At 45.5% G+C, this 142947-nt stretch overlaps 4 protein-coding genes and 1 long non-coding RNA gene across 10 annotated transcripts; 2 read left to right on the forward strand and 3 right to left on the reverse strand.

Annotated features, from left to right (window-relative positions):
• The first annotated feature begins 9850 nt into the window (after positions 1-9850).
• On the forward strand, positions 9851-32514 carry CTSB (cathepsin B). 2 transcript variants are annotated; one of them, XM_036424935.2, is made up of 10 exons: positions 9851-9979; positions 21541-21695; positions 22670-22755; positions 23476-23590; positions 27031-27149; positions 27851-27936; positions 28243-28389; positions 28869-28985; positions 30313-30441; positions 30878-32514. In XM_036424935.2, exons 2-10 carry the CDS (start codon positions 21570-21572, stop codon positions 30973-30975), a joined length of 1023 nt encoding a protein of 340 aa, XP_036280828.1. In that variant the 5' UTR covers positions 9851-9979; positions 21541-21569; the 3' UTR covers positions 30976-32514. The 2 variants fall into 2 exon arrangements, with proteins under 2 accessions (XP_036280828.1, XP_045432267.1); XM_045576311.1 differs by having other exon boundaries at positions 9864-9982; positions 21545-21695.
• Positions 32515-35167: 2653 nt separating this feature from the next.
• Positions 35168-60735, reverse strand: FDFT1 (farnesyl-diphosphate farnesyltransferase 1). Of its 3 annotated transcripts, none has more exons than XM_036424931.2 (8): positions 60548-60735; positions 52031-52128; positions 51109-51292; positions 47950-48078; positions 46974-47165; positions 41455-41631; positions 39991-40143; positions 35168-35709 (listed from the first exon to the last, which is right to left on the reverse strand). In XM_036424931.2, exons 1-8 carry the CDS (start codon positions 60644-60646, stop codon positions 35488-35490), a joined length of 1254 nt encoding a protein of 417 aa, XP_036280824.1. In that variant the 5' UTR covers positions 60647-60735; the 3' UTR covers positions 35168-35487. The 3 variants fall into 3 exon arrangements, with proteins under 3 accessions (XP_036280824.1, XP_045432231.1, XP_036280823.2); XM_045576275.1 differs by lacking the exon at positions 60548-60735 and adding an exon at positions 60214-60232; XM_036424930.2 differs by lacking the exon at positions 60548-60735 and having other exon boundaries at positions 52031-52439.
• Positions 60736-63753: 3018 nt separating this feature from the next.
• On the reverse strand, positions 63754-74594 carry NEIL2 (nei like DNA glycosylase 2). The gene is made up of 5 exons (XM_036424936.2): positions 74463-74594; positions 72167-72306; positions 70816-71156; positions 66894-67090; positions 63754-64733 (listed from the first exon to the last, which is right to left on the reverse strand). The coding sequence occupies exons 2-5, from the start codon at positions 72302-72304 to the stop codon at positions 64420-64422; spliced, it is 990 nt and encodes a 329-aa protein (XP_036280829.1). The 5' UTR covers positions 72305-72306; positions 74463-74594; the 3' UTR covers positions 63754-64419.
• LOC118711680 lies at positions 64733-69890 on the forward strand. The gene is made up of 2 exons (XR_004985788.2): positions 64733-64892; positions 69625-69890. It is a non-coding gene; the product is annotated as an uncharacterized LOC118711680 (long non-coding RNA).
• Positions 74595-81981: 7387 nt separating the features above from the next.
• On the reverse strand, positions 81982-140703 carry GATA4 (GATA binding protein 4). 3 transcript variants are annotated; one of them, XM_036424934.2, is made up of 7 exons: positions 140551-140703; positions 135975-137041; positions 92978-93144; positions 91421-91546; positions 86612-86699; positions 84775-84923; positions 81982-83800 (listed from the first exon to the last, which is right to left on the reverse strand). In XM_036424934.2, exons 2-7 carry the CDS (start codon positions 136588-136590, stop codon positions 83618-83620), a joined length of 1329 nt encoding a protein of 442 aa, XP_036280827.1. In that variant the 5' UTR covers positions 136591-137041; positions 140551-140703; the 3' UTR covers positions 81982-83617. The 3 variants fall into 3 exon arrangements, with proteins under 3 accessions (XP_036280827.1, XP_036280825.1, XP_036280826.1); XM_036424932.2 differs by having other exon boundaries at positions 92978-93147; XM_036424933.2 differs by having other exon boundaries at positions 92978-93147; positions 140462-140702.
• Between the last annotated feature and the right edge of the window lie 2244 nt (positions 140704-142947).

Raw genomic sequence — 142947 nt, forward strand, 5'->3', positions numbered from 1 at the left:
GCTGTCTTGATATGCAAATTAACTGTCATCTTTGTTGGGTTAATTTGTACACTCACCCTGATTGGCTGGTGGGTGTGGCTTGTGTAGCAGAGTGCTGGTTAATTTGCATATACTCTATTATTAGGTTAGGTTTTTTTTTAAATATATTTTATTGATTTTGTACAGAGAGAAAGGGAGAGGAAGAGAGAGTTAGAAACTTTTATGAGAGAGAAACATCAATCAGCTGCCTCCTGCACACCCCCTACTGGGGATGTGCCTGCAACCAAGGTACATGCCCTTGACCAGAATCAAACCTGGGATCCTTCAGTCCATAGGCCGATGCTCTGTCCACTGAGCCAAACCAATTAGGGCTTCACATTCATTTTTAAGATGAAAACTTTGGGGCAGACATGAGGGAGGGATGAATGATTACAGCCCAGAGGACTTTTAGAGCAATAAAACTACTCTGTATACTAATAGTTGGTCAAGATGGCTGCACAGGTAAACACGACACTGGCATCCTCCCACAAACACATCAAAATCACAACTAAAAAGGACAACCATCATTCAGAACCATCTGAAATCTGGCTGAATAGTCATATGCATGTAAAGTACAGCATAAGGGATATAGTCAATAATATTCTAATAACTATGAATGGTGTCAGATGGGTGTTAGATTTATTGGTGTGATCACTTGGTAAGTTGTATAATGCCTAATTACTTGGGTGTATACCTGAAACTAATATAATACTGTATGTCCACTGTAATTGAAAAATGCAAAATGATTTAAATTTTAAAAATACTCTATATAATATTGTATATTGGTGAATACATGTCATTATTATACATTTGTCCAAACCCATAGAATGTACAACACCAAGAGTGAGCCCTAATTTAAACTGCGGTCTTTGGGTGGTAATGATGTGTCAATATAGGTTCAGCAATTGTAACAAATGTACCACTCTGGTGGGGGATATAGGTCATGGGAGAGGTTGAGGAGGGAGCAAGAGATAAATGGAAAATTTCTGTACTTTCCTCTCAAGTTTGCTGTGAAACTAAAACTACTCTAAAAATGACACACACAGATAAGCCAGGCCAATGTGGTTCCATGGTGAGTGTTCACCGACCTATGAATCAGGCAGTCAGGCCACATGCCCTGCTTTCAAACTGGATCCCCAGTAGGGGACATGCAGGAGGCAGCTGATCAATGATTCTCATCACGATGTTTCTATCTCTCTCCCTCTCCCTGTCTCTCTGAAATCAATGGAAAAAAAATATATATTTTTTAAACATACCAACAAGTAAAAAACTTCAGGGCAAGTTTTTTTTTTTTTTTTTTTTTTTTTTTTTTTTTTCTGGGTACATGTGTCTGGGTACAAGCTCCTGGGGAGCTTCTGAAACACCAGAGCAGTGATCATGCGAACGGCACCCCCACCTAACACCTGAGCCAGCTGCTGCATTTTCCTGCTGGAGGGCCCATCTGCCTTCTGTGGGCTCAGCCCAGCCCTGGGGAGGCCAGGACAAGGTCCGGTCTCTGGGCACGCACAACCAGCAGTCTTCATAGAGGTATGAGGATAGAATAAAAATGTGACTTTGGGACCTCGCTGGTTTGGCTCAGTGGATAGAGTGTTGGCCTGTGGACCAAAGGGTCCTGGGTTTGATTTCAGCTAAGGGCACTTTCCTTGGTCGCAGGCTCCTCCCTGGCCCAGCATGTACGATGCACCATCGTTGTTCTCTCTTTCTTTCCTTTCTTCCAACCTCCCTCAATGGAAATCAATGGAAAAATATCTTTGGGTGAGGATTAACATACATATATGATTTTAGTTTTTCCCCTCTTTCTTTCCTGTTTCTTACATTTCCCTCTCTTTTTACTAACAAAATATGTAATTGATTACTTACCTATATATGTTTAACCGTATGTTAACCATATGTACTTACCTATATATGGCTAAGACTTGCTGCAGTTCTCAGTTGACCAGGCAAGAACAAAGAGACTTTTAACTCAGCCCTGAACTTCCATGTCCGGCCGCCGGGAATGTGGAGGGTGATCCATTAGATCTCAGAAACACCGAGATGACGCACACTGCTTGACCGGTTTTAGAACCATCCTGTTCCGGGGACCAGTAAGGAAAACATTCATCAAGACCCACGGGGACTCAGATTCCAGACCTGCAAATCACTAAAACCCCTTGTAGGAATTACCCACATTCCTTTGCCCTGACTCCCCTGAATAAGCTTTCTCCTAGAGAGCTTAAGAGGAATGTGGATGTTAGGCACCCGATGTTATTAAACACACATTTATAATCCAACCTCCGTCTCGGCTCCTGGGCCGGGTGGTGACCGGTAGCACAAGCCCCGGACTCTGGTTTCATCCTGACCCCCTCCATTCAGCTGAGTAAGGTGGAAATTTCCAGAAGGAAATTTCTAGAGAAGTGAAATTTAAAAGAGAAAGCACAGCTGGCCCCAGAACTCTTAAGTGGTGCACGGACTATATTTAGCCTGGAGAGACGAGGTTGTGGTAAATGGGATGATGTCACAGGGAACTCAGACTTCAGAGAAGGGGGAAACAGGGAAGGTTGGACTGTTTTGCCACTGAAGGGGGAGGGGAGAGATATGTGGAGCTGGGTGGGCCCCCAAAGATGGAGAGCTCAGGATGAAATCCAGCCCCAGGAAGTCAGCCATGAACTTGTTCTGAAAGGAGATGCCCTATGCATTTTTGCAAGGTAAAATCCTTCCCACCTCTTGGTCACTGCCTGCCCATCCTCACGGCCTACTCCCAAACCCCCAGGGGGGTCAACTACACTCATGTGGATTTGTGTGAGCTTCAGATGCGATGCGTTAGGAAATCAAGCCAGGGACAGAGTTTTATGTCTACAGCAAGCAAGCACTCCCTCCGCCCCAGGCTCTTCTCTGGCACCTGAGATTTGCAAACATCTTAGGAACAGCTTTAAACATCAGGCAGTGTGAAAATGGAAGGTCTCCGTCCATGCTATCTGGATCTCATGGGAGGGAAAAGCCACAACTGAAAACCTAAAAGTGCATGCAAGAAGAAGTGAATAAAGAAGAAAAGTGATGCCTATCAGCAGATGATTGGACCAAAAAACTATGGTACATCTACACAATGGAATACTATGCTGCCATAAAAAAGAAGGAATTCTTATAATTTGCAGCAACCTGGATAGAATTGGAGAATATCATGCTGAGTGAAATAAGCCAGTCAATGTAAGAGAAACACTACATGACCTCACTCATTTATGGATAATAAAGAACATTATAAACTGATATAGAGACAGTAAAGCAACAAGCAGACTGTCAAATTACAGTGGGGATGGTAGGGAGATCTGGGGGAGATAAGAGATCAACCGAAGGACTTGTATGCATGCATATAAATACAACCAATGGACACAAAACTCTGGGGAGGGAGGGCATGTATGGGAGGGGGAGCCAATGATAAGATATGTACACAGATAATAATTTAATTTTTAAAAAATGGTAATAAATAAATAAACTCCAGCTTAAAAAAAAAAAAAAAAAGAGGAAAAGTGACCAGAGCACAGATACTTTGTAAAAAATGTTTTATTGATTTCAAAGAGGAAGGAAGAGGGGAGAGAGAGATAGAAACATCAATGAGAATAATTTGATTGGCTGCCTCCTGCACACCCCAATGGGGATCGAGCCCCCAACCTTGATATATGCCCTGATTAGGAATTGAACCGTGACCTCTTGTTTCAAGTTTGATGCTCAACCACTGAGCCATGCCAGTTGGGCAGTACAGATATTTTTGCTTGAATGAATTCAAGTTGTCTTAGACCCTGGTTCTTCTCCTGCCCCTGGTCCTGAGCTCATGCACCTGTTTATACCAAGCCTGGCCGCAGGCTAACGTAAATATTCCTCCTTGGCTTTCTGACCTGTCTCTGGCTCAGTGTTAATAGCAACCTCTGTGACAGGCCTGCTCACGCTGGAACACTGCCTTCCATCCGTCATCTCCCTCTGTTGGCAGGAAGCTACATTCTTGTTCAGGTTCATGAGCCATAACTCCTTCAAGCTCCCCTTCCAAAATCCAAGGCCACTTTCTGGTTGAACGAAAGGCAGTAAACTGAGCTGGAATGAAGGTTGGACCTAGCCCTCATTGAACGTTCAAGCCCTTTTTCAGCTCTTGTTGCAAAATTCACCAGCACGCCGCACCTGTTCCCTGAGGACTGCTCCATGGCTTCCCTTCCCACAAATAAGATGATTAACAATCGAAAAATGCTTTATACAATCAGTCACAGGCACACATACCAAGTAGAGGAGGGCCTCTCTCCTACACAGAAGCCTCGGCAAACAAATAAAGATGGAAGCCCACACAGGTAAACATCTGGAGGAAACCTGGGAGTTCCTGTCTCAGGATGGATTGCTGAACGCCGAAGTCATCCTCAAGCAAAAGTAGAATTCACAGAACATTGACACTTGTTGGAAGGTTAATTGATTTTTGAAAATTACTTACTGGCCACCAATAGCAAATGAGCCAACGTTTCCAACATCAATAGTCCATCTTCCACGGCGGATCTACTGCAAAGTAAAATGGGTTAAAGCAATGGTTGTGCATTTACACAGGAGCAGCTTACTCTTTCCCATTCCTTAGCAAAAAGAATCTCAGATGCAGAAACTAGTATTAAACTTTCCTCCCATTTGGACGACAGACTGGGCCAGGAGGGATGGAGAACTCCTGAGTTGGGGTCCTTTCCTGTCATCACTCCTCCTGACAACGTTGCTGACAGGATGCTCAGTTTTCACCGCTGATGGATGGCAGGGTGCTGCTTTTGCACAGAAAGCTAAGTCAATGGGTCTGTCTCCCAAGGAAATTTAGTACCTGGGACAACAATACTCTGAAACATTCCATGACATATGGGGCCCGAAATAGGCTCCCCGGTTCTCTGTAACTCAGACCCTTTTTACAAGCTTCTCAGCCGCCTGGAAGTGGGTCCAGACGCCCACACTGTGCTAAAGGTGATGAGTGTGAGCTCAGAAAAGGAGGCGGGAAGCACACTGGACCGAGTCAGGAGACTGAGCTGCTTAAGTGCACGTGACTTTGGTGAGTTGCCCGGCCTCTTCTCAGTTTTCTCATCTAGAAAAGGCCTCCCTCACAGAGAGGTTAAGAGGCTCCAAGTAGAAAAGTTTATGAGGGTGAGAGAGTCTTGTAAGCTCTCAGGAGCTATATGAGTGCAAACATGCTCACATTCATTGTCAGGACTTGTGATTCGGAGCAAGCAGACTGATAGATCATTCTTATTGATCTATGCTGGGCACTCAGTGCCTCGCATGTATTATCTCCCTGCCATGGACTGAATTGTGTTCCGCCAATTTCATAGGTTAACGCCCTACCCCCAATGAATGGTATTTGGAGATAGGGTTTTGGGGAAGTAATTAGGTTTATTTATTTTTATTTTTTAGTAATTAGGTTTGGATGAAGTCATGAGAGTGCCCTAATAAGAAAGAGACACCTGCCCTAACCGGTTTGGCTCAGTGGCTAGAGCATCGACCTGTGGACTCAAGGATCCCAGGTTCTATTCTGATCAAGGGCAGGTACCTTGCTTTCAGGCACATACCAAGTAGAGAGTGTGCAGGAGGCAGCTGATCAATGTTTCCAACTCTATCCCTCTCCTTTTCTCTCTGTAAAAAAAATTAATAAAATATATTTTAAAAAAGAGAGACATCAAAGAGCATCCTCTCCTCCCCTCCCCTCCCCTCCCCTCCCCTCCCCTCCCCTCCCCTCCCCTCTCCTCTCTCACATGAAGGAAAGACCATGTACAGACACAGCCACAGCCAGAAGGTGGCCATTTGCAACCCAAAGGGAGAGCTTTCGTCAGACATCAAGCCTGAATGCACCTTGAATTTACACTTCCAGTCTCCAGTTTACACTTCCAGCCTCCAGGACCTTGAAAACTAAAGTCCTGTTGTTAAGCCACTCAGTCTTTAGTGTTTTATTACTGAAGTCTGAGCTGACAAAGACACTCCCTTGATCTCCTAACATCCCTATTAGATCAGCCCTGTCATTACTGCCATTCTACAGCTGAGAAAAAAGAAGCCCATAGAGTTTAATGAACTTGCCCAAGTGGTGGAACCAGGATTATGAATGCACAGCAGAGACCAGCCAGAGCTCACCTAAACCATTTCTCCTTCAGGGGTAAAGAGCTAAACCTCGTTTCCCAGCTCTGTTACATCCAGAGAGCTTTCTTCAGTGGAATGTATGTGAAAGTTTTATATACCGCTCATAGGACGGGGAGGGGAAGAGAACACGGACTGTTTCCACATTCTCTTGGCGGGGACCATGTGTGAAAGGCGGCAGCACAAGAAGGGAGCAGCTTGAGCCTCTCAGTGACATGGTGAAGCAGGGCTCCTTCCAACCAACCCCCACTGCTCTCCAATTTTAATAAGATATTAACTGCTTCCCTGGCTGGTTTGATAGAGCAACGGCTGGCTCACAGAAGAGCCCAGGAGTTCAATTCTGATCAAGGCCACATGCCCTGGTTGCAGGCTTAATCCCCGGTCCGGGGGACGTGCAGGAGGTAAGCTGATCAATGGATTCTCATCAGTGATCAATCTCTCTCTCCCTCTTCCTTCCTCTCTGAAATCAATAAAAATATTTTTTAAAAATCATACATATTAGGTCTAGTAATAATTAATGTCGTTTTCGAATACCTTTTTAAAATCGAATTTATTTAAACAATACAACAAAATTTAATCAACAATATAGTTGCTGTTGTTTTCTACTACTTGTGCCCAACGCTCAGGAAGCATTTTAATCCCTCTGTTGTAAAATTCTTGTGATTTTGATGCAAAAAATTCAGTCAATGCATTTTTGAGGCATTCTTCATTATTAAATTTTTTTTCCAAGAAGAAAGTTTTGCAAAGAACTAAACAAATGGTAATCGGAAGGGGCAATATCAGGAGAATATGCAGGTTGAGGGAGAATTTCCCATTCCAAGTGGCGCAGTTTTTCAGCAGTGATTCTTGCAGTATGCGGTCGTGCGTTATCGTGGTGAAGAATTATGCCCTTCCGATTAATCAGCGCGGGTTCTTTTTCTCTTAAAGCTTGGGCACTATACACTGCACTTGTAATGGTTTGGTTAGATGGTAAAAGTTCATAATGAAGAATTCCTTTAAAATTCCACCAAACACACAACATCACTTTTTTCGCATGCAAGTCAGGTTTTGGCGTGGGCTGCGGAGCCTCATTTTTGTCCAACCATTGAGGCCGCCTTTTCAAATTAACATACAGCACCCATTTTTCATCTCCGGTAACAATTTGCTCTAAAAACGGCAAACGGTTTTGAAGAGAGAGGAGCGAACTGCAAATTGTGACTCTTTGATTACGGTTGTTGTCGGTCAACTCATGAGGAACCCATTTTCCAAACTTTTGGACTTTGCCAAGTGCACGCAATTGATTGGAAATTGTTTTTTGTGAACAATTTAAAGTTGTCGCAAGCTCTTGTTGGGTAATTTGAGGATTTTGCACCAAAAGAGCTTGAAGAGCTTCTTGATCAAAATTGGACACATGGCCTCGACCACTCTTGTCATCTAACGAAAAATTTCCCTCGCGAAATTTCTCAAACCAACGCTGGCATTTTCTGGCGCTAACTGCATCTTGACCAAGAGCACTACAGATGTTTTTTGCAGCCTCCCTTGCTTTTCTTCCTAATTGGAACTCATAAAGCATGCAGTGCCGAATATGCTCTTCATCCGCCATCTTCTTAGCCCTAGTTTTGCAACAAAAACCAAACCAAACACTAACTTTTTCAAGCAAAACTTGTTAATTGCACTTCACACGTTCTGTAGATACCACGTGTTTGAAGGTTATGTCAATACAAGTCAACGCCAAGCGAGATTTTATACGAATGTTTAAAAACGACATTAATTATTACTAGACCCGATAGTATTCAGTCTTTTACATATGGTTTCTTTCACTCAGCAGAATGTTTTGAGACTGAACCTGTGGTTGTGTGTAGAATGTCAACCCTTGTTGTGTTTGGTAAGAATTACTGAATACACCACTTGTTGATCCAACAACCTCCAACAGATAGACACCTGGTCTGTTTCCAGTTTTTGGCTAGTATGACTAAAACCACTATAAACATGATGGTACAAGTCCTTTTGTAGCCAAATATTTTCACTTCTGTTGGGTAAATACATAACAATGGAATAGGGTAAGTGAATTTTTTTTTTTAAGAACCTGCAGAGTGTTTCTTAAAGCAAAGTAGCTGTACTCTTACTTTCCCACCAGCAGTATACAAGAACCCCCATTGCGCCACATTTTTGCCAACATTTGGTGTTGTCACTGCTTTCAGTAAGACCAGATCTTCCTTTACTGTATCTGCCTCTGGATGTTAGAAAATGGGAAGAGCTTTGTCATCACTGTCCTCAATAAGCGTGTATGACCCTGCGATTGGTGCGCACTGTGCAGAAGCTAATGTAAATTTATTCTCATAACAACCTGTTTGGAGGCTGGGGTAGGTGAAATAACTGGGGAACTAGGATTCAGACCCGGGTTTTTCTGGCTCCATTTTCTTTTCACTTTGGCTAGGACTAGTGAAACAAGATGGTGTTGAGAAGGGAGATTCCTGTTGCAAGGGAGTGTGGTCAACCTTTTCCCGTTAGTCAGAGCCCTCCAGGAAGCTCAGAAGATTCTGGTTCATGGGAGAATCTAGGGTTTCTGGCCCTGTAGGTTTGTTAATTTTTATTATTTTTATTTATTTTACATTTTATTTTATTTTTGGCCCTGTAGGTTTAGATGAATTGGGGCAAAGGATGGAAGAAAGCTAAAAGAAGAAATTCTCCAAACACTTGTTTCCTTTGAGGTGAAGGAGATTAAGTTCTCAGGCTCATCAAAGGCCTGAAGGGAGGATGAGGGCCCCACGGAGACCTTCAAAAGGTCTTATCTGCTGCCCTAAGCATTCGAGGGAAGGATCCTCTGGGGGCTCAAATCTCAATACAGTTCTGCTTGGCTGAGTAATATAAGCAGTTTGACCCAAAGAAAGCACCCGGATTTATCTGAGCGACTGCGTCAAAGCTAGGGTTTGGGATACAAATGGAGACCAGAATGGATGGAGCCCCGTCCGTTTAGTGCTCACAGCTGTATGCGGTAAATACAACAATCTTCATTCGTCAGATGAGTATTCTGAAGAAGAGAGGATTTGAGTCATTTCTCCAGAGTCCCACAGTTCCAAACTCTGTCCACCTCCTGGTGGGAAAGAGTGATGCAGGGTCTGGAGAAGCGCAGGCTTGGAGCTGCCTTCTGAGATTGCTGCTCCTAAGGTCCTTCATAGAAATCCTGACGCCGATCCTGCAATTAGTATGTGCCCGCAACCAAGGTTCATGCCCTTGATCGGAATCAAACTCGGGATCTTTCAGTCTGTAGGCCGACGCTCTATCCACTGAGCCAAACCAGTTTTGGCTTCTCCTGTTCTCTTGATACCCCCAACTCTGGTTTCTTAATGAATGAAATGCCGGACAGTCATCCCCTCCCCCACGCAGAGATCGGTGGGTTTGAATGCGCTGCGTTCCGGCTGCGGCGGCCCCTGGGTAATTTTGCCAGGCTGGGTGGGGGCACGTAAGGACACCTTCAGTTCCATTCTGCTCCCCACGAGACCCCATCTGCAGGGCTGGAAGCTGGCGGAGCTCAGAGCCCCTGTTCCCCGGCGGCGCGCCCGCCCACAAGGGGATCGCCAGAAGCCCAGGCTGGCGCGGGGCGCGCAGGAGAGACGCGGTTGGGGCGGCGGTGCGGGCAGCAGAAGCGGGGGGTGGGTAGGGGTGCAGCCAGCAGGAAAGGCGGGGGCGAGGGGTTCGGAGCTGATTGGGGCCGGGGGTGGGGCCGCAGCGATCACGTGAGGGATCAGCCGGGCGCGGGGTGGGGCCGGGCGCGGTAATAGGACCGGGGCGGCCCGGGGGAAGCTCCCTACGGCGGCTGCTCGGGCACCGACTCGCACTCGCCGGCTGCAGGCCCAGGCTCTCGGCGGCGGAGTAGGTGAGGCGGCGGGAGGGTGGCGGGATGACCTTGGCGGCGGCGGAAGGGGAGGCCGGGGCCATGCGCGCCCCTCGCCGGGGCCTGGAGGTGTTTCCGGGGCCCGGCGGGCTGGGGGGACCCTCCGGCAGTCCCCGCAGCAGCGGGGGGGCCCGGAGAGAAGAGCCGTAAACAACCCGCCCGCGGGCAGCCGGGCTCCCTGCCCCCAATGGGCCCGGGAGCTCGCGCCCCGGTGGCTCCTCCGCTCGGGCTGTGTCCCGGGCCGGGTCATCCCGATCCTGTGGCCCGCCCGGCCCTGGGTCCGGCCCGGGAGGCCGCCCGGGCGGAGCCGGGCTGTTTGGGGGGGGGGGATGATCCTCGGGAGGAGCCTGCGGGGAATGGCTTGGCCCAGAACCCAGTGACTTTTCGGGTAGCATCTGGCTCCCCGCCCCTGCGCCCATTTCTGGTCTTCCGTTTTCGCAGCAGACTGCTGAAATAACAGTATCTATCTGCATTTATTTTATGTGTTTTTTCTTATTCTGGGCAACTTTCTGCACGCAATCACACACGATTCCAGGAGCCCCAGAAGACAGAAATGAGAAAACAGGAATCTGGAGCTGGGTGGATTCAGCAGAAACCCGCAGAAAAAGTTAAATGCACAGATGGGAAGGAAAATGAAACTGAGGGAGATGGTGCCTCAGGCCCAGGGTGGTGTGGGAAGGGGGAAGCAGGGTGGAGTCCTGGGGCATTACCCTCCCCTCAGACCCTGAGGCCTGAGAGAGGGAGCAATGTGGGGTAACTGGATTTGTTGGGCTCAGCTGAAGGCAGCTGGATTTGCCCCCTTAATGGGCTTAGGCCAACCCCCTTCCCTGGCCACAGAAGAAGCCAGTAGGCACGGGGAGAAACAAAAGCCCAGCCCCCTCTATAGTGCCTGACCCAGTAGAAACCCTCACCCAGTGGAGGGTAGGTAGTGAGTTCAAAGGGAGGCCTCACACCTTTTATCACCTTGGAAAACCTGATTCCCAAGTTCCTCCACTCCTAGGTGAGCACAGCTGAGATTCATTCATCTTCTAGATGAATCTATCAATGCAGAGTGAGGGAGGAGACGACGACGAAAGAAGGCCACTTTCCTTTTCTTTCATAAAGTCCTTTCCTTAATGGAGAATTGTTTTCTGTTGGCACTGGTGACAGGGACCAATGGTCCTTGAGCACAGAAAAAGAGGATGCTCAGTGGTTAGAGCATCAACCCACAAATGAAGGGTCTCCGATTCAATTCTTTTTTTTTTTTAAACTATGTCTATTTTTTTTTCTTTTTTTAATATATTTTTATTGATTTTGTACAGAGAGGAAGGGAGAGAGAGAGTTAGAAACATGGATGAGAGAGGATCATCGATTAGCTGCCTCTTGCACACCCCCTACTGGGGATATGCCCGCAACCAAGGTACATGCCCTTGACCGGAATCGAACCCGGGACCTTTCAGTCCCCAAGCCGATGCTCTATCCATTGAGCAAAACCAGTTTCGGCCGATTCAATTCTTGTCCAGGGCATGTACCTCCATTACAGGCTCCATCCTTGGTTGGAGCATGTGCAGGAGGCATCCAATCAACGTGTCTTTCTCACATAGATGTTTCTCAGGGTTTGTGTCTCTTCCCCACCCTTCTATTCTCTAGAAAAATCAGTGAGAAAAATATCCTCAGGGCAGGATTAACAAAATAAATCGATAAATAAATTTAGCCAAGGTCCCAGGTTCGATTCCAGTCAAGGGCACATGCCTGGGTTGTGGGCTCGATCCCCAGTGGGGGACTTGCAGGAGGCAGCCTATCCATGAATCTCTCATCATGGATGTTTCTATCTTTCTCTCCCTCTTTCTTTCTCTCTGAAATCAATAAGAATATATTTAAAAAAAATAAAAAAAGAAAGAGGCTGAGTTCCCACCCTATGTGGCTTTCCCAAAGAGAGTTGAATGTTCCCTGGAGAGAGGTTCTGCACAAACCGTTTTTTGGGCATTTGTCCCAGAGCTGGGTACTGCCCCTTGAAGAGGTACAGATCTCATTGGGTGGCTTCTCATCCCAGAGGGTGGCAACACAGGCCTGACACAGCCTGGCTCCAGGAACTCCCTTGATATTAGGTCTGGCCAGCCCTATTTCCCAGCTGGTCAGAAGGTGAGAGTGGAAGCTTTTTGGCTCCGGGAAAAGCCTGCCCCTGTGCTGTTGACTCAGCATCTTGCTTTGGGGCCTGGTTCTTCCTCTCTCCATCTGCTGAACTAGGGAGTCGGAGTAGGAAGTTGCTCACATTTTAGGGGGGGGAGAGAGCTTTTGTGTTACTACAGGCAGCTGGATTGAGAAGTGAAAGGGAGAGCATTTATATGTCAGGGGAGCCTTGAAATGTCTGTTGAGTGACATTCTTAAATGTGTGGGGTGGCTGTGTAGACTCCCTCCACTGGGACAGAAGGACTGAAATATTTGGGGGTGAACACTCGCCATGTCTGCCACATATTTTTGAGAGTTTGGCATAAGGAACGTATTAGAGATATGTGAGGTTGGATTGGATGAAATGGGACATTGTGAACGTCAAGGATGGAAATTGGGCATTTTCATAAGGTCCAGCCTTTTGTATAGAGAGATGCCAGTACGGGGGTTGCCAGTACGTTGATGATCAGGCTGAGGCACATACAGATGTAATTGTACTCGCCGGATATTAGGAGGCAGTCAGCAGTCTGCACCCGGTCCCATATCATCATCTCTTTGGTGTAAGCTCTCTATACACTGCAGGAGCTGCCTAAGAGAGGGAGATAAATCCAGAGAGTTCTTCCTTGGTTGATAATGTTCATATTACCCCCCTGGTTTGGCTAGGGAGGGGGGTTTAAGGATCAAACACCATTCCCTATCTAAACTGGTCCCATTTCTAACCTCAAGCCTCATCCCCACTCCCTTTCCACAGCACCTAGGGCCTCCAAGTCTTAGCTCCCCTTTGCAGGGAGCACGGCTCACTTTCTTTGATCTGCAAATCATCGCCACTTGCTCCTGATCTTCCTGAGGGACATTGTAGCTCCTTTCTGCTTTCCGCTTTTCCCTCTAGTTCTCTGATACTTTTTTCCAGGAACAGTCCTTACAATTGATAGAAGTTTAATTGTAACGCATGTATCCCTCCCCACTGGTGTTTGAGTTATTTATGTTGATACATACAGTTCTAGTTCATTCATCTTAATGTACAGAATACTTACCTACTGTGGCACAGTTAGGTTGTTCCTGAGTTTTCACTGTTGCTACTAAATATCTTTGGATCTCTCAGACACTTGGCAGGAGTTTCTGTAGGTCAAAAGCAGAAGTTCAATTAATTGCTGGGTCATCGTCTGTGTGGCTAGATAAGTGAGGTTTTACCTACCTATGCTCCCAACAGCAAGGAAGGTTTCTGTTCCCCGTGTTCCCCAACACCAGACATGATCAGACTTTGATTTTTCTCAAGCACCACTTTCCCTCACCTGTAAAACATAAACTTACACAAGACTCTCCCAGTGTTACTGTTTGATGAATGTGTTATCTGTCTCCACCAGGCCCGTAACTCATTTAGCCTGGTCATCAAGATAGCCTTGAGTTAGCAGCAAGGACGGGGAGAGGAGGATGGGGCAGATACCACCAAGATAGTGCACCAGCTTGGTACAGAGCGCTATTCTGCCAAGAGACCCAGCGGAGGCTGGGCTTCTCTGTGACCCTCTGACCGGCTGACCTGGACTCGGGCAGCATGTGCCCACACACACCAACGTCACATGGCCTCGGGGCTTGCACAAGACCTGGTGCCGGCGAAGGGCTGCAGTCACTCCAAGGTTGAGGCCTTGTCCAGCATCCGTTGGGAGCCATCTGCCACCCATTCTCCATCCCGCTTCACCCTGCGGGTGTTCGGGAGGAACTTGGTTCTGGAGTTCAGGATAGCGGAACAAACCATCATTTGAGTGCTTGTCACTAAAGTTGGGAGGATCCTAATCTTTCATCCACACTGGGGTACTTTGGAGAATAAAAAGAATGACCCCGAGACACCAGCTGGCCTGTGGGTAGGGAGAGGCAGAACACTGACTGCACTTAGTGAGCGAGAGACTGTCCCAGTGGCAGTTCATTGTAAGGCTGCTGCTCAGACACAAGGCGCATGAAAGGCTTTTTGAAACAAGAACATCATCTTCTGTCTCCCCACAGCCTGGTGAGGGGAGTAGCTTTTCCTGGGGCCCCAGGAGAGGAAACCAAGACCAAGCCAGAGAGACGAAGCCTTTCTGTTACTGGCTTCTGTGGTTTCCAACCTCTCTGTCACGCTGGTCCCCATCCGGCAGGGAGATGTCACGTAGCCTGTGATTAGATTAGGGAGTAGCGCGTACCTGCGACCAGAGAACCCTGGGGCACTAGTATCATTCAAATCTCTAAGGATTTTTATAAAGTGGTTGCAGGGTCCTTCAGAATCCTGCAGTATGCCCATTTTCGAAAGAGACAAGGGGATGCCGGGCCTCAGGCAGCATCCCAGTAAGGCCACATCAGTCAGTGAGCAAAAGCTTCCAGAACTTGGTCCAAACTGTGTCTAGTTTCTCAACAATAGAAACTTTTTCGACTCATTGAGACCTCCCGGAGGGTGTTGGGGGAGGGGAGGGTTCCTTGTTTTAAGGCTAAGGTAGTCATTTGCTCCTGTTTGCAGCATGTGGGCTGTTGTGGCTGATCTTAAGCAATGTTCCATTTGTGGGTTCTTTAGCCCCGTGGTTTGCAGGCAACATGGTGGGAGTTAGTCACTTATGGGGGGGATGACTGACAGGTGGGCAGCAGGGGGAGTGGCCAAGGCAAGCGGAGCCTTCTTCTCACTGGCTCTCCTGGTTCCCTTGGAACCTGCAGGGCTGATGAAGGTGATGCTGTGGCCACCTTCAGGGGATGCCTTTTTCTGGGTCACACAGCAATTGCTTGGGGTCAGGGGAGTGGGGTGGGTGGGGGATGGGGACATTTCAGCCGCAGGGAGTCAGGCTCTAGGGGATGGATAGCCAACCTGGTGCCTCTTCATCTTCACAGCCTTTGAGAGGTGACAACTAGGAGCCCTTTATGGTTTTTTTGTTTTTAAAGATTATAAGCCAAGAAGCAGTTAACCAAGTTTGCCTTAGAAGCAAAGCCATAAAACAGAAAAGACCAGATCAAAGGCTGAGGTGGAGCTGAGCAAACAAATTCAGGGGAAATGAAGGTCTGCCTGGAAGTGATCAAAAGTTTAGGAAGAACTGCCATTAACAACAGCCGGAGGCAAGACAAGTCTTTTTGGAAGAGAAAGAAATGGACAGAGTTAGTCACACTCAATCTTCACACCCCTCCTGCCTTTCCACCTACATATATGTGTGTGTAGGTGGAAAGGCAGCTGTTTGTGTGTGTGTGTGTGTGTGTGTGTGTGTGTCACAACTTAAATTTGTGCCTATTGGCAGAATGCCGACACTCAATTTTTGTATTCTTTAGAGCCACCTGTGAAAGAGGTGAGTGGTGGATAGGCAGCAGCAGTGGACATGGGAGAGCGAACGGTCGGGTGTGAAAGACCTGCTGGACATTCATTCATCTTTTTCTGTATTAGCCAGGAGGAGGCAGCTGGCTTATTTGGGAAGTTCAAGTATAGATGCTCTGTCTTGTCAGATTCTATGCAGATTAGGATTCCAGTCTACCTGAGGGCTCTATAAACACCCTTTTCAAAAAAAAAATCAAGGCCCCTGGCAGCCAAAACTTCCTTTAGGGATGCCAGGGTTTGAAATCTCTCGGGCATTCGCTCCTCTCTTCTGTGTTCATTCGATCTCTTTCCAGAGCCCCACGGTCCATGTTAGTCCCAGGAATGGCTCAGGGTAGTCTGGGGAACGGCTCTGCAGTGCGGGGAGGGAGGCAGAGGTAGGATCACCTGGCCAGAGGTCCTTTCTTTTCACAGGATATTCTCAGAGCTATAGTGGGATGTGCCTTCATATAAACCAGTAAGTGCTATGGGGGTTTGGAGAACAAAGAAATGAGAGGATCTCTTCCCTTCCCCTCTACCCCCCATTTTTAGCTAGAATCTAGCTTGGAAAGGGGGAAGGCGGGTGTAGTGGAATCCCAGGTCTTCTCAGAGAGTCCAGCTGACGAGGACAGAACTAACATCTGCCCCGCACACTTCCCTCCACCAGCCCACACCCTGACAGGCCGGGTAGGGTGGTGACTGATGGATCTCTTTCCCGCATGAAATAAGCACTTTCTGTTCATTTTCTCTTGTGATCAAGGGGGGTGGGGGGAAAATGCACAGAATTGAGAGATAAAAGGGAAGTGTTTGCCAAACAGAGGGGAAGTGAAAGCTGTTGTTTCGAGCTAAGACCACAGGACCCACGACAAACAGCACAGCCTGCTGCTTTAACCATTTGCGTGTAGTGTGTCCAGTGTTCATGATTCGTGTGGATGTGGGGAGAAAGAAAGCTGGCTGGTGCTCACTAAATGAATCACCGCTGCTCTGGGGACCTTTGTTTTCCCTCTGGGAGGAGACACTCCATATTCTTTGGGCTCAACAGTCCCGGGACCCTCAGAGTGGAAGACTATTTGGAGGAGCGGACTGGGATTCTCTGGCAGAGGCTGTCGGTGGAGGAAAGAAGACAGAGGGAGGGCAGGCAGAGGCTGGTGCATCTGACCTGGGAACTGAGCATGCCCAAAGGAGCAGCCCCGTGTTGCCTTCTCGCGGGAGGGCAACCACTGTGGCAGGGGTCTCGGCCCAGCTCCTTACACTCCGGAGAAATCAGTGGCCATGAGCTCCATGTTACAGGGGGTGGGACAGGCTCACAAAGGTTGGTGCTCCAGGCTGCACAGCTAGTGAGTGGAAAAGCCAAGTGTGGAATCCAGGTCCCCTGACTCCAAGCCCGTGCCCACACTCACTGCTGGTGGAGGTGGCTGTTGACCCCTGGGTCTCCAGCCCAGCCTCTCCTCTAATGCCTGGGGTGCTGGGCTGAAAGGAAGGGCCGAGAGTCGGTGGTCAGAGGTCCTTAGTTCACAGGAGGGCACCCTGGTTCTCCACTGAAGTTATAAGGGAGGAGAACAAAGTTGGCAGGACGTATGGAACCAAAGGACTCAGCAGGGTGAGTGCATGGAAGTCAGGCGGTGCAGGAGCCCTGGGGCCTGGCAGGACTCGCGGCTCAGGCTGGGGGATGGCCACGGCAGTTGTCAGTGCAGGAGCTGAGAACCATCTGGAAGGTGGGAGGTGCCTCCTCCCACAGGCCAGAGAGGAATACTGCTTTAATATCCGAGTTGCCTGGAAGCGCTCCCATCTCCACTTGCTTATGAGTTAACATCTCTGCGGTGGGCTGAGCCCCGGGGGGCACCTGGGGACACTCCTATTGCCATTTAGGGAGCTGTCTCCTGGGACTGCCTCCTGCCCTAGGTTCTCCTCTGACGACTGCTCTGCTCCCTGATTGCCCTTTGCCCCCTTCGCCATGTGAGGCCACAGCGAGACATTGACCTAAGCGTTTGGAGATTGCGTGGGTCCCTGACATGGGGTCATGTGGGTGGCAGCCTCCCCATGAGTCACTGAAAGTGGGAAAGTCAGTGTTTTGAGCAAGAAGACCATAGGGAGGAAGCCCCATTGGAGTCTGGGGAGATGATTGCATCTGGTGGCCCGTTGAGACCAATGTCCTGACTGGGGTGGCTCACTTGGTTGAGCCTTAGTCTATGCACTGAGAGGTCACCAGTTTGTTTCCGGGTCAGGGCACATGTCCAGGTTGCGGGCTTAATCCCCAGTAAGGGGACATGCAGGAAGCAGCCAATCAGTGATTCTCTCTCATCCCTGATGTTTCTGTTTCTCTCTCCCTCTCCCTCTTCCTTCATCTTTGAAATAAATTTAAAAATATAGATTTAAAAAATAAATAAGTGTTCTTTCCTCAGTTTAGTGGTAGGGGTCTTTGGTCGCCCTAACCATTCTTCCTAAAAGAGCAAAGTTTCAAATATATATATTTATTAAAAAATAAATATACAAAATATATATATTTTAAAGGATGTATAGTAAAAAATAAGTTCCCCCTTTGCAGTTAGTTATTACTTTTGTGTGTTTCTCTCTCTTTTTTTTAAAATATATTTTATTGATTTTGTACAGAGAAGAAGGGAGAGAGAGAGTTAGAAACATCGATGAGAGAGAGTCATCGATCAGCCACCTCCTGCACACCCCCCACAGGGGATATGCCCGCAACCAAGGTACATGTCCTTGACTGGAATCGAACCCGGGACCCTTCAGTCCCCAAGCCGACGCTCTATCCATTGAGCCAAACCGGTTTTGGCTGTGTGTTTCTCTTGATGCTTAACATGTAGAGGCAGGAATATACTTGGGCATTGTTTAATGGGTTCAAGCACTTACATTACCATGACTCACCTGCGGTGAGTATCTTGGGCATAGTTACTTTATCGGTAAGTATTATTCACTTCAACTAATTCATCTCTTAGAGGCTGCTTTGTATTCCATTATTTCACCATTTACGGTAACTTAACAAGTACATTGCTTGGTTTCTGGTCTTCTGCTAATACAGAGAACATGTCGGAAACATCTGTATACCTGTATCTTTGTGTTTTGAGGCTGGTATAAATCTAAATGTCAGGTTGCTGAGTCAGAGGGCATGCAAATAAGAAGGTTGAGAGAGACGGTACCTCCACAAGGCAGTGTGACATCTCTGCTTCCCCACATCTAGCACACATCCTGCCCCCATTGAGAACTATTCCAGTGGTTCTCAACTTTTCTAATGCCGCCACCCTTCAATGCAGTTCCTCATGTTGTGGTGACCCCAGCCATAACATTATTTGTAAATACCTGTTGAGAACCGCTGCTGTAGAGCCTAAGACCATTGGAAAACACAGATATTTACATTATGAATCATTAACAGTAGCAAAATTACAGTTATGAAGGAACAACGAAAATAATTTTATGGTTGGGGGGTCACCACAACATGAGGAACTGTATTATAGGGTTTCGGCATTAGAAATGTTGAGAACCACTGTATTACTGTCCCGCCTTTGCCACTCTGGTTGAAAATAAATATCTCCTTAATTTTATCTATAGCTGCCTATGGTTGAGCATCTTTTTTAATATTTGTTGGCCATTTGTAGTTCTTTCCTTTTTAAAAAAATATTAATTTCAAAGAGGAAGGTAGGGAGAGAGGGAGATGGAAACATCAATGATGAGAGAGAATCATTGATCCGGTTGCCTTCTACACATCCCACAATGGGGATTGAGCCCACAACCTGGGTATGTGCCCTGACCGGGAATTGAACTGTGACCTCCTGGTTCATAGGTCGACACTCAACCAGAGCCACACTGACCAGGCTGTAGTTCTTTTTCTGTAAATTCAGTGTGTATGTTCTTCTACCATTTCTGTATTACATTGTTTCTATTCTGATTTTAAGAGCCCTTTGGAAAATAAGAAAACAAAGTCTTAAGTATATATAAGCACGAATTTATGTTCGCTTACTACTTGTTTTTCTAGAAGAATATTTTCATGTAATTAAACATTTTCCCTTTTAAGGTTCTGTTTTATGTCAATCTTAGGCATTCCTCACTCCAATATTACATTTTTTTCAAGTGCATTTATTTTCTTCCTATAGCTTTGGTGTTTTTATTCAATGTCTTTGTTCCATGTAGCACTTTGTGTGTGCAAGAAATCAAGTGTAAAAATTCAGCCTTACTTTTTCCCCCCTTCAGAGTGCGTAGCCAGCTGTATAAGCATCATCTCTTGAGATACACAATTTCCTCACTCTCCTTACCACATGCACGAAATTCTCACACAGGATATGCTTCTGAATGGTCTCTCAGTTTTGTAGATAGGTTGGTCCTGGGCCAGCATCACCTGGAGGTTATAATACATCTGCTACCACGCGGGCCAGGTCTTCATTCTTGCTTCCCCCCCCCCCCCCCCAAATGTCATGCTATCCTTACCCCCTCCCCCCCCCTTCCAGCTATTCTTACGCATTTATTCTTCCAGGTGAATTGTTGCTTAAGCAACAGTTAAGTTTAAATATTCCCTCAGATACAATTCACTGTGTGGGAGGCAGTGTTTTAAGGGCTGTCGCCTAAGACATGTCATCTTCATGTAACTCTCACAGTCACTTGTGACCTGTGAGGAGGTGGGTCATTTCAGGGACAGGAAATCCCCCCAACACACACACAGAGACACACTCAGTCCCCGCTATGTGGGCATTTGCATTTCACAGGCCGGGAGGTCATGTGGCATTAGGATGCATTTCTTGTTTTCATGGAGCTGACAGCATGATGCCAAGGCTGAGCTGGGAATCGCTGTCTGCTGACTCACTAGCCAGTCCCAAGTCTAAGGGCTGAGGTTGGGGTGTGGAGGATTCCCTTCCTGGAAGCCCATCCCTGGCACTGGAAGCAGAGGCCTTGGTTGACCTGAAAACCCGGAGAAAATCCTGGGAGACGGGTGCCATGCCACTGGCCAAACCAGCCCTGCTTCCCTGTTCTCCGGAGATTGGCAAACGCCGGCCATAGCATGGCTTATGTTTTGCGTCCAAATTGTGGCTTATGAAATCTGGTGTTTTTTTTTCTTCTTTTTTTTCTTTTTTTTTTCTTTCTTTTTTTCTTTTTTTCTCCACTTGCGACATAATCACATGTTTACTCTTTCGGAGCACTAACTTGGGAAAGGCCTCAACTTTGTCTTACAAATCCATGGTGAGACAGATAGCAGGAAGGGCACTGGACTCACGTTAGCCTGGAGATGTAGATGTATTCATTCGTGTAGGACAGACTATCGTTGATCCTGCTTGTTGCCTGGGTCCTGGGGTTTTGCCAGAACAGCAGGTCAGCCCTGGTCCTCACAGCTCACAAGATAGTCTGGGCCACAAACCATCCAGTGAACAGCACCATTTCAGACTGTGAGCTTGGTCCTTGGCTCTAACTGATCACCCTGGAGACCCAGGCAGCACACATCCCAGGCCTCGGCTGCCCCTTCTCTGTCCTGGCTCCAGCCCCCCTGCAGGAGACGTGCACGTGGTCTGTCTTAGCCCATTCAGGCTGCTCCAACAGATGATGACAGACAGGACGACTTCTAAACAGACATTTATTCCTCACAGCCTGGAGGCTGAAAGTCCAAGTTCAGGACACCAGCATGGTCATGAGGCACACTTCCAGGACACAGACTTCTCGCTGTGTCTTCACATAGCGGAAGGAGCGAGAGATCTATCTTTCTGGGGTCTCTCTTATAAAGGCACTGATCTCGTTTATGAGGGCTCCACACTCATGACCTAATCTCCTATCAATGGCCCCATGTCCTAATACCACCACATAGAGGGGTCAGAACTTGGGGGTGACACCAACAGACCATAGCACAGTCTTGTGTGCTACAGGTGCAGGTCGGGACCTTGAGAGCAGACCCGGGAGCCCACAGGCACTGTGGGTCCTTGAGAGTTCTCTGCTGCCCACCCCGGCTTGACAGAAGAGGAATCGGGAACAGAAGGGGACAAGTGGCAGCCGGGGCAAAGACATGGATCTTTCATTCACCGGATTGTTCCCGGCCCCAGGACCTTGCTGTGTGTGGGCCTGGGTGGAGGAGGAGCAGCCTCTGATGTCTTGTGTCCTTTTCTTTCTAGGTGGAGCTAGGATCCGGCTTCCAAAATGTGGCGGCTCTTGGCCACCCTCAGCTGCCTGGTGGTGCTGACCAGTGCACGGAGCAGGCCCGGCCTGCAGCCCCTGTCCGATGAGCTGGTCCACTATCTGAATAAGCGGAACTCTACATGGAAGGTGGGCTGTGGGGGCCGTTTCCTGCACGTGTCCCTCCCGAGGGTGGTCGGTCTGGGCACCCCGACTCCCAGCACGGGTGGCCCACAGGACAGTTGAAAATCTGATCCAGAGACATGGCTGCTCCAGACCATGCCCACTTCCTCCCTGCCCCGCTTCCGTGTGTGTGTGTGTGTGTGTGTGTGTGTGTGTGTGTGTGTGTAAGCTTGTTGGAGGTGCATGGGGAGGTAGACGGGCTTTGGAAGTGTTCCTTTCTGAGCTCCATTGTGGTAGGTATTGTGGCATCAGTACTAGCAGCTCCTTGGTTCTGCCCAGCCCTGAGGCCCGGGACTTTGGGAACAAACAAATGAGGAATAGGCCATCTTCAGGGCCTCTCTTGGCATGAGCCAAAAAGAGGAGACACCCCCCCCTCCCCCACTGGTCTGAGAACTGCACGCTGCCCACAAGGCCCCTCTGGGCTGGTCCAGGCCTGCTCTACAGGGAGCCCATCTTAGACTATTCAGGCTGCTACAGACGCCACACATTGGGTGGCTTATAAACAAATTAATTGCTCATAGTTCTGGAGTCTGGAAGTACAGGATCCAGGTGCCAGCAGGGGCAGGTTCTAGTGAGGGCTCTCTTCCAGCTTGTAGATGGCGGGCTTCTCTCGGTACCTTCACATGGTGGGCGGGGAGGGGAGCTCTCTGGTGGTTCCTTTATCTGGGCACTAATCTCCTGCATAAGAACTCCATCCTCACGACCTGAGCACCTTCCCGAGGCTCACCGCCAGATATCGGCACATTGCAGGTTAGGCTTCAGCATGAATTTTGGGGAAATTTGGTCTATAGAGGTAGCGCAGCCCCCATCCTCTGCTGAGTTGGGAGGGACCCCGGGCCTTGTCTGACCTTGAATGTGAGCAGCGTCCCATTCTTATCCCTGCTGTCCCCAGAAATACCCGCTCTGTTGGTGGGTGACTGTTGGGATGGGGTGTCTTCCAGGCCGGACACAACTTCCGCAACGTGGACATGAGCTACGTGAAGACTCTGTGTGGCACCAAACTGGGCGGGCCCAAGCTGCCCGAGAAGTGAGTACCTGCTCCCTGGGGCATGAGTAGCGGGCACTGGTTTGGGACAGTGGGAAAGAGGAAAGAGAGAAGGCCTCCCCGGGTCCTCAGGTCTCATATCTCCCAGAGACTCTTATTTGAGGGCAGGGCTCAGCCCCTAATGCCAGTGTTTTCCGCATGCTTCTCTGGGTGGGAAAAGCTCCACGTCGGGGTCTCCACCAGCTAGGTGGGCCCAATCTTGAATAAGGAAATTCTGGGAAAAGAGGTGTGATGTGCCCTTGATGTTTTACTTTTCTAGAAAATTCTGGACAGTTTCATGTAGGCATTATTACTCTCATAGGAAGCATTAAATAAATCTTGACAGTGAGGGTGGGTTAGGGAAGGTATGTAACATCACTCAGTGGCAAAGATATTAAAAATGATGAGGTGAGGAGCCAGGGCAGATGTATGATTGGGGCTGGGGCGGGGGAGGCAAGAAACACAATTATCTGGACCCTGTGGCTAAAACATCCACAAAATAAGTCGAGAAAGAAGGCTGTGGGATGGTAAGTTGTGTTTCGCAGTAGGATCAGGTTTTACTTTCTGAACTTCCAAGAGGACATCCTCTTTTGTACGTTGAAAGGGGCCGCACTCCCTTTATCGGGGAGGGCCTGCAGGCAGCTGGCCTTTGCAGGGATGGGGTGGGGTGAGCAGCACAGGTGGTAAGACACAGGTTTGTAATGGAGATCTTCCTTTATCCAGAGTGTGGCTTGCTGAGGACATAACTCTGCCTGAAAACTTCGACGCCCGGGAACAGTGGCCAAACTGCCCAACCATCGGGGAGATCAGAGACCAGGGTTCCTGTGGCTCCTGCTGGGTGAGGCCCTGCTGTCTTGGGTGGCTGGAGCAGGAGTGGGTGGTGGAGGGGGGCCCTGGGAGTGACCAGGGAAGTCAGAGTTGGACCAGCTGTGACTGGGCACATTACATAACTTTCCTGAGTCTCAATCTCCAGCAGTTTAAACATAATAATTAAAAAAAAACAAACCTATGATCATGACTTATTATAGAGGCTAGGTGGGAGAAAAATTGTATAGCCCAGCCTGTGTGGCTCAGTGGTTGAGTATTAACCTATGAACCAGGAGATCTCAGTTCAATTCCTAGTCAGGGCATATGCCTAGGTTGCAGGCTTGACACCACCCCCTTCCCGCCCCCATAGGGGGCATGCAGAAGGCAGCTAATCACATGATTCTCATTGATCAATAAAAATATATTTAAAAAAAATTAAAAAAAATGTATAAAGCCCTGTGCACAGGCAACGACCATGTGCGGGTTGTGAAATGTTTTTATTTCTGTTTGACTTGCTGTCCTGAGCCATCAGCAATACCATTAGGTTTTTTTTGTTGTTGTTTTTTTCCCCTTACCCCCAGTACCATTAGTTTTGACCTCCACTCTAAATCATGAAGACCCAGTGAGCTGTTTTAATTTTTTTTTTAAGAGAAGCAATGCTTAGCAAATTTTATTTATTTTTTCTTTTACATTTTTTAAATTAAATTATCTGTGTACATATTTTAACATGTCTTAATTTTTTTTAACTGTGGTAAAATACACAATATAAATGTAGCCATCTTAATCATTCTTTTTTAAAATATATTTTTATTGGTTTCAGAGACAAAGGGAGAGGGAGAGAGAGAGAAACATCAATGATGAAAGAATCATTGATTGGCCGCCTCCTGCACGCCCTTACTTGGGATCAAGCCTGCAACACGGCATGTGCCCTTGACCAGGAATGAAACCTGGTACCCTTCAATTGACAGGCCGATGTTCTATCCACTGAGCTAAACCAGCTAGGGCTTTTTTTTTTTTTTTTTTTTAATCCTCACTGGTGGATATGCTTAGAGAGAGAGGGAGCAATATCAATGTGAAAAACATCCATCAATTGCTCCTGCACTCCCCTGACTGAGGATTGAAATCGCAACCTGGGTTTGTGCCCTGACTGGGAATCGAACCGGCCACCTCTAGGTACATGGGACGATGCTTCAACCAGCTGAACCACACAGCCCCGGGCTTTTTTTTCTTTCTTTCATTTTTTTTATTAAGGTATTATATGTGTACATATCTTATCATTGCCCCCCAGGCCCGGGCTTAATCATTCTTCAGTATATAGTTCAGTGGCATTAAGTATGCTCACAGTGTGTGACCATCAACCACCATCCATCCACACAGCTCTTGTCATCTTGCAAAACTGAAACTCTGTCCCCATTAAACACTAACAACCCCTATCCGCCCTCCCCCTAGCCCCCAGCAACCACCTTTCTACTTTCTACTATGACTATGACTAGTCTGGATACCTCATAGAAGTGAAATCATAGAAAGTTTGACCTTTGTGTTTATTATTTTTTACTTAAATCTTTGTGGTTGAAACTATTGTATTTATCCCCTCCTTTCTTCTCCCCCCCCCTTCATAGCCTACACCCATCCCCCTCCTAAAGCCTCCAACCACTCTTATTGTCTGTGTCCATGGGCTATGCATATATGCATACAAGTTCTTTGGTTGATCTCTTCCCACCTACCCACTGAGCCCCACCTTCCATCTGAGATCTGACAGTCTGTTCCATGCTTCTGTGTCTCTGGATCTTCTTTGTTCAATAGTTTACTCTGTTCATTAGATTACACAGATTATGAGTGAGATCATGTAATACTTGTCTTTCTCTGGCTAGCTTATTTCACTTAGCATAATATTCTCCAAGTCCCTCCATGCTGTCTCAAAGGGTTAAGAGATTCTTCTTTTCCACGGTATAAATGTACCACAGCTTTTTTAATCCATTCACCTCCTGATGGGCACTTGGGCCTACTCCTACAGAATTTTGTGCATCAAGGCTCTAGTTTGAATAAGAGTGGTGAAAGTGGACACCTGTCTTGTTTCTTGTCTTAGGGGAAATGGTTTTAGTTTTCACCCATTGAACATGATGTTGGTTGTAAGTTTGTCATATATGGTTTTTATTATGTTGAGGTCGACACTCAACCATTGACCCATACCAGCTGGGCTGTAGTTAATTTCTAATTTCATTCCATTACAATCTGAGAATATGCTTGATAATGATTCCAGTCTTCTTGAACTTGAAGAGACTTGTTTTGTGTTCTAAATGTGGTCTGTTTTTGAGAATAACCCAAGTGCACTTAAGAAGAAGGTATATTCTGCAACTTTGGGGTGAAATGTTCTATAAATGTCAAATTCATTTGATCCAATGTGTCCTTTAGAGTCACTGTTTCCTTGACTTTGTCTGGAAGATCTATCCAGTGAAGTTAGTAGGGTGTTAAAGTCCCCTACTATGACTATAGTGCTGTCAATATCTCTTAAAGTGTTCCAGAAGTTTTAATATATTTAGGTGCTCATATACTGGACACATATATGTTGACCAGTATTATATCCTCTTATTGAATCAATCCTCTTAGTATTACCTTTATTGTCTCTTGTGATGGCCTTCATTTTGAAGTCTATTTTGTCAGATATGAGTATTGCCATCCCAGCTTTTTTTGTTTCCATTTGCATGGAATTTTTTTTCCATTGCTTCACTCTCATCATTTGTGAGTCTTTTTTCTGAAGTCTCTTGTAGATAGCTATATTTGGGCCATGTTTTTGTATCCATTCAACTAACCTAAGTCTATTGATTGGAGCATTTAATCCATTTACATTTTACTTATTGCCATTTTAATTCTTTATGCCTATGTTTTTCTTTGTCTCTTCTTCTCATTACAGCAGTCCCTTTAGTGTTTCTTGCAATGCTGGTTTGGTGTTGACAAACTCCTTTAGCCTTTTTTTTTTTTTTTTTTTTTGTCTGGGAAGCTCTTTATTTCCCCCATCTTGAGGTAGCCTTGCTGGATTTTTTTAAAAAAGGATAATAATATGGGTTATTATTTTTAAATATTTTTAAATTGACATCAGTAAGGAGAGAACATCATCAATCGGCTGCCTCCTGCATGCCCCCTACTGAGGATTGAATCCACAACTTGGACATGTGCCCTGACCTGGAATCAAACCGTGATCTCCTGGTTCATAGGTCAGTGCTCAACCACTTAGCCACACCACTTGGGCAAGAGTGAGCTGCTTTTTTATGTTAAAAATCAAAACTACATATTTCAGAAATGTACTGAGTACTCAGGGAGGCTTAAAGATTAAAGGAGCTTTAAAACTAAGTGTGAGTGCCAGGACCTTTGCCCGATGCTGAAAAAGACTAGTCACCAAGGAGATCTGGGGTGCCCACTGCGGCCTTCCAAAGTCCAGAGGTGGGGCTTACTGGGTAGGGATTGTTTCTGCAGGCATTTGGAGCTGTGGAAGCCATTTCTGACCGGATCTGCATCCTTACCAATGGGCATGTCAACGTGGAGGTGTCTGCCGAGGACCTGCTCACCTGCTGTGGCTTCCAGTGTGGAGAAGGGTGAGTCTGAGGCAGCACCTTCCATGAGGGAATGGCACCTGGGAGACCTGGGCTGGAGGCCTCCTCACGTGGAGGGTGACTGATACTCCCTGGGGGAAGAGGTACATTGAGGACAGATGTGGTCGAGGCGCTGTGGGAATCTGGGGAGTCTGGAAGAAGTATGGCTGTTGTCTTCTGGAAGGCTCCTAAACCTAGGCTGGGTGATGGGGTCTGGGCAAAACAGATGGGCTCAGAATTTGTGGTTCAGTTTCTGAATTCAGGTCTGATTTTTCTGCTCAAGGCAATGTAGTAGCCTCAAGACCCTATCTTTATCTGTAGTTAATGATAATGATTCCCCAGATAAGTCACACAGCCTAGTGGGCTGCCCTCTAAAAAGAAAAAGGTGTGTCCACTCCAGTTAAGTTTGAATTTCTGACACTGGTGTTTTGCTTAGTACCCTGGGATATTTGGTGTGCTCCCTCATTGAGAATCCCTGCTCTAGAAAGGACACAACCTGGTTTGGTATAGACAGGAATCGTCTTGAGAGTCTTGGTGGTGGGCAGAGAGCTTGGGTGAGTCTCTGGAAGGGACAATCCAGGAGATGTTGAATTGGGGGTCTGTTGGGCCGCTTGCTGAAGGCAGTGGTGGCTCCACCAGGCAGTAGTCTGGGAGCAGCGAGCACCTCTCTCACGATGACTTTCAATGAATGGCTCTTTTCTTAGCTGTAATGGGGGCTTTCCCTCTGGCGCTTGGAACTTCTGGACAAAAAAAGGCCTGGTGTCTGGTGGCCTCTATGACTCCCACGTAGGTGAGTGTCTGCCCTGAGTCCCTATCTAGCCAGATGGATTTTCTAAGCAATAACTAATGATGGTCTCAGTTTCCACTATAAAGAAGATTGAGGGTTGAGGGCGAGAGTACTGGGCTGGAAAACAGGGTAGAAAGACAAGCCAATCCTCTCATTGGCAAAATTAGCAATGGAGGGGAGAACAGACCCAGGCTGCAGACTTGGGGGTATCTACTGTTCCTGCAAGTCATCATCGCAATTCTTTCTGGCCTCGAAAGGCCTCTGTAGGAGCTGTTGGCCAAGATCTTCCTTTTTACTTGGTCCCCCTAGGTTGCAGACCCTACTCCATCCCTCCCTGTGAGCACCACGTGAATGGCACTCGGCCCTCATGCTCAGGGGAAGGGGGGGAAACCCCTTCATGCAGCAAGATCTGTGAGCCAGGCTACACCCCATCCTACAAAGAAGATAAACACTACGGTAAGCACACTGGGCCTGAGACCCACTGACAGCCTTCCCAAGCCAAAGGAGGAGGCCAGGGCAACAGTCCAGAGTCAGGAACACAGGATGGAGCAAGGAAGGGCACTAATGCCTCTTGTCTGCCTGCTGTGATTTCTGTCTCTACCTGAATTCCATCTCAGGGGTGTGGTCTTAGGAATCAGACCCTCAGAGATGACTAAACCACTCGTACAGGGGAGTGACCTGGTCTAGTCATCCTGGTCCAGTTTCACTCTGCCCTCAGGGCCACATTCGCCCACTTCTCAACTTCCAGATTCAGCCCAATCACTCCTCCCTAAGGGGGTTCCTGATCATAGTCACCCCTCCCGTTTCCCCCCACCCCTCCCCAGACTAGACAAGTCCCCTAGATGGTCTTCACCTGGTGGCTCCCCGTAAATCATGAATTGGCTGGTGGAGCCTCTGGAGGCATGTCTCACCCCACCTGCTGGTTCCTTTGCTAGGATGCAAGTCGTACAGCGTCCCCAGTAGCGAGAAGGAGATCATGGCAGAGATCTACAAGAATGGCCCAGTGGAGGCAGCCTTCTCCGTGTATTCAGACTTCCTGATGTACAAGTCTGGTGTGTATTGGCCCCAGATGGTCTCGGCAGGGAGGGGAGGTCTGGGTTCAGGTGGGCTGGCAGGACCTGATCAGAGTAGGAAGGCAGGGTGTCCAGACGGGTGGTGCCAGGCCCCCGACACTCGTAATCACTGCTCTCAGCTCTGCTTTCTTGCACCTGTTGGCCTCTTCTGCACATGCTATTCGGATCCCCACTGCAATGTTTTTATGTGGCTAGTTCCTGCTCATACTATTCATCCCTCAATAGCCAGCTCGGAGATCTCCCAGGGGAGCCTTGCCTCCCCTCCCTGAATGGGTTTTGTGTCTGGGTTTAGTGACCTTCTTTATTCATCTTTTCTTGGCAAAGCCCTAGTCTCATGGCTACCATCCTCCATGGACAAGGAAACAGGGACCTGGCCAGCCCTCAGCCCAAGAGCTGTCTTAGAAACCCCTCATCCTCGATGAACAGTCTGTGCTGACCACTTCTGTCTCATGTACATGCTGCTAAATTGAAAACTCCACAGGAAAAAACTCTCAACTCTTAGAATAGTAAAGATTAGACAAAAGAAGATGCGTATGGAAAGAAAAAAAATACTATAAAGCTGGTAAATTTTAAAAAAATGTATTATTGATTTCAGAGAGGGAGGGTGAGAAATATCAATGATGCGAGAGAACCATTGATTGGCTGCCTCCTGCACACTCCCTACCGGGGATTGAGCCTACAACCCAGGCATGTGCCCTTGAACCTGAATCGAACCTGGGACCCTTCAGTCTGCAGGCCCACACTCTATCCACTGAGCCAAACCAGCTAGGCTAAAGCTGGTAGTTCTTTGCACAGCCTGCATGTTATAAAGAAGACATTTTTTATAATAAGTGAGTCACCAGGGTACAGCTGGTTGGCCAGCTCCCTGAGCACTTTTTCCCTCCCACTGATTGACACGCCCCACCAGCACAGCCCTCTTCTGCATCTCCTCTCTGGTGACCCCAGAGCAGCAGGTGAACTCTCTGCCTTTGACAAATCATTACGAGGAGTCCTAGTATGTGGAAACAGACCATTGGTATTTAAACGTTAAATTACTCCTAAAATTCTGATTTATAACTAGTTTTAAAGGCAACCAACAGGCATGCTTCATTGGATCCCCATTTTAATGTTTACTCAACATAATTGTGTGTTGGGCTTTCAAAAGTATATTTAAATAACTCCCCAACAGAGAGAACAAACTTTGAAGACAATAGTAGGCCTTTGGGACCCTGATTATCCTGCCTGGGGAGCCAGCTGACGTGGAGGGGTGCTGTGAGGGATGGGGCAGTGGCTGGGTCTCAGCCTGACTGGTGTTTTCTTTCCTCAGGCGTGTACCAGCATGTCACTGGAGAAATGGTGGGAGGCCACGCAGTCCGCATTCTGGGCTGGGGGGTGGAGAATGGCACCCCCTACTGGCTGGTCGGCAACTCCTGGAACACCGACTGGGGTGACAATGGTGAGTGGCCGTTCCCTTCCTGCTAAGAGGGTGTTATGAGCCAGAACACAGTTGTCATCTTACCTTCCTCTGCTCTCCTCACTGCACAGCTCCAAACCCTAGGCTTATCTGACCTTCCAGGTGTCCAGGTACCTAGTGGGCTGGTGTCCTTCCCCCCCAAGGGCAGCTTCTGATCTTGAGAGAGAGCGGTAGGGTACAGGGCCCAGCTTCAGATTGCTGTGCCTGCCACCCCCCACCCCTTCCCCCTTGCACCACGTTGACATGAGGTTGATGTGGAGCGGGGCTGCTGTGAAGACAGTGGAAGCTGATAGAGCACCTGATGCTGGTTTGGTGCCTGTTAGGTGCCTTTTGCTCCTGGGTCTCTCAGGGATTAGTCTGAATCTGTTTGCCCCAGACCCGCAGCGCACTTTACAGGCTTCTTCCCTTTGCTTTCTAGGCTTCTTTAAGATCCTCAGAGGACAGGATCACTGTGGAATTGAGTCGGAGATCGTGGCTGGACTCCCCTGCACGGACCAGTACTGGAAAAGGATCTAACCTGCTGTGGGCCCTTCCAGCCAGCCCCGGGGCAGTGGGGCTGGGGGTGAGATGAGGGATAGAAATGTCTTATTCTTTGAGTACAGATGGGTTTTACACAGGGCCTGAAAGACTGGATTGGGCCAAACCTTGTCTATCATGAGAGCAGTCTTCCAAGGAGACACTTTCAAGGCCTGGCTACCTCCCAGGCCACTCAGTGGACTGTTGTCACAATGCATTTAAACCACTGCTACAAGCAAAGCAAGTCCTTCCCCCTTAGACTAGTGCTGCTTGGCTCTTCCTGCAACCACCTCCACATCCTTCATCCTTCTCCATCTGTGCATCACCAGGGAGCATGATAGGCCTACAGGTTCCGAGTTTTTCCAAAGGAACGAAAGGTGGATTTCCTAATGGTAGCTTCCCACACATCCCACCATCAGCAGCACCACCGAGCAAGCAGCTTTCTAGATTTGGAAATACGTTGAGAAGAAACAGTGGGGCAGCCCTTTGAAAAAAGCCACTCTCCCGGTGCCCCTGCATCTGTCGAGCTTTGCAGTGTTGCTAACCTGCTCTGATCTTGGCATGATCCTTTTAAAATAGAAGTTATATTTTTTTGGGTACCTCAGCTGATCATGAGCATGTAGTCTAATGTTGGAAGAGCTGTACTTCGTTTTCCCAACTGTCTCCTTAAAACAAACTGGGTGGTCTTGATTTGACTGACTTACTGACCTCTTAACACATAGAGAGAAACCAGCCTTTATTGTTTAAAAATCACTGCTGTGCCCTATTAAAGAAATACTGTGCCAATAAAAGGTTTCTCCTTCAGTGCTGTTCTGGTGGGACCTCAAAGGTCATTTGTCACTGTCTGTAGCTGCGTGGCTGCTGTTTATCCTTATCCCCCAGAAAGAAGCATGGGCTTATGGATCTTTAAACCCCACCAGGGCTGTCAGTTGAGGAGAACAAAGTAAATACTTCATTTTAGCTTCTTTCCGCTCCAGCACCCTTTCAGACCACAGCTTCTGTCTTTTTAGTCCCTGTCACAGCCCAAGTCCTTCTGGAGGACCAGCTTTTCCCTGGCATCACCCACTGCTGGAATGGGGTGGAGGCAGAGCTTGGTGCGCTACCTAAAAACCATAAGCTGTGAGGTACATCAGTTCTTGAGGGGAACAGAGGAAACTTAAAGAATCTATACCCATCCCCCTGGCCTATCAGTATCTTATTTCCCTTCCCTAAAATCATGCCAAGTTTGACTTATGATGTGACTCCCAAGAATCAGAGGCTCCTAAAATAACAACTTAACATCCAGAGAACACTGTAGGAAAAGCTATAAATTCATAACATTTTATTAACATTTAGATCAGAAATATATTCATAGCCTCAATTTAGTTATTCTACCTACTCCCAAACTGAGTTGAATAATTCCATTTTTACATACTTTCTCCTACCTCCACAAAGTTCCCTACTCCATCCTCATCCCGGAAGCCAGGAGGGATGTGCACAATAATGTAACAAGATGAATTGCAGGCCATCTTCACACTTGGCTTAAGGAGTTTTTGTTAGTAAAAAAAAGAAAAATAGGGATCAGCATCAAAAAAAAAAAAATAGGGATCAGCACCAATAAACCAAGTTATCATTGATCACTACTTTAGCTACCACTGTGAGGAGGAATCAGTAAATTGCATGCCAGGAATGCTATACATTTTATTAATGACACTAGTGGCCTGGTACACGAAATTCATGCACATTAAAAGGGAATTGTTAGCCAAAACCGGTTTGGCTTAGTGGATAGAGCGTCAGCCTGCAGACTGAAAGGTCCCAGGTTCGATCCCTGTCAAGGGCATGTACCTTGGTTGCGGGCACATCCCCGGCTGGGGGTGGGGGGGTGGGGGAGGAGGCAGCTGATCGATGATTCTCATCGATGTTTCTAACTCTCACACTCTCTTCCTCTCTGTAAAAAGTAAATAAAATTATATATATATATAACTAACCCTAGGCCACACTGGCCAGGCTGAAAATATTAAAAAAAAAAAATTAGAGGAAATATTTTAATTTTGTTATATGCCCTTTATAATAGAAGTGTCAGAGATGAAAGAAAATTAGTAAAATGTGTATGAAAATCTTCCTCCTGCCAAGAGTCTGGGGTGCACTATGGAACCACAGCATCAAGTTCCCACTCACCTACCTGGAAATAATGCGAGACCCATAACTGCTGACCCCACCCCCATCAAGCTCCACTGGGTTGGTGCAGCCTCAGGTTCCCCACCCCACCTGGCACCACACACCGTCAGGTCCCAGCTGATCACTCACCCCCGCCTCTGCTGTGGGTGCATCCATCTTGTGATGATGTGGGGATTAATTTGCATATTACCTCTATTATCTAGGATTAAAGTGTGCTATAAAGGGCAGAGTTACAAGTTCAGCAAAGGTTCAATTTGATTAGAATTTCAGACAATTTTTTTTAGTATATGTGCTGCCAAAGCAAACAAGTATTGTCTCATGCGATATTTGGGTTACAATACTTAAGTTTATCTGAGTTATAACTGGGTTTTACCTTGCATTTCATCTGGCACTTTTAGTAGAGAGACATTTAAAGGAAAACATCTGAAGTCTCAAGAAAGGGAAGATAGGTGTGGGCCTGAGATCTAAGACCTCTGCACAGTGACAGTAAAAATTACACCGCTTTCCAGCTGAGAGGGACTAAGGTCACCAAATCACAAGTTCAGCAAGTCCCATAGATCATGGCTGAGCCATGGGAGAAACTTCCAGGATGTCCACCTGGAACTTCAGAACTCACCTTAGATTTCACACAAATTCCTGTCCTAGAATCTCAAACCAATTTTTTTTTGTGTGTGTGTGTGTGTGTGTGTTTTAATATATTTGATTTTTTTACAGAGAGGAAGAGAGAGGAATAGAGAGCTAGAAACACCGATGAGAGAATCATCGATCAGCTGCCTCTTGCACACCCCCTAATGGGGATGTGCCCCAAACCAAGGCACATGCCCTTGACTGGAATCGAACCCGGGACTTTTCAGTCCGCAGACTGACACTCTACCACTGAGCCAAGCCGGTTTCGTCTCAAACCAAGTTTTGATGCTTTAAACCTCTTGGAAGATTGCTCTTGAGTCTGGTTCACAGCTGAATGATGGGTACATGGCAAGTCACTAGTTTGTCCAGGGATGAGCCTCAAATGAACCAATTATCTGAAGCTTCCCTGGACTGAAAAACTAAGCCAACTGTCCGGTGACGGCTGTCACAGGAGGAAAATCAGTGTGGGCATGTGTTCAACAATGCAACTCCAACACCACTGCTGGAAAAACTTCAAATTCACTAAGTCACTTCATAAATGACTGCAGCAAAGAGGAGGCTATATGCCACATACACCCAAAGCACTACTGGCTTCTATAAAGCACTGGAACGCCCTACAAGGGATTCCCAGGCTGAGGGGCTTCAGGCACCCAAGTGGGGCCAGGTCTCTCCCCAGTCCAAGCTGAGAGCTCAGCGAGGCACTGTGGGTGCGAGTACATCGAAACGGCTGGGCCGGGTAAGGAGGAAGTGAGCACGGCACTAGGGGAATTGGCTAAGTGCCATTCAGCTTTCAAGCCAATCACCTAAACATGGTTTTTGCCTTTCTCGACACTTCAGTGTATAAATTGGTACAAAAAGAAAAGCTGAATTTAAAACCCTGAATGCAGCTAAGAGAACTGGTCAAAAGCAGAGAAGACTGGCAGCTAAGCAGGCTACCAGCTGGAGGGGTGGGGTGGCTGCCACGGGCCCCTTTCCCAGCAGCTCCCAGCTCCCAGCAGGCCGTCATGCAGGGGCCAGGCAGCTGTGTCCTTATTGGTACTGGGCCAGGTGCCATCGTGGTACCATCTGTCCTTCAAGCACTAATTCCATATTTGAGTTCCTTTATCTGCCACACTCACCCAAGCTTTCAAGTGAACTGCATTTGACCACTGCAGAGTATTTCAATTCATTATTTTACAAAATCTCAAAAACAGCCTTGAAGAGACCAATCTTCAACAATGGGGCTAAGGCAATCTTTCTGAAAGTTAACCTCTTCAAAGAAGAAAATACCAGAACACCCAGAAGTTAATTCCCAGTCTCCATGTGCAGAACATAGTCTGCCATTCTTAGGAAACAGAAAAATTCCTAGAGCTGTAAACTTCACAGATATTACCTTCAAATCAATGGAAGAAAAAATGAGAAAAGAAACAGAGTTCAAAGGTTGCTTCAAATTAAATACATTTAATTACAACTCTAGTCAGGATGCACACATCTGTCAGCGGGCCCAGTGCAATGACTTCCCGACCCGCACCACTGAGTGCTCCCCTCGGCCACCGAGCACAGGTGAGCACAACCCCCAGGTCCCAGGTGCTGAGGGTGAGGTTCCCTCTTTTATTCTCATCTCAGCTGCATGTCACAGTTTCCCAGGGTCTGAGCCCACAGAATTACAGGATTAAAGCAGGAGGGGAGAAAAGGGGACACCAATATCCATCCTTGAAACAAAGGTCAGTCTATTTCAATGTCAACAAATCAGTGTTCTCCGGTCTGAACATAGTCTTCTGTGACCTGAGACAGGGTACTCACGTACTGCCAGCTCAGAGCAGCCAGGAGCATGAGAAACGATAGGTAAAAGGGGGAGTAGTGGCTTCGGGAGGTCAGCTGACAGCTGGGAAGATTCTGTGTTCTGATGGTGGAGATGATCTGCCTTGTCTTACTGGAAGATGAATCAGAGTTGGGGATTCTGTGATAGATCTGTTAAAAGGAAAAGACAGTAAGTGCTACTTACAGAGTCCTAGGACCTATATAAACGTAGTGTGTTGCCTTCTTACAACAACTCCAAACATGTAGGGATTTTATGCCCTTTTACTAAACAAAACATGAAAGTAACAACCCCAGGTCACTCCACTAATAGGGCAGGATATCAACCCAGGCCTGTGTAGTCCCAAAGCCTGCCTTACGGAGCAAGCAGGGGGGCCTGAGCCATGCTGCCCCGGGAGCCACTGGTCCTCAATGGTCATCCCTTCCCACACCTCCCACAGCCAGGAGCACAGCAGGTGCTTGGTAATGCCAGCACAGTTTCATATGACAAAGGGGAAACGATACCGGAAAGACTAGAGACACATCTTAGGACAAGACTGAATCTGTGGGATGAGCAACAGACTGGATGAAGAAAGGCAAGAGCAGAAACAGGTCACCTGAGTCATCCTAAAGTCCTCCCTGTGCCTCCACACCTACCTCCACTGCAAACCTCCGGAACGTCTGCTGACCCCCCTCTCCTTCCCCACATGCCTCCCATTACAGCCCCTGGTTCGGCCCCCAGGGACTCTCCTCTGGGTAATACCAGACTCCAAATTGAGCTCCTGCCTCTATGCTGGACTACCAAAACCCACTCATCTGTTCTCCACAGCCAGAGACCTAAAACCTCTGCTTGACAACCTCAGGGGCTCCCTATTGCCAGCTAGTAAGGTCTGAGCTCCTGATGTAGAGCACAAGGCCCCAATTCCCTGGGCCCGCCACACCCTTCCTTCTTCACACCCGAGAAACGAAGGCCTGTTGTTTTACTGCTGCACACGGTTCCTTTCCTTGCTCACACCACTCCCTCTGCTGGAATGCTGCTCCCACATTCCTTTACCTGGCTCTTACCTATTGCCCAAGACTTAACTTTATCAATATGTCTTCTAGAACAGCTGTCTCCAACTGGTGGTCAGTGAGGTCCGAAAGGTTGGTGACTACTGGTTTAAGGAAACCTTTCGGAGCAAAGGTTGCTAACTAGTGGTCTGCGGGCCATTGATGGTCCATAACGTCCAAAAGGTTGGCAACTGCTGTGCTAGAAAACTTGCCTTGACATTCCTCCCCCGTTGGGCCTAGCACCACTCTCCTGTACATAGTCCTACCTTATCTCTTACATTGAAATCATCTAGTTGCTCCCAAACTAGACTGCAAGCTCAAAGGCATTTCCTCTTATTCATCTTCTTATCTCCAACCTAGCACTGTGCCTGGCTCACAGAAGGCCCTCCATAAATGTTTACTGACTCAAACTGACAAAGCAGTTAGGAGGTTAGTAAGATGGGAAGTGATGATCTGAGCTGAGGGGTAGGCAGTAGGTGAAGAGCACAGAGCAGGAATTAAAAAAAATAACTTTTCCAAAATTTTCATTATAGAATGGGTACTTTTTCTCAAAAATATTTATTCTTGCCATCTTCCTTCTTCCTCACCCAAAAGCACAGCTGCAATTTCATATAACAAAGAAATAAAGAAATATGCTAGTTTTGTATAATATCTAATATTATGTTACAAAGGACAACTATATAGAGAAAAGAGAGATAGGGATAAGACTAATTCTTCAAAACAAAATTTAGATCATGGAACTATACTGTAAGAACAAGGAATACAAAAATTAAATAAAAGGTCAAAATCCCCTTATATTTCTCCTCCTCAGTCATAAGATAGAATAGTTACTTTTATACCTACTCTTGCTATACCCTTATAAGCCTCTATATTAGAATGCATAAAATGTCATATATGTAAACAATACTCAGACAGATTAAATAAAATATGTGATGCCCAAAATCAGAGGCCAGCAATTTTTTTCTTAGAGAACCAAAAACTATTTGGCCTTCTGCAGTTAGTCCATTCTGCCACTGTGTTACCAGTAGCGGACAATGTGTAAAGCAACAGGTGTGGCTTTATTCTAAAACAAAAATGAGGTCAGCCAGCCATGGCTGGCCCACTGTTACCCTAAATCCAACTGTAAATCACACCTAGAATTTCATTCCAATAGTTAAGGAAAATACAAAATAAAACTGAATTTTAATATAGAACTGCCTACAGAATTTTAAGAAATGGGTTTCTGCCCTAACTGGTTTGGCTCAGTGGATAGAGTGTCAGCCTGCAGATTAAAAGGTCCCAGGTTGGATTCTGGTCAAGGGTATGTACCTTGGTTACTGGCACATCCCCAGTAGGAGGTGTGCAGGAGGCAGCTGATCGATATTTCTCTCTCACCAATGTTTCTAACTCTCTATCCCTCTCCCTTCCTCTCTGTAAAAAGTCAATAAAATATATATTTTTAAAAATGGTTTTCTAAAAGTTGATGATAAATAAAACTGAAACTAAAACATTCCCTGAACTTTGTACTACAGAAAATGTTTCTAATTCATATAAAATGAATAGTGCCCAGAATGCATTACAGTCATCCCTTGGTATATGCAGTAGATTGGTTCCAGGACCCTGCAAAGAGACCAAATTTCAAGGATATTCAAGTCCTTTATATAAAACTAGAGGCCCGGTGCATGAAATTTATACCCTCAGCCCGGCCTGTGCCCTCTCGCAGTCCTGGAGCCCTTGAGGGATGTTCACAATGGGTCTAAGCTGGCAGTTGGACATCGTTAGTGGTGCCACCACCACAGCTGAGCTTGCCAGCGTGAGCCCAGCTTCTGGCTGAGCAGTGCTCCCCATGTGGGAGTTCACTGTCCACCAGGGGGCAGCTCCTGCGTTGAGTGTTTGCCCCCTGGTGGTCAGTGCGCATCATAGCAACAGGTCATTCCACAGTTTGGTCAATTTGCATATTAGCCTTTATTATATAGGATGGCATAGTATTTGCACATAACCTAAACACATCCTCTTGTGTATACTTTAAATCATCTCTAGATTACTTATAACATCTACTATAATGTACTTGTCATGTAAATAGTTGTTAGGGAATTGTTTAGGTAATAACAAGAAGAAAAAGTCTGTATATCTTCAATATAGACAAACAGATCATAGATTTAACTATACAGTACTTGTCAGCAACAACCTAACTTTTTCCCTAATTACTTTAAAAAAATATTTTTTATTGATTTCAGAGAGAAAGGGAGAGAAAGAAACATCAATGAGAATCACTGATGAGCTGCCTCCTGCACATCCCCTACTGGAATTGAACCCAGGACCCTTCAGTCCACAGGCTAATGCTCTATTAACCGAGCCGAATCTGCTAGGGCCATAATTACTTTTGATCTGTGGTTGATTAAATCCCAGATGTAGAAACAGAATTCGGAGGGCCAACTGTATCCAGTGTTGAAAGGTTAATTCAACCCCTTAGGATCATGAACATCATGGACCGAATAGGTTGTGAAGTCAGGAAGAACTGGGCCCAAATTATGGCTCCATTGGGGTTAGGGCCTCAAGTTTCCTTCACTTTAATACTATCAGCCTATTCAATTGCTATGCCAGGCTATGTGCTGCCCCCCAAATAAGTGCTGCCCATTTGGTGAACTGGACTGTCTCAAGTATCATCAGCAGCAATATTTTGGTCATCCAGTCACTAAAAGAATTTTAGGATTTAAAAAAAAATTTGGTTTTCTCTTGTACCTTCTACAGGTCCTCTGGTATAAATGCTGGGGTCCAAAACTTGTCAGATAAAAGACAGAGAGGAAACACAGGACTATGTGCAATGTGCAATAGATATCCGAAGAAATAACAGTTTGTAGAATTCTGTTTTGGATGACCCCACTATTATAAATCACATCCCTATAAAGGTGTAACTAGGGGACCGGAAGGATGTAGAAAACTATTGACAGAGGTTATCTCTGGGAAGGGAGGAGTGAAACAGGTCATTTTATGTTTTCAAATACTTCTGTAGTATTTCAATCTTCAAAAGAACATATTAAGGCCTCCATTCTCCAGGTGGCAGTAGCCACCCCCAGCTCAGCTGACAATCAAAAATGTCTCCAGATATTGCCAAAGGTCCCTTGGTGGAAGCAAATCCATTGCATTTGAGGACCACCATCCTAGAGCCTTGCGATTAGAGTTTTAGCCTTGAAAAAAAAGCTCTTTTCAACCTAGTCATATTTTATTAGAGATTTGACTTTTACCCTCCCCCAAACACACACACACACACACACACACACCAAAGACCACCAACTCCTACTTCTTTACTACATAACACAGTGAGCTGTTAGGGTCATCTAATACCCAAATGACATGTTTAAACAAGTGCACACCATGTAAGTCATAAAAATAGCTACAATTTATCCAAGTAGTTCAATAGCCCACCTCTTCCATGTATTGGTATATTATAGCTTTGACAGCTGGCATGTTGGTGGCATCCATCATCAGGGTTACTGCTTGTCCTTTTCGAATCTTCACTACCCCTTTGAACACCTGCTGATTATTATAACAGGCAGCCAAAGTAGCAATGGCCATTACCTACAGACAAGAAACAAGAGGACAAAAACACTAATTAACTCATTTCGTTTCATAAAACAAAAGAAAGAAGTGGCTCTGTAGGCATTCATCATCATGAGAAGGCAAGAAAATCTTCTACAGAAAGAGCTGCCAAAGAACTAAGATGTAACTAATAACTACCAAGAAAAATTCCCATGAAGAAAGTATGTCAAGACTTTTTACGCCCCCTCCTTTTTTTTCCCCAACCACACAAAATAATTAAGTGGTCTTTGCAATCTTAAATGATTCCATAGTTTAGTCATGAAAGTCCTTTTTTTTTTTTTTGGAAAAAACCAATGCAACATTTACCATGCTAGTTATTAGATCTAAAAAGTATTCTCCAAAAATATCTAATATGATTTTTCTATTTTGTTTTTCATTCTATTTTCCCTACAATGAACATAATCATTATACGTTTAAAAATATCATAGTGGGAGGAGGGAGACAAAAGAAATCAAAGGTAGTTTCCCATGCTCAAAGGTAAATTTCAAGATAAATGAAAACCTAAATCAGGCACACAGGTCTTAGTTCCAAGAACCATTCCCTCCCTCCCTCCATCCCTCCCTCCCTCCTTCCCTCCTTCTCTCTCTGCCTACTCTGTCTGAAAATCAATGGAGAAACTTCCTTAGGTGAGGATTAAAAAAAAATAAAACAAAAAATAAATGAAACTGGTAAAAGTATTTTTTTAAATTGATGTCAGAGAGGAAAGAAGAGGGAGAGAGAGATAGAAACATCAATGAGACACACTGATCCCTGAACGCCCACATCCCTACTGGATGGAGCCTGAAACCCAGGCATGTGTCCTAACCAGGAATCAAACCCAAGACCTCTTGGTCCATGGGATGACACTCAATCCATTGAGTCACATCAGCCGGATGGTAAAGGCATTTTCAGTGTAAGTTCCTACAGCATCAAGGCGCTAGACCCATAAGATCAGTTTCTGTTAGCCTGAGTCTTAAAAATAGGACAGCAAATTTTAGGTGTTCCATTAAGACTTTTTCATGATAATAGCTTCACCTACTCAGCATTCCCCATAAATATAGAGAAGGAGCAGACTTCACCTTGAGGCTTAGCTGAGTGTGGTGGTTATAGGGCAAGGGGAAGTGTTTTGAAACACTGACTCCCCCAGCCAAAGAAAATAAACTACTGTAGAGTCATCTTTTTAAAGAACCATATTCCTGAATACAGCAGACCAAAACAGTAGATGCATTCTACCCACCCCCATCACTACCACCACCCCACTCCCTTTAGCCTCTATTTCCCATATCCAACAAGCACAGCCTTATTCCATACCTGAGGAATAGCGCAAAAGTTAAACACACTTTGGTTTCTAAGTCTGGAAAGATAGGTGATGACATCTGGAATGTGGTGTAGAGCATTGGTTATAAGTTCATTCAGACATTGTACGGCCACGTCAATATTCTCCGGCTTAGCAAAATCACCCAACTTCTTAACATACTTGCTCCAAACCTAGACAGATAAAAAGATAAAAAACAAATCAAGATGTGCATAGAGGAAAAATGTACAAGCAACATGAAAGGATCTTTGTGAATAAGAACTATTGATACACAGTTGAATCTTCTTTAGCTGCTGCCTCATCTTTCACCAAGATTTAGTCCATTTTAAACTACACCCAATGGCTATTTATAACTACAAGTCAAGGACTAATCACAACCCAAGAGAACATAAAGTACTTGGGAAAGTGTCCCTTTGGGACAATTAGTACAGCAATACTTTGCAATACTAAGCAATACTTTGATAGCCTCCAACTAAAGAGGCCTCCTGTTATCTAGAAGGCATTAGTCTATTCCTGAAAAAATAACTAGATACACTTTGGGAAGGAAGGGTATGTATGGGGGGGGGGGGGGTCATTGGTAAAATATGTATAAAAAAACTTAATTTAAAAAATTAAATAAAAAATAAAAAATAACCAGATACATACAAGATCAGCTACAATGGTACAAGCTAAACATTCTCAAGATTGCCAGGCCTCAAAATAATTAATGTTTAACATTACATTCCCAATTCTGATAAGAATGCTACTGAATAAGCATACGCAGGAAAAAGAGCTGGGTCTCTACTCTAAGAACATTACACCTCCTTGGATCTTGAAAGTGAAATAACAGCCTGTCCAGTGTGGCTCAATGACTGAATGTCATCCCATGCACCAAGAGGTTGCCAGTTTGGTTTCTGGAAGGGCACATGCTGAGATTATGGGCTCAATCCCCAAAAGGGGCATGCTGGAGGCAGCTGATAGCGATGCACTGATGTTTCTATCTCTTTCCCTCTCTCTTTCTCTCTCTTTAAAATTAATATAACATTTTTTTCTGAAAAAGTTGAATAACGTTCTTGTTTTGGGATTTGCTTGAAATCCTATATCTTATATAATAAAAGCCTAATATGCAAATCAATCCCCTGGTGGTCAGCACATGTTATAGCGAGTGGTTGAACTACAAAGGGGACAATTTGCATATCAGCCTTTTATTATATAGGATCCTCAAGCTTCCTAGAGAACACACTCCCCAGAATCAATGATTAGGCTTAAAAAGACTAAGAAATTCTATGGAAAGTCAAAAATGTTATCCAATCTTACCCTGCATCTAAACCCATTAAGATTGATGGTACTGGAGAAAATAGGTTCTATGTCTCCATTTACCAAGTTCAGCAATTACTGACACCTGGCCAAACTTGTTCCCCTACCCCAGCCCTGGGATTATTTTAAATTAAAGCCCTGATATGTCAATTCATCCATAATTACTTTATTATGATTTCTAAAAGACTAGGGACCCTTCCTGTACACATCTTATCACACCTACAAATTAACAATGAATACTAAATACAAAATACAAGATATCTGGTCCAGCTGATGTGGCTCAGTGGTTGAATGTTAACTTATGACCTAAGAGACCACCAGTTTGATTCCTAGGGTGTACAGGAGGCAGCCAATCAATGATTCTTTTTCATCACTGATGTTTCTCTCTCTCCCTTCTTCTCTGAAATCAATAAAAATATATATGGAAAAAAAATAAACAAAATATCTACTGTTCAAATTATCCCACTGTTTCAATTTGCCAGCTCTTCTGAGGCCTCCCAAGCTTTCAAATGTTAGACAACAAGCAGCCAGCCCTTGCTCTCTCCTGTGCAGGTGGCAGGACAGGTTTTGTCTGTGGTGTTGGTATATTTTTTGTACCCACTTGGAGTTCCTGGATGTGCTGTATTACTTAGTGCTTCTGAACATGTTATTCTGGGGCTAGATTCTGGGTATGTTTTTTTTGTTTGTTTGTTTTTTAATTGAGTTGCTTTCATAGCTTTTTGTGAAAATTTGGAAAAATCCAAACACTAAGCTGCCATCATGATCATCATTTTTGCAAAATTTAAAATTCCAGCTGGTAAACGCAGAATGCATGGCATGTGAAATGATAATGGATCTAGATAGTGATCACAAAGGAAAAAGAGAAAGAATCCATGACTTTATAAGGAAAAGAAAATCAAGTTATCCTTAGATTGTTCTACAGCCAGCTGAAAAATCTGCTTCTTTAAAACAGAAGAAAACTGGAGTAACAGATTTAGGATACTAAAAAATGTGAGCTCAAGGTTTTACATCCAGAGAAACTGACCTTCAAATAAAAAGGACCCATGACCAATACATATAAACATAGGGAATTATGTTCTGTTGGGTCTTTCCTGTTTACCCGAGCACAAGCTCTGGTAAACCAAAACGATTAGACACCAACATAAAGACGGATGGCGAGCATAAAGCTAAGACTAAATAAGTGAGGAAAAAGAGATATAAGGTAGGTAATGGCTACCTGATCTGACAGTTTAGGTACAAATACAACCATAAAAAACAGGGCATTAGGCTAGCATATGTAAAGAAGTTTTCAGTTGTTGTCAATAATCATACTTGGTTGAAAATCCACATATAACTTTTGACTCCCCCCAAACTGAAATACAGTCATCCCTTGGTATCCAAAGGGGATTGATTCCAGGACCCCAGTAGATACCAAAATTTAAAGATGCTCAAGTCCCTTGTATAAAATGGCACAGAATAATACACTCAGCCCTCCACATACACGGATTCTCAAATGCAGATTGAAAATACTGTTGGTTGAATCATGGAATGCTGGAGAAATCCAAGAATACGGAGGACTGACCATATATTTACTGAAAAATAATCAGCATATACTCAGACCTATGCAGTCCAAACCCATGTTGTTCAAGGGTCAACTGTAGTTCTTTTGTGTTTCTATTTTACAGAAGAGGGAGGTGGAATGTATGCAGTACTACAGAAGTGGTGCTCCTCTGAGGCAGTATGGCATGCTGGGTAGGTACTGGCCTGACTCAGAACACTGAGGCTTCCCTTCCAGGCAACCACTAACTCACTGAAGGTCCTTAGGATTGTTTTCCCTTTTCTGAGCCATGGTTTCAAAGGGTGCTCAAGAGCTCTTTCTCAACGCTGGCTGCATAGTAGAGTCACCTGGGAAGCTTGAAAAACTATAAAGTCTGAGGTTGGGGTAGGTTTAATGCAAATTTTTCTCTTAAGGGTAGGATGGATCATCTCCTCAAATGTTTAAGGATCATTTGCATCTTTCTCTCTGTGAGCTATCTGTTCTTATCTCTTTGCCCATTTTTCTACAGGACACTTGGAATTATTCTTAACTCCTAGCATTTAAAAAAATATATATATTAGGAATATTAACCCTTTATTTGCGATTTAAGTTGCAAATATTTTCCCTCTTTGACACCTGCCTTTTTCACTTTAAAAGCACTTGGTTTTACAGCCACATAGATACAGAGATCAGATTTATGGCTGCCAGAGGGAAGGAAGGTTGGGAGACCGGGTGAAGAGATTAAGTACAAATTGGTACCGTGTTTCCCCGAAAATAAAATATCCTCCGAAAATAAGACCTACTTACAGGTTTTCTTGAGTGAAATATAAGGCATCCCCTCGAAAATAAGGCCCCCCTAGGCTCTGTCTCAGAATGCTATTGCTAAACATGAGAGATTTGGTCCACTGATTCTGAAAGAAATGGAGTCACAAGAAATTCACCAGGAAATTCAGGAATTGGATTGTTATGATGATGTTCCAGAAGATGATGACAGATTGTCATTGAATAAATGAGTAAATTCTTGATACTGTAGGATTCACAGTTTGTCTGGTTTGTGTTGACAACTACCGTACTACCGTACCGTATACAGGTAATAAATTTCCTTTATTTTCATTTAACAATAAATGTGTACCATATTCTTCTTCATGGAAAAATAAGACATCCCCTGAAATAAGACCTAGTGCATCTTTGGGAGCAAAAATTAATATAAGACACTGTCTTATTTTCGGGGAAGCAGGGTAGTAACAAAACAGTCATGGAGATTTAAAGTACACTATAGGGAATATAGTCAATAATATTGTAATAACTATGTATAGTGTCAGATGTGCATTGAAATAATGGGGGCCCACTTTGTAAAGTATGATTGTCTACACCTAAAACTATTACAAAATAAAGTTGAAATGTAGTCCTAATTGGTTTGGCTCAGTGGTTTGGCATCAGTCTAAGGACTGAAGGTCCGGGTTCAATTCTGGTCAAGAGTACATGCCCGGGTTACAAGCTCGATCCCCAGTACAGGCAGGGTGTGCAGGAGGCAGCCAATTAATGCTTCTCTCTCATCATTGATGTTTCTATCTCTTTCTTCCTCTCTGAAATCAATAAAAATATATTTTACAAAATTGAATGTAGCCCTGGCCAGTTTTACTCAGTGGGTAGGGCGTCAGCCTTTGGACTGAGGGTTCCAGGTTCAATTCCGGCCAAGGGCACATGCCTGGGTTGCGGGCTCGATCCCCAGGAGGGGGGTGTGCAGGAGGCAGCTGATCAATGATTCTCTCTCTTGATTGATGTTTCTATCTCTGTTTCCTTCTCCTTTCCTCTCTGAAATCAATATAGAAATATATATTTAAAAATATATATAAAAATATAAATGTAAACTATAACTGAAAAATAAAAATTTTAAAATAACAAAAGCAATTTATCTTAGAAAACTACTTATGGAAAGCAAAAGGTAAATGCTGGAAGAAAATCAGCAAATAGTTATAAGGTTTTCTAGCTTTCCTTCTGAATAAAAATCAATTTGTCAAAGCCTTTCCCTTTCCTATTTTTTAATTGTTAAAGATCAACTCTTGTCTGTTAAACGAGCATCTGTAGTTTTTGCCTATCTAGCATACTTTCCCTCTATTTTTTAAAATAAATCTTTATTGTTGGTATTACAAATGTCCTCCTCTTCTCCCCCACTGACCCCCTCCATTTTACCCCTACCCCCCACCTTCAGCACCCTACTATCTGTGTCAATTTTTCCCTCTTCTTGCTCTAGAATACTTCTTGCTTAGAAGGATGGAGGTGGCCAGGAATCCACTGTGTGTGTGTTGAGAAGATATAATCCAGGTCTGGACAAAGTACTCAGCCCTCTGGTTCTAGTAACTGATTGAGGGAACCTTGCTCTGTGAATCAGACCTTCCTAAGAACTTTTTTTAAGCTAGTAGGTTGTGAGTCATGGATTGTTATAGGGCCCCCCCCCCCCCCCCTTGGAGAATGCCTGCCAAGAGAAAGGACACAGAGCTTGATTCAGTCTGAAACCCTGGATTCAGCCAATCTATCTACAAGAAGCAAACTAAATCTTAGCCTACCTTATACATTCTCTTATGCTGTTAAAGGTAGTACTTTGATTTGCATTTCTGTCACTTGCAACCAAAGGAGTTTAATGGGATTTGTTATCAGAAAGTGTTTTAAATTATTTTCCCCCAAGTCCCCTGAATTTGTTACCTCTTGAGGCCAGAACTCTCTTCCTTCTTTCTGATCTTCTAGATAATCACGAATGATGTTTGTTTTCTGCAGAAACAGGCCCATGGAGTTGGCACACGCTGTGTCTTCACCAACTAAGGGGTCTTCTAATTCTGAGGCCGAGAACAGACGAGAAAGGCCAATTCCCACCAGCCCAGCAACATAGTGACAATACTGTAAAAGATTAGTTTTAAAGTACTTTAATAATAAATTTTTTACTAAAATGAAAATACTAGAGATCATTAACTACAAAAGTAGAGTCTCCAAACAGAATGTATAAGATCTCATTTTGATTAAAAACAAAAACAAAAACAATTTGAACCAAGATTGTGGGTTCAATGCCCGTTCAGGGTACATACAGGAATCAACCAAGGAATATATATAAAAGCCTAAGTGACCAGTCAACCCGCCGGCCAGCCAGTAGCTATGGCATGCACTGACCACCAGGGGACAGATGCTCAATGCAAGAGGGGATACCACAGGCATGGAAATGTGGAATAGACTGATAATCTCAGAGAGGGGAGGGGAGAGGGTGGGAAGAAATTAACCAAACATCTTATATGCATACTAGAGACCCAGTGCATGCATTTGTGCACCAGTGGGGTCCCTGGGCCTGGCCTGTGGGTTCTGGCTGAAACAAGCTCTCCAACATCCCCTGTTGGGTCCCGGGTTGTGAGAGGGCGCAGCACAGGCCAGGCCCAGGGACTCCACCAGTGTATGAATCTATGAACCAGGGCCTCCAGTGCATAAATAAGTGGAACAATAAATCAATGTCTGTCTCTCTCTCTCTCTCTCTTACTAATTAACAATACGTAAAATTCATTTTTAAATGACAAAATAAACGGATTGTAAAACCAGAAAACCTGGAACTAGTGGATAACTTTCTCCTTCTGAACTTCATGATGAGGACTGCCAGCTCTGTCTTATGCCCCCGACACCACTTTATAGGGACACTAACCTTGTCCCACTCCTCTTCAGAGGTCACGTCCTTATTCAAAAACTCCGCCATCCCAAATCCCATTTTCCGGCAAATGTCGACAATCACTGTTTGATATTTCACAGCCAGATTTCTAAACTCTAGGGAGATCTGAAAGGGAGATATAAAAAACAGAAAATATATATTTACAATGGGAACCAATATGATACCTATAGATCATAAAGCAAAGCAGTAGTAAACTTATAAAGGCGCCCAAATGATTCATCTATAAGCCTAACATCTAGATTATGCCTAACTAACAGCAACATTTCTACATATTGAATAATAAACTCAGTAAATTTAAAAAATATTAAAATAGAAGGATCTAAAAATGCTAGTTTCTAGACTCAAGAAAATTCATAGTCTCACTATATATATATATATATGTATATATATATATAATCTTTCTAATATTTAATAAATGAAATGCTTCGACATAAAACTGAGCATAAATGTAATTTTAGGAAGAATGCTTCATTTCAAATAAACCTCATAATAGTGAAGATTCTTTGTACTAATGTATTTAGTACTTCCTATGTAATAAGCACAGTCTAGACATGGAACAACCAGTCAGAAATGACCAGAAACTCATATCCTGCAGAGTTTATAGTCCAGGGATCAGCCAACCATATTCTATCATCAGTTTACGAATTTGTATCACAAAGTTAGTGTCTCCTCCACTATAAGGCCACACTTTTTAACTTTTATACAACTCAACTTAGTTCATTCTGAGACATGGTACCCAACATTTTTTTCCATAGCCCAAGCTCTTATGTAAAAAAGTACTAATGATGTTTTTAAAATTCATTGCTACTGCAAAATACCTTAAGTTAAAAGAAGTGTTTATAAGTTACTTTAATCTGCATCAAAAGAAAAATAGCTGATCTGTGTTTACAGAAAGGTTAGAAAAACTTCCTCAGGAAATTCCTCAATTTAAGGTCCTGGAGAAAAAGCAGCTGGTTGCAGAGCACCAAAGGGATTCAGAAGTCTAAGATACTTTAGGGTTACTCTATGAACATCAACTGTTAAATTCCCGCCCCCCCCCCCTCAATTCCATAAAAAAAAAAAAAAAAAAAATCAACCCTCTCTCCCCAGAACTTTCTTTCTAGAACAGCTGCTCCAAGCAAAACCAAAGTTAATTCCTGTTGTGAACTGAAGCAAATGAGCAAGTCTACCAAAGGTTATTTGGATCCCTGAGTCTCCCTAAGATCGGTTCTTTCAACAGATCCTTGGCCAGGCCAGTTCTATTTATAAGAGAGGAAAGGCCAGTGGCATGGGGGAGGAGCAGCAGCTCAGACTTAAAAACAAACACTCCAAAATAAACATTTCACTGCTGAATTTGAGCCATCCCCTCCAACAACTCTTTGGTACTTGTTACATAATTATACATTCCATAAATGAAAACAAAAATATCTAGGAAAGAGTGGCAATGAAGAACTTTGTGTTTTCCCAGAAACTTGAGGGAAGGAGAAAGCATTGCTGACTCGCTCCAGACTCTGAGCCCATTTCACATATTCTCTAATATTAACAAGTTATGCCCAATGAAGTGAGCCAGGACCTATTTTTATTTTATTATTTTTTTATTTAAAAAAAATTTTTTTTTACCCCTTCAGGTGATTCTGTTTCACAACTACTACAGATTTACAGGTTCTTGGGGTGATCCCAAGTGCATGAAGAAAGGATACTAGGAAAGCCTACTAGTATAACGGAGAAACCTGTGAGCTCTAATTCCTTACCTAATTATTTTTCAGGTCCTTTTCCTTTCTTTTTTTATATTGTATTGCACTGTATCAACTCTCATTATTCTTCAGACTTTTTTCTTATTTGTATAGTATTTTTGGCTTTGACACTGAAGACATAATCTCAGTAATCTGAACCAGCCCTTGCTCCAAAGGAGTCTTTCTCATTCTTTTATAATGATTGGATTCCTCTCCTCTCCACTCAGGAATATAGATTTCTTTCAATAGCAAGAGCCATATAAGAATCATTCTTCCCCCAGAATTCTGGCAATTATGTACATACAGAAGGCCTTCTTTGGGCTCTTAGGGAACATGAGACTTTGCTATATCAAAACTTCATAAGATATGAGGAAATCACTTATTTTTTAATAAGACATGCAAATCCAGAAAAGCAGGGCCTTGTCCCATGTATCACATAAACTTGTGGGATTTCCTAAAACTCGAGTTTTAGTTATAACTCACTTTACTCCAACAGAATGGACCGAACACCTAATTACTTCCAGAATACTCAGTATGTGGCAGGGATTATTCTAAGTAATTTAGACATGAGAGCTTATTCAATCCTGGTAGCTTTAATGTTACAAATGAGAAAACTGCGACACCAAGAAGTTAAGGAACTTATGCAGCATCACAGCACTACAAGCCACAGACTCTGCAGGCGTCTTCAAACTACGGCCCGCGGGCCACATACGGCCCGCAGAGGAGTCTGATCCGGCCCGCCAGGTTTTTTGGGCAGTGAGCGCAGCCGAGGTGTTACAGTAGGAATTAGTAGTTCATATAGTCCGGCCCTCCAGCTCTCTGAGGGACCGTGATCTGGCCCCCACTTTAAAAAGTTTGAGGACCCCTGCCACAGAGGATCTCTTGCTTTTCGGTCCTCACCCCAGGTGCTGCGTGTCTGCACCCTACGCCACAGCTGCTGCCCATCTTGAGCAGCACGCCCATGCTATTAGGCTTACAGTACCCAAGTCAGGGTACTGCATTATAGTGAACAGGTTTTGTGGGTTAGCTTGAGAATCCATCTTTTATGACACTGGAACTCGAAGGCATCTTTCCACAGGAGTAAACATGGGACTTCCAAACACTCTACCAATAATAACAGTAGCTAACACCATTCTAAGAGCTTTATTAACTCTTTTAATCTTCACAATACTATGAAGTAGGTACTATTATCTCTCTGTTACAGATTTTTAAAAGTGAGGACTGGAAAGGCTTAGTAACTAAGCACCAGTTAGTAAGTGGGAGAGTTGGGGCTCTAACCCAGACAGTCTAGCTTAGCAATCACATTATATTGCATTGCCCTCTAATTGCTTCTTTAACTGTTCTCTACAGGTATGCAGGCTACTGACATTGCATCATCAGTTATAAAATAACCATAGGCAGAAGAGATCTCTAATTCCACTACCGTTGGGAAGTCCTCCAGCACTTGTCGATCCTTCTCCTTGCTCTCCGTGAACCGCCAGTCAGGTTCATAAAGATAAGAGTGAAAGTTGTGTAACAGTGGGATTTTTTTTTCTATACTGATGGTCATGTCATCTTCCAAAGTGTCCAGGGCTCGGAGAACCAGATAAAATATGCATACTGCATGGCTGTAAAAAAGGAAGAACTATTAATGCATTGGAACAAACTTCCAAAGGTATTTATTTTGAAATAACAACTCATTTATAGCAGGTCATTTTCTAAACCCTTCACTCTGCAGAACTCGGAAAGAACAGCCAGCCTTTCATACTTGAGATATCTTAGTTTTCTTTTCTTAGATGGTAGCAATGAACTTCTGTGGTTTATTTATAAAAATAAAATAAACTTATCAGCTGGATGTCATTACTACTCCCAGATTGAGTTACGATGAACTAATGTAGAATTGTACAAAGGCCAAAAGACCAAATGTTTAGATGGAACTAATATTTTTCAGATAAAATAAAAAGACACAACTTGTTAACATAAATACACAAAGGCAATTGGTTTAAATTCATGTATAAATGTAATCTGCAGAGGCAACTTGAAAAGAACCCGGTAAACTAGAAATATAGAGAAGTCTAAGAGAAGTCTAAGAAAAATGCATGGCCTGCTCAGAAACAAGTTCGCGGGCCAAGGCTCAGAAAGGTTAATAAACATTCCCCCCACCCCTCCCTTGAAAGAGCTGGGCGTGCAGGAACAGTATTAGATGGCGAGGTGCCTGGAAGGGCAGCCTAACGTAAACAAACACCTGGGAACATTTCCTTTACTGAAGTGGCACACATTAACCAGCCAGGAGCGCACGGTGCAATGCTAGGGGCCATATCAACAAGTTGCTTGTAAAGACTCCAAGTGCTCTAGGAGCCACTCACCGCATTTCTTCATCCAGCGCCTGGATAACAGCTGCAAAACTGCGACTGGTCTGGCGCAGGTACTTGTAACAAGTTTTCAAGCTGCTGCTGAGCGAGTCCTGCGGGCAGAGAAGACACACGGAGGTAGCAGTGGTCGAGGAGCAGGAGTGGGCCGGGGGCAGGAAGCCGGCAGCCGCTGGACGCCGCAGCCAAGCGCAGACGCCCTCTCCCCGAGTCCAGTCCTTGGAAGGCCAGGGGCAGGAGCGCGAGGGGGTGCCCGCGCCCTTCGGCGCCGCCGCGGGGCTCAGCACCCAGGTCCGCTTGAAGAGGGACATGGCCTTGGTGCCGCAGGCGGCTGCGGCCATCAGAATTGTGCAGCCTGAGCAACGTTTTTCCTCCATAGACCCGAGCGGAGCTGGGAGGCGCCCACCGAGGGGCGGGCGGGCTCTCTCTCCACCTTAATAGGCCGGGGGCTGGCCGAGCTGGGAGTGAATCCCGCCCCGCGCCCCGAGGCCGGCCCCGCCCCACGGCTGGCCATGCCCCTTGGCCTCTGGCTGGCAAACCCTTCCATCGCATTCTCCTCCCCAAAACACACAGGCTGCTAACGAAACAGCCCACATTTAAATAGCTTGCTTTTTCCTCCGTGACAGCATCTCTCCGCGGGCAAACTTTAGTCAAAACTCCCTTGAATCCTCCACATTTTCACTTGTGTGTCTATCTTTGCATCGCCCAATTTTTGCAAAAATCCTGCTAACATGCTTTGGCCAAACTTCCCAAACCTGGGTACCAGATCAGCCTTGGTCTGACCGGGCTCCTACCCCGCCATCCCCCAGCAAGAATCCCATTAAGTCTTTGTGCCAGAAAGCTCTTGTCCCAGATGTTTCCTCTTAGAAATTTTCCCTCCAAAGACCCTTCCACTCTGCCCGCTCCTTGACTATAAATGTCCACTTTTCCTTGTATTCAGAATTGAGCCCAGTTCTATAATGAGATTTCTTTCCCCTATTGCAACAGCTTTTTAAAGTAAAATCTGTTTTCACCACTTTAACTACTTGTACAGCTGTTTTTTCTTTAACACCTGGTAATCGTATACTAGTCTCTGGAAAACTAGTTATTCCTTTTAAGATGTCTTTTCCCTTTCAAATCAGTGAGCTGTAACGAGCTGCTTCGTGAAATTTATTCTTTCTTAAGGAAAACAAGTACTGTTTTTCCAGAACAAAAAAAAAACAAAAACAAAAACACAACAAACCATATTCTGATATGCAAGCATAAAAGAAAGAACTGCTGTGTATGTGTGTCATTTTATAGAGATATTTTAGAGTAGTTTTATTATTACAGAAAAATTGAAAGTGTAGAATTCCCAATATACATTCCTATATGCCCACAATCTCCCCCACATTCTTTTAAAAAGAGAAGTGGAAAATATTTGAAGTATCTAAAGGAGAGGTTAAAAAATACATACGTCATATCCACTGGATATCCTATAGTCACTTTGAAATGTTAACATTAAACACTAGACCCTTGCCCTTCCCAGTTTGGCTCAGTGGATAGAGTGTTAGCCTGTGGGCTGAAGGGTCCAGGGCACATGCTGGGGGTTTCAGGCTTGATCCCCAGCAGGGGGCGTGCAGGAGGCAGCTGATCAACGATTCTCTCTCTAAATGGATGTTTCTATCTATCTCTCCCTCTCCCTTCCTCTCTGAAATCAATTTTTAAAAATCCTATATAACAAAGAGCTAATATGCAAATGGTTGTCATGCTGGGGGCCCAGGGACCTGAGGCCAGGACGGGGGACCTGAGGCTGTGCCCTGCGGGGCTTGATGGGGTGGGGTTGGTCGGGTCTTAGTCTCTCTCAATTACGAGGCTCCAGCAGGTGGGCCAGGACTTGATTCCGGGTCCCGTGGCATGTCCCAGAAGTCCACTCTCTAGACCCAAATATGAACCCTACAAACTCTCTGACTCCAGACTCTCAGATCCCTGACCTATTATTTTTCTTTATATTATTTATCTCCATCTGAAATATTGTATATTTGCTTTTCCCCCATTCTCTCTTCCACAAGTTTCATAACAGAAAGGTCTTCACCAATCTTGTTCACCATTGCTATCTCCAACACCAGAACAATATCTGGCACAAAATTGGTAGCCACATATTTGTTAAAGGAAGGGAAGGAGGGACAAGAAAGCTAATACACAACAGAATTGGGAAGGGAAGTCAGCAACTAGGAATCGTGAAGTGCCTGCTATGTGCTGGGAGCACATGTGACAGCGCTGGCATCTGATCAGCTGTCTGGGAACAGTCAAAGCCTATGCTCTTTATCCCACCCAGGTGGCCTCCAAACTAGAAACAGGGTGGTCTTCAGACACACCTCAGTTGGCATCCTGCAACCACCACTTAGGAGCTTAGCAGCTGGGTGACCAACAAGTTATTTAATTACTTTAAGCTACCATTTCTTAATCTACAGAATGTAAGTAACAATAGGCCTATCTCTTTGGGGTTGTGGTTGAGATTGACTAGGTGTGGAAAATAAAATGGCTGCACAATTTTATGACTCTTTCAATTAGAAAATGGGATCTTTCTCTACATCCCTGGGCTCTCCCTGTGACTCTTTTTTGGGCCAACAAGTGGCAAATGCGACTCAAACAGAGACTTGAAAAGTGCATGCACACTGGGCTTTGCACTCTTCTAGTCGCCATGTGGAGTCCTGGGGCTAGCCTGTTGGATGATGAGACACATATGGCCCAATCTCCCCTTGACACGCCAGCCTACAGTCTGCAAACCACTGGATTATCCAGCCATAAGTCAAATGGTTCAGCTGAGCAAACCCAGTAGAAATCAACCAAGCTGGCTCAGACCAGAAGAACTCTCGAGGTCCCCTAGAGAATAGTGAACTCAATTATGGTTGTTATTTTAAGTCACTGATTATTTTTAGTTAATTGTGATAAGTATACATAATATAACATTTATTATTTAAACATTTTTAAAGCGTGCAGTTTAATAATATTAAATTTATAAGGACACATTGTCCTGCAACCAATCTCCAGAACTGAGTCACCATCAATAAATGTTAACCATTATTATGAACTTCAAGCCCTAAAGTTTTGGGGTTTCTTATTCAATGAAAGCTAACTGATACACTGATGTAACAGACTTGAAAAGCTTAGCACAGTTCCTGGCAAACATAGGAACTCAATAAATACTGGCTATTATTATCATTAATTTGGTCACTCTAACTCTCAATGTAATCTCCTAATCCCACTCACATGCCAGATGAGTATTCCAAAATATAGCTTTCATCATGACATAGTTCTGCTGTTAACCATTACCTGTGTTACCGAATACAGCTCAGCTTTTGTATTCCCACCCAAATTTACTCAACTTAATCCATTGAGTTCACATTCTTCAATTCCAGCCAGGTTGGTTTCATTATCATCCTACACACTTCATGCTCCATCCTACCTGCATGACTTGGGCTCAGCTGACTTTTCCCACAGAGGATCCTCCCTACTAATCTATATCTAATACCTCTTCAAGGCCCAATACCTTACAAAGCACTTTTCCTGGGGGGTTTTCTGATAACTTGTCACTCAAATATTTCTACTTCACTAAAATTTCCTGAAATCAAAATAACTTTAATTACTTTTTTACACCTATTTTCCATTAGACTGTGGTTGTGTTTAGGGGAGGTATTTTCCACTCTGTGTACATCACACAAAAGATTCACCTTTTAGCTGAATCTGGATAATCCTGTTTAATTCTCCATGCTGCATCACCTTAAAGGTTAGCAGCATTGTGGCATTAACAAAGTGAGCTCTCAGTCAGACTTCCAGGGTCAAAAACAGGCTCCACTACTGAATACTGTTGGACCTCAGGCAATTAATTAATCTGTCTGTGCCTATTTCTTCACCTATAAAACACAAAAAAGTTTAGTAGCTTTCTCATAAGGTCATTGGAAGGTTTAAATAATAGATGCAAGGAGGTGTTTAAAATAGTGCTTGGCACATATAGCAATAGGTCAATAAATGTCAGCCATTATTATGATCATCAAAACAGGAGAATAAGCCCCTAGCTGGTTGGCTCAGTGGATAGAGCATCAGCCTGTGGACTGAAGGGTCCTGGGTTAGATAATGGCAAAGGGCACATGCCTGGGTTGCAGGTTTGATCCCCAGTAGGGGGTGAGCAGGAGGCAGCCGATCAATGATTCCCTTTCCTCATTGATGCTTCTTTCTCTCCCTTTCCCTTCCTCTCTGAAATCAACTCAAGTATTTTTTTTAAATGGGAGAATAGGTCCTAAACAAGTATAATCAGGATCTGGACTGACCACAATTCTAAGTCCACAAGACAAGCAAAAACAGCAAAAAAATTTTATAGTTAATCTTGGGAGACACAAATGGTTTATTGTAGTATTTTTCTATTTTTTTAAAAAAATATTTTATAATTAAACACATTTTTAAAATTAAAGCAATCTTAACGTGCATTAATTAGAAATATAACATCCAAGGCTGCCTGTATATATTCTCATTGATTTTTTTACAGAGAGGAAGGAAGAGGGATAAAGAGTTAGAAACATCAATCAGCTGCCCAAAACCAATTTACATGCCCTTGACCGGAATTGAACCTGGGTCCCTTCAGTCTGCAGGCCGGCGCTCTACCCACTAAGCCAAACCAGTCAGGGCTCCTCATTCATTTTTAGAGAGAGATAGAGGGGAAGAGAGAGAGAGAGAGAGGGAAACAATGACGTGAGAAAGACACATCAATACATTGGTTGCCTCCCACACACTCCGGACCAAGGCCAGCTTTGAGCCTGCAACCGAGATGCATGCCCTTGACTGGTAATTGAACTCGAGATCCTTTGGTGCACAAACCAATGCTCTAACCATTGAGCACACCAACCAGGGCAAGGCTGCCTTTTCTTTTTTTTTCTTTTCTTTTTTTTTAATTGATTTCAAAGAGGAAAGGAAAGGGAGAGATAGAAACATCGATGAGAGAGAATCATTGATTGGCTGCCTCCTGCATGCACCTCATGGGGAGCGAGCCCGCAACCCAGCATGTGCCCCTGACTAGAACTGAACCTGGGACCCTTCAGTCCACAGGCTGATGCTCTACCCACCAAGCCAAACCCACTAGGGCAAGGCTGCCTATTTTTATATATTTCTTTTTTCTTTTCTTTTTCTTTTTAAAATATATTTTATTGATTTTTTACAGAGAGAAAGAGAGAGGGATAGAGAGCTAAAAACATCAATGAGAGAGAAACATTGGTCAGCTGACTCTTGCACACCCCCCACCGGGGATGTGCCCACAACCGATGTACATGCCCTTGACCAGAATCGAACCTGGGACTTTTCAGTCCGCAGACTGACGCTCTATCCACTGAGCCAAACCGGTTTCAGCTTATTTTAATTTTATATTTTATTTATTTTTTTACAGAGAGGAAGGGAAAGAGATAGGGAGTTAGAAACATATATGAGAGTCATCGATCAGCTGCCTCTTGCACGCCCCCTACTGGGGACGTGCCCACAACCAAGGCTCTTGACCTGAATCAAAGCTGGGACCCTTCAGTATGCAGGCGACACTCTATCCACTGGTTTCGGCTCTTTTTATTTTTTAAGAGAGAGAGTGTGGAAGGGAGGGGGAGATAGAGAGAAACATGGATGATAAAGAGACACATCGACTGGTTGCCTCCCCCATACACCCTGACCAGGACTGGGAATTGAGCCTGCAACCAAGGTGCATGCCCTTGACTGAAATCAAACCCAGGACCCTTCAGTTGGCAGAGATCCTTCAGTCTGCAGGCCGATGCTTATATACTGAGCCAAACCAGCTAGAGCTTTGTGAGATTTTTCGTCAAGCACTATGATACGCCCCCACTGATGGCACCGAAGCTCCTCACAGGTGTTGAGAAAGAACAAGAAACATAAGGTTGGGAAATCTAAGGGATGAGATAAACCACAGACCTGGTTAAGACCTTTTTCTTCTTTTTGAACATGGACAACAGATCTTTTATGTTACTGGGGTCATAAATAAGATTTTAATTTAAAAAAATTACAACATACATAAAAAGAAAATTTAAAGTCTGAAATAACCAGCCCAGCCCTAAAGTACTGTTCAATTTTGAACAGTAGATTTTAAAGAGAGAGAGAGAGAGGCCAGGATAGCAAATGACCTGGAAAGAGCAGTAGATATCAAGTGGAGGAACACAGAGCATTTGGCTTGTATATCACTATTCTTAGAGAGATATGAGACTTCTTGAAGATAAAACACTTCAAGTACTGTATTACAAAACAAGGATTAGACTCTCTGGCTACAGTGAGAACAAAGAGTAGAAGTTCAGCTCACTTCAAAGTAACACTGCCTAAAAGCCAGAACTGGCTAGAAATGGAGTGGGTAGACTACAGAGGTAGTGAATTATCTGTCACAGGAGGTGTTCGGAAGATTGCACAACCTGGGTTGTAAAGCAGTGACTATTTGTTTTATGCCACAGATCCCTAGGAGAATCTGATAATAGTGGACACCATTCTCCCCCGTGTCCCCGTCCCTTCCCTACCCCCCCTCCCCCCCAAAAAAACACACAAATTTAAAGAAACATAAATATTTGCAAACAACTTCAGGAAAGCTCCAAATAAATACTCGTAGTAAGAATTTCTAATTAAATATCTATTGAGCAAGGCACAAGAGCAATTTAAAACTGCATTTCATTTAGACATTCCTCAGAAGATTAATCCCCTGATGGCTTATACTATTATCTGCCACATTTACTTACATTTATCTTGTTTAAAAAGCTAGATGGTGCCGAAACTGGTTTGGCACAGTGGATAGAGCATCAGTCTGCAGACTAAAGGGCCCCAGGTTCGATTCTGGTCAAGGGCATGTACATTGGTTGCGGGCACATCCCCAGTAGGGAGTGTGCAGGAGGCAGCTGGTCGATGATTCTCTCTCATCAATGTTTCTAGCTATCTATCCTTCTCCCTTCCTCTCTGTGAAAAATCAATAAAAATATATATTAAAAAATAAAAATAAAGACCAAACTCTCTCCTCACAACTTACCATTCAGGTTTACAGAAGGAAATAGAACCTACAAATTGCTTAAAAAAAAAAAAAAAAAAGCAGCTAGATGTTTCTTGAGGGCAGTGTACCTAACCTTTTGTTCATTAATTCACTAAGGGTACATCGAACAAGATTCTTATTTTTCAAACTACTTAAAATCCCAAATCTTACATCTGAAAGGGATTTGGGGAACAGAAAGCCAATACACAAATAACCACAATGCAAGACTATGGGATTGATAGAAGGTAAAATAGTCAGAGAAAATGGTTAAGGGACAATCACAGGTGACATTGAAAAGGCATCTCATGATGGTGCCTTCCTAAGTTTTCTGTGAACAGTTTTATAACATTTTATTGACTTGACAAGATAGTGAGTTCTTTGAGTGTCTTATTTGTCTATACACACCAGCCTGCAATGCTGCACCCTCTATAATGGCTAACACATAACAGGTGTTTTTAAATGACTGCTCAATGGTTAATAGAGGTGGCACTCACTGAAGCCAGACCTTGAAAGATGAGGACTCTAAGTTATGAGACAAATGGAAAAAAATGTTCTGATGAAAAATTAAAAGTGTTTTAATGAAGGATACCAATTAAGGGTACATTTAAACAAGTAACAATATTTCACTGTGATACTGCCATTGGGGGAAAAGAATTTAAAACTTTTGATATAGCCCACTAATTCAGCTGCAGGAGTTTATTCATTCAATAGTCACTTTAGGATAGTTTTCTTGTTGGAATAAATACTTTTGTAAGCATCCATTTAACAAAGGGTACAGGAATGAGGCAGATGCAATATAAATAAAACCAGATCTAGCCTTCAAGAAACCAACAATGTAGTGAATCAACAGACACGCAGGCAACTAACTACTGGGAGGAGTAAATAAGGGTTATCAAAATCCTAGGAAGCACTGGGGAGGAAGGGATTGATCAGACTGCAGGAAAGTGAGGGAAGCGTCTGCAACTGCTGGCAGGACAGAGAACAGGAACCATTAGGCAGATTTAAATTTAGAAAATGCATTCATTGATAGTATCCACACAGAACATTTGGTTCGCACAGCCCGGGTCCTCTCCCACTGAAATTACCACACAACCTGTTTTGTACACCGAGGGTTAGAACATACATACATACACATTGACATGAAGAATAAAATTTGAAACAAAACCACCTGCAAACCAATGTCTTGGCCGAGTAGAAACATTTTTAGCATTAGGACTAGCACACCTGGGGAGGGTCCGGGCGAGGAGAGGAGGCCTGCGTGGGAGACCGAGCCCAGCTGGGCGCGGCGTGGAGTCAAGGAGAGGAAGCTGGCCGGGCGGGGGATAGGGGGGAACCACCTGCCTGGGCGGGGGTCCCCTCCCGGAGGGCAGGGGGAGGGCGGGGGCTGAGGCGTCTGCCATCCCCTCGTCTCGCCCCCATTTTGGGTCCGCCGGGCCAGGCCCGAGGGCGGGCGCCGCGCGCTTGGTTTCTGTGGGGCAGGGATGCAGGGATGTTCAACCCACCTGGTCCATCTTGGGCATCACCTTATACAGGGCCCCCATCCGGAAGCGCAGCAGGTTATAAAACTCCTCCGGGTGCCCCAAGCACTTGACAAACTCCATGTTGACGTCAGGACGCGGGGCCTCGATGATCACCTGGTTTATACCTCCGGACGGCACCCGACACCGGGCTTAGGCACGGGAGGCGCGGCGGGCGGGGCAGGGACGGAGGCGGGCCCAACGCGGCGTCGGCACGCCCACCTCCCGCCCATCTTAACGGGCTTCGGGCTCTCGAGCCGCTTCCGGCGGGCTTACGAGGTGGACTGACGAGCGCTGATTGGCCGGGGCGGTTCGCACCAGGAAGATGCTGACTAATCGGCGGCAGGATCGGCCTGGCGTGATGGAGATGAGCCGGGAGCTAACTGAACGGTGAGACAGAGGCAGACGAACCGGATTGGTGCTCCTCCTGGGGGCGGGCTTTGCTCTCCTCCGCTGCCCTCCCCGGGGCTGGGGGCGCGCACCCCGCAATCTCCGATCTCCCGATCGGCGTCCGGGGAGGCTCTGCGGAGACGAGCAGACCGGGCCAGCGTCCGCCACGGTTTCGGTCAGTAAGGCCTCCGTGTGTCTTGTCTGTCCCGCAGGCCAGACTAGCTCTTCCCGGGCGGGGCGCGCTGTGTGGGCGGTCGCGCCCGACTGCCCAACGAGCCCATCCACGAGTTGCCGGGCTTGTCAACAAAACGCGAATCAACAGCTGGGCCAACTCACCTGTCAGACAAACTCCCTGTGTGTTCCCAGAAAGCGCTTTCACTTCTCTGTCAATCGCTCTGTGGTGTGGTAGGTGGCAGAAAGGCCCCCCCACGGGTCTGGCCAGGGGGATCAGGCCATTCCTGGGTTCAGCAATCTCAGTACTCGAGTTTTGGCCAAGAAAAGAAATGAGAGCCAAGACTCAAACTCGCTAGAGATTTTTTTGGGCAAAGAGAAAGCACATTAGCCGGGACCGGTTTGGCTCAATGGATAGAGCATCGGCTTGGGGACTGAAGGGTCCCGGGTTCGATCCCTGTCAGGGGCATGTACCTTGGTTGCGGGCATGTCCCCAGTGGGGGGTGTGCAAGAGGCAGCTGATCGATGACTCTCTCTCACCGATGTTTCTAACTCTCTATCTCTCTCCCTTCCTCTCTGTATAAAAATCAATAAAATATATTTAAAAAAAAAAAAAGAGAAAGCACATTGGAAAGAAACTTCCAGCGGGGGGGGGTGTGTGGGTGTGGGGGGGCCCTCAAAGAGCAGCCCTGGAGAGTGGGGTAGGCTCCTTTTAATCCCAGAGGAGTTCACTGCTTTCTTCTTCCAACTGACCTACTGGGGCCTGTCCTGTGGATGGTCTACAGTCCTTGCATTCCAAGTTAGATGGAGCTTTCCTCCTCCTCTCCCCCTCCCCCCCAGCTCTCCTCTAAGGAGACTAATCACGTGACTAACCACCTGCCCAGGAAGAAAGATCAGGAGAATTTGACTTGCAAGACCCAAGGCGTTGGGGTTGGGGTGTGTGTGTGTGTGTGTGTGTGTGTGAAGATGGGTATTAGGGAAAAGTTCTTGAAGAACAATACTTATCTCCAGTACCTGCCAATCTAGGGTGAGAAGGACATCTTAGGAGCAAGATCTTGAATATCTCCAGTACCTGCTATACCAGTTTTTTTCCATTGCTAGATGTTCAGGGCCGTTTGCCTGGGTGACTTTCTGTAACTGGCCCATCGTCCTTGCTCTGCTCATGTCTATCTAACTGCCTACCACATGGCCATTAGAGTTTCAGCTGCTCTCTTCTAAATGTTTATTTTGGACCCACTTAAGTCCCCCACAAAAAGGTTTGAAGCGTGGACAAAAGGGGCCACCTGCTGACCTGACAAGCTCAGGGCAGTCTTGCAAACTCAGAGACCTAAAGACCAAAGAATGCTTTGAAATTAAACTTTTAACTAAAAGCAGTTATGGTGGGTAGTTACATCCTAGGCCAGTATCTTCATTGACAAGATCAATTAACTGAGCCTATATAATTTACTTTAACTGAGCCTATATGTCTTTAAATAAGTGAGGCATGTGGCCCGACAGCAGTTGAGTTTGACATACTTGGTTTGCTCCACTCGCCCTGTGATATTTTCCCCCCAAGATATCCATTGGCTAATTCCTTCACCTCCTCAAGTCTTTGCTGAAATCTTACCTTCTCATTCAGGCCCACACCAGTCAACCTATCACCACCTCTGCTGATCCTCCATCCTACTCTAAAATTTTCCGGGAACATTTATCACATTCTAACGTACTTACGATGTTTAGTGGCTGTTTTCCCTTACTGGAATGTAAGTTCAATGATAACACGTCTTTGTTTTATTCATGCACTTACCTCCAAGCATCTAGAATCATGCCTGGCACATACTCGGTGCACAATGAATACTTATTGAATAGCGCTGCTGTCTAAGCCTGTCAGAGAGGAGGCTACAATGTGTGTGCCATTGGCCCCTGTCAACAGTGGGACCCCAGCAAGTTCCTCGGCCTTTCTAGACTTCAGTTTCCTCATCTATAAAACAAGAACACTCTCTTCATGTGTTTTGTTGTTGAGTTTTATTGCAGCTTACATAAGCACTAGGCTAAATGCTCTACATGGTAAGCAATCAGTACATATGAACTATTATACAGGTTATATAGGTCTGCCATGAAGAGACTTCCCTCTGTTGACAACTCTAAATTCCTAAGACAGAGGAGAGAAAAGGAAAGCCAGACATATTGGCCACTGTTTGTAATTCACTCGCAAATCACCGTTTTCTACATGCCACAGACTAGGGCCCAGAAGTGAACTCCATCTCCGCTTCACCAGCTCTCCTGGAGGGGCAGAAGGGCAAGTGTGTGCTCACCCCTTCCCTCTCCCCCACCCCTTACCCCTGCTTTTTTTTTCTTTCCTTTTCTAATTGAATGTATTAGGTAACATTGGTTAGCAAAGTTATACAGGTCGTCTCAGGTGCACAATTCCACAACACATCATTTGTACACTATACTGTGTGTTCGCCATCCCAAGTCAAATCTCCTTCCATCACCACTTATCCCCCCTTTACCTTCCTCCACCTCCCCTACCTCTTGCCCCATTCCTTTAAAGTGGATCCACCAGGCCACTTCAACAAGTCCTATGCAGCCAAAGAACTCAGTTCCTTATATTTTAAGGACTATTCTTGCCAAATAAAGGTGACAACAGGAAATATCGAACAGCTTTATTTAAATGTCCTAGTTTCTTCCAGCTGTTGCTAACACCTTTACACTGTGATTCCACAACCTTGATTCCTGCTGGTTCCACATAGCAATGGTCACAAATATATCACCTCAGGAGGAAACAAGCAGCTTTGTACTAAAGCCCCCTGGGCACATCAGAAAGGTGGCCAGCTCCCCAACCCCTTCCCCGCCCCCCCTCCCCCCCAAGCATGACCCTTATGCTACTCCTTCCTCATCCCTGGATCTCTCTAGGGGGATGAAGAAAGATAATTCCGTGTTCCTGATTCTCAAATGGAGGGCCTTAAAGCAACCAAAGTTTCAAAACCAAAACCAAACCAAACAGAGCAATGGTTGGGTGGGGCACAGCTGTTTTCCACAGACTTATATTTTCTTTCCCATAACTGTCAACATAACTTTTCTCATCTTTCCCAATGGCAGAATTAGGAAGAATTAAACAACACTTAAAAAAATAATCGAACCGCTGAAAACTCAACTTCAGTGAGATGAATATCAACAGGACTGATACCCTCTGGACCCACCCTCACCGCTAACTCCTGCCCCTAGTCCCAATCCCTGCCCACACCTCCTTTCTCTACACTCAAGCATCAAGCTCCCTGAAGGGCGAGGTTTTGTAAAGAAGGGACCCAAGGGCCCTAGGAAAGCTGGGCTTGCTCTGGCTCGTCGGGTGGCAGCCTGGGCTGGCACTGGGGACACCACCAGGTGAGCCTCTGGAAGCCACCTGGAGGCCCAAAGGCCTCCTTCCTGACCTGGTGCCCGGCAGGGCACTGCTCTTTCTGGTAGATCTGCGTGTGGTTCTGTCTGCCCTGGAACTTGCCCTGAAGCCAGTCTGTACTGAACTCCACCACATGATCCACAAGGACCTCAAGTTGCCGAGGACTGAGGAGTGAGCCGAGAGAAAGGGGATGGATCCCAGCTCTGTACAAGGCTTCATTCTTAATGATGTTCCCTGAAAGAAAGCAGGGAGAGGACAAGGGAAGAATCAAGGACACGTCTGCAATGAAGCCAGCCCACAAAGTTAATGAAGCAGACTGAAGCTGGTGTGAGGGCAGCAGGGAAGAGCCTGAGGAAAACGGGAGCCAGGGCAGCAGTGCTCGGAAGCTCTTGGGTAAGTCTCAACATCAATCCTCGAGTTGATGTCCCTGTCTATAAAATGGGTTTGGTGCCTAGCTGGTTTGGGTCAGTGTATCGGCTTGTGGACTGAAGGGTCCCAGGTTTGAATGTGATCAAGGGCACATGCCTGGGTTGTGGGCTCCATTTCCAATGGGGGGTGTGCAGGAGGCAGTCCATCAATGCTCTCTCATCATTGATGTTTCCATCTCTCTCCATTCCTCTCTGAAATCAATAAAAATATTTTAAAAATAAGTTTGATAATACTTTTAAGGCTGCTGTGAAGATAAAAGGAGATAAAACTCATGCATGGCCCATGTTACAGCAAAGCAGTTATCAAAACAGGCTCTGGAACCCAACTACCTGGATTTAAATCCCAACTCATCCAGAGCCTAGCTATGTGGCCCTGGCAAGGTTCTCAGCTCCTTTAGGCTCCAGTTTCCTTATCTTTAAAATGGGATGCTACCTAGCTTTGGTGAGCAGTAAAGAGAATTTACACACACAAATGCTGAGCACAGTGGCTGGTATATAGCTGTTATTGTTGTTTAAAATGTCAAACATAATGCCTAGGATATAAAAGTGTCCAGGATGTGTTATTTTATTATATTTCTACTCCTGCTTCACGCCCTATCAAGCCAGCCTTGATCCCTCCTTCCAGAGTCAATAATTCTCTTCATAATGTTCTAACATAAAGTTCTAGCACTTCCTTTAATCTCTACCAGGTATTTACTTCTAGCTCAAGTTACGGTGAACTTAAGTCCATGCTTACTGGACCATTAAACAATAATCTTAAGCAGCAAAGGTTGGGCTCAGTAAAAGGCAAGCAAGCGTTCAGCATGTGTAGAGTGAACAGATGAATGAAATCACTGTTCTTTCCAAGAGCTTCATAATCACACACATGGCTACACACAACACTTCTCTCTAAAATTCACTGGCAGACTACCTGGATTCCTGTGTCACTGTATCAATTACTAGCAATATGTCCTTTGCTTTAATTTCTTCACCGGGATAAAGGGAACACTAGTAAATTACCACCCTACAGAATAGCAATAAGGATGAAACCATATGCCTAGCACATTAGAGTCACTTGAAAACTGTTGGCACTTATTACTATTGTTCATAATAACAATTTGTTAGCAAAGCACTAGCTCTTACTATATATACTCTATAAGGCCACTCTGGAAGCCCCTTGGTTTCTCAAGGTGCAGGGACTCCTATGGTCCTAACATAAAAATGCAAGGCCACTGTCTGGTGAACCAAACCAGTGGGCCTCGTTCCCCCTCAGGAGGTGAGCTCCTCCTGCAGCAGAGAAAATGATGCCTTGGATACAGAGGTGACTCTGTCATCATCAGCTCACCCTATTGCCTCAGCAGCCAATCATAGATGCCCCACTGCTGGAAACAGTCCAGCTAATTAGCTGTTTTAGTCAGGTAGTTCAGCTAATTAGCTGACCTAGTTTTCAAATTGCTCAACCCTTCCCTCTTCCTCAAAATGCTCAGCTTCACTGCACAGGAACAGAGTGGGAACCTGCCCCTTCACTCTTGTCTTATAAGATCCTAATGTAGAGTGGAGACATCTCTGCTTTGACTATCAGGCAGCTCCATCTGCCCGAGAGCAACCCCCATTAGCAAATGCACCACTCTCCATCAGCAAATTGCATGGCTTTGGGTTCCTAACAGACACCTATCAAATACCGACTTAAGGGCAGATGAGACATGACTCTGCCCTTTATAAGGTCACACACTATGCTATCAGGCAGACCACTACTGATAACAGAATTAAGATATGAATGCTGAACCCAGGAAAGAAGTCAGAAACTGCCTAATCTAAGTGCCTCAGTTTAACAGGAGGGAAGTGAAGCTAAAGAGGGTAAGTGATCACCAGAAGACCAGTAGTGCTCACACGTGGGGTAGGTCTCCATTTTGTGTCTCCCAGAGAAGGGACTTTCCTATTAAATAACTGTGGGGATCTCATCTCATCCTTTTCGCATCAGTCATACCTAAGCCTGAGAAGCATCTTTGGTCCAACAGTGTATAGCAGACCGGCTGCTCCTGGCCCAGAGCTTCCAAGGCTTGTCCTCGGTGGAACTTTTCAGACAAGATGTCAGAGGTGGGCTGGACCACTGGGGAAGAGCTCCAGGACATCTGACAATTATAAAATGCCAGGAAGCGGCCACTGCTGAAGTGTAGGACCAACCTGGGAAGAAGAAAAGATCATAAGCACACAGAGTGCCCACAATATTGTCAGGTCACACGTCCAAACAGCCCCCACTCCCATCAGGGTTAACCTGGGGAAGCTAAGGTCCCCCAAGAGAAAAGAGATCTTATATGCCAGAATCATACAAATTTCAGGGCTAAGTGGATTAATGAAAAGAAAACAGATAATATATAGCTCTTTGTTTTTCTGATAACAATATATGTTCACTGAAGACAACTTGGGGTGAACAGAAAGGCCCAGAGTTCAGGAGCTGTGGCTACCTGCACAAAACAGGGTTTATTGGAAAGAAAGACAGATGTGAAAGAGGCATCACTCCTAGTTTCAGGCAAGATTTACTGAGAAAGACACACCCAAACATACTCGCATGGGCTTCCTGAACCCCAAGGACAGAGGAGAAACCTTACGAACTTTGATAAAGAAATAATAGTTACTGTGTAAGGGAAATGGGGCTGGAACTGGACTCCACATTGGAAGGAGAGTGATATTCATGCAGCTGACCTGGATGATACTCTTCTGTGAAAGTAAAAGGGTGACTTTAAAGGAACAGGAACTCAGAAACATATATGCATAGTATCTGATGTGATTGATTAAATCAGCAAGGATCTCAAGACAGGGAGAGATGAAAAGGGCAGGCAAATAAGCAGCATTGGGTTTTGTAATATTTCTTGTGAGATCTAAAATGGATTAATTATGATAGTACAACTGAAAACTACAATACAAGTGCTAGGAAAGAATTATTTGAAACAAAATATACCTATTTTAATAAGTTTTTAAAATATATATATATTTTTTATTGATTTTAGAGAGGAAGGGTATGGGAGACATCAAAGATGAGAATCATTGATCGGCTGCTTCTTGCACGCCCCCTACTGGGAATTGAGCCTGCAACCTGGGCATGTGCCCTGACAGGGAATTCATAGGTCATTGCTCAGCTACTGAGCCACACTGGCCAGGCAATATGTTTTTAATTTATTTAGACATGATGGTCATTCCCAAGTCCCTAATCTAAGGCCCACACATACTGAAATAAAGGGGGGAAAGGTCAGAGAGTGGATAAAGTTAAGAAATCAGTACTGATAACACTCTCCCACATTTTGGGAAAACATGTTCCAAGGGCGTGGCTCTGCCTACACCTTGAGTTCAGCTGATGATAATTAAAGGTCATCCATGTGCATTCCCAAGGGGCCCTCTACTGAGAGGGGATGCTGTTTAAGAATGAAGCTGTAAACAACCTTACGAGTCAGGGAGCCCTGCTGCCTGGGACCATAGGTGAGCAAAACATACACACACACACACACACAAATGCTTAAAAAGACAAGAAGAAACTTTATAAAACCACGACTACTCTGAGGGACTGAAATGCTCCTCTTCCCATGTTGGCATATTAAGTATAGTAAACAAAAAATAAGCACGGACAGAGAGAAGTTGGATTATCAAAGCCATAAACCTATTCTTAACATTTAAAGATTGTTTGACTTTAGCCCTAACAGGTTTGGCTCAGTGGATAGAGCGTCAGCCTTGGACCAAAGGGTCCTAGGTTCGAGGGCATGTACCTTGGTTGCGGACACATTCCCAGTGGGGTTGTGCAGGAGGCAGCTGATCGATGTTTCTCATCAATGTTTCTAACTCTATCCCTTTCCCTTCCTCTCTGTTAAAAAATCAATAAAATATATTTTAAATAAATAAAGATTGTTTGAGTGAACATACTATCTTCATTTATGTACATAAAGTATAAGCAAAGGTCAATTGTGTGTTCAACTGCAAATCTCAATGCCAAAAGTGTAATCCAATAAAAATGATGACCAAACATTTGGACAATTGGGAAACACTTTTGGGGGGGAGGGGAAGGGAAGCATGGTTAATCCTCACCCAAGGATATTTTTCCATTTCATATCTGGAGATGAAGCCTCTGGAAGGTAATCTCAGAGAGCGCGGAAGGGGAGAGACACAGAGAGAAACATCAATGTGTCACATCGATTGGTTCCCTCCCACATGCACCCTGACTTGGACTGGGGATGGAGCCTGCAACTGAGATACATGCCTTTGACCAGAATTGAACCCAGGACCATTCAGTCTGTGAGCTGATGCTCTATCCACTGAACCAAACTGGCTAGCGCAGGAAATATTCTTATATAGAGAGTACATAGAATTAACATTATTTATTTGAAAGACCAACAATGTAGATAAAACTCTGGCAAGCCTAATTAAGAAAAAAGGGATGGGGAGACAATGTAATGTATAAAACATGAACAATGAGAAGGGAGACATAACTTGACAAGACCTGAAAAGTAAGAGAATGATTTGTGTTAACTCCATGCCAAATCTGAAAACCTAGGGGTGAGCTCTGTTAGTGGAAGGGCATTTAAATTCCCCTAGTTGGAGACCATTTCAGAAATCAGCCCTGGAGCCAGCTTCAGGCAGTGGGAGGTTTGCTGGGGGTTTCTGAGAAAGCTCTCCTTGTCAGGACATTCAGAAAGGACCTCCCTCTTCTTCTTTCTTTGTGTGCACATAAGGTCTGGAATTGCAGAGCCTCTTACTACCGGTCGAAGGACAAAACCAGCACGTGGAAATGTGCAAAGACAGGAGAATCACAAGAACCTCAAGCCAAAAGCTGGGAACAGAGATGACACCAAGGCCTACTCTCCCTCTTAAGTTTCCAATTATGTGAACAAAAAAAAAAAATCTCCTCCCACTTTAAGCCAGCCTGAGTTATTTTTACAGCCCACAGATCCTACTGGCCCGATAGCAGACCATAAATAAGGACTATAGTTCTGAGCATTAAAAAAAAAAAAAAAAGAGAGAGAGAGAGAGAGAGAGAGAGACTTTAGAAAATAGAAAAGCAGTGTGACTCAGGTGGAAGAGGCCTTCTTTAGTAAGAGGGGTCAGCTTAAGAGCTATCAATAAAAATATGGACTTAACGAGGTGATCACTTGGTAAGTTAAAGACATGTCAGATCACTATGTTGTACACCAGAAACTAATATAGTATTTGATGTCAACTGTAATTGAAAAATGAAAAAGCATTTAAAAAAAAATACTGACATTGACTACATAAAAATTAAAAAATCCTGAATGCCAGCAGGCAACATTGTGTCAAAGGACACACACAGGAAACCATATTGGGACCACACATCACAAAGGCTAATACCCAAGATCCAAAAGCTCCTACAAAGTGATCAAAAGCACACAAACAATCCAATGCTAGTGAGAATTCTGCGAAGCAAGCGAGCACCTTTGCAAGGCCTTAAGAATGGTCCACAGGAAGAATGCTCATTCTCTTTGACCAGCAGACTCCTCTGGATGTGTACAGTAAGGCAATAACCCTGAACATGGATAGAGTTTTAGGTAGACTCAACACTAATAGATTTAAAACTGGGATAATTCTGTCCCTAAATTCAGAGGGCACACGTCAAGTTGTCCAATGTTCTTCGGAGACCTCCACCCACCAGGACCATGTTCATTGGGAAGATTTCCCCCTTCGCTAAGCTGACCCAGGATGTGACCCTGCCTCTCTGGGTGCAGACCACAGTCTACTGTCTATGACAACAGACAGAGAAGTGTCTTCTCTCTCCTTGGATGCGGACTGCCAGAGAGCAGGTTGAATAGCCACCTGAGTGTGCCACACCCTGGGGGCCATGTTAATACTGCAGACCCCACAGAGATGCAGACAGACACAGCCCACAGCCCATTCCACCACACCATTACCTTGGAATGGGGTCCCTCCAGTCACCCCTCTTGTTTGCTTTCTTTGCTCTGGAGAATTCGTTCACCCAAACGCTGCCAAACAGACCAAAGCTGACCTGCAGCCACCTCTGAGCACCTCCTGCTGGGCTGTCTCCCCCCAAACACTCAGAATCATTGTCTCCACTGCCAGACTGGGAACACTGGTCTGAAATATTCTGGCTGTCAGGACCCAAGGTCTGTTTTAGGTCCCCAGCCTCTTTCTTCGTCTCTCCTTTTCGTAGAGGTTCTGGCAGTGGGTTGTTGCTGGGAGACTTGGTTTCTTCATCTGGATCAAATCTAAGGAATAATTTCTTTCCATGGACCTAGAAAAAAATAACATGATCTAAGCCTTTGCTTATAGATATGTTTGTACACTACCACCCCAGTTTAAACATATAAAATTCATGTGTTCAAACTGTAACTTGCAATGTGATGGTATCTGCAGGTGAAGTCTCTGGAAGGTGATTAGGTCTTGAGGGTGGAGCCTTCATGAATGGGATTAGTGCCCTTATAAAGGAGTCCCCAGAGAGTTCCCTTGTCTCTTCCACCATGTGAGAAAACAGGGAGATGACCATCTATGAGCCAGGTAGCTGAATCTGCCAGCACCTTGATCTTAAATTTCCAGCCTCCAGAACTGAGAAATAAATTTCTGGATTTGTAAGCCACCCAGTCTGTAGCATTCTATTATGGCAGCACAGACAGACTGAGGCTTACAGACCCAGAAAGGGGAAGACTAGAAGAGGTGTATGAGCCATGGTAACATGAGCTCACAAGAATGGGGGCAGAGTTGGAAGATAATAAGGAAAACTTGCTCAAGCAGGGGAGCAGCATGGCAAAGCCATGGGCGAGGAGGACTGTTAGAGGAGCTCCAGCACGTTCAATATGTTTGGAAGAGAGATCTGGGGCAGAGTCAGAAATGCGCTAGAGAGGGAGGCACCAGTCAGACCTAGAGGGAATTCTGACTTACACTCAGGGCAAAGGTGAGGCAGGTCGGAAACTCTTATCAAGAAGGCTCTGCTCTTTGCTTACGTCCTTGCTGGCCCCATGGGACTAAACATGGTTCCCAATCAAAGGTGCACCTCAGAGTCAGCTGAAGTGATCAGCATCTCCAGCTTGTATTTTTTACAATTCCATGGGCCACTGTAACGCCCACTTCTGGCTGAGAAGTATCAGACTGAAAGAGGAGCTGAACAGAGTCCTAGCATGGTTGTCTTGGGCTCAAGGAAGTGATGGCATGGAAAGTGCTGAGATAAATTACAGGGGAGGCATAAGGTATGCTCAGGGAGCCGGCCCACCTGTGGGAGGCATGACCACCAGAAGATGATGGACTCACCTGGGTGTCCTGGAACCACAGGGACTGGAAGCTGGCAGGGTTTAGCTTCTTGCTGCTGCCTCCTGTCTTGACCACCTGCTGCCCCACAAAAGGGGAGGTCAAATGGTGAAACTTCCTCACTGAAGGCCCTTCTGGCATCCCTGCAGGCGGAAATGATGTAGCTAGTTTCTCTCAAGCATCTCTGCTGGGTGTCAAGCTCTGAGCTTTCAAGCAGCTATTTTTTGTCACCAACTTTTAACAGTACATACGACCAAAAAGGGGGCGTGGCTTGCGAGGAGGGTCAGATGAAAGAGCAGAACCAGCTGAGCCAGCTTCCCAGGAAGGGTTTCCCCTTCCAGCTCCTTTCACCCTTCTTCATGTGGCAAACAATTCAGCACCCCCAGAGTGCCAGACAGCATCTCAGGGCACCCACTATTTTGATCCTGTGGCAGCTTAAACAGGAGCGGACCCTTGTTTCCTTTTGCCTGGGCTGTGGCCTCTAACTCATCTCCACACTTTCTCTGTCCTACTCCTTCCTCCCCCAAAACCAATCCAACCCACTGCTGCTCATTTATTCCCCCCTCCCCTTTTCAGGAAAGAGATGGTCACTGTAGGGAAAGCTGTAAGGGACACAAAGACACAGATTGTGAATCAGCCCTCCCAGGACCCCCTCACAATTCAGGGTGCTGTATATGTGACAAGTGCAGACACGGTCATGTGGGTTCAGAACAGGGAGAGGTCAATTCCAGCTTAACTACAAACATTTATCCCTGGTAATGGATAAACAGTTGGGGTTCCATTTTAACCATGAATCAAATCCCTGCTCCACATCACCCAAGTTCACTGAGAGCTTGTGAAGGAGGCATTCAGAGGTTTGAGTCTGAAAGGTCTGCATCCCAGCTTCTCAGACACAGGAGTACCTCCCCCTCTCCCTCTTACTCAGGACACACTGTTTAACTACCTGTTTTCTCACCTGCACGGGGACTCTTATAATTAATGATGAAAACCCAAAACTCTAAGTGGGTATCTGGCATGGTGGTAGCTAGTGTATTTCTGTAATTCTAAAAAACATTTTTAAATCCTTGAAATGGGGTGCCTCTTACAAGTAATGCTTTCTCATAGCTTAATTAGTAGCACATTCAATAATGTCTATTTTAAAGTTATGGTGTCTGAGAGTCACTAAAATGTAGTAATATTCCCCTAATCAGACTTTCAAGACACTCAAGAGTTTATAGGGACAAAACTGGGGACTTGCCCTAGCAGGTTTGGCTCAGTGGACAGAGCATTGGCCTGCAGACTGAAGGGTCCCAGGTTCGATTCCCATCAGGGCACATGCCTGGGCACATGCAGGAGGCAGCCAATCAATTATTCCCTCTCCTCATTGATGTTTCTATCTCTCCCTTTCCCTTTCTGAAATCAATAAAATATATTTAAAAAATAAATAAAAACCTGGATACTTGCAGCTGACCTTAACCTCTGCCAGCCTTCTGTGTCCTGGTCATCTCCAAAGGAGGAAGCTTCTGGAAAAGCCTCCCTCTGAAATGTACCTCGTCCTTAAAAGTACCTAGACCCATGGCATGTGTAAGTATATTTTTGGAGATGGAAAACTGAGCAGCAAATTGCCTCTACCGTAGCCTTAAAAGATTAAAACGAGAAGGGGCACATTTTTTTTTAACCCTTACTGGAGGATATTTTTCCATTGATTTTTAGAGAATGGAAGGGAGGAAGAGAGAAACATTGATGTCAGAGACACATAAGGATAAGTTGCCTCCAGCACGCCCTCCATTCGGTATGCAACTCAGGTATGTGCCCTTGACCGAAATCTAACCAGAACCAGTGACCCTCAGTCCGAGGGCCCCCGCTCTGTCCACGGAGCCCAAACTGCAGGGGCGGGACACAGATTTGACAGGGAAACTGCCCTCAAGTCCCCTCCAAGCCGACTAAGGGCCCGCAGTAGATCATTCTGAAAGCACGAGAGAGGGGGTAACCGTCATACTCTTTTCAAGGAAACTCACTCACTCTCGATGGGAGAGTCAAAAAAGATGCTCTCCCCAACTTTCTCGAGGGGAGGAGGGTGAGAGGTGGGCGCAGAGACAAGACTGAAAGGCCCTGAGGAGTCTCCTAGGAAATTCGGCCAGGGGTGCGGGTTCCATGCAGACGCTTCTAAAATTTTCGTAATTTGAGTTTTCCCGCTGATGACGAAGTGACGACAACGCGGCCAACTCGGGGCTGGGGGCACTCCGCGCCCCTCCGAGGAGGGAGCCGCCGCCTCTCCCGGCCCACGCGGCCCACGCGGAGGGCGGGCGGCTGCACTCACCGGCTCCGGCCGCAGCCCCGGGGCGGGGGCGAACGCTGTCCCGGGAGCGGGGAGCGGGGAGCGGGGCTCCAGCCCAAGGTGGGGAAGTGGGTGTAGCGGAAGGGTCCCCACGCCTGTGTGGACACGTGACTGTTTGGGGCGGGCGTACAGCGGGGCTCCGCCCCCCGAGTGTGCGCAGGAGGCGGGGCTCGCCTCCGTGGGTGGGCGGGGCTATGCGTCAGTCGGGGACGCCAGGCTCTGTGGGAGCTCGGCGCCTGGAGGGGCGGGGGGTCTATAGAGGGGCGTGGTCCATTAGGGGCGTGGCCCGGAGGGGCGGGGTCTAGCTCGGGGCGGGGTCGCCTTTGGTGGGGAGAGTAGGAGCTGCCGGTGGGTGTCCTCGAGTTCCGGAAGAAAGCGGGCGTGGGAGAAGGGCAGTCAGAGACTGAGAATGTGCGGACGGTGGAGAAGAAACGCAGCCCTTTTGGATCGTTTATTGTCTAATGAGACCGAGGGTTATGGGGAAAAGGGAAGTGCCTGAACAGGAGAACTTTGAGTGTTCAGGCAAAGGCAAGCCTGTAAGTTGATTTTGCTCTGCTTCCGAGCCTACGCGAGGTCATTGTGAAAAGGAAACAAGATGTCAAGAAATTCTCATGACATCTTTAATTTTTAAAAAAATATGTCTTATTGATTTTTTACAGGGAGGAAGAGAGAGGGATAGAGAGTCAGAAACATCCATCAGCTGCCTCTTGCACGCCCCCTACTGGAGATGTGCCCGCAACCAAGGTACATGCCCCTAACTGGAATTGAACCTGGGACCTTTAGTCCGCAGGCCAACGCTCTATCCTAGGGGTGTCGAACTCAATCAGAGAAGGGGCCAAAATCTAAAATCCAGCCTAAATCGCGGGCCGAATGGTTTACTGAACAGTCATAAACTGTCATTGTGATGGAAACGCAGCGGAGTGCAGTGATGACAGCGCGGTGCGGGCCACATTGCAAGGCCTGGTGGGACGGATTTGGCCCGCGGGTCTTGTGTTTGACACATGTGCTCTATCCACTGAGCCAAACCAATTTGGGCTCATGCCATCTTTAAAGGATGAGATCTTTAACTTTGTATAACTTGAATTCTAGTATAACTTGAATATTTAATAGAAATTTTTACCATAAACAAATGTTACCTTAAAGATCATATTTGTATATGAAAGTTTCATTTCAAAGAATAAAAAGATAAAATAGTAGACTGTTTAAAAATAATTATGTTCCGTGTTGTTCTCCAGAGAACAGAAAAGCAGGCACCATGAGCCCTAGCTGAGTGGGCCCTGAGGGGGTCTGGGCCAGCATAGGAAGACAAGATGGGCCCAGTCCCTCCGTAGGTGGTGTCCTGCTGATTAGGAGGGAGCCATATAGTATTGATGGCCTTCTACTGAAGGGGCTTGGGCAGGAGGTGAGGAGAGAAAGGATGAGATGGCTTGGGATACGGGGGGAGCTCAGCACAGAGGAGCCCTGGAGACAGACTGGATGAGGTTTGCAGGCATGCAGTTTCCAGGAGAAATCCAGCTTCTTTCTATAGCTGGCCTCTTCTGGAGACCAACATGCTCACCACAGGATGGCCCCTGCTATAGGATCAGGCACACCCAACAATAGCTTTCAGAGCCCCTAATTCCCATTCAGATTCTGTAGACTCTGGCTGAGCTGGGAAGGAGCTACAATCTTTGGCTCACCTCTTGGAATGAATACCTGGCTCCTAAGAGGTCTTTGCTGAGACCAAAGGGCTATAGAGTTGAGAAAAGCAACGGTTCACAGCTTGACTGTTATTTATAATAACAGTTGTTAGTTGAGCACATATTATGTGCAAGGGACTCTTCTAAGCTTTTTACATAGATTGCCTCATTATTATCGAATAGTTGCAAGTCACAATACCTCAGTCTATCCATGTATTAAAGTGGGATATCTATTTCATGATGTTTTTATGGAAATATTAGAAAGCAGGGATTCTCAAACTTTAATGTGCATGTTAGTCAGCCTGGAATCTTGTTTAAATGCAAATTCTAACTCAGGTTAGGAGCAAGGTCCAAGATTTTGCCTTTCCTACAAGCTTCCAGGTGCTGCAGCTGCTGCTGGTTCAGGGACCACATTTGGAGAAGCAAGGACTTAGAGCACAGTACTTGGCAGTTGGTAGGCACTCAATAAATATTCTTTAAATGAATGATTAAATGAGAGTATTAGATGGGAAACATCCACAAATTGTAAAGTGCTGTGCAGGTGCATAGAACCATCATTCTAGGACAGTAAGGCTGGGAAATCTGCCTGGAAAAGGGCAAACTCCTAGAAGAGTAACTATAGAATAGGACCGTAGAACATTATTTCTGCATCAGGCTATCTGGGCCTAAATCCCTTCACTCAGCAGGCAGAGCTTGGGCAAATAATTTAACCTTTTTGTGCCTCAGTTTCTTCATTTGTAATTTGTGGTGAAATACCTACCTCACTGGGCTACTGTGGGATTTATTGAGATGATATATCAATCTCTTAGTACCGGGCCTGACAAAGAGTAATAAATAGCTCTATAAGTTTTAGTTATTATTATTATTTGCTCCAAATTCCACAGGAGCTTGGGGGGGTTGGTCAGCACCTAGCCTTCTAAGGGCCATGGAGCCAATCTCTCTCTCATTTGTGCCCCTGATTTCTCTAACAGGGTTAAAGTTATAATGCTCATGAAAACCTATTAAAACCTCCAGGACAGCAAGAAAGGAAGTGAAGGAGAAAAGCAGTAGGAATTAAATTGCCAAGGACCAAGTTTGGGGATTCTGAACCACATCAAGGAGGGTTCATATGTCTATAGAGACCATTGGGGAGCACCAAGGGCTGAGAGTGAGGTCTCTGGGTCTATTCCAACTGGCCATCTTTTGGGCATGTGACTGTGGACAGTAAGTCCTATTCCCCAATGGTCCTAGGGCCTTCTTTCATTGTGTCTAAATTGTGGGAACTGGAGAATTTGGAACCAAGGACCCTTCCCAATGTTTAGAAAAATGTTGAAAGACTTTGTCTTGGAGTGAGACCTAGGCCCAGGCTGTGCGCGGTTTTCCAGCTCTTTAGGAGACGTACTTGTGGACTGTAAAAGCCCCAATTCTGGAGTCAAATAGGTATGGTTTGAATCCTGATTCCGCACAAACTAGTTTGGTGATCTTCATTGAGCTACTTAAAACCTGTGGGCCAGTATCTTCTTTTTGTGACGATATATGAATATATGAATGTTTTATGTGCATATGAAGCTGCTAGCAGCGTCTGATGTGCAACAGTGTTCATAAGCAGTAGGTACTTTTTTTTTTTTAAGCAGAATTTCTGGGCTGATCTCAAGTTGCTTGAAAATCGGACTGATAACATTACGAAGAAAACAAGGGAGTAGGAGGACGCAGGCGCCCCCACGTGGTAAGTGCATTAACTGCAAGGGCAGTACCTTTATTCCAAACTCGGAGCCTAGTGAGTGTATGTGCTCAGTAAGTGCAGCTCTTCCTCACACCAGCTCTGTGGCCTTGGGCAAGTTCTCTCCATGATGATGGGACAAGAGGGTTTAGACTTGGTATTCTCTGGGACCCCCTCGTGATCTTCAAATGTGTCAGGCACCCAATTCAGGCAGCCTTTTTCCTAGTGGGTGGGTTCAGTTTTCTTCCCGTTTCATTCGACTCTCCCAGAACAGTTATTGGAACTCTTACCAATACTAATGTGCCCAAATCCTTAGCAACTGGTGTCCTATAACCCCATTGTAGTCTTATAGACTCCAGCCCCATATCCTCCTGTAAGGAATGGACTACCAGGGACTTCTCAGGCTTGTCCTTGTGTAGACAGCTAGGTTTTAAGCTGCATTTGTGCCCCTGATTTCTCCAGGACCTTGACAGCTGACCTGGGACTGTTCGACTGCTCGACTTTCATGGCTAAACAGGACTTAGTTTCCCGGTTAAGTTCTAGGCCCTCGCAATTCTAGTGAACTCGCAATGCACATGGTTTACACCCTAGATGGAGCTGACCTAGTCAGTTTGCTCAACACAGACTTGCTGACGGGACTAAACCGGAGCCCAAGAGCAGGAGTCTTAACCTGGAGATACGGAGGAGTTTTCAGAGTCCCAGTGGTGTGACACATCTCAGGCTGTGTGCACCTTTCTGGGACAGTGGGCACGGCTTTTGTTACATTTTTAAAGCGGTCTTGTGGACCCAAAAGTTAAAAAGCCATTGCCCCACATGACAGGAATGACTTACTCCAAGCATTCTCTACACAGGATCCTGCAGGAAGCCTTGGAAGTGTGTTCCAGTCCCATTACTCGCAGTCCCGCTCAAATCTCAACACAGCTGGGCAATGAGGGGAGACACCAGGTCTTTGGGTGGATGCAGGAAAACACACCAGAACTAAAACATGCTGTCCCCTTCAGTGTGTCAGCCCCAGAAGACCTGAAAATGTTGCCCATCACTTCTGCTTCCTTCGCTGGGACTAGCTTTCAGGGCCTACAGCGCATTTTTCAGTAGCTCTTCACTGGTGGCAACTATCTATACTTTGAAGGGGCATTTAGAATTAAGATCAGTGACAAAAATTGGTCAGGTGATGCAGTTGTTTGGGATTCCAAACTAAATATAGCTAAGCAGCCTAGGCCGAGAGGAGCAGGTTCTGGACAGCGTCTACAGGGAGTCTCAGCATGCCTGCAACATTGGAACATGGTTTTCTAGGTGGCTACTTTGGATGGGTGGCTTCCAAACCATTTTGAAGCCTCATTATTCGAGTCACAATAAAGGTACTGTTTTCTACTCGGAGAACATCAACCTGGAGTCTCCAGGAGGAGCATTTGGGGGCCCAAGGTTTCATTTTTACCAACAAGAATGTGTAAGACCCACTGAGACCAGAGCCACTTTCTTCCAACTCAAGATTTCAGAGCTGCTGGTCCAAAGTCAGGGATGCCAGCCCCAATTCAATGTGACCCTACCGAGGCAGAATGCTACATCTACATGGTTTACACCTAATTGTAATTCACATTTCAGATGAGCACATCCGTTTTCAAGAAGAGGCAGCACAAATGACTACAGCCATTGTAAGAGGTGCTTACTAGTGTTTATTAGTATTGACTAATTTGAATGAACGTCTTGAAATCAGATTCACTGATTAGGAGTTGGTAACTGCCCAGTGATTAGTAAAAACCTCTTACAAACCCAGTCGGAGAAAGGGGGTGGTCACATGTTTATTTCTCAGGTGAAGCAGGGCCACCACCCTGGAGGACTGAAGGCAGTCACGAGAACAGGTGTGTGTGTGTGTGTGTGTGTGTGTGTGTGTGTGTGTTTTCTTCCCTCGAGAGGAAAACCTCCCTGCATAGGGGAACCTCCTGGGCCCAAGAGCCCCAGGGCGCCTCGCAGGCTCTGTCTGATTCCTCTGTTCTTGTCAACCAGAGCACAGCTGTGTGATCATCTCTCTACAAAACCTGTCTCCCAGGCTTCAGTCAGAAGAGTGAACGCGCAATGCACAAACCCCAAGACACCTGGACTTTGAAAGACTAGGTCTATTTTCATGTCCCCTTCACTTGGGGTATTTCATTCTCCTTGTTAGTGAACAGTCAGTCTTTCTGCTAATGCCCCTGCCACAGCCACTGGAGGGGAGACAAGAGTCCCCCTAGGGCCAGAGCGGGACAGAACGGCAGCACTCCCAGGAGGCTGCGGGTCAGAAACCAAAGCAAGTGTCCAGGGGCAGGGAGACCCGGAGGCCCTACTTCCCAGGCTAAGCCTTGAAGCTTGAAGGCTGGTCCTTGGTCACGGGATGATGGCATTTTTGTGTTCTAGCTTCAAGCAGGGCAAGGATGCAATCTGAAGAGGAGAGTTCCATGTCACAAAAGGACTTAATAAACAAAAATCAATCACTTCTACTCCAAAAGCAGTTTTCCAAATAGCTGCTTCTCATGCACTCAGTATCCTAGTCAGTATGTCATGTTCCAGGGACTCGGGGCTAGGGGTGGGGTCATCCAATCCTGCCCCCCTCCTGCTCAGCTCCATTTAGTGAATGTTCAGTCAATATAAACCTAACTTGCACAGCTGTCAATCCCAAGCCAAACATAATCACCGCTAAATCTGCTCTGCTCACTCCCTAAAGGCATTCAAAAGTCAAATATGCAGGATTAATGCCCTCCAACTGTCACAATGACTTGACCTGTGCTTCAAAAGGTTTTATCGTGGCCAGAGGTGAGACTAAGGGGATGGGAGGGATTTACCTGGACACATGCTCCCTGGCTGCTTCACACACCATATTAAGCCCCTCATTTATTCTAAAGATGCCAGGATTGCTAGCCTATCCCCTCCCTGCAACCCACCCCCCACTCCCGCCCCCATACCCTTCTCCCCAGCCACTTCCCAACCATCTGGGAACTGCGTCCTTTAGAATATCAAAATCAACCTCCTCCGAGGATACATTTCATCTGGGGAAGCAATCAAGTCTGGTGAGCTCAGAGGCTGAGACAAGCTGGATAGCCCCTCTGGAGCAGAGCAGTCATGACTATATAAGGTCTTCTGGTATTGTATGTGATTTTGTTCTGGAAGCCATTCCTAAAGGGAAGTGGCTGAACATTTTCAGCAAGGACTTCATCACAAGGCCAACATAAATCCTGGGGGTGGGAGTGGTGGTGGCATTTTTAGTTTTAAAGCTCTTTTTCCCTCGTAGTTGCTAGAGTTCTCCCCCTGGATGATCCCTACATTCCATAGGTCTGGCTGTTCCTGAGCCTATTTAAAAGCTTTTCTGATTTGACATAGCATGGTGGTGATTTTGTATGTGTGTGTGTGTGTGTGTGTGTGTGTGTGTTTCTGAGCTGCTCAAAAACAGGGGTGCTCTGAAAAGTCAATGCCCACCAGTTGCCCAGTGGGTTGGTATAAGCCAACTGTGAGGCTGGAAGCCACCGGAGACAGTACTGAGTCGGGGTGGATTTTTTTTTTTTATCTGGGTCCCTTCCCCGACTCCCCTTCCCACCTCCTCACTTTTAAGATGAAGCAATTCAGCAATTCTGGAGCCTAAGAAGGTGAAGACAAATGGATAAAGGAGACATTTCTCTCCTCTCCCATTGGTGTGGAGCACAATAGAGAAGTGGAAGATGGGAGGGCACCTCAAGGTGACCCTCGGCACACACTTAACTCAGGTGGCTGGAGCGATCACTGCCCCTAAGCTTCGCCTCATGTTCCCACCCTGTGATCCCTGAGGGGAGCTCTAAGAACGGCCACTGGGTGTCAGCTGACGGACCACAGGAACCTTCGTTAACTGACCGTTGACCCAGCCCTCTCTCAGGAAACCAAAGCCTAGAGATGAGCTGCCAAGGTCGACCACTAGTCAGCGCAGGGCCAGGATGCGTGTTCCTTCAGCAGTGACCGCACAGACCGAGGACCTGGCCATCTGCAGACAGGAAGGAAGGAAACAATTTTAGGTGCTGCCTGTGAGCGGATCGAGGAAGGGACCACTGTGACTCACGATTGCCTTGCAAAAGCCATCATCACCCCTCCCGGGAAAGACATGTGAGGGAGGAGGAGAAAGGGAAGAGGAGTACAGATAAATTTATTAGTTAAATACTGATTTTACAGCCATTTCACCTTAAGACAATGTTAACGCGTTTGTGGGTTAGGGAAAGTATTGTATATGAGGGCGGCCTTCAGGAAAGAAAGCAATGTAAATGATGATTAAAGCAGAATCTTGGTTTAGAGATATTCTCTGCTACAGCCTGTAGGATTTGGGGGTGGGGTGGGAGCGGGTTGCTCAGGGTAGGACGCAGTCGGTGACACTCTGGATAAGGAGGACACGGAGGGAGGAGTCTGTGAGCTCCGGCATCACAGGCAGAAACAGCAACGTGGAGCTAGGAAAAAGGCCAATTCCAGTCCAGCACCGGAGAGTCCCCGAGGCCCAATTCAGTGTCTTCTCTGAGCCGCCGTCCTCTTTCTTTTCAGGAGTTTTGTCGTGTTTGCTTTGAATTTATGTCGCGAAATCGCTAGCTTTTCACCTCTTGGACAACAGGTTTCTGCTGGAGAAGGATGCCAGGTGCACCACTTGGGTGGACTCGCTGCCTGGCCCAGAAGCCCAGCTCCGCAGAACAGAAGTGGCGTCAGCAAGATCCAAGTGCAAGCGAGTCAGAATCCACGGAAAACCCTGCTCCCGATTCAGTGGCGGCCCAGCCCCAGGGTGTCCAGACAGCCTCTCCAGAGGGAATTCAAGTCTTAGGTCAGTGTCGGTCAAACTCGCTTTAGCAGCAAAACCTTTTTTGTTCTCACTCAGAACCCCCTGTGCATGATGGGGCGGAGGAAGGATTTTGAGGGGCAGACTTGGGGGGCTTGATGTTCGGCTAAACTGCTGAGCTCCTGTTTTGCTGAGGGAGAGACACGGCCAAGCTGAAGGCAGGCTGAATCGCACAGAGCGGTGGAAGGGATTTTTCTTTTCGGACGCCTTGGGGTGAAGAGAAGGAGCGAAGGGATGAGGCCCTGAGCCGGGAAAAGGAACGTGGGGGAGGCGACATTGCCAAGTTGAGATTCTGCGGTGCCATACCGCATGCTGGGTGAGGCAGCCTCTCCTCCTTCTCCCCACAGAGCACCCAGTGACACGGGCGACGCCCACCGTTCCTGGAGCCGGGATTCAGTACTGAGAGGTGCAGGGGTGTGCTGAGCCCGAAGGGGAGTGTTGGGCACGGGCAGGAGCTGCCTGGAGGGGCCTGTCACATGGAAAGGCAGGCACATGGATGCGCTAGCTCAGGCGGGAGCAGGGTCCCAGCACCGGCCCCTCTCCCCACCCTCAGATCCCGGTGCTGGGATCACCAGAGGGAAACCACCGTCTCAGGCCATAGTGATGGGAGGGTAGAGAAGAACAGCTCCTCTCTCGTCAGGGTGGAGTGGGGCAGAGGACGAGAAAGAAGTCTCCGGCTCCATGGAAGGGACTTGAGTGTGCTCCTCGTGAAGGGTGGGTGCGTCTGGACCAGAGTCTGGGCTCGTCCCGGCCCCTCATGTTGAAGAGGCATCTGATGAAATCCTACACCCACTCCCCTAACCAAATCATGGACTTCAAGTTTCTTCCCAGGTGTTCCGGAGTCACTGCCAGGCGGAGCAGGACGGCTGCTGGGAGCCGGTCCTCGCCCCCTGTGGTTCTCCAAGTCCCAATCTGTGCAGGAATCTGAGGAGGGAGGGAGGCGACATTATGCGGTGATTATGTCCCCGTGACTGTCGGCCAAGGCCAGGCTGTTCCAAGGGTCCTGCTTGGAGCTGGCCTGCGGTGACTGGCTGACGGAAGCTGCGTAGCCTTGCGGGGAGAGCTTCAGGGATGAGAGGACCGGGTGGATGGACGGCCCGTGGCCGGACATGGCGCTGACCGAGAACGTCTGCAAAGCAAAGAGGGCAAGGTGAGGTCAGTGGGGTCACTCCTGAGGGCTCAGGAGGGGGAGCCCCATTAGGTGATGTGCCCAGGCTGGCTCCCACACCTAAGAGGGGGACCGGAGGAGCGGCCAACGGACAAGGGCAGGATCCGGGACCCCGCAACACTGCCGTTTTCTCCGCCCTGTGCTGTGGGCGCAGAGGGTCTGTGTGATTCATCACCTGCCCCTGAGCACCATGACCAGTAGGTACAACTGCTCTGGTTGTTCTGAAGGCTCTGATAGTTACCCAAGACATTTGCTACAATCTCATCAGCACCCCACTTTCAAACAGTAGCTGTCTTCCCATCTTGGAGGGGCTCCTGGCTCTGCTGGTTCTACAAAGGGCTAGTCAGACATGGCCTCCCGCAAGTATGGGTGGGGAAGAGGTCAGAGTTAATAGGAGACTGTGACCCGGAACATCCCGATCCCAAAGGAGGGGAGCCTCGGAGGGAAGGGGTTCAGGAGCCATCATTTCCCAAAGAAGAGAATGAGGGGACTGCTGGTCCATCTTCTGGGCACACGAGGAAGATGGCCCTGCAGCTGGCCCTCGTGAAAACAACATCCTGCCTGTGATCTCCTCATCACCCCCAACCCACCCACCCGGCCCTCTACAGTTCCATGCCTCGGCCCAGGCCAGGAGGGTCCTCCTCCTTTCTTTCCTCCTCCTAACAAACATCTATGCATCCTTCAAGGCCAAGGTCAGATCACCCCTCCCTTAGGAGACAGAGGAGCTGCCGAACTTTTGTCTCTCACAGGTGTCCAGATCACTGTGGCTTGATCGGATGTGCCCGCAGCTGCTACCCTCGAGTGGGGCCCTGAGGGCAGCCAGCAGCCAACAAGCCCCTCGGTCACGTGCTCCAGACCCCAGTGCCGGCCTGGCCCCCTGGTGCTCTGGAACCTACTTCTCCAGGGGCAGTCCTGTTCCTCACCCAGGGGCGCACCTGGGACATGGAGCTGCTGTGGCCGTAATGGGACCCCAGCCCTGGCTCTGTCTTGATAGGGCGCATCTCTTCGCTGCTGCTGGTGGTCGCGGTGCTGGAGTTGCTGGAAACGCTGCTGGTAGGAGGGAGGCTCTCACTGCCAGAGGGACCTGGAACAAGGCAGAGTCAGTCAGGACACCGAGCAGAGCAGAGGCAAGGACAAAGGGGTGGCCGTCCTTTGAGACAGCAGGGTAGACCCATGCTACTGGCTTATTTATATTTGCTGGGGCGAAAGCAGGGGTCTTTTGTGGGTGGAGGGTATCAGTTCCTAAAATGAAAATTTCAAGGGAACTTTTTGAAATGACAGGGACATCACCCCTTATCCCAAACCCCTTGAGGCCACAGGTGTTTCAGGATTCAAACCTTTTTTATTTTTTATTTTAATTTTTAAAAGGGCATATACTGGCACTAGCCAGTTTGGCTCAATGGATAGAGCGTTGTCCTGCGGACTGACAGGTCCCAAGTTCGATTCTGACCAAGGGCACATGCCCGGGTTGTGGGCTTGATCCCCAGTAGGTGGTGTGCAGGAGGAAGCCAATTAATGATTCTCTCTCTTCATTGATGTTTCTCTCTCTCTCTCTCTCTCTCTCTCTCTCTCTCTCTCTCTCTCCTTTCCTCTCTGCAATTAATAAAGAAATATATTTTTTTTTAAAAGAAGGGGGGCGGGCATATACTGTACATTAGGGGACAACTCCAGTGAGGTCTGGGACAACACCCACATTGAAATGCATGAATAGTTCTACAGCAAAACATGGGAATAGTCACAAGTGGGGCAAATAAAAGACAATACACAGCCTGTGTCTGTTCAGATTGGGTTTTGCTGCCAAACCCATCCCCTGGACTTTAAGTTTCAGATAGGGGATTGTCCACCTGAACCAAACACCTGCTCTCTGGCGTGGGGCGGGTTACTTATGAACAGTGCGGAGCCAGGAGAGAGGAAGGGGACCACGGGGGAGAGACACCGGAAGGTCTCATGAGACGGGGCTGCCGGAGGGGTGAGCGCGGCTGAATCTGGGAAAGGACAACCGTGGTCGTGTTCTCGGGAGCGGAAAGGGGAGGTTATCTGACTCTGCAGGGCCAGCTCCCCATCAGCTCAGCTGGCTTATGTTGCAGGGACGATGGCATTCCCAGTGAGAGCTTTCCTTCGGGAGCAGCATAGGGAGGAAGGGCTCTGGGAGGAAACAGAAGTGGTCCTCAGCCTTCATCTAGAAGTTGAGAAGGCAGGGTGGTGCCTTGCACAGCGTTTGGACCCTGACATGTACAAACATGTGTCTGACTGCCCATCCTCAGCTGTGTGATTCTGGTTACGCCACTGCCTCCTCTGAGCCTCAGCTTCTTGTTCGTAAAACGGAGACAACAAGTGGGGTCACGTGGGGGTCTTTAAAGATCAACGAGAGACTATTTGTGAAGAAACTCTCTAAAGTATGAAGTACCGCATGATGTTAATTATACGCTGGCTTACAAACCAGTCTGTCGTGACCATGACTAGACTAGATCCCAAAGATGGGGGGACCGAGGAATGTTCCCTTTTCCCTCAGGCCCTCGACCAGTCCAGCTGGCCCAGGACAGCCTTTGTGTGACTGGCAGTGATCAGCCCTGTTTCCAGAGCTCCAGTATGTCCCATGGTGATGTTACGTTTCTACTGGGCTCCTCATTGTGTCCTGAAGAGCGAGGGGTGGATGTTGCTGACGTTACATCTTGACTCCCCGGGCCGGCTCACCTTACCAAGAACACATTCCCACACCCTCCAAGGTCTTCAGACTCATTCATGTAATTACATGCAGAGCTCTTTCCTCACCTGCTGGCGTCTTAGATTTATTAAGGTTCTTGGGCTTCCGTTTTCTGGTTTGGATCCCCTCTTTCCGCATCGCAAGAGGCCTGGGAACCTGCGATTACAAGTCGGTAGACATGGTTTTCCATTTGTACATGATCAGCGACAGTATTTCGATACACACATTACGGGAAGGCAGCATCTAAGCAATTCCTCTGTAAACCTCAGCACTGAGACTAAGGAAATCAGCCCCTGGAACTTCTGAGAGAGAAATAAATTCTATTCTTTTAAAAAATGTATTTAGCCTCCTTTATGACATCCTGGGTATCAAACTAGACCCTGAAGAAACAGACACTGGAGGGCACAGATCCTTCCCTCCAGAGGTTCTATGTTTAGTGGGAAGGACAGACAACTAGAACAAAACCAGACTCATCAGTGCTGGGGGAGAACTCTGTCCTGGGTTGGGGTGGGGAGGGAATGGCACAGGAGCACAGCAAGGAAGGCTTCCCGGAAGAGGTGACATCTGAGTTGTAGGGGGCAGGTATTTCGAGCAGCAGGCACAGTGGGTGCCAAGGCGTTTCATTCATCAGCCCCGTCAGGACACGGTGAGAGCGGAAGGGCGGTGCTCTTCTCAGTGAGGACGCCAAGGAAACAGGCATACACTGGATAGTCCCAGGGAGTGAAGGTGTAAAGACACTGCCTATAGCAGCTCCTCATTGCACTGAATCTGACCACAGCCAACAGTGGTGTTTCCATGGGAGCAGCAAAAGCTGGAGAGATGGACCTGTGGCCAGGTGCTGAGATAAACTGTCCGAGGACTATAGTTATATCGCATCTGACTTCTCACTGGCAGGTGTCACTCACAGAGGCCTAAACCAGTGCCTGTGGAGCAAGCCTGCATCTTTCTAATGTTTTTCAATACTTTGCCTTCCCCACATCTGGTTTCTTTTAGGCCTGGCCCACAATAGCCGGTCTACGGGTAGTCTCCCATATGGGACTAATGAAGGCCACACCTGCAAACACTGAAAGAAAAGCAATCACCACTAATCAGAGATGTCAACACGGAACCGTTAAGAGAAGTGCACCAGCGTACATGATCTTGAACTTGCCTTCTAGTGAACTGAGGGCCAGATGAGCCAGCACTTCCAACTTTGGGCGAAAGTGTACTCAGACCCTGGTAAAGCCCATCCCAACTTCAAATGAATCTTGCCCTCTTCTTTATCCCCACCCACCTCAGTACTTTTTTTTTTTTTTTAATTGTGGTAAAATACACATAACAACCCAGACCAGTTTTCTCAGTGGATAGAGAGCATCAGCCTGAAAACTGAATGGTCACAGGTTCCATTCTTGGTCAAGGGCATGTGCCTCAGTCACGGGTTTGGCCCCTGGCCCTGGTTGGGGCACATGCAGGAGGCAACCAGTGGATGTGCCTCTTTTACATCGATGTTTCTCTCTCTCTCTCCCCCTTCCACTCTTTCTAAAAATCAATGGAAAAAATATCCTCAAGTGAGGATTAAGAAACAACAAATACACATAACATAAAATTTACCATCTTAATCTTTTTTTAAAAAATTGATTTCAGAGAGAAAGGGGGGGAAGAGAGAGAGAAACATCAAAGATGAGAGAGAATCGTCGATTGGCTGCCTCCTGCAGGCCCCACACTGGGGATCCAGTTCACAATCCGGACGTGTGCCCTAACACAGAATTGAACCATGAACTCCTGGTTCATAGGTTGATGCTCAATCACTGAGCCACACTGCTCGGGTACCATCTTAACCATTTTTAAGTATACAAGTCAGTGGTTTTAATAAGCACAGTCACAATGTTGTGCAACCATCACCACCATCATCTCCAGAACTCTTTCATCTTGCAAAACCAAACCTCTGTCCCCATTAAATAACTCCCCATTTCCCCTCTACCCTTGCCCCTGGCAACCACCATTCTACTTCCTCCCTCTGAATTTGACCTTTTGTGGTTGACTTATTTCACTCAGCATAATGACTTTAAGATTATTCCATGCTGTAACGTGTCAGAATTTTCTTTCTTTTAAAGGCTGAATAATATTCTATTGTATGTACATATCACATCTTGTTTATCCACCCACTTACCAATGGACATTTGGGTTTCTTCCACCTTTGGGCTATTGTGAATAATGCTACCATGAACATGAGTGTACATTGCTTTCAATTCTTTTTGGAAATATACCCAGAGATGGGACTGCTGTGTCATATGGAAATTCTACTTTTAATTTTTTTAATATCCACATTATATTCCTCTATAATCCACCCTTACCCCCAATTAGAGAACAATTGTTTCTTTAACCATTTTCTTCCTGGAGCTTTTTCTCCATTTTTACTATTACAGTGATTCAACAAACATCCTTGTATACACTCCTTGAAGAATACACAAGTGTATTATCTTATGAATGTTCTTAACTATATTTTAGCCACTTTTTGCTCATTAAGATGAAAACACACATGAGATTAAATTCATAAAACCCCTCCCAGCCCCCTACCATCAATCCTGTCCCCATGAGGCAATTGGAGAAATAGCCTATGTTCCTTACATTTTTAAAAATTCTCAAACTTGTATGCACTTACATATATCTAAACATATATGTATGTGTGTACTCATCCATCCTTCCATCTGTGTATATGTCTAATGTATCTTCACCTCCATAGTATAGGGTTATATTATGTATATATTTCTTTGCAATGTGTTTTTTTTATTACTCTAGGTCAAGTACACATTCTTTTTTAATTTCTGTGCAATAGTGTGCATCATAGGATATGCCATAATTTACTCAACCATTTCTTTATGAGGCTTGAAGATTGTTTCTAGTTTTTGCCAATACAAACACTGCAGCAATAAATACTTCAAACATCACTATGTATTGATTCTTTTATTGTTTTATAGGCTAGTTTCTCAAAAGTAGAGCTGCTACATCAAAAGGTATGTGTGTTTTTAACCTTAGTAAGTACTGCCAGGTTAATTTCCTGAAATAATATCTGTAATAACTGACATACAAATCAGCAATATACAGTATGAGAGTACTTGTTTTCTCAAATCCACTCCACTCTATATTATCATGCATTTTAATTTTTGCCAAACACATGGCAACACAGGAAACCTCAAGGTTGTGTTAACTGACACTTCCCTGATTTTTAGTGAGGACCAGCCTCTCTGCACATGTTCAGTGGCTAACCTGGGTGGCTTCTGTGAATTATAAGTTTACTTCTTTTGCCCATTTGGGGAAATGGGGGAAGACAGATTGTTAGTTTCTTATTATTCTGTAGGAGCTCTTTTTTTGTTTGTTTTACTTGTGTTGTTTTAATTTAACTTATATTTGAACAACTAAGACATGCACCATTTAAAAGTGACAAAAGGGGTAATCAGTGAAAAAAGGGTCCCTCCAACTCTCCTATTACTTCTCCTAGAGCAACCCATGCTACATGCTATGTTTCTTATGTGTTCTTCCAGGTGTTCTCTGTGTAAATGAGCAACAACATATAAATTACGTTCTTTCTCTTTCTTCATAAAAATGGTGCCATGCTGTGTACAACATTCTACACTGACTTTTTAATAGCACTGAATAATGGAGATTGTTGCAAATCAGAACATGAAGAGGTCTGTAAAGCTCCCTGTATTCTGAAAATATGAACCCTTTTTCTGATATGTGTATTGGTTTTTACTTTCCTGAGGTATCCTTTTTCTATACACTAATATTAAATGTTCTAGAATCAAATATACCTGACTTTTATCTTATGCCTTAAGAGTTCTAAAAACTTGTCTAACAAGTTTTCCTCTCACCCACAAGGTTATACAAATGTCATCTCCTACATTTTCTTCTAGTATTTTTATTGCCTCTATTTAAAGATATTTTACATTTCATATCTTTAATTCACCCAAGCTTATTTTTGGCTTTGGTAGGAGGTGGAGATCAAGCTTTGCTTGTGTTTTCCAGATTTTATTAATACAATTATTTTAAGCTATCCTTTATCCATTGAACTACTTCTTCCCCCCATACTAACCATATATAGAGACTACTCTGAGTCTCCTCATCTGTAAATGGGAATTAGACTTATATAATGTTAAAGATGAAGTGAGTGGCAATGTTTCTGCTATGGTATGAAATTCTGTGTCTCCCTAAAATTCATGTTAGAAACCCATCCCCAGATATGATAATGTCAGGAGCTGGGGCCTTTGGGAGTTGATTAGGTCATGGGGGGGAGCCCTCACAAATGGGATTAATAGCCTCATAAAATAGACTCCAGAAGCTCCCTCATGCCCTGCATGTGACCTAGCCGAAACCAGTTTGGCTCAGTGGATAGAGGACGGCCTGTGGACTGAAAGGTCCCAGATTTGATTTTGGTCAAGGGCATTTACCTTGGTTGCAGGCACATCCCCAGTAGGGGGTGTGCAAGAGGCAGCTGATGGATGATTCTCTCTCTGATGTTTCTAGCTCTCTATCCCTCTCTCTTCCTCTTTGTAAAAAAATTATTAAAATATATTAAAAAAAAAAAAAAGTCTGTGACCTAGAAGAGTACCCTCACTCCACTATGCTCGTACAGTGATCTCCAACTCCCAGCCTCCACACTGACAGACATAAATTCCTATTTAGAAGTTCCCCCCATCTGTGGTATTCTGTTGGAACAGCCTGAATGGACTAATGTAATCTGTATGGTTCCTTCCATATCTAAGTATCTCTGTTAAGAAGGAAAAAATAAATTATAGTTTGAAGGGAGAAAGACCCCTGAGGACTGAGCGATGGGTATGAAAGAGCATGGGTGCTGGTCGAGGTGGTGGTCCTGCATTGGGGGCGGGGGGACTACTTACGCCGTGGAGCTTCATGTACAGGCCGCAGGCGTTGCACACGGGCTCGCCCTCCGCGTTGCGGCGCCACAGCGTGGTGGTGGTGGTCTGGCAGTTGGCACAGGAGAGGCCCACTCGGCGGGAAGCGGACTGCAATACACGAGAGAAACCCTTCAAGTCCAAATAAAAGGCGGGCGCTGTGCTTCTGCCTCGCAGGGAGGGAGTGCTGCGGGGCTGGGCCTCCCCTAGGTGGGAGCAGGCGATCATATTCCTGTGTGAGCATCTCAGGCCAGCCAGAGCACCAGGCCTCCCTTCACCAGAGCCGAGCCGCTCCTGGGGCGGGTGGCTGGGTGGGGAAACTTCTGCCCTGGGAGAAGAGTGAATGCTAGTCCTGATTGGCTTAGTGACATTATTGGTCATTCATTGTTAGATGGACAGTCCAATGAGCACTGGGCACTGGAGGCAGAAAAGTAGAATTAATATGATATTCAAGTGGTGGGTGAAGATTTATTGTATCCAAGTGTCATCAGAGACTGGATGGGCCGCGGGACCTCAAGAAAGGGAAACATCAAGGGTTAATCTCCTCTGTTCTCCCCTCCCTATATACATGAAAGCCAGTATGTATTGGTCAAAATAAAATTATATTAAGAAGAGCCCACGAAACAAAGAACCAAGAAACTCAATTGAAACTTTTCCTCAGCCACAGGCCAAGTACACACTGTTGAACTTCCCTGGGATTTGGGTTGATCAACTGAAAAATGAGTAAGTAACAATGACTACAGACGAGTTGACCTTCCTCATGGGATTGATGGGAGCACAGGAGACGTACAAGAGAACACTGGATTGGGAACCAGGAAGTCTGGACTCATTCATAGGCAAGCCTCACTTTTCACTTTTGCACAATTAAGGGCTTGAATTAGATGTTTTTTAAAAAAATTAATAAATAGAAGCCTAATTTCAATGGAAGTTGGGAGGGGCTGTCAGGGGAGTCTCATGTGGTACATTCATTACTCCAAACAAGAGACATATTTTCCATCTCCAATAGGAAGATGCTTTTCTACTCTACTACTCCAGCAGGTAGAAGGAGGGTCTTCTCCTCCCCCTACAACACTTACAGCTCAGCCAATGAAAAGCCGCCATACTTCTAACTCCCAGTTTCCTCCAATGGACTCTGTGTTTACACAGCTCCTCCTTCCCCTGTGTAAGAATGTTCCCCTCCTTTGTCACCTGGGCTTGGCATGGTTTACCAGTGGACCACATGCCCTGAATTACAAATCTTTGTTGTTGCAGAATAGACCCATTTTGCCATAGAGATATCTGGCTCTTTGGTCAAGGTCAAGTCTGGAAAACCTTGCAGCTCAAACTAACTTAATTCTAAAGGTGTGAGAACTATGTAGCCTCCACCCACCAACCCAACCCCTCAAACGATACCTTCTTCTAAAGATGACTTGAAATCCAAAATTCAAAACCAGGAAATGTCTCACCAAGGTAGGAACCTTGAAGCCAGGTGCTAAGAAGAGCAAAATGTGCCCCACCCCCGTCCCAGGCTGTTGGACTTCTGTGGTCTGGGAATTTGCTTACCAGCCGGCGCTGGGGCTTGATGAGGGGCCGGTTGATGCCGTTCATCTTGTGGTAGAGGCCACAGGCGTTGCAGAGGTAGTGCCCTGTCCCATCCCGCCTCCAGAGTGGGGTAGACATGGCCCCACAGTTGACACACTCTCTGCCTTCCGAGAAGTCATCAAACATATCTACTGGGTGGGAAATAACACAGAAGACTCATTACTTGTTTATTCATATTAACCTCATGTCAGAAGATCTAGAGACCAAAGAAATAATGCCCTTTCCTTTCAGGGAGTGCAGGATGGATAGCTTTGGGGCCTCGCTTTGACCTTCCCCCTCTGGGGATCTATTCTGCTCAGGGGACTGTCATGGGAAATGGACATGTTTACTCTTGGACATCCCAGACACAGCAGGGCTCTCCCCACTCAGGAGACAGGAAGAAAGTCTGGCAGCAACCCCCAGCAGCCTGATGTCAGTCCCTCATCTCTCCTTCTGAGCCTGTAATCCTGAGGTTTTTATCTAACACTCACGTCCACTCTGACCTTCTGGCTCTCTCTTTTTTCCTTTCAAAATTATGATTCCTTTGAATAAAAATTATAAATATTTACTTCAGTAAAATTAGAAAACACTGAAATGTGTAAAGAAATGTAAATTACACATAATCCTATAACTCAAAGATCACCAGTGTTATTAGCATTTTTTTCTATAATATTATAGCCTTTGGAATACTTTACATACACTGACATACATTTTTGCCTGGTTGAGGTCAAGCTATATAACTATCTTTTCACTTAATGCCAAAGTCTTTCCCACATTAGAAAATCTTCATAAGCTCATCATAAGTGCAGTATAAGATCCCATCCTTAATGACCATCATTGACCTTTATTTAATGATTACCCAGTTTCTCACTTTTATTTTGTAAACATGGCTCATTTTGTACACAAATGTTAGCATTTCTGGTTATTTCTTAGGATACTCCCCTAGAAGTAGAATTAATGAACCAAAAGGGACTACATTTTCTGAAAGTTTTTAAAATTTCAAACTGCCTTGCAGGACCCCCCCCCCCCCCAAAAAAAAGCTATAATTCATTTCCTCATTTCAATATCCCTGTAGGATATTCTAAATCACAATTTGACATCTTTTCTTGCTTATTGTTACATAAAATAAAAGTACATGTGATAGCCATGGTAACAGACTTGATCACACTTCTACGGTAAAGTTGCCATCATGTGTCACTCCCTGCCCTCTCCCAGCCCCATTTCCTTTACCTTCCATGTCTATGGAATTTTACAGTCAGTAAATTCCACTCATGTCCATTTCAGTTGCCCTGGTGAAATCGGCTGGGCCACTTTTGTTATCCCCTACGATCTATACAAAGCCTAGCTCAGAACTTCCAGAAGTCTTATTTTGAAAGGTGTTTATATCTTTTCCAAATGTTCTCTGTCCCTAAATATAGCTACCGTGGTGTCCAGATTGTCCTTGTCCTACTATCGGAGGCAAGAGTGGATTCTTCTCTAGTAAGGGGGGGAGGCGATATTTGGAGGGGAAGGTTTTTTTAAAAAAAAATATATGTTTTATTGATTTGTCACAGAGAGGAAGGGAGAGGAATAGAGAGTTAGAAACATCAATGAGAGAGTCATCGATCAGCTGCCTCTTGCACACCCCCTACTGGGGATGTGCCCACAACCAAGGTACATGCCCTTGACAGGAATCGAACCTGGGACCTTTCAATCTGCAGGCTAATGCTCCATCCACTGAGCCAAACCGGTTTCGGCTGGAGGGGAGGGTTTTTAAGAACTCTCTCTCCATCAGGACCCAGCCCTGGGGTGTCAGGCTGCACATTCTGCCATCTCTGTGACCCCATGGTGCCTGCTCTAAGGAAACAGTGGGCTGAAGAAGAACATGCCCTCCCCTCAGTTCTGGGTACACAAACAGTCATTCGCACCTGCAAACAAGTAGCTGTGTGTCTACACCGAGTCAACAATGTGCAGGTGTGAGGGGCTGTTTGCTCAGGCCAGCGAGCTGAGCACACACTGGTCACAAGAGAGGCTATTTTTGTACCTGGGTCACACGGAGAACCCTGCAGCAAGGTCACCGGCCTGCACAGCCGCCCGAGAAAAGGAGACTCCGGTCCACAGCCTGCTTCCCAAGCCTGGGGGAGGCGTGGAGCGAGGAGCAACCTGCCACCACCTCACCACCATCAAGGCCACCTCCACCTTCGCTTCCGGGCGGGCTTGTACTGCCCTTGCCTGGGCCTGTTAGCCCTGCCACCTCAGCCAGGCCTTCCCTGAGGGAACTGGAAAGGCCAGGAGGGTTCACAGAAGGGCCTTAGGAGATAGAAGGACCCTTGCAATGTCATCATTTTGTTGAATGTTTGCAGTAAACGCTAGATGGCACTACAGCCTCAAAGTTGAACCAAGACCCTGCCTTCTGGTATAAAATCAGGCTTGGGAAGGGAGGACCAGTCTCACCAATCCCAACCCATAGGACAACCCTCTTACTCTTTTTTATATTATTATGAAAAAATTTAATCATATTCAAAACTGAACAGAATATAAACATAAACTTTTTTAAAAATTATGTTTTTATTTCAGAGAGAGGAAGGGAGAGGGATAGAGAGATAGAAACATCAATCAGCTGTCTCATGCACTTCCACCCGCCGGGATTGAGCATATGCCCTGACCAGGAATTGAACTTGCGACTCCTTGGTTCATTAGTTGATGCTCAATCACTGAGCCACACACCAGCTGGGAAAAATAAACTCTACTTAATCATTATTCAGCTCCCAACAATTGGTGCCCACTTTTGTCTCATATACCTTTCCCTACTTCCCCCGTCCTGTCCTGTAGAACTGGAGAAAATCCCACACATTCTACCATTTCATTTACAAATACTTCAGTATAGAGTTCTCAAGGTGATGATCATCTTCTTTTTAAAGATAAACAATCTGGCTTCTTTCCTATGTTCTGGAGACAAAAACCACATAATCTGTTCCTCTTTCTTTTCCCTTGACACTTACTGCGCTTTATTTTTAAAAAAATATATTTTATTGGTTTTATACAGAGGAAGAGAGAGGGATAGAGAGTTAGAAACATCAATGAGAGAGAAACATCGATCAGCTGCCTCCTGCACACCACCCACTGGGGATGTGCCTGCAACCAAGGCACATGCCCTTGACTGGAATCAAACCTGGGACCTTTCAGTCCGCAGGCTGACGCTCTATCCACTGAGCCAAATTGGTTTTGGCACACTTACCGTGTTATAGTTGGGGCAGACTCATAGAAGAGGCCGCCCTAACAACCCTTGACTGGTACCTGGCCTTTTTCTGCTTTAAGAAGCCAAAAGCTTGCCTCCCAGAATGGGATACACAGCCAAGCAACTACCGTGTTTCCCCGAAAATAAGACATCCTCCGAAAATAAGATCTACTTCCAGGTTTCCTTCTGAGTTAAATATAAGGCATCCCCCTGAAAATAAGGCCTATCTCCAGACTCTTGATATTGCAATAAACAAGCCATTCAAAGACAATTTGCGCATGGAAATTAATGACTACATTGAAAATAGAATGGAGAGAAATCAGCGTGGAAACTTTGTGAAACCTAAACTTGCAAGAAGTTGTGACTTGGGTGAAGAATTCATGGGAGAAAATCACTGACAGTTGCATTGCAAATGCACTGCGAGCAGGCTACCTTGACAAGAAGTACTCATTTAAAGACAGTGCTATTGCTAAACATGAGAGATTTGGTCCACTGACTCTGAAAGAAATGGAGTCACAAGAAATTCACCAGGAAATTCAGGAATTGGATTGTTATGATGATGTTCCAGAAGATGATGACATGATTGTCATTGAATAAATGAGTAAATTCTTGGTACTGTAGGATTCACAGTTTGTCTGGTTTGTGTTGACAACTACCGTACTACCGTACCGTATACAGGTAATAAATTTCCTTTATTTTCATTTAACAATAAATGTGTACCGTATTCTTCTTCATGGAAAAATAAGACATCCCCTAAAAATAAGACCTAGCGCATCTTTGGGAGCAAAAATTAATATAAGACACTGTCTTATTTTCAGGGAAACAGGGTATCTTACTGGCCAGGGAAAGGCATTGGAGGCTGGTCATACAACCATTTACTGAGCATCTGCTATTTAAGCATGTGCACAGATGTCACAGGGCTTATGGGGCAGACTTACTCTCAGAATGCTAAAGACCTAACTTGGGAAACTGAACCAGAACACCAATATTCGAGTAACAACGTTACTCAACTTATTTACAGAACATACCTTAACCAAGCTGGGGCTTTGGGTGGCAGAAACTTCTTGTCTAGGGGGGAAAGTGCAGGAGTCTAACTCAGATTGAGAGGTTGGGGTCACACCAGCAGCCAAAGGAAAGAACTGAATGGGATGGAAGTCCATCCTTCCTAAAGGCACTCTCCTCATCCCCCCATCCCCAGTAGACACATTTTCCCCACAACCCCCTACATCTATCTTCAAATCTGTACAAGTGTCCATCTTTTGTACCAGAAAATTGCCATCCAATTACCCAATGAGCAATTACATCATTTTAAGTGATTATTATAAAGACCACGTGACAATAGAGGAAAATGATTATCTGACATGTTAAATAAAAAAATGCAGAACATGCCGAAACCCGTTTGGCTCAATGGATGGAGCATTAGCCTGTGGATTAAGGTCCTGGGTTCGACTCCGGTCAAGAGCATGTGCACTGGTTATGGGCACATCCCCAGTGGGGGATGTGCAAGAGGCAGCTGATCGATGTTTTTCTCTCTCATCGATGTTTCTAACTCTCTATCCCTCTCTCTCTTCCTCTCTGTAAAAAATCAATAAAATATATATATTTTTTAAAAATGCAGAACATAAAACGCCATGTAAGGAACTTTTGTTAGGCTACTTAGATTGTATAAATTTATCTTTACAACAACAACAAAAACACCATCCTGTAATGTCATAATTGCCTGTTTGATTTAAAAAAATAAAAATGAAACAAATAATTTTGATCAGATTGCCTCAAACAACTCCCAGTCCACTATGGAGGAAGTAACTATATTTTCCCGCATATAAGACGACCCCCTAATTTTACAATTCAAACATAGGTTTGAGCCTATATTCGCTGTATAAGACTACCCCCCACTTCCGAGGCAACACCAGTTCTTTTTTTAATAGACCGCCTCTCTGACTCTGGCCAATCCAAGCAGGCTTTTTATGCATGCAAATTATGCATATTCTGTACCCGAAGCTACACTGTGTTCTAGTAAAAAGCCTGCTCAGATTGGCCAGAGTCAGAGAGGCGGTCTATTAAAAAAAGAACTGGTGTTGCCTCGGAAGTGGGGGGTAGTCTTATACAGCGAATATAGGCCTAAACCTATGTTTTAACTGTAAAATTAGGGGGTCGTCTTATATGCTGGAAAATACGGTATTTTATTCTCTTACATTTGACATATATCTCTCCTGCACCCCCACCCCTTGGACCAGTGGTTGGCAAGCTGCAGCTTGTGAGCCGTGGTTTGCCGCTCCGTTGATGAATGAGTTTGCCAACCACTGGGATAGGAGCTTAATCACAAGGGACAACAACAGCCTGTAATTATTGGAATCGAGAGTCTAGGTCAGTGGTTGGCAAATTTATTAGTCAACAGAGCAGCAAACTGCGGCTCACGAGCCGCAGTTTGCTGACCACTGCCTTGGACTGAAGAACGGAGAGAAAGAAGTTCAAACTCTGCTGCTTAGCAACCACTCTGGGGAAAACGGGAGGTGACAGGCTGTGAGCCCCAAACCAGCACTAATATCTGGAGGTGTGTACCCTGGTAACAACTAGTACCTTTTATTCCTTCTTTAGAAATGGGTAGGGTGGGACTGCCTGAGGGCAGTGGGCAGCCTGAAGCCAATTTCTAAGGCAGAAGGGCACAGCTGTGGCCTTGACTTAGGAAAGCCCCACCCACCGGGTGCTGGCACCATGGGAATTAGCCCTGCCACTTAGAAGGCAGGGGGAAGCCAGCTCTGGGAAGTGGGTCAGCATCACCCCACATCCAGAGGAAAGACTTGTAATAATAATTGTGAAGTACTTTGCAAATAAAAGGAAAAACTCACAACAATGGCTGTAAAGTGCTTTGCAAACACCAAATGAGATAAACAATGATGGATTATTGTTAGGGTTGGAGGGGTTGAGAGGGAGCAGGAAAGACCAGGAACAAACTTTGTTGTGCTGGGTTATGGGGGGAGAGAGGGGACAAGCAAAAGAGCTAGATGAAGGGATCTGGCATTTTCTCAAACCACTGGGGCCATGCTCAGAACTCTATCGCTCTCACGCTCGTCCAAGTTTGAGACTGCAGGCAGGGAATGAACTGGCAGCAAGGTAGACAGTATATAGGTAAGAGGTCTCACAGCTGCTGTTCATGGAAAATATTAATTCATGATTATTTCAGAAAAAAAAAAAGCACAAAAAGAACTGAGCCCTTACTCCCAAAATGGGACTCTAACGCCGCCTCAATTCCATCTATGCCCCATTAAGGGTAATTTTTTTTTTTTTTTTTTTTTCCCCAAAGAGGGAAACAAACTCAGCCTGATTTCTTAGGCCAGTGGTCAGCAAACCGTGGCTCACTTCAGCTCTTTGGCACCCTTGAGTGTGGCTCTTCCACAAAAATACCATGTGCAGGCATGCACGTACAGTGCAATTGAAACTTTGTGGCCCATGCACAGAAGCCGGTTTTCAACTGTCAAAGAAATTTCAATCGTTGTACTGTTGATATTTGGCTCTGTTGACCAATGAGTTTGCCGACCACTGTCTTAGGCATCCAATTTAGAATGAATCTTCCCGGAAATTAAAGCGAACCACTCTCACACAAGTGCCTGAAAGAAAAATGTGGGCCTAGAGGTAAGAAGGATCCCACCCCTGACTTCCCTCCAGAGAACTGACGCAATCAAGGCAAGGACTCCGACCTCTCCCCTGACCTGCCCCATCCATCTTGGGGAACCACCCACAGGCAGGGTAAGCCAGGAGGGCTGGAAAAAGGAAAGGTCAAGAAGAAGAGGGGGGGAGTAGGAGGAAGACGAGAGAGAAATCGGAGGCCAGGGCCAAGACTGGCAACACCCACGGGCACTGCCCAAAGGCTGGACTTGTCTCCCGCCTGCTGGAGAGAGAAAGCTCAGGCTGCGATGCCGCCGTGTGTGCGCCAGCCCGCTGGGCCGGTGCCACAGAGCCTGGCTCTGCTCCGCCGCAGACGTCCCCTCAAGCCCTCCTCCCTCTTTGGAGGGGCTTCCTCTTGCTACCACGAAAAGCTGGGCCTTGAGTCAGAGCCCATAGTGGAGCAACCTTCCTCTGTTCACCCTCAGAGGCTGGGGGTATCTGGTCTTAGGCCACCTACTGTTTCTGGGTGTGGGGCACTGAAGCCCAAACGTGTCTGCTCCGCTTGCCCCTGTGAAAGTGCTGGACATAGATATATGTTAGACAAACGAGGGGCAAAATCCCTGCCCAGCCCAGCGGGCGTGGCTCAGTGGTTGAGTGTCAACCTATGAACCGGGAGGTCATGGTTCTATATAAACTGATTATATATATATATATATATATATATATATATATATATATAATTTAACTCAATAAATATATATATATATTGATATCTCTCTCTCTCTCTCTCTCCCTCTCTCTATATATATATATATATATATATATATATATATATATATATATATATATATATAATTTTTTAAATCCCTGCCCAGAGTTGTTTTGGTCTAGATGGGGATACACACCTCAAAATGAATAATTACATTCAATATGATAAATTACAATGGCGCCTGGGCTGTATCACTAGCCGCGCCCCAGCTCTCCTGGATCACTGTGCAATCTAGTTGGGGAGGCAAGATGCTGAAACACAATGGCAAGTACCGATTCCCAGGGCAGCTAGCTATGCTACAGAATAGAGGCCAGAGAGGGTCCAAAGCCTGGGCAACGGGAGGGGAGGGGCCTGCCCAGAGACCTCCCCAGGAGCCAAAGGGGTTCAGGAACAAAGTCTCTAGCCCCACCCAGATGTCCCTTGCTGAACCCCAGTCCCGAGTCCCATCCAAAGTTCACCAGAGATTGCGCATGGATTTCCTGACAGGCCCAGATCTGTCCCCGGGGCTGGCGCCTGGGTCTGGGGCACGGGGAGCAAACAAATCCGGAGGTTTTTCTGGCAGCTCCCGAGCCTTTGGTCTTCTGGGCTTTGTCAGGCTTGGCCTGTGACAGGAGGCTGCCGAGGGGAGGGCAGACACAGCTCAGGCAGCGCCCAGGCTGGCGGGGATCGGAGCACCTATTTTGGAAGCTCCCACAGCCGCTGAACAGAAGCAGGTCTTGCCACAGGCCGGGCAGGGCTGCCCTGTGGACTTGGGGGCCTCTGCGTCTCAGCCCCAAAGAACAAAATGCTGGTGTTCATAGAGACTATCCCGTACAATTCTGACTGCCGTTTCATGAGGTGCAGAACATTGTTACAATTTTACAAACAAGGGTAATGAGAGCAGTCTTTATGAAATTTTTTAGCATACTACATTTCTTTTTAAAAATATATATATTTTTATTGATTTAAGAGAGGAAAGGAGAGGGAGAGAGCGATAGAAACATCAATGACGAGAGAGAATCACTGATCGGCTGTCTCCTACATGTCCCCCACTGGGGACTGAGCCCACACCCCAGCCATGTGCCCTGACAGGAATTGAACTGTGACTTCCTGGTTATAAGTCAGAGCTCAACCACTGATCCAAGCAGACCAGGCATAGCACACTACATTTCTTAATATTTTCCAGCCACTGGAAAATATGACTCTCCCCCACCCCTCCTTCTCTCTCTCTCTCTCTCTCTCTCTCTCTCTCTCTCTCTCTCTCTCTCTCTCTCTGTCTCTCTCTCACACACACACACACACACACTGATGCTGATCTAAGAACCTGGGTTAGGACTTAAGGTAAGAGTTAAAGAATGTGACATTCAGGTTTTTAAAAAAAATCACAAAGAAGCAAGAACATTCTGAAAGGAAGAGAAAAAGCACCAAAAACAGAAAGGGAGGAAGAGAAAAGAGAGATTATTACTCAAATGATTGAATTGTCATAACTTCTATATTTAAAACTTCCCTTATGCTGGCATTTTGTCCTTCTCAGTGTTTTTGCAGGCACTATTTTGCCCAGCTGTCTCCTTGTCCTCTGTGGGCTTTCTCCCTGCCTCCCACCCACCACTGATCAGTGAAAGAGCTGCCTGGACTTTGGGAGGAGCTGGACAGGCTGTGGCATCCAGAAGACACCTGTCCTATGCCCCCACTCTCCCATACCTGGCCTTGCCAGCCTCCTCTTTTCTGCCACTCTTTGGTGCTGAGAAAGATGGCACCCAACCCATCATCCAAAAAAGGATACTTCTGAGGAAAAGGGGCTTATTACTAACTAGAGGCCCGGTGCACGAATTTATGGGTGGGTGGGGTTCAGCCAGCCCACCCTGATAGGGCAGATAGGGCTGGGCTTGCATGGGGAGGGGACATGGGAGGTTGGTCAGCTGGTCCTGCCCCTGATAAGGGGTGGGGCAATAAGAGGGGGGGCCAGCCAGGGGGAGAGGCATTGGGCAGTTGGTCAGCAGTCTGCCCCCTGGTCAAGGGCAGTTTGCATATTAGCCTTTTATTATGTAGGATTATTCTGGGACAAAAGGCTTAAAATACGAATATGTGGCCACTCCCAGCATCACTCAGGGTGTGAGGCCCACATCCTCGAGACATGCTTACTCCCTCTGTGTTTCCCTACACACTGCTTTCTCCTCAACATCAGCATCTGACTAAGAAGTGGGCCGAGTCACCACCTCCCAGACAAGGTGCACGCAGAATGCAAGGAAAGAGGTGCATGAAATGACTCTGAATGCCCATGCTTAGTTGACCACTGGCCTCTCACACCCTCCTGGTTCAGCCTTAGCCTCTGCTTTAGTCATGGGATTCCTGACTGAGCACCAGCAATTGAAAATGTTTGCCACTTCCTAGATTCCAGGTACTAAGTTTAAACTGTGCCCTCCTAGTCACTAGACCTTACCTTATTCATTGACTATGACCAGCTGGTATCCCCTAATCACTGCTCCCCCAGTACTGGCTTAACTCATTAAGACTTTAAGGCTCTTGGAGGGCAGGAAGCAAAATTGGAAGTGATGCCTTGGCTGGTGTTGCACAATGGTTAGAGAGTAGGGCAGCACACCAAAGGGTCTTGGGTTCAACTCTGGGTCAAGAGCAGGAACCTGGGTTGCAGGTTTCATCCCAGACCCCAGAGACAACCAATCAATATGTCTATCACATCGATATTTCTTTTCTCTCCCCTCACACACACACCTTCCACTCACTCCAAAAACCAATGGAAAAATATCCTTGGGTGAGGAATAACAAAATAAAACAACCCTGGAAGTGATGTTTGGATGATTCCATGAACATTCAGTGGAAGAAACCAAGGTTAAGAGAAGGTGAATGACTCACCTACTCATCTAGATAGTGATTTTCAATCTTTTTCATCTCGTGGCACACATAAACTAATTACTAACATTTTGTGGCTCACAAAAAAAAACAAACAAAAAAAACCCCAAACCCCAATATATTTATTTATTTATTTAGCCAATTTGAAAAGGTATAATTGTGACTCAGGTATTGCATGTTTTAAAATTTTTAGGCACGCCAGTTGAAAATCGCTGTTCTAGAACATTCTGTAACCTGATCCTCACCACCCTGCTCTCAGGCTGGGCCACTCCCACAGTAATCAGCACACACCAGAAACCCCATCCCCATTGACCAATCAGATTTCAACAAAAGCCAGAGCCCTAATGTGTCTAAAATGAAGCATCAGTAATGCCAGCAGGATGGTGTACATCTGAGGGCTCTGCTCCCAGCACTTTTGACTGCCTGGCCACTGAGAGGCCATGTTCCCGGACACATATAATAATTCTTTTGAGAGAATTATTTACGCAGGCCCAGTGGTTTTCATATATACACAATGTGTGTGTATATAATTATATGTAACAGACGGATGGGTGGACACGGAAAAGTACTCCCTAATGCATTAAAAACCAGCTCACTCTTGCTAGTGATAAAACTGCCCTAATTATTCATGGGAAAACATCAAAAGAATACAACCTCCCACTCAAAGGAGGAAGACAGAAATGTTTATTTTTAAAATATTCATGGAAATATATTGGAAATAATCCAAATATCTACTGATAGGGAATAAGAAAACTAAGTTGTAATAAAAAGTATATGAACATTTGTTTTTTTAAATGACAACTACATGACTATGTTAAGATTTTCTCTTCCTGTAACATGGTTTAAATTCATTAAAAAAGCAGTCAATGAAGAAGCATTTCTACATCTGGGGAAGAGTGCTAAAGGCAGAGGGAACAGCACTGCAAAGGCTCTGAGCTTCAGGGAAATGAACAGTTAATAATAACATCATGCAACATGAAAGAAGACAGTCACAAAAGATCACTAGATGTCTTTTGTCCAGAATGGGCAAATCCCTGGAGACAGAAAGTAGATTTGTGGTTGCAAGGGATAAAGGGATAGGGAAATTGGAATGATTGTAAATGGGTAGGAGATTCTTTTGGGATTTGTAAAAGAAATTGTTCTAAAATTTGAGCTGGCCTGGCTGGCATGGCTCCATGGTTGAATGTCGACCTATGAACCAGGAGGACACAGTTCGATTCCAGGTCAGGGCACATGCCCAGGCTCTATCCCTAGTGTGGGGCATGCAGTAAGCAGCCAATCAACGATTCTCTCTCATCATTGATGTTTCTCTCTCTCTTTCTCTCTGAAATCAATAAAAATATATTTTAAAAAATAAAATAGTGAGCTGGATACACAACTCTGGAATGTACTAAAATCCACTAATTATACACACTTCCCATGAGTGAACTTTACAGAATGTAAATTACATATTAACGATGCTGTTACAAAACAACTAACAAGAAATTAAATTTTAATAAGCATCTCTGCTTAGGAGTTGGAAGATTGGAGATATCTACTTTATTTCTTCAACTTCCTGGGATCCCCTCATTCCAAAACAAGTAATGTACCTCCTCCACCTTGGACCTAGGCACCTCCCCTTCCACAGGAGTAGCCCTCTCTGGGTTTAAGTGTCCTAGATAGCACTGATTACTCTTTTTTTTAAAAAATATATTTTATTGATTTTGTACAGAGAGAAAGGGAGAGAGATAGCAAGTTAGAAACATCGATGAGAGAGAGTCATCGATCAGCTGCCTCTTGCACACCCCCTACTGGGGATGTGTCCGCAACCAAGGTACATGCCCTTGACCGGAATCGAACCCGGGACCCTTCAGTCCCCAAGCCGACGTTCTATCCACTGAGCCAAACCGGTCTCGGCAGCACTGATTACTCTTGCCATCCCACAGAAAGAAAGAGAAAGGCCCTCTCTACAGTGCAAGACCAGCAAATAGGATGTACATGATGTGCCAATCAAAAGCCACCTGTCAATCACAAAGTCCAGTGCTAGTCCTGGCTCCTCCGAGTCACGGGGGTGAGTCACCGACCCTCTCCAGGCATCCTGCCAGCCTGACTCAGTCACCTCCATCCTGCCAGCCTGACTCAGTGCCCTGGGAGTGGGAAATGTGGGGAAACAAGTGTTCTGGGCATTAATGGAGAGTGTGACCCGGTACATCTGGGAGGGCCATGTGGCAATATCTTAACAACAGTATATATACATGCACGTGCCATCTGATCTAGAAATTCTGCTTCCTGGAATTTATCTCACAATGAATGCACTGGCACTTGTGTACAATGATTGGTTCATTTACAAGGATATTCACTGCTATTCATTTTTGTGTGCCAAAGCAGAGGACTGGAAAAACAACTTACATGTTTATCAATATGGATCTGGTTACCTCAATTAGAGTACACTACGTAGTCATAAAGAATGAAGATCTTCTATACACTAATAGGAAATTATTTCCAAAATATGCTGTGAAATATTAGGAGCAAGGTACAGAACAGTAGACCTGATAGTCTCCACAAAAAGAAGGGGAGAAGAATCTATACACAGATTTGTTTACATATGTTAAATATCTCTGGGAGGAGAGAAAAGGAAACTGATAATATTGATTGCTTCCAGGGATGCTTTCACTGCAAGCGCTTGTGAACATCCTGACTACTCAACTAATTTATTACCTATTTTTGAGAAATATATTTTAAATTGATTTCAGAGAAGAAGGAAGAGAGAGAGAGGGGAAAAAAACCATCATCGATGAAAGAGAACTGTTGATCAGCTACTCCTGTATGCCCCTCACGGGGGATTGAGCATATAACCTGGGCATGTGCCCTGACTGAGAATCAAACCAGGAGCTACTAGTTCACAGGTTGGCATTCAACCACTGAGCCTCATGAGTAAGGCAAGAAAAATAATGCTCTATGTTAAATAAAGGAAATAAACACACACGAACTATCACTGCCACTGTTTCATATTATTTTCATTTACAGCAGGCTCCCTTTAGGACAGGTGCCATTTTTCTGATTTCCCAAAGAGCATCTTATCTCCCCGGGTTTTCTAAGCAGATTCTTAGCCTCACCCACCCACGGTCATCTATCTGAGTGCCCTCGTTCCTGCCCTGTCCCCAGCAGCCCCCAGCCCAGCCTTCACAGGCAGACTCCGTTCCCGGTGGATCTGGCATGGCTTCTAGTGCTCAGTTTTACACATGCACGCTGCCTATGCAGACCTTGTTCCTTTTACTAATTAGGAAAACCGAGAGGGAGCGCTGGCTGGGCAGCGCCCTCTCTCAGCGCCAGTACAGGAGGCTTAAACCCGGCCAGTCTGCACCCCCCTCTCCAGCTTGTTACAAGCTGGCAGGATGGAAGGGAAATTCTGAACAAACTGCCAGCCCCGCTCCCTCAGGGACCGGGACAATGGGTCTGGAGGGAAAAGGCCTTTCCTTCCAGCCCGCAGCCGCAGCCGTCAAGAGGAAACAACTTCCCTTTCACCTCCGGGAATGGCAGCAGCCAGCCAGCCAGCGGGGGAGATTTATGGAGATATAATGTGACCTCTTTATTGCCCTGAATGCTAAGGAGGCATTTCTGGGGAGATTTACGCCTTTTAGAAGGGGAGGGGAGCAAGGGTGTAGAAAAACATCGGCACTGAGCACAGGACTGTTTTCCCCTCTGGGGGTTTCTCGGGGATTACTTAATCAAATCAAGGTTAAACCCAATCACCAGCACTTTACATCTTCCCCTGCTAATCCAGTTACCCTGCAAGCTTTGTGCACAAAGTGTGGAGACTAAGGAGAGCTGGGAGGGCTCTGCTTAGCTTTGAGTTCAGTTAACACAAAACCAAACAAAAAGTGAAGATGAAGACTATATAAGGAGGGGCCAGTAGGCTTTGCCCCTCCGAGCAATGGACCCGCGCAGCTCACATTTGACTTGTCGATGCTCAGCATTTGTGTAAAATGAGGGTGTCCGACCAAGAGGATCTCCTAGTTTGAAAATGACTTCCAGATTAATATAATTAATATATTAATATAATATAAATGTATAAATTACTCTGCACCAATGTTTTTTTCTGAATCCTTTCTTCAAAAGAAATCTTATTTGAAGGAAGCCTGACATAAAAAGACAGAGAAGTGAAGCTGATGGGGTGAAAAGATAACCCAGACCCTTTCCAAATCCCCTGGACGTTAAGTCCACGTAGTGGTGTCCTTGAGCAAGGTCCTCCAACCGCTAGAGGGTGCAGGAGCGCAAATACAGGAATGTTACTTAGGACTCTACCAATAATATGAATGTGGCTCATCCACTGCTTCAATGTCAGAGGCTACATTTACCAGATTAAAGGCTGGGATTAATGAGATCCAATTCCAGAACTAATGAGGTGGGAATGTTCGCCAACATTAATTTTACCTCCCTTGCTGTGGTCTCTACAAACCAAAAGTGAAATATTGGAAGAATAAGATGATTTTGGAATGATCTAACTTGGCACTATATTGTAACTCTTCTCATTCACATATCTAAAAATGTTTCCCCCTAATCATGTTTAAACTGTGTAATTCATAATTGCTATAAATATTTAAACAGTACAGAAGGATATCAGATTTAAAAATTACTATTATCCCATGCCATTAAGGAAAAAGTGACTAACAAGATTTCTATTTTTCTAGACATTTCCTACTTTATTATAATTTTTATTTTTAGAAATTATAAAAAAAGTATTAAGAGCAACAGAGCAATCCCTTTTATTCCCTCTTATGCAGCTACTATTCTAAATCCATTTTCATACTTTTAGATACCTCTGAACACCATATGATTTTTGTGCTTTTAAAATTTACTTTAATGCCATCATACTATACATCACATTTACAAATTTATTTTTAAACTATGAAATGGTTCAGTAACTGAAAAAAATAAAATAAAAACATTTTGCCTGGCTGGCATGCCTCAGTGTTTGAGTATTGAGCTATGAACCAGGAGGTCATGGTTCAATTCCCTCAGGGCATATGCCTGGCTTTCGGGCTCGATCCCCAGTGTGGGGCTTGCAGGAGGCAGCAAATCAATGACATTTTCTCATCATTGATGTTTCTATCTTTCCCTCTCCTTTTTCCCCTGAAATCAATTAAAAAAAATAAAAATAAAAACACTCTTGCACCCATCACCTAGTTTTGCCAGATCCCCATTTTGCTATATTTGCTTCAGATTATTTCTAAAGAAATAAAAAATTGCAGAAACAACTGATTCTTCTGTGTATCTTGTCATCCCAATCTCCTCCTTCCCTCTATCCTGAATGTGATTTTTGATTCAAATGTTTTTCTTCTTACAATATGTGTATATATTTTTTCAAAAACAATACATATTTTTGCACATCTTAAACTTCATGGAAATAACATGCTATATGTATGCTCTTTCAAGTTCTATTTTTTGAGCTTTAATTATGCTCATACATGTGGAGCTACTTTGAGTTGCTTTATAGTTTTCTATTATATTGACATATATTTAATTTGTTTATTTCCTCACTGATGTATATTCAGGTATAATAAATGCTGCAACAGGCATCCTTGTACATATTTGTTTATACACATGAGAAAAGTTTTTCTAGCACACGTTACACATTATAGACATGTTAAAAAATATATTCATAAAATGAATGCTTGGTTTTGGTGCTGTTTAGCAATGCATCTGTCAGTTTTTGCTAGGTTACACTATAACAAACAATCCCTAAATCTCAGTGCCTTGCTATATTAAAGAGTTATTTTCTGCTTTTCATATTACACATCAGTTGCAAGTTGGTTGAAGTTCTGTTACATGTATGTGCTTCACTCTGGGACCCAGGTTGAAGGCGCTATCTCTGTCTATCTGAGTCATACCAGCCTTGTAGCAGGGGACATCAGAAAGTGATATATATTAAAAAAAAGTGATGTCAGGCCACATTATGGCTCTTAAAGCCTGTGTTTGGCAGCTGCACAAGTGACTTCTACTCTCATGTCATTGATCAAAGCAAGTCTTACAGGCAAGCCCGTGTTATCAGGTGAGGAGCAGAATTGGGCAATTGGAAGAACAGTGCCATCTGCCTTGAATACAACTGGGATCAGACCCTCTTCATTGCTGGTTTCTTCATGGAAGCACAATTATTTGGACATTTTCCAATATCTGTACAGATCTACCTCACTGTTTTAAGATTTATTAGTTTTACAAGGTAAAGGTACATAATATTTACATTCTTTTTTTTGCTTTTGCTTTCTTTTTTTTCCTGATTACCATCCATTCCCAGCTGTCAGCTCAGGGCGTATTTATTTATCAATATTTAAATGTATTTTTATTGATGTAAGAAAGAAAAGGAGAGAGAGAGAGAGAGAGAGAGAGAGAGAGAGAGAGAGAGAGAGAAACATCAATGATGAGAGAGAATTATTGATTGGCTGCTTCACTGGGGATTGAGCTTGCAACGCAGGCCTGTGCCCTGACTGGGAATCGAACCCGGGACCTTTCAGTCCATAGGCCGAGGCTCCATCCACTGAATCAAACCGACTAGGGTAGTGGTCGGCAAACTCATTAGTCAACAGAGCCAAATATCAACAGAATAACAATTGAAATTTCTTTTGAGAGCCAAGATTTTTTAAACTTAAACTTTTTCTAACACCACTTCTTCAAAATAGACTCGCCCAGGCCGTGGTATTTTGTGGAAGAGCCACACTCAAGGGTCCAAAGAGCCGCATGTGGCTCGGGAGCTGCAGTTTGCTGACCATGGAACTAGGGCAACATTTACATTCTATTCCATGATTCTCACAGTTGTGTAGCTGCACTTTGATATATGAAAGGATTCGTTGCTCAAGTCTTCTTTCTAAAAATTATTTTGGCTATTTTTGCACAGTAACTCTTCCATGTAAATATTATTAGAGGCCCGGTGCATGAATGGTGCATAAATTCATGCACGGGTGGGGTTCGGCCGGATCAGGCCTGGCCAGCTGGGAGAGGAGCCATGGGCAGTTGGCCAGCCAGCCCTGCCCCCTGGTTGAACTCCCAGTCGAGGGGACAACTTGCATAGTAGCCTTTTATTATAGGATCATCATCTTGACAAGTTATATTTAAGAAATCCTTCTGGGATGTTTTCTGGGACTGCACTAAATTTATAGATCTGTTTGGGGGTAGTTGGAAGAAAAGATACCGCTAAATTTTCCTACCTAAGAACATTGTCTTTTACCATTTATTCATGTCTTCTTTTATGTCCTTCATTAACATTTTATAGCTTTCTCCATAGAGATCAGACACATTTGTTTACCAAAGTTAACCATTCTTTCACCTGCAAATAATGAAACATTGCTTCTTCCTTTCTAATCTCATTTATTTTATTACCAGGAAATTTACAACTGGCTGGAGATCTGACAGGTATAGGTCGGCTCTCAAAAGTTTTCCCTTCTGAATTTCTATTATATTTCACAGTATTTCTGTAATGGGGGTATGACTTGTTTTGCACTTCTACTGATGATGAAGGTGCTTCTCATCTGACCTGGTGTTCAGGAAGGAAGGGGAGAAAGCATACCTTTGCTATGCTATCTCACAGGAAGTCTCCACCCCTTCTTCACAATACATACATTCCCTCAAAACCTATCATCTATTCTTCCTCGTCCTATCACTAGTCTCCCCAGACTACCCTAAATTTTCCATGGGCTTATTAGGCAATGAATCGCATTGAATTACTTATTTTATCCTTGTCTTCTAGTATCATTTAGATCTTTGGGTGTTATTTTATCCTTTTCTCCCAAAACATATTTTCTTCCTAAGCCAAATTATTGTATAAACACAAATGAGATCAGGGTATATTTTATACCTTGTTTATGAGGTTAGTTTTATTTTCTTTCTCTTCTTTTCATTCTAGCCTTGGAATTCTGTAGCCAAGCAGATATTTACAAATTATACACACACAGAAGTGGAGCTTCTGGACATTGGAGACCACATAGCACCCAGCTCCCAGCCTCTCCCCCCCCCCCCCCCCCCCCCGAAGCACCACAGCGGAACCCAGGGCCCTGGAGCATATTTGATGGCAAAGGTCTCACAGTTCCATCCATCCTTTTACACATAGTACATTTTTTTCCCTGTCTTAGGAAAAGTTTGAGCTGCTACAGAAAAGCAATCTGATAGGACAAATTCAGGCAGAATTAATACTACCATCTCTCACATTAATAGGGCTCATCACAGCTTTGGGTAGGAAAACAATGTGGTGTCAGGATGGAGGATTTTTGCAGTTTACTCTCTTCTTACTAATAAGCTTTTGCATGGTTTCTCTATTTTCATTACGATCAATTGTGGAAAAACGCACATAACATGAAATTACCATTTAATCATTTCTATGTGTACAAGTCAGCAGTGTTAAGTATATTCATATTGTTGTGCAATCCATCCCAGAATTCTTTTTCTTAAAATATATTTTATTGATTTTTTTACAGAGAGGAAAAAAAAGGGATAAAGAGTTAGAAACATCGATGAGAGAGAAGCATCGATCAGCTGCCTCCTGCACACCCCCCACTGGGGATGTGCCCGCAACCAAGGTACATGCCCTTGACCAGAATCGAACCCGGGACCCTTCAGTCCGCAGGCTGACGCTCTTTCCACTGAGCCAAACCGGTTTCGTTCCATCCCAGAATTCTTTTCATCTTATTAAACTGAAACTCTGTGCCCTCCTTCCGCAGCCCCTGGCAACCACCATTCTACTTCCTGCCTATGAATTTGACTGCTCTAGGTACCTCCTAGAAGTGGAATCCTACAGAAATTATCTCTTTGTGTCTGGCTTATTTCACTTAGCATGATGTTCTCAGGGTTCGTCCATGTTGTACATGTGTTAGAATTTCCTCCTTTTTAAGGCTGAATAAATATTCCATTGTATATATTAAACCACATTCTGTTTATCCATTCATCTTTCTGTGGACACTTGGGTTGTGTATGTAAATGTACCCCCTATATAGAAGGAAATATAGACCAGCGTTTTTCAACCGCTGTTCTGCGGCACACTAGTGTGCCGCGAGATGTTGCCTGGTGTGCCGTAGGTGCAGACAAGACAAGAATTTTATAATTTTTCACTATTTTGTTTACTTAATATTTCATAATAAAGTAATTATAAAATACTTTCTTTGTGTTTATTTGATTCCTATTCAAGAGAATTACTTTATATATAGTCAATATAGGCACAGAGTTAAATTTTTTAACATTTTCTAATGGTGGTGTGCCTCATGACTTTTTTCATGAAACAAGTGTGCCTTTGCCCAAAAAAGGTTGAAAAACACTGATATAGACATTAAACAAGATATTGGGTCTATGTCCCTAAATGTAGAATAATATTGAAAAAGAAAGTGAATTTTAACTAATACAAAGCCTTTTGGCTACTGTGGTGCTCTCTTTTTCACCAACAATATATTCATCTTTACAAAAATATAAAAAAGTAGGAACAAATGTGAGTCTGTGCACTGAACAGCAAAATCAACCTGACCTTGGCCACTATGGCTCCCATTTGCTGACTGGACTAGGGAGACTGCACAGGGTGGGGTCCTCGATCTTCTAGAAACAGGCTCAGAGGTAGCTGTAGCTGCAGAAAAGCCAGCACAAAGGGGAAATCTCTGGCAGCAAGACTCTGAGGGAAAGAAGAAGCCCCAGGAGCCCAGCTCCCAGAGCTGTTTATGCACATGTGTGGTGGCCTCAGCCTCCATAGTTCCCTGAAATGGGAGGGTGTGTGCAACCCGTGCAGCTGGCATTAGGGAACGGGAAGGGCACCTACTCAGGGAGTTAGGCTGACCTGAGTCCTGCCAGCCTCAGCCCCCTGTGGCCCTGAGCACTCTGTAACCTCAGTTTCTTCATCTTTCAATGGATATTGCAATTCCTGTGGGCAGGACAGCTGTTGGGATCAATAAACATATCAGAGAAGAGTGTTTGCTGGGCTTCGGTGCCACCACCAAATGTCACAACTTTCTTCTAAATTGCTCACCAGCTAGGCAGGCTGTTTGTGGCTGTGGGTGGGGTCCCAGGCTTCATCCTTTTGGCTGCCTGCACTCCCTCTACCCAATACTGTCCTCAGAACCTACTGGAAGGGCCAGGCAAAGGCCCCTGCTCCTAAAGGTAACAACACAAGTCCTCATCCTTCACTTGTTCCTGTCTTTCAGATGGTCAGAGCTGGAAGGGCACAGAGATACCAGAGGTGTCTGCTGCCAATTTATTCATTTTTATAAAGGAATTGGAAGCCTGGGAAAGCCCATGTGTACCATGCAGTTTCCACCAACACTCCTTCAAAGACAGCCCCATCGCTTCCTCTAGGACAGACACCAAGTCCACATCACTCCTGAAGCAGAGAGAGAGAGGCACGAAGAAACCTGGATCCTGGTTGTATCCCATAAAACCACTCAGCTAGGAATGCACAGGGAGGTGCATGATTGGGTTATTGTAAAAGCCAACAACTAATAAACAACTCCTCCATTTCTTCACACCCGTCTCTAAACCCACTGAGAATCCAGCAGCCGCAGTGGGTTAGATGCATTTCCTGGTAGAAATCCACAAGGCAGTTGATTTGCCCCCTGCTTTTCAATAAACACAATTTAGCACCATGATAATGCTAACCACAGCAATGTGTGATTCAGATGCCAGGAAAGACTGGACTCCACTGAAGCAATTCAAGGGGAAAGGGGTCTCACTTGTTCTCAGAGGCCCAGAGGCGGGCCTGCCCAGGCTTCCCCAGAGCTGCCCCACACAATCCTTCCTTTCTGAATGCAACCACATGGTTTCTTCATTTTTTTTTCCTTTTTGTTCAGATCTCATTGGAGGTAGACAACTGGTTCCAATTCCCCTAGGAGGATTTTTAAACATTCTAAAGTTATGACAAATGTCACGTCTTAGGTACCTACAACTCTAATTAGCCTCTGCTTATGTAAACGTGCCCCTGTAGAAGGAATTATTAACATTAAGTTGGACATGGGACCTATGTTTCTAAATGTAGGTTAATACTAAGAAAGAAGGTGAATTCTAACAAAAAAAAAAGAAAACCACACCCTCCTTTCACTCAACTTGGCAGCCTCCTGTGCAACCTAACCCTTTATTAGTGGAACTGAAAAGATTCCATTTGAAAAAATATATTCTTAATGGTAATAGCCAAGGTGAACATTTATAAATGGGTGTCTAATGGCTAACATTGAAAGGTGTTGACTGCATGTCAAGAACCATGCTTCATGAACATCATTTCCTATTATTTGAAACAACCCTATGAAGTAGCTGCTATTCAATTTTATGAACGTGAAAGCTGGGGGACATTGTAAGGGGAAGAGCTGGAATTTGAAATCAGGTGTCTGACTTCAACTCGCTCCCTTAATTACAAGACTCTCCTGCTTCTCTTTTATCAGCTGCCAAATAAGTAAAATGTTGGAGGTCCCAACAAGGAATATAAGCAAAAGTTCTGAAAACGATGGAAAAAAAGTCTGGCTAATGGGCTCTGCCTTCACCATGTCAACTGGTTAGATGGTCCATTTGGCCAGCTCTCCCCTCCCCAGCCTCCGTCCTCTTCGTCCTTCTCTCCCCCATTGCCCCTTCTGCTTTGTCCTGGGGAAAGGGTCCCCTTTATTAATGCCATTCCTGGGGATGTGTTTACACAGGGCAGGAAACTTAATATCAACATTCCCCGAAGGAGAGTGTCCTGTCACTTCTGTGAAGCACTTCAGGCCGGCAGAGTCCAGCCTCCCAAATCAGCAGGCACTTACGCCCTTTAAACAGAATCTGATGGGAGAGTTTGTTTCTACAGAGAATCTTTGAGTTCCTGAGCCCGTTTGTTATGATGAGTTGAGAGGTGGTTGTGGTTGTGTATGCCCCAAACTCCCTCTGGTGCCCCAAGAGGCTCTCTAAGAAGGATCTTAGGGAACCTCTGCAAGGTGGGGAGGAGGGAAAACAGTGGACTTAGGCACTCAATGGGTGGCAAAGGACAAAGCTGATGAGTGAATTCTGCAAGTCTCTGTAAACTGGCAGAGGACGACTGCAGTGGATCTGGTTCCAGGTTCATTACACTGATAGGATGTGAAAACTTTGGGGGCCTTAGAATCCCAAGGGGCACACACCATCAGAGCCCAGCAGAACAGCACAAGGTCAAGGAATAGGTCCAGGTGGCTTTTACAAGGTAAAACATGAGGGCGCCCAATTACCCATTTTCTCAGCTTCCTTGCTTGGCTCCTAGCATCCAGCATCTGTTACCCTGCCCTGCACCACTCTCCCCTCCCACTTTCATCAGAGGCAGCTCTCAGAGCTCCCTGCCCTGCGTCCCTCTCTACCCTGGAGGCTCTGTTCTGTTTTCAAGTGTTGGCTTCAAACAGAGTGGTGAGCCTCCTGGACACCCCACTTGCATATCTCTCCTCCATGCTTCAGGCCCACCATATCCAAAATGTTGGTCCCACCTCTTAGTGCCCTGTTTCTTTGTTGTTACCTTTGAGAACACCATTGGAGTTTTCTATGCTCGTTTCTCTTCTCCTGGCCTTCTAGGCTCTAGCTGCCTCTGCATGATTCTTACAGCTCCTCAACCTCCGCACTACCCAGCCCTGCACCAGAGCCCTACAAGGTCCCCTCTCTCTGTAAACCTGATCTTGGGTGGAGACACGCCCTATCCTGACCTCTGCCTCTCAGGTCAGTCTCAACAGTGTCGGACTGCAGTATGAATATGGAGCCAAAGGGGTTGTACACCTTAGGGTGAATTCCAGACTTCACCTTTTCAGAAAATGAACTTCTGTATTTAGCATGCAATAGTATCCAAATGAATAAGGTATACTTCTGAAATATGTATGAAATGAGGAAGGCAAAGGAAGAGAAACTTAAATGATGAGAGAATAATTGATCTGTTGCCTCTTGCACGCCCCCTACTGGGGATCGAGCCCACAACCTGGGCATGTGTCCTTATAGTGGACACTCAACCACTGAGACACACCGGCTGGGCAATGAGGTATGATCCTTGCAAACACTGGCCATGTCCGATACTTGGGAATTCTGCCTGGAGCCTTGTCAGAGACTGCAGATGCCCACAGAGAGATCCCCCTGAGAGATCCCACCCAGCTTTCATGTAATTCACAACAAGAGCCAACTCTGCTCCCTCTCTTCCATCAAGAGGCAGTGTGATCTGTTTTCTCTGATTCTTCCTTGTCTGCTTCTAGTTATTCCAAAGTCAGGTGAGTCAGAACACGACCCTAAAGTTGTCTGTGTATATAGCATTATGGAATTATTAGGGTAGAAAGGAAAAATAAGGTACCAGATGGATTGCCAATGTGCTGAGCCATGATGCTAACATTGTGCAGGTATCAGAGGATTGCCAAGGTGCTGAGCCATGATGGCTAACATTATGCACCACTTTCAGTTGCCAGACCTCCAGCATCCATGCTGTTCACCACCACAATGACAGAGAGAAAGTCTCTCTAGTCAATAGCTAGACCCTGGCCATCCCATCAGAGAACAAGACTCACCAAGCCTAAGTGGTAAAACGCAAGGGACTCCAGAAATGTAGTAGGATGTGCTTCTCTCTCCATAGAAAGAAGTCAAATAAGAGCCTCCCAGTTCCTGCACGGTTCCTCCCTAGAAGTGCCACTTATTTCCCAGGCTGTCCAGCAATCAGGAGCTGCCTGGCAGAAGGGGGAAGTGATTAATCAGATTCTCCAGCCCTTGGACAATGGGGGAGGCTTAAAAGGAAATGTGGGGTGAGAAACTCTACTCAACAATTGACTCAACTTTCTATTCAAAAGTTCCTCCACTTTTTCAATCCAGCAAATGAAGGTGGGTGGTGATGATGGGGTACGAATTCCTGATGGGAAAGTGGAATCCCACAGAAGTGAAGAAATGTTATTGGCCTAGTCAGTGGGATTCCTGCCTTGATCTAGTGTCTCATGTGTTTCCTCATCTCCAATCCCACAAGAAAATTATCAACTAAGCAGGAGGGCCACAAAGTCTAAGGAGAGATTCTCCATGACAACATGGAAGAACAGCTTAGAATAAAAAAAAAAAAAAAAAAAAAGATGCAAACTCGAATGCCAGCTCTGGGTGAGCAACTTCAGAATGACCCGTTCCCCAGGCCATATAAATGGGGGATGAGAGGTGCATGGAAGTTACACATAACTTCCCACAGCTCTTTCTCTCCAAACTGTGGCTGTAGGGGCTCAATAGAAAGATCATGACCACTGTCTTCACCCATGCCCTTCCTTAGCCAGTTTGGCCTGGTGATTTCCTCTTGACTTTTCTTCCATCACTCACTCATTGTCCAGGCTAAAGAATGCTGCTGACAGCCTCTCTGAGTCACCTGCCATCTGTCTCCATGCCAGCCATATCTCCTCTCTCTCAACCTCTCTCTCTCTCTCTCTCTCTCTCTCTCTCTCTCTCTCTCTCTCTCTCTCTCTCTCACACACACACACACACACACACACAAACAATGTGTGTGTGTGTGTGTGTGTATTCCCAATCTATTAATTCAATCACATTTGACCTTTATGCCCCCAAACACCTCAGCCTCATTTTCAAGGCCCTCCATATCTGCCAGTCCCTCTAAGGTAGGGGTGTCGAACTCAATCAGAGAAGGGGCCAAAATCTAAAATCCAGCCTAAATCGCGGGCCGAATGGTTTACTGAACAGTCATAAACTGTCATTGTGATGGAAACGCAGCGGAGTGCAGTGATGACAGCGCGGTGCGGGCCACATTGCAAGGCCTGGCGGGACGGATTTGGCCCGAGGGCCTTGTGTTTGACACATGTGCTCTAAGGGAACCAAGCTGCTGGAATGTTGGGAAAAGGCCTGACATAGGTGGTCGTTTGGGGTGGAGCACTTCATGGAGTGGTGAGAAGGAGAGTGAGTCCACTGTGAACAACCCTGCATGTATACCAGGAGTTCAAAGCTAAGAGCTAGTAACACTGGTGGTAAATCCAAAGTCAAAGGCAAGGAATGACTAAAACCGATAAAACTGGTTCCAATAATTGACTGTTAGTCAAAATGCTGATATTGTTTTGATTATATTGTTTTATGCTATGGCATAAAATAAGTGAGAAATTATGTGGTGTTGAGCCGAAACCGGTTTGGCTCAGTGGATAGAGCATCGGCCTGTGGACTGAAGGGTCCCAGGTTCGATTCCGGTCAAGGGCGTGTACCTTGGTTGCGGGCACATCCCCAGTGGGGGGTGTGCAGGAGGCAGCTGGTAGATGTTTCTCTCTCATCGATGTTTTTGGCTCTCTATCCCTCTCTCTCTCTCTCTGTGTGAAAAATCAATAAAATATATATATATTAAAAAAATTATGTGGTGTTGAGAATGGATTTTTGGTGTTGATGAAATATTTATAGATATAAAGAAGCATAAAAGAATAAAATGGAGAAACTGCCATTGAAAATAGTATTATAGTTTCTCAGAACCTCACAGAATTACCATATAATCCAGAAATTCTACTTCTGGGTAAATACCCAAAAGAATGAAAACAGGGATTCAACAGAGATTTGTACACCCACGAGAAACAACATGTGGACAGAAAAAGAGGTTGTACAGGGAGTAATGTCAGAGGGTGTTCTGTCATAAACTGGGCAGGTCATGATAAACTGGGCAGGTCATGGTGGGTAGTCATGCTCCAGGCATATAACTTCTTTAGTAAAATGTTTATTTTTGCCTTAAGCGGCTCTGTCCATTGTTTCTATGCATCTAGGCTAACACATCTTTGAAACACCTCCCTTTGAACACCTCAAAAGGGAAACCACCCTGAAGAGAGCAAGCACTGAGTTTTGTTAACCATCCTTAATTCAATTCCTGCCTTGCTTCCTTCCACCTTCATGTAATCTGCCTCTGTTCCCTCTCTAATTCCAAAAGCATAAAAGAAACTGCCAACTATCATTTTGGGAGGCATTTTTTTTTCCCTCTCAAACTCTTGAGATCTTGATTCTAGGCACATCCTCTGTTTGACTCAAGTTTTTATAAAAATGTTCTACAGGTTTTAATGTTCTTACATCAACAAGCATTATTCACAATAACTAAAAGGCACAAGCACCCCAGAGGAATAGACAAACAAAATGTGGTAGATACATAGTACAATGGAATATTTTCACCCTTTAAAAGGAAGAAAATCTGCACGGAGGATACAACATGTATGAATCTGGAGAATATTAGGCGAAGCGAAATAATCCAGACACAAAAGGACAGATTTGTTATTTTTTTAAATATATATTTTTATTGACTTCAGAGAGGAAGGAAGGAGAGATAGAAAAATCAATGGTGAGAGAGAATCACTGATCAGCCACCTCCTACCTGCCCCCTACTGCCTCCATGTGCCCTGACTGAAAATCAAACTGTGACCTCCTGGTTCATAGGTTGATGCTCAGACCCTGAGCCATGCCAGCTGGGCAGGACAAATCCTTTATGATTCCACTATAGGGGATATTCAGAGTAATCAAACTCATAGAGATAGAGGGAGAAGGGTGTTTTTTAGAGGCTGGATAGAAAGAGGGTCTCAGTTTGGGAAGATAAAAAAGTTCTGGATATGGATGGCAGTGATGGTTGCACAACAATGTGGACACTTAAAACCACTGAACTGTACACTTAAAAATGGTTAAAATGGTCAATTTTATGTTGTATATATTTTATCAGTTTTTTAAAAAAATTCACAATGGAAAATGAAACCTTTTTAGACCTAAATTTAAATTGAAAGTATTGGTATCAACACATGATAAATTTTATCTTATCTTTGGGTGGGGTGGGGGAAATACTTCTTAACCTCTATACTGAATGACTAACCCAACATCTAAAAGCTCACTAGCAGAGCGAGCTCTAAGAGTGTTGTCCAAATATTATTCCTCATTAAAAGGGGCCAGGGCTTCAGGCGAAGTGGCCGAATCCAGGTCTGGGAGGAGAAAATGCATAAGAGCCAGGAACATTTTGTAGTAGGGAAAGCAGGAAAAGGTCAAACTAAGATTTTGTAAAAAAAAAAATATTCAGGAATCAATCTGAACAAGCTTCCAATGGAAAAGATGGAACAATCTGAGCATCAATTAGAATAATAACTACATGGATTAAGAGACAAAAAAATTCATTTCATTGGTAATTTTTGAAGGATGCTAAGGGAAGTTATTATTTTTTTTTCTAAATATATTTTATTGATTTTTTTACAGAGAGGAAGGGAGAGAGATAGAGAGCCAGAAACGTAGATGAGAGAGAAACATTGACTAGCTGCCTCTTGCACAACCCCCACCAGGGATGTGCTGGCAACCAATGTACATGCCCTTGACCGGAATCGAACCCGGGACTGTTCAGTCCGCAGACCGATGCTCTACCACTGAGCCAAACCGGTTTTGGCGGAAGTTATTATTTTAAATACTGAAAAGTAAAGCAAAGGAAGTAAGCATTTCTCCTGCTTTTCATTACAAACTTTATCTCAAGAGTTACCATATATATTATATATATATAGCCACTAAGCAAATCAGGTTAGGGCAAAAATTTCATAAACTAAGTTTGTTTTTTTTATTGTTATAGATGTATTCCAGATAATAAACGAGAAAGGAATGAGAGCATTAGAATGTCACCATTTGTAACCCCCTAATGAAATAATGGATCATCAAAGGCTGCTCAATGTGATCAAGTCTATTATTCCAGTCCCAGATTTACATGAGATTAAGGGACAGAGAAACATGAAATGTCACAAAGAAAACAATCAACAAAACCCAGGCTATGGGAAACTCTACAGGAAAAACAGTATCTTTAACAAATATATTAAAAGAAAAAGAAGAAAGGATGAAAAGGGAACCAATAGCTTAAAAAAACTTAAGAGGCAACATATAGACCTTATTTAGTATTTACATCCTGATTTGAACAAATATTAAGAAAAACTAGACAAATGGAAAATTTGAACACTGACTGTATATTTAATGATATTACTGAGTGATAGCTAACCTGTATCCAAGTGATACTTGCACTGGGAATATATTTGTAATACATGCCCTTATATCTTTTAGAGATACTAGTACAAATATTTATAGATAAAACAGTAAGTTGTCTGGAATGCCCTTCAAAATACCATCATTTAGTGGGGGAGGGGGGATGTAGATGAAATACAGCTGGTAATGAGTTGATATTTGTTTAAAGCTGAGGGATGAAGAGTTACTCTCTACATCTGCATATATTTAAAATTTAACATATTTAAAATTTTGTTTAAAAGGCAAAAATTGAACTTAAAATCTTCATCTTCACCTCTATACCTCTTGGTGCTCTGGCTAATCCATCCTAAGGTGTCTAGGGATGCTTACCTGCATAAATAGTACTTTCCTCAGTAATTATCAATATTGTATTCAAGGCCACTCCCATCACTTACCTCACTATGATCACAAAAGAAGTTGAGATGCCCTAACCAGTTTGGCTCAGTGGATAGAGCATGAAGGATCCCAGGGTCGATTCCAGTCAAGGGCATGTACCTTGGTTGTGGGCACATCCTCAATAGAGGGTGTGCAGGAGGCAGCTGATTGATGTTTCTCTCTCATCAGTGTTTCTAACTTTCTACCCCTCTCCCTTCCTCTCTGTAAAAAATCAATTTTTTACAGACAGGAAGGGACAAGAGGATGGGACCAAGCCTCGGAGATCAGATTAGTTGTGCTCCTCTTCCTTCCCAGAACAGGGAAGGTAGGATCTACATCAATTTTTACCCCTTCTTCCCATCTTAGCATGCACACATTGCTCGGGTCCTACTGCTAAAGCACATACACTTGAACTCCTCCAAACATCCTTATAGCATGCCACTTTCTTTCCATCAGAGCTCTTTCTCTTAATTGGGGACGAGTGCAGAAATGCAGAGCAAAGGCAAGAACAAAACAAAATGGAAGGCCACTACTTTTTGCCTGTCTACACTCTAACCAAAGTTATATCCAGAACGCTGCTCCAATCCTGCCATCCCACTGTTCTCTTTTCATGTCTTCTCTCCCGGAGGCCACGTCCAAAGTCTTTAGATGCCTCTGCTCCTTTTTCCAGCCTGATGCCCTCCCACCCTACACCAGGCACTAGCCAGACTGAAAACATCCTCACCCTGGAACATCCTTCCCTCCATGCAGCAAACTTCTAATCATCATTTAGGACTCAACGCAGGAATCCCTTCCTCCAGGAAACCTGGCCTGAACTTCTGGTTCCCAGGCCAATTCAAGAATCCTAGGGGCTCCCAGGGAACCCAGATTGACCCTGTTACAGCTATCCATCCACTGAGACTGCACATTCACTTTTATCCCCCCGTCACCACCACCACCAGACAGCGAGCTGCTGGCATGCAGAGATCATCTTATTCATTTCCGATCTCCGAAATCTAACAAGTGCCCTGCTTACAGGAAGCAGGGAGAAATACTATCTGCTGGCTGGTTGTTGGATGGAGCAAATGTGTCTGGTCCTGGTGTGTGTAACAGAGCTCTACCCTCTGTAGATCTCTACTGCCTCCCAGGAGCTCAGACATGGAATGGGTTTAGTTATAACCAGAAAGCAAAGGAATAATAAAATGAGACCAACTCTGAGGTCATGATTTCCTAAAGTTATTTTTACATTTCAGTAGCTACAAATTTGTGCAGGGGGGGAGGGGCTATTGGGGCCAGCGGTGCGGGGGGGGGTGCCTTGGGAGTGCACTGACCACCAGGGGCAGCTCCTGCATTGAGCATCTCCCCCTGCTGGTTAGTGTGCAACATAGCAACCGGTTGTTTGTTGGTTCATTTGTTTGGTCGTAATGGTTGCTTAGGTTTTTATATATATAGATTATGAGAAAAAATAGCCCTAGCTGATTTGGATCAGTGGACAGAGTATCAACCTGCAGACTGAGGGGTCCCAGGTTCATTTCTGGTCAAAGGCACATGCCAGGGTTGCAGGTTCGGTCCCCAGTGAGGGACATGCAGAAGGCAGCAGATCAATGATTCTTTCTCATTATCGATGTTTCTATCTCTTTCTCCCTCTCCCTTCCTCTCTGAAATCAATAAAAATATATTAAAAAAAGAAAAAAAAGAAAAGAAAACTGGGCCATCAAACCCAAAATTTCAGATACTGTCACTTTAAGGTTAATAACGCAGGTTGCCTTGGAAACCTGCTTTACACAGACTGCATGAATTTGAGTTTGATGCAAGCTCATAAAGGTTATGTGTTACTATGGTAGCTTTGGTATGGGAAGGATAGCCCACATCAGCTATTACCATGGGGATGCCATAAGACCCTGGGTTTTTAATCTCCCAAAGGGCCCTGGAGCAGCCCTTTTTAGCTTTTCTGTTCCTGGCTGATTTCTGAACCTTATAAATGCAGACACTAAAGCTAAGAGAGGCATATAGTGGTCCAGAGTCATCCAGCACAAGAATGAGCGCACAGGACATGATTTTGGGGCCTTTGGGGCCAGACTCTTGTGGTTTCACTTCAATGATCTCCCCTAAAAACTGAGTTGGGAGCCACTGCTCACATTTCCCAGCAAATTAAAGTTTCACCAATCACTTCAAGGGGATAACTGTTGAGAACTTATAAATATACTCAAGCTTTAAACTGGCTCTATATAAGATGCTGTAATATTAAAAAAACAAACAAAAAAAAAACATGTTTTCACACATAACTCTCCCATTTGATTGGCTATTTATTATTGACAGTTCTTTCACTCAATTCCCATTTTTGCTCTGTTTAAAGCAGGGGTGGGGAAATCTTTTTTTTTCCTGCCAAGGGCCATTTGCATATTTATAACATTATTCGAGGGCTATACAAAATTACCAACTTAAAAATTAGCCTGGCCCTCACAGGCACTGGGGCGGTGGGAGCTTGCCTGGGGTGGGAATGGCTGGGGTGGGGTGGGGGGCAATTGAGGAAAATAAATAAATACCTAAAAAAATTAGCCTGGCCCTAGCTAGTTTGGCTCAGTGTTGACCTTCAGACTGAAGGGTCTCTGGTTTGATTCTGGTTGCAGGCATGCAGAAGGCAGCTAATCAATGATTCTCTCTCATCATTAATGTTCCTCTCTTTCCCTTCTTCTCTGAAATCAATAAAAATATATTTTAAAAAAGTTAACCTCCTATATTTAGTTAAACATTTAATTAACATACCCCTAATGCATTGGCAGGGCCAGATCAAATGATTTCTCAGGCCTTATACAGCCGTTAGGCTGGAGGTCCCCATCCCTGATTTTAAGGATCATCTGCAGGAGCCAGACTTGGTCACTAATCTTACTAAAACTTTCTTCAATGATGAAATAACTAAACAGTAACTTTTATGGTTGTTTAAACATATATGTATACACATGCCTGCATATGTATGGTAACTAAAAAGTCAAAAGATTAATGCTTAACAGTGGTTATCTTTGGATGGTAAGATTATCAAATATTTGTGCATTGGTTTATATGAGTTTTTCATTTTTCCATATTAGACATAGATCGAGTTTAATAAAAGAAGAATTAACTTTTTCTGATACTATTGGAAAACTCTGTTTCTTACTGAAGGCATATTTGACCTGGAAAAACATTTTCTTTTTTCAAATAAGTAGTCTTTTCCTATTAAGTGTGCGCTCTGTGAGAAACACATTCCTTCTTTAGGGTCAAGTTAAGTTCTCGCCATATGCCAGGGAAAGGTTTTATTTGTTGTTTGTTCTCCCCACCTACTCAATTTTGAGGGTAACCTGTATTATTGCCTCTCTTTACCTGGTTTGATTTATGGTCTTGGAAGTCAGGTTATTCTTTGCTAGGTCAAAGAAAAAAGAAAAAAAAAAAAGGTTTCCCCACCTAATACCTGATAAAATATCTGAAAAGGTCATTGCAGACCTTGACAGAAATACATACAATTTCAAGCCAATCTGATAAAACAGCAACTAGAAAACTTTTATCAGAAGAAAATGTAACTTGCCATTTCCCAGCTCAATTGACTGAACTTTTTTATCTGAAATGACAGACATCATAAGATAGGAAAAGCTGCAGATAAGAAGCCAAACTGTGTTGTCTTGAATCAGATCCGATTGTCTGCCCCCGGTTCAAACTCCCACACCTGCTTGAATGGGTCAATGAGCGTCTCTTGGCATGGTCCCTGATGGGTTTGGAAACATCGCGAAAGTGGTGAACTTTGAGACTTCAGCGTTTATTCTGTGATTATAATTAACCTGCTCACCAGTTGCTGTCAATCGATTCTGAATGGAGGTGATAAAGTTTGACTGGATTGCTAGAAGTAGAAACGAAGATTGGAACCGGGGAGAAAAAAAGGAAGATTAAGAAAATAATTTAAGGACTGAATTCAATTTTAAGAAGCCAAGCTGGGTCTGTGATTGGTTTACTAATCCTCAAAAACTTCCCACCAAATTCTGGTAGTGACTCCTTGATTTACTGTCCACCAAAATAAAGTATATATCTGTGATTATTCAACACAGAGCAAAAAGCCTGGCATTCCACACCTGCAGAGGCCTCTCAATGACTTTAAACATACGGAATGACTTACCTGCCTGGATTATATTCCTCCTTTGGGGGGAAAAAAGATATTTAAAGAAATGAAGTCAATTTGGGAGATTCTGCAAAATGCTGAAGGCCAGAAAAGCAAATTCCCTTCATTCAGATAAGAGGTTTGAATATCCCAGTTCAATTCTGATTACAAAGCAGTAATAGATAAAACCATAGGCCCCCTGCCAGAAACGAGAAAGCTTCCACCGATGGCTTCTGTGTTCAGCTCAGAGCAATGCCACGTGGGCTCTTCTGGTTGGGGTTTTATTTACTTTCCTGATCCATGCCCCTACTCCCACCTTTATTAAAAACATAATTACTGTGTCTCCCCCCTTCTCTGCTCCTCCCACAAACACATTTAAGTCTACAGAAAAGATGGCTTTCATTTTCGTTTAGGAAAGAGATTTGAGAGCCATATGGTTTTGCTCTTATGCAGCCAATATCCCCCCCTCGGTCTCCCCTCAATGAGAACCCTCTCGAGTGGAGGGTCTGAATTTTGGGGAATCTCTCTGTAATTCTCTGTAAATCTCTCTCACACCAGAATCAGGAGGCTGAAAAGGAAGTTTGTGCAAGGCAGGGATTCCTAACATGGCAAGTTCTGCAGTATCAGAGTGAGATGGACAGTCACTTGGGAAGACATTGGGGGAAGCAGGGAAACACAGAAGAGAAACTACATTGGGGAGAGGGAGCAGGTGGAGAGTAATAGAAAAGCCTAAGGTTTGAGTCCTTCCACCAACACGCACCTTCTGTTTCTGCAGGGATACGTGCTAATGAAAAGGGTAGTAAATGGGGAGGGAAATGTGGATTCTAAACCAGAGCTGCCGTGTCCTACCAGTGAGAGCTGGGGCAGATTCTGTAATCTTTCTGCACATCAGTTTCCTACCCAGCAAAATGGAGGTATTATCTGCCTGTCAGGAAGAATTTAAAAGTCCTTGACAGCTTCCTCATTGACCCTTAATAAAGGATCCAACTTCCTACATAGAAATTGCACATATATAATGCACACGATATAGGCCATTATACCTAAAAAGTTATTAGCTAGCCCGGCCGGTGTGGCTCAGTGTTGAGTGTTGGCCTATGAACCATTAGGTGACCTATGATTCCTGGTCAAGGCATATGCCCAGTTGTGGGCTTGATCCCCAATGTGGGGCATGCAGGAGGCAGCCAATCAATGAGTCTCATCATTGATGTTTCTATCTTTCTCTCCCTCTCCCTTCCTCTCAGAAATCAATAACAAAATTTATTTTATTTTATTTTAAAATATATTTTCTTTATTTATTTGTTTTTATTATTTTAAAATATATATATTTTATTGATTTTTTTACAGAGAGGAAGGGAGAGGGATAGAGAGCTAGAAACATCGATGATAGAGAAACATCTACCAGCTGCCTCCTGAAAACACCCTACTGGGGATGTGCCCGCAACTAATGTACATGCCCTTGACCAGAATCGAACCTGGGACCTTTCAATCCACAGACAGATGCTCTATCCACTGAGCCAAATCGGTTTTGGCAACAAAATTTATTTTTAAAAAGTTATTAGTTTCCAAACATTAATGTACCCAGCCTTGCACTTTTATTTCATACAACTTAAAGCAGACCAGAGGTTATTTCTATTATAATCCCACTCATATTCTCCTTCCTACCTTCTTACTTTAGAAGGAGACAAAGGAGTAGCTCTATAGGTAGCCAATAACATGTTTACATAATTCTTCATGGAGTGTGTTACATGAGACCAACGTCAACACAACAGAGACACTCAATAAAATATATTTTAAAAACAAAACAAACAAACAAAAAAACCACACAGAGACTCATTCCCAAACCATGAGAGAGCATTATTACCCCTTATCCAGAATGTGCAGGCCAAAAAGACACCAGCAGACAAACACTTTTATTTTATTTTATTTTTAAAATATTTTTATTCATTTTTTTACAGAGAGGAAGAGAGAGGGATAGAGAGCTAGAAACATCGATGAGAGAGAATCATTGATCAGTTGCCTCTTGCACATCCCTTACTGGGGATGTGCCTGCAACCAAGGTACATGTCCTTGACCCGAATCGAACCTGGGACCCTTGAGTCCGCAGGCCAACGCTCTATCCACTGAGCCAAACCGGTTTTGGCCAGACAAACACGTTTAGATGTCAAAAAGGCCCCTTCAAGTTCTTGAAGCAGCAGCAGCATCCCAGGTCTTCAAGAATTGCCAACTTCTGGAGCAAAGCAATGATAAAACCAGTGATCCTGCCTCTTTCTTATGCAGACAAAAAGCAGCAACATTTGCAACTCGCTTCAGCTCTAAATTGCATACAACTCAATTGTCTTAAAGGAACAGACTGAAAGGATTTGGTTAAAAGATTTACCTTGCCCTGGAAAATGTTAATTTGTTTTCTAACACAATCTCATCACTGCCCCAAGGTTAGTGGTTTGGGGGAATCTAGCCTGGATATAACCGAGGGAGGGAGAAGTGCTCACACTTGTGAATGTGCCCAAGAGGGGAGCCATGCCAGTGTGGGGGCCGGGTGGGGGGGCAATTGACAATTGCTGTCTAAGATCTGCTATCCCACAGATATTGAGAGTAGGAAAAGGGTTTTTGCCCCTTCAGTAAAGCAATCTGTTGGATAGCAAAAATCAAAAGCCAAATTCAATAAACATTTGTTTTGAAGTACTTTTCCTATGCATTCATAAACTAAATATAGAACCCTGTTAAAAAAAAAATGGGGAGAGATTTTCAGGAAGTTAATTCATGACTACTGTATGTCCCTTTAAAAACTTAATTCGTTTAGCCCTAGCCAGTTTGGCTCAGTGGATAGAGCCTCAGCCTGCAGACCAAAGGGTCCTAGGTTTGATTCTGATCAAAGGCATTGTACAGTACAGTTGCAGGCTCCTCCTGGCCAGGGCCCTGGTTGCCTGCTTGCAGAAAGCAACCGATTGATGTGTTTCTCTCACATCAATATTTCTCTGTCTTACCCTCTTTCTTCCACTCTTTCTAAAAAATGAATGGGAAAATATCCTCTGGTGAGGATCCAAATTAAAAAAAAAAAAAAAAAAGAGTGTAGTCTTTATTTTTATTTATTTATTTTTAATATTTTTATTAATTTCAGAGAGGAAGGGAGAAGGAGATCGAGACAGAAACATCAATGATGAAACAGAGACATCAACGAAGAGAGGGAATCATTGATCGGCTGCCTCCTGCATGCTTTCTTCTGGGGATCGAGCCCATCACCTGGGCATGTGCTCTTGATCAGAATTGAACCAGGTTCAGTCCACTCTATTCACTGAGCCAAACCAGCTGGGGTGAGGGTGATCTTTACAAACAAAAACTTTATTGGTTTAACTTTTTAAATTGGTAATATACTCATCTGGTTCAAAATTGAAAAGACTGCATTTGCACATTCATGTTCACAGCAGCATTATTCACTGGTCAAGAGGTGGAAACAGCTCAAGTGTCCAAGATGGATGAGTGAAAACACAAAATACATACAATGACTACGATTTGGTGTTAAAAAGGAAGGAAACCCTGACATGCTACAATAGAGATGAACATTGAGGACAGTATGCTCAGGGAAATAAGCCAGTCACAAAAGGACGAATAGTGTACAATTCCACTTATATGAGACACTAAGACTAGTCAAATTCACAGCGACAGAAAGTAGACTGGTGGCTGCCAATTCCTAAGAGACTGGGAAATGAGCAGGTGTTTAATGGGCATGGTTTTGGTTTTGCAAGAGGAAAAAGTTCTGAAAATCTGTTTCACATTGTGAATATACATACTTAACACTGTAGACCTACACAAAATGCTTCAGGGGTAAAATAAAATAAAACTTAACTTTAATCTCCCTATATTCTAAATGTATTTTCTTATTATTTAAGGAATTAAAAATGAAGCACAAAGTTACTATTAAAAATGGTTAAGAAGTTTTAAAAATTCAAAAGATTCCAAGGTATAGATGGTGAAAATTCATTTCCACCCTTATGGTTCACCGCCTTGCTAGCTACCCCCTCCCCCCCCCGCCCCCAATAACCAAGGTTACAAATTCCTTGTGCATACTATTTCCAGAGATAAATTAAGTCTTTTCAAAGACATATAACCTTTTCTTTTTTGTTATTGTTTTTTTTACACAAATATCGTGCCACACACACATCCTGAACTTACAATGTATAGAGGACTCCGTACATTAACATAATGAACTTCTGAATGTTCATGCTTTCATGATCTCCTACTGTTTGCCTGTGCCATACGTATACAAACAGCCCCTTAATAATGCACTCTTAGGTTATTTCCTTTTTTTACTACAATGAGTGCTGCAACTAATATGTGTCGGTTTATTTCTAGAATAAGTTCCTAAAAGTTGAATTTCTGGGTCAATAGTAACCTACTCTGTAATTTGTTGGCTATCACCAAGGGCTCTCATAATGGTTGGACCAATTTACACTCCCACCCACAGGTATCAGAGTTCCTGTTTCCTCGCACCTCAGCCTATGTTTGTTTTCTTGGGGAATTTAAGTTAAAAAAGAAAAAAACGGGGAGGGATTCAGAAGAAAGTATTATCGAAAAACTGTCTCCTGTGCATGCATCATTCCACCCGAGTGCTTAGAAAGTGCCTAGCAAATGTGGCCTGACCTTTTGATGAGACACAATTGGGCAGGTGACAGGTCCCCACACACCTTTCCCATTTCATTGGTTCTCAGCTGAGCACCACAGACCAGCCCAAGGCTGGCTGACCTGCTCAGGGTGGTAACCGGAAAGTTAAACAACTTCGGTTTTCTCAAAGACTGGCAAATCATTCTCTAGCCAAACACATTACTTTAAGAGTTGGGGAAAAAAAAAAAAAAAAAAAAAAAAAAAGTTGATCTTATACAGTTTCTTATATAAATGAACCGGCTCTGAAAGCAACTGGCCTCATTGATAAGCAGTCCCCAAAAGATCAAGAGAACACCTCAGAATTTTCCTCCGACCTATACCGTAAACTCAGAGTACAGTGAATGAGGCAAAGCTTTTAAAGATACCATCTGGGTGACACAGAGTCATAATACATGCATTTCGCTGTGTTTTTTTTTTTTTTTTTTAACCAACCCCTTAAATGATTAAAAATTTTTTGAGAACCTTTGAAAATAGTATAACTGATTGTTTCTCCCTGACACAAAAGAACTGTCATTCTATAATAAAATATATTTCAATAGTGTTTCCAGTAATATCTACCAAAATGCCATTTCCTTCAAGGCGTATTTACATATAATTTCCTTTGTTCCCTTTTCAGCCGTAAGTATTTATAAGCATTAATTGGTACAAAAACCAACTGTGTTGTAATGTACGTGCAATAAAATACTCCTGTTTTAAAATAGTACCTTTCCACCAGCTTTGACAAATTGTACTACTTGTATAACCACTGTGATTGGTTTCTTTAAAAGAAGACAGATACATTACCCTGCTATAGCTATTTCACATGAACACACACACACAGGTCTGCAACCATAAATGCAAGAATTCCTTGCACAGCTCACTGGCAACGCAGTCTCTCCTTAAGCACTTTCAGTGCGCAGGGGTTTATTATGAAGACAAACCATGTCCCTTTTCGACAACTATAGTCAAGTGTGAGAAAGTGTTCTCCAACTTAATACCGGCTCACCTGGAGCAGCACAGGTTAGAAGGCCACAGACGTTTGCCTTTTAGATATCTGTGTACACAGTCACTCTCACCCTCACTTATCCACCCCGTGACTTCTGCAATCTCAACAGTTCCAATGGTTTCCCAAAGTTTCCAGAACCTTCTCCCACACTCCTCACTCTTTTCTGAGGCTCCCCAGTTGGCCTCCTAAGTGGCCATTGTGTGCAGTTTGACCTGGGCAGGGGACTGAGGCAATTGCCTCCTAGATCTCTTCTCAAATATTTGCTAAGTGCCCAGCATGTGCCAGGCACTTAAATATGAGTAAGACTCTGTACCTGCCCTCACTAAGATCACATAATTCCATTAATGCGACCTAATTAACGATTTCAGCTGTTGTTTTAAGGTCAAGGCTCATATTGAACTTGGAATGAATTAAGTTCATATACATTGCAGTCAAGGTAGAAAAATTCCTTCCAACCTAAGTGCAGGGCTTCACAGAGGCCCCTGTTAGCTTTTATTACTTTGATTTTTTGCCTTATTAAAAATCCAACATAGGTATTCTGGCAAGAAATTGTTAAGGTGATTAATATTATAGAAAATAAAGGTGTGTTCTTATTTCTCCTCATTAAAATTACAATCAGTTTTGGAGTGAAGGGTGAGTTACACTGTGTGGTTTTTACCTATGGTGATAAATACCAAGCTGTGTTGTATCATTCATGGTACTACAGTGTGATAGCAAATAGGCATAACTTTTTTCTTTTTATTCTTTTTAGAGAGGATATGTTTCCATTTTCCTTTTTTTTTTTTTGAGAGGAAGGGATAAAAAACATCGATGTGAGAGAGACATGATTGGTTGCCTCCTGCACTTGCCCAACTGGGGCCAGGGATAGAACCTGCAACCCAGGAACATGCCTTGACCAAAATCAAACCGGTGACCCTTCAGTGTTCAGGTCAACACTCTAACCATTCAGACACACCGGCCAGAGCTTCTTTTTTCTTTTCAAATTGCGGGTACTTTTCCTGGCAAACTTCTACTCAACCTTCAAGGCCAAATAGAGATGGCACCACTTAGGTGAAGGCTTCCAGATTCCTAGACAAAGGGAAGAACAACCTCTTTCTTCTCTCCTTGGCTCTGAGCTCATTACTGTAGCATGCTGCCAGGTCATTTACCCACTTTCATGTCTGTTTAGGGTGACCAACCATCCTCATTTATTTGGGACTGTCCTAGTTTGAACATTAAAATTCTCAAGTCCTGGAAAACCCCTCAGTCCTGAGAAAATCAGGAAAATTGGCCATGCTACATGAGAATGTGAAATGAAAGAAATGAGACTGTTTAATGAAATAGCCATCATTTACGAGGGACCAAGTACTTCACAAACATTACCTTATTTTTCTTATTTAAGAGAACAGTAAAAGTAGTTACATTATCCTTTTCTATAGAAAAAGAGAGGAGACAGAGAGGTAAGTAACTTGCCCAACCCCGATCACAGGACACCTGAAACTGAATCTAGGTTTGCCTGAATCAGACCACCACACTATATGGCCATCTTAGGGCCTGGTGGCAACTCTACCCAGCAAGCTCTCAGTAAACACTGCAGAATCAGTACTTCCTGACCATCATTCTTCTATCAGTCACTGCCAGGTAATGTGCCAGGACTGGTTCTTGAGAAAGCTACCAGGCATTTTCAGTAGGACCCATGTGATAAGAGGAACATATAAAAACCATTTAGCCCTGACCGGTTTGGCTCAGTGGATAGAGCGTTGGCCTGCGGGCTGAAGTGTCCCAGGTTTGATTCCCTTCAAGGGCATATACCTTGGTTGCGGGCACATCCTCAATAGGGGGTGTGCAGGAGGCAGCTGGTCGATGTTTCTCTCTCATCGATGTTTCTAACTCTCTATCCCTCTCCCTTCCTCTCTGTAAAAAAATCAATAAGATGTATTTTAAAAAAAACAACAACACAATTTACCCATGCCCTAGCTGGTTTGGCTCAGTGAATAGAGCGTCAGCCTAAAGACTGAAAGATCTTGGGTTCAATTCTGGTCAAGGGCACATACCCAGGTTGCAGGCTCCACCCCAGCTAGGGAGGGGGGGCCATGAAGGAGTCAGCCTATCAATGATTCTCTCTCATATTGATGTTTCTATCTCTCTCCCTCTCTCTGAAATCAATAAAAAAATATATTTTTTAAAACACCTATTTACCCTAACTTGCTTATATCTAAGTGCCACCTGAAGATGTGAATGCCAACAAATTCAACCTGTCACGTGTTCCCTCACAAAGATAAGATGGAATCCTTCAAGATGGCCCATTTAAAACACTTGGCTATGTCCAGAAGAGACAATCCAGCTGTTAGACCAGACTCAAGGGCTGTCTTCAGGTGGGACTTCCTGAGCTTCAGGGACAGAGCAGAGTGCTGGGAAGACAGCTGTGCTTCTTGGCAAGAGCGCACTCCTTGGAGGTCAGCTTGCCATCCACTGACAGTGGAATTCGGGAAACATTACTTCTCCAGCACCCTCCTGCATGGTACGGGTTGCATTTTAGGATGTAAATACTCACTGCCTGCACTCACACCCGTTTTTTTGTTTTGTTTTCTACATGGTTGCAGTTGTAATTCTGGTGACCAGGAAGTGTCCTCCATGTTTGGCTTTTGACCTATTTCCCCCCCCCAACCAAACACCAAATTCTCGATTCAGGATTATAAGGGTTAGGAATCAACTTCCCCACCCCCCACCTCCAAGTTAAAAGAAGTGGAACTAGGCCCTTTTATTTGTGTATTTTTATTTAGTTGAGAAAAAGAGAAACATTGTTCCACTTCTTTATGCATTCATGGATTGATTCTCGTAGCTGCCCTAACTGGGATGGAACCCACAACTTTGGCATTTCAGGATGATGATGCCCTAACCAACTGAGCCGCCCAGCCAGGGTCCTCTTTTAAAACAGAAGTTCTAGAGAGAAAGCAGGAGTTCTAACAATGCAGGGCGAAGGGCCCCACCCCACCCACACAACCACTGGTGCGGCCATTGTATGGAGATGCGGGGCGCTATCTCTCTCGGCTCCTCCCAAGGGCCCCGGAGGTCCCCCTCCTCCCCTGGGGTATGCCGTCTGGCTCCCCCGCGAGGGGGAGGGGGAAACCAGGAGCCGCAGACCCAGCTCCGGCGCCACTTCCACGGTTAATCAGTTTACCTGAGATGTGTATTTGGCTGAGTTCCCCTGGGGACCTCCCCTGGCCACCCAGGGTCAGAGAATCATTTAAAAGCTCTTCAAAGCACGGGTCCTTCCCCGAGCCAGCCCAAGACTGGAAACCTGGGAGGGACAGGCTTTACTCTTCAAAGTGAGAACAAATGTGAAGGGATTTAGCACTTAGTAGGTAGTCAATAAATGTTAACTTTGTTTCTCCAGTCTGGGCTCCTCCTCCCCCACAAGAAGAGCCAACGCCACCCACACCCTCTCCAGGCCCAGAGGTCCTTTGCATTTTTTAACTGGAAGCTGCCACTTCCCTTCCCCAAAACGGCCCACAGCACCCAGGCCATCTCCGATTTCGTTTTGTTCATCTATAAGCCAGGGCAGGGGGGCACACGTCTGGCGTCTTTCCCAGGTGCGACATTCAAAGGAAATATCAAGTTGTGCCCATTACGGTTATTCGTTCTATCCGCAGCCCGTGGATCCCGAGGCAGTCTGCGTTCAAGCCAGTCTCTGTTCCAGGCGGGTTTTATTAAAGAAACCTCCCTGCTTTTCCCTTGTTCCCGGACCCTGGCCAGCCTGCCTTTACTATGCAACCCTGGGGCACATCTGTCCTGGCTCGGCGGCCATGCGCTCTGGCCCCGAGGCCCCCGCGTGAAGCCGGCCCCGGTTCAACCAACCCGTCCTCATCGCTCCGGTCCCGCCTTTGTGGCGGATGTGAAAGCCCCGGCAGGAGAATCATCTGCCACCCCGAGGGGCCCTCCAACTGGGCCGCCAAATGGCCCAGGACTCGGCTGCAATCAGTTCCCTGCGGAGGGCCGAGCGCGGGCCGGGAGGAAACGGGGCAAGAACTCAGCGACCGCCAGTTCGGTCCTCCGGAGGGCTCCCCGCTGCTCCCCTCCCGGCTGCTTCCTTCCCCGCTGCTCCCCTCCCGGCGGCTCCCTCCCGGAGCTGCCCGCCTCCCGCAGGCACAGGGACGAGCTGCCCCGGAGGGCGCACGGCGGCCAGCCAGCCCCGACGGCTGCGCTGCTCGGGGGCTGACTCCTTCAGACTCTGACACCTGCCATCTTCTCGGGACAAGCCTGTCCTCGCTCCACAGAATCTGGGTCCTTAGGACTGTGACCTTCACCCTCCGCCACCGCCCCGCGCCACCAGCTTCTGACTTTCGGGTTTGCTCTTTTTAGAAACTCACGCTTAATACCCACCTCCCCATCTCCCCATCTTCCCACCTCCCACCTCCCCACCCTGTGCACATTAAATGCCCCAAACAGGGCTCTGGGCCGCCCCTGCTCCGGCCGCCACCTGGCTCCGGGATCGCTCTAGGTACTCACCAAGATTGGGGTGTCGCGCGGCGGGGTTGGCGCGGCCGGGCAGGCTGTGCAGGACCGGGCTGTCGAAGGGGCCGGCGGAGGCGGCGGCGGCAGCGGCCCAGGACGCGCCCACGTCGGCCATGTAGGCGGGGTACGGGCTGGAGTAGGAGCCCGCGAAGCTGGCGCGGCCGTACTGCTCGCGGCCGGCCAGGCCCGCACCCGCCGCCCCGCCGCCCGTGCCGTAGGCGGCGGCTTCCCGGGCCGCGGCGGCGGCGGCGGCGGCCGCCAGGGACCCGGTGGTGCCCGGGAAGGAGAAGCGCGGCGACACGGGCGGCGGGGTGTAGGCGGCGCCCTCGGCCCCCGCCTGGCTCCACACGGGGCTGCCCTGCTGGGTCCCGGGCCCCGCGCCCGACGGGGCCGCACCGGTGCTGCCGCCGGAGGAGGCTCCGGACGCGGCGCCGCCGCCTCCGCCCTGGAGGTAGGAGAGGCCCAGCACGGAGGAGGGCACCCGCGGGGTGGGCACGTAGACGGGCGAGGACGCGGCGCCCGCGCCGTGCATAAAGGCGCTGGGGCCGCCCGCCTCGTACGCCCCAGGAGGGGGGCCGTGGTTGGCGGCCATGGCCAGGCTCTGGTACATCCTCCCTTCTGAGTCCTCTCCCTCTCGGAGCAAGGAGCGGAAAGAAAAATAATAATCACAAAAAAATAATAATCACAAAAAAATAATAATGTATAGGTGAGCGAGGGATTGTCACAAAAATGAAGATCAAAAAACCAAATGCTTCTTAAAAATCCTTCAAAAATATATACGCCTTAAATCCATCATGGAGCAAAAGACTTGTTTCACTCAAGAAAACCCCACATTAAATGTTGGGTTCTTCCCGGAGATGGTGCAGGAGGGGCCGAAGGCGCCCCGAGGCCCGGAGGTGAGGAGCGCCCAGGGGTGGGAGATGCCAGGCAGGGGGTCTGGGCTGGGGTGCGGGAACCCGGCCCTTGGGGCAGGCCAGAGCCCTTGCTGCTCCGTCTTCAGGCCGCCGCGGCCTGGGGCGCGGGGCTCAGGCCCTCCTTTCCTCCTCACCGCAGTCGCTGTCCTGGAGGAAAGACAAAAGGGAGAGACGTTCAATCCTGAGCTTTCACGGCCCACTTTTCCCAGGCTTAGTAGCAAACGCAATCACCATGCTTGGGCGCAGCTTTGGTAGCCATGCGGTTCCAAGGAAGCTGCAGTCTTTGTTTTTCGGAGGCCATGGGGGGATCTGACCGAGTCCTGGGGAGGAGTCCCTTGGAAACGGGGGCTTCCCGGTTATTGGACATGGAATTATTGGTTGCGATCCAGGCCAACTTTTTTGTATTGATTGTCAGGGAGGATTTTATTTTACCCTATTTTTAACCATATCATTGTCCCGATACATATTTTATATATCCAAGAATTTGAGGTTTCACTGGAGTGCCTGGGACCCAGGAAATTTCACTTATCTTCTCTGTCCGCCTGCCTGTTCCTACCTTCACCTGGCCACGAAAGAACTTTACATTGGCCACAGGAGACGAAGACAAACTTTATTAAAACCCAGCAATCTAAGACATTTTGGTTGGTAATTTTCGATCGGAGGTAGGATCTAATTTCAATAAACGACCAGTGTTTGTCACATCTCAGTGAAAAGGATTGTGAGATCTCACACTATATACCACGTAGGCATTAAATCAGACAGGATATATGTTTCTTGCCAATAGTTACGTATTTTAGAGATATTGCAGATTGGGCATTAAGATGAAGAAAGGGAGGGGAATATAAATTGTCGCTTTATAGAACTAATCGCTGGACCATGCCAATTTCATTGAGTGGATTTTTTCATATCATTGGTCCACCCATGTCCAGAATCAGAACACCAAAGACAGCAGCAAAGAACAGTCCGTAGGACTTGATTATATTCTTATATCCAGCGTTTTGATTTTATCAGGCACTTTCTCTGATAACATCAGCGCTCCTCGTTCTGAAGCACCTGTTCTGTCCCTTTCTCCACAACTCCCCTAAGTAAAAGTGTCTCTCCTCATTTTACAAAAGAGGGAACTGAAGCCTCGGCAAGTTTTGAAACCTGTGGAAGATCAAAGTACAGGGAAAGGGGGTGAGGGAAGGGGATCTGTAGGGCTCCAGAGCTTTGAGGCTCTCCACTACACCCCTTTTCTCCTTATGAGGTGGCAGCCACCCCTAACAGAGGTTTCTTCTTCATTGCAATAGTAAACTTACAAAGATATTAACTGAACCATCTACCAAATCTAGGCTTTACCACTGAATGAATGAATGAGTTTAAACACATTACTTAACTTCTTTCTCAGAGCCTCCGTTTCTTCATTTGCAAAATGGCAGATATTAAAGGTATCTGTCTTTAGAGTCATGGTAAGAATTAAAAATCAATAGGTGTAAAGCCACTTATACCAGGTCTATTAAAAAAACTGTTATAACAAGCACAAGAAAGTTTTACATAATTGTTGACTATTATTATTACCACAGATTTCTCATGTACCATAAGCAAGCGCCTCAGATATAATGATAAAGATAAATGGTTATCTTTATTATTATGAAAAAATTTGGAGATGAAATCTTCTAAGTGCTTTTAACCATTTTTGCAACATCACGAATAATATTAATGAAAAGAGCACTGTATTATATAGTCACTGACTCCTAAGTATTTGCTTTCTAAACTATACAATAAATTATTGGTTTGGTGGACATTTCTTTATAATAAGAAGTTTGGTTAGAGAGCGGATACAAAAATTTTGACCTGAGATCACCAATTTTCCCCTTTGAAAATGAAGGCAAAAAAAGAAAAACACAAACAAACCCAAAACCTAATAGAAATTTCTGTGTTTAAGTAAATACATAGGTTTATCTTAACAAAATGCCCACCCCTGGGCAGTTGTTATTTTTATGTCTGTAATACTCAGTTTCTGCAGTTCTAAAATATAACATCGTGAGTTAACTGAAGGAAAGGAAGGTTTATAATTTTTGTAATCCAACTTTCAATTGATGCTAATTTACAAGTTTTAAAGTGTAAACGCTAAAAATGCCATAAATCTAACATTTGTCTTCCATTCTCTGTCTTTTTATATGGCCCATGCATTGCCTCAGAGTTGGATTACTGGACAATAGAAAGTGGAGAAAATAACTCTCTATAGCTTCCTGAAAAAACCCACACACAATAAATTAACTATTTCCTTAAACCCACTCTTGCTTTTTTTTTTTTTTCAGTCATTGAGCCCTGGTCCAGGCATCCGTCCAGGGCGCCTCAGGAGCCCCTGAAAATTGCAGCGATCTGGCCTCGCTGTGGGGGCCAGGCCTAGGTCCCAGTTTTCCCTCTATTTCTGATCACTCATCCCAGTTCACCCCAAATTCACAGGAAGTGCTATCTATCTGGGCGAGAGTAACCCACAGTCCTTTTCTGATCTATTTCTGAGAGCCAGAGCGCCAGAATGTTCGTGTCCATTTACAGGTCACTACTCCTGCTCTTGGGGCTCAGCTCGCACCGTGGCTCTGGGCCTGCTGCGCTGGAAACTGTCACACGCGAACGCCCTCAGAAGTGTGGGGGGCATCACCTCGTCACCCTCAATAAAACCTCCCCGTCTTCCATAGCCTGAAACCTGCTCCTGGCTGCCAATTCCTTCTCTGAGAAACACAGGAAAGACTTCCCTCTGGCGCTTCCCCAACCTTCCCCGCAGCGGCCGCCTCGCTGCCCGGTTCTCCCCAGGCCTTGGGGTCCCTCACCACCCTGTTCTCCCAAGTGAGAGACCCTTCATCCCCTCAACGCGGCGGCAGTTCACCACCGGGGTAACCCTCCTCTCCCCTGGATGACCCTGCACCCCCACGCCTGCCCAAAGCCAAGAGACAGAAGGTCCTGGATCCCCTCGGCAAACCGTGGCCAGCAGAGGAGGGACATCACTGCTCTCCGCCCAGATTCCGGCCCTCGGCTAGGGTCCCCCAGAAACGCTGTGGATGCGTAGGGTTGGCTGCTTTGTGGGGGGCGTTTAGCTCCCGATCAGAAAGGCGAGGACGCTGGACAGAAGGGCATAGAAAGTCTGGGCGTTCAGCGGTCGTTTTTCCGATTTCAGAGCGCCTCCCTGGGGCCTCTGTCTCCCGCAGCCACTGCGCGTCCCGGGAGCGCCCGCCGGCCACACTCCTGGGCCGGAGGGAGCCCCTCCGCGGTCCAGCTGCCTTGGGCCTGCCCCGGGGTCAGTGGGTCAGGGTGATTTCTCACGGCCATCACCACCTCCCGGGCCCTGGCCTGCTAGGTGCAAACAAGGGCTGGAGGAAAGTGCACGCGGGAGTGTTTGGATTTCAAGCCGCTCAAGTTCATACCAAAAGAACCCAAAAGCAGCTTCAAAGCTCTCTCTCTCTGCTCCCCCCATAAATCTTACTTTGTCTTAAAGAAGCTGCTACTCCAAAGGCAGAGCAGGCTTTGGCTAATTTGGTGGGAAGAAGAATGGCCAACATCTCCTTTTCACCTACTAATTACAATTACCTCTCTGTTCCCGGGCACACCGACGCGGGGAGCTCGGGAGTGTCGCGATCGGCGCGAAAGGACAAGGTCGGGAACGAAAAAGGCCGTACCTGCGGGGCTGGAGCTTCCCGGAGGGCGGCGAGCGAGCGGTCTCCCGGGCCCAGAGGCTTTGGCCGCGGCGGTTCTCGCAGCCACAGTGCCAGCAGCCTCCGAGTCCCCAGCTCGCCGCCCAGGTCCCCGCGCCCCTGCGATCTCGCTCGCCGCCGCCGCTGATTGGCCGGCGGGAGTCACGTGCCAGGGCGGGGGGCGGGGGTGAGGCCGGCCTGCAGTACCTCCGCCGGGCGTCCGGCTGCAGGGCTGTTCTAAAAACTCCCCCAGCAGGCAAAGTCCAGGCGTGGAGATCTCCCTGCCAGAGTGCTGCCGCCAGGGCGCGTGGCTTCACGCACCGCTCTGGGAGAGGTAGTTTGGGTTTGCAATTTTGTCCAGGGTTAGCATTATTAATGAACCCCTCCCTCTCCAAGTGCCCCCATCCCGCCTTGCCTCGCGGTGACCCGAATCCGTCTTGGCCCTACACTCTCGGCCCTAGACTCGGTGGGCAAGGGGCGGGACTGACAGAAGGGAAGGTGACCCCCAGTCGGGTATAGGGCACTGGGTCACCAGGAGTGCCCAGGCGGCTATAGGTCTCCAGGGGGGTTAGTGGATGGTGGGGAATCGGCCTGGCCCGGGATTCCGGATAGGTCTAAGAAACACCAAACCTGGGATTGGCCCCTCAGATCTGAGTTCGAAGACGGGAAGCCTCCATTCCCCCTGCTCAGCAGCTTCCCAGGTTGCAAGGCGCTGGCTCCAGCCCTCGACTTTATGTATTTATGCAAAATGTGCACCCGGCTAAGCTTCCCTTCTCCTGCGGACTCTCCTTTCAGATCTTTCTGTTTTCAGAGCAGCCTGCGGCGCCGCTACACTAATCCCAAGGACGTGGCGGGGCGGCCGGGGGAGGGGGAGGGGGGGACTGGAGAGCTCCACAGTCCAGCAGGACTTCTCCGCCAAGAGGGCTCTCCCTACAGCCTCAGCCTCCTCCCACACGCGGGGGAGGGGAAGGTGGCTGGCCCAGGTTTGGAGTCAGCGTCGGTGCCTGGAGGCCCTAGCGCAGGGGGCTGTGAGCCGGAGAGTCCCTCAGACAGGTCTAAAGGTTAATAGAGCAATCACAGGGCCCTATGACTGCGTAAAAATAACCCATCGATTACCGCAGCCTTCAGCTCCAGATAACAGCCGGCCGCTGGCTCTCACGCTTTCTGTTAACCGAACCCTCTCCCCCCGCCCCTGCCCCCTGCCCAGGACGCGTTTCTCTCCCTGGCGCAGACTTCTCATACCAGATTAGAGGGTCGTGAGGGGGTCGGGATGCCACCCAGCGTGAAACCTGTGCGGCTCCGAAGGAAGGGTAGGAGTGAGACCCGCTTCCGCAGTGGGTGATCGGATTGCCTGCCTGCGCGAGAGTCACCCCAGCGCCGAGGAGGAGGCTGGGACCCGGGGGCTGATGGAAGGAAACCCCCAAAGGAATCGCAGCCAACGCGTGGGGATTCTTAGGAAAATCCCAGAGGAAGGACTGAGCGCGGCTGCGCAGGGAAGTCTCTTTCCTGAGCTCTAGGTGCGGAGGTCCAGAGGGAGCTCCCTCTTGCTGGGGCTCCGGGCGCAGCGGCAGAAGGTTCTGCGCGCCCGGGGACGCACACCCCAATGTCGCAGCCCAAGCCGCTGCCCCGGAAGCTAAGGGCGGCGGGATTAGGGTCCCTTCTCCAGCTCCCCCAACTCCTCGCCAGCGCCTCTGCAAAATCTGGCGCTGCAGATCGCAGGCCTGAGGGGGTCTTGGGGGAAGGCAGATTCGCGAGGACACTCAGACCTGCACACTTTCAGACGCAGCGGAGGAGAAGGCGCTCGCTCCCTGCGCTGTTTGAAAAGGGCCCCCTCATCCTCATTGGGCGAGCAAGAGAGGCTCGAAGCCAAAGCCCTGCGTCTGGGGCCTGCAAGGCTTTCTCCCGAGAGCTGAAACTCTGTCTTTGGAAGAGCCGGTAGCTGCCCCGGCCCCTCTCTCTTCTCCGTGGAGATGTGTGGCTCCAGAGATGCCCAAGGTCTCAGAGCTGCAACTCTCAGGGGGCGAAAGGGGCTGACCCTGGGAACTAGGCGGTGAGATTTTCACTTTATTTTATTTAGCCACAAGCCAGGAGCTTGGGGCAGAGCATCTGTAGGAGCGGCCATCTGAGCGTCCTCACCTAAGCCAAGGACAAAGGCCGCTCCCAGAGATCTGCCAGTAGTGCAGCGTGGACCAAGGACCTAGAGCAGGGGTGCTGAGGTTGGCATTAGCTGCAGGGAGCCTCCCTTCGCTCTCCCCTCCGCCTTTAGTTTCTTGGAATTTCAGTCTCCTCCTCGGTACAGTGATGGGGGCACTACCAGGCCCTTCTCTACGTGGCCGGGGTTATGAGAATCCTGAAGAACTGAGCTTGCATTTTCTAAGCTAT

Source organism: Pipistrellus kuhlii, unplaced genomic scaffold (assembly GCF_014108245.1).
Source record: "Pipistrellus kuhlii isolate mPipKuh1 unplaced genomic scaffold, mPipKuh1.p scaffold_m20_p_8, whole genome shotgun sequence".
In the NCBI taxonomy this organism is placed as follows: domain Eukaryota; kingdom Metazoa; phylum Chordata; class Mammalia; order Chiroptera; family Vespertilionidae; genus Pipistrellus; species Pipistrellus kuhlii.

Bases quoted from the DNA above. Each gene is read 5' to 3' on its own strand.
- CTSB (XM_036424935.2), top strand. From the start codon at position 21,570: ATGTGGCGGCTCTTGGCCACCCTCAGCTGCCTGGTGGTGCTGACCAGT. The intron at 23,591-27,030 runs GTGAGGCCCTGC...TTGTTTCTGCAG, and splicing joins GTTCCTGTGGCTCCTGCTGG to GCATTTGGAGCTGTGGAAGC. The intron at 27,937-28,242 runs GTGAGTGTCTGC...TGGTCCCCCTAG, and splicing joins CCTCTATGACTCCCACGTAG to GTTGCAGACCCTACTCCATC.
- FDFT1 (XM_036424930.2), bottom strand. From the start codon at position 52,410: ATGGAGGAAAAACGTTGCTCAGGCTGCACAATTCTGATGGCCGCAGCC. The intron at 48,079-51,108 runs GTAGTGGAATTA...TCTCCCTTTCAG, and splicing joins TGCTGGAGGACTTCCCAACG to ATCTCCCTAGAGTTTAGAAA. The intron at 47,166-47,949 runs GTTAGTGTCCCT...AATCTTTTACAG, and splicing joins CTGAAGAGGAGTGGGACAAG to TATTGTCACTATGTTGCTGG.
- NEIL2 (XM_036424936.2), bottom strand. From the start codon at position 72,304: ATGCCAGAAGGGCCTTCAGTGAGGAAGTTTCACCATTTGACCTCCCCT. The intron at 67,091-70,815 runs GTAATGGTGTGG...TCTTCTTCCCAG, and splicing joins TGGAGGGACCCCATTCCAAG to GTTGGTCCTACACTTCAGCA. The intron at 64,734-66,893 runs GTATGACTGATG...GCTTTCTTTCAG, and splicing joins AAGATGCTTCTCAGGCTTAG to GGAACATCATTAAGAATGAA.
- GATA4 (XM_036424932.2), bottom strand. From the start codon at position 136,590: ATGTACCAGAGCCTGGCCATGGCCGCCAACCACGGCCCCCCTCCTGGG. The intron at 93,148-135,974 runs GTGAGTACCTAG...TTTCCCACCCAG, and splicing joins CGCGCGACACCCCAATCTTG to TAGATATGTTTGATGACTTC. The intron at 86,700-91,420 runs GTAAGTAGTCCC...TTGTAATCGCAG, and splicing joins TGTACATGAAGCTCCACGGC to GTTCCCAGGCCTCTTGCGAT.